This window comes from Fonsecaea monophora (assembly GCF_001642475.1).
Source record: "Fonsecaea monophora strain CBS 269.37 chromosome Unknown Scaff68, whole genome shotgun sequence".
In the NCBI taxonomy this organism is placed as follows: Eukaryota; Fungi; Ascomycota; class Eurotiomycetes; order Chaetothyriales; family Herpotrichiellaceae; genus Fonsecaea; species Fonsecaea monophora.
The window spans coordinates 1-134,550 of NW_019173999.1; the positions used below are offsets into that span (position 1 = coordinate 1).

General features: G+C 51.6%; 43 protein-coding genes across 43 annotated transcripts; 22 read left to right on the forward strand and 21 right to left on the reverse strand.

Annotated features, from left to right (window-relative positions):
• Positions 1-2,340: 2,340 nt before the first annotated feature.
• On the forward strand, positions 2,341-3,888 carry AYO21_08107 (hypothetical protein; the record flags this gene model as incomplete). Its single annotated transcript, XM_022658055.1, has 2 exons — positions 2,341-2,981; positions 3,255-3,888. The coding sequence occupies 2 exons, from the start codon at positions 2,341-2,343 to the stop codon at positions 3,886-3,888; spliced, it is 1,275 nt and encodes a 424-aa protein (XP_022509575.1).
• Positions 3,889-5,289: 1,401 nt separating this feature from the next.
• Positions 5,290-6,684, reverse strand: AYO21_08108 (hypothetical protein; the record flags this gene model as incomplete). The annotated part of the gene is made up of 3 exons (XM_022658056.1): positions 5,290-6,213; positions 6,264-6,422; positions 6,487-6,684. 3 exons carry the CDS (start codon positions 6,682-6,684, stop codon positions 5,290-5,292), a joined length of 1,281 nt encoding a protein of 426 aa, XP_022509576.1.
• Positions 6,685-7,425: 741 nt separating this feature from the next.
• On the reverse strand, positions 7,426-8,472 carry AYO21_08109 (hypothetical protein; the record flags this gene model as incomplete). Its single annotated transcript, XM_022658057.1, has 4 exons — positions 7,426-7,622; positions 7,677-8,016; positions 8,070-8,395; positions 8,457-8,472. The coding sequence occupies 4 exons, from the start codon at positions 8,470-8,472 to the stop codon at positions 7,426-7,428; spliced, it is 879 nt and encodes a 292-aa protein (XP_022509577.1).
• Positions 8,473-9,124: 652 nt separating this feature from the next.
• On the reverse strand, positions 9,125-10,352 carry AYO21_08110 (hypothetical protein; the record flags this gene model as incomplete). Its single annotated transcript, XM_022658058.1, has 2 exons — positions 9,125-10,102; positions 10,164-10,352. The coding sequence occupies 2 exons, from the start codon at positions 10,350-10,352 to the stop codon at positions 9,125-9,127; spliced, it is 1,167 nt and encodes a 388-aa protein (XP_022509578.1).
• An 818-nt stretch (positions 10,353-11,170) lies between these two features.
• Positions 11,171-12,268, forward strand: AYO21_08111 (hypothetical protein; the record flags this gene model as incomplete). Its single annotated transcript, XM_022658059.1, has 2 exons — positions 11,171-11,459; positions 11,520-12,268. The coding sequence occupies 2 exons, from the start codon at positions 11,171-11,173 to the stop codon at positions 12,266-12,268; spliced, it is 1,038 nt and encodes a 345-aa protein (XP_022509579.1).
• A 2,856-nt stretch (positions 12,269-15,124) lies between these two features.
• On the forward strand, positions 15,125-16,318 carry AYO21_08112 (hypothetical protein; the record flags this gene model as incomplete). The annotated part of the gene is made up of 1 exon (XM_022658060.1): positions 15,125-16,318. The coding sequence occupies one exon, from the start codon at positions 15,125-15,127 to the stop codon at positions 16,316-16,318; it is 1,194 nt and encodes a 397-aa protein (XP_022509580.1).
• A 2,320-nt stretch (positions 16,319-18,638) lies between these two features.
• AYO21_08113 (hypothetical protein) lies at positions 18,639-19,095 on the forward strand (the record flags this gene model as incomplete). The annotated part of the gene is made up of 3 exons (XM_022658061.1): positions 18,639-18,681; positions 18,734-18,793; positions 18,890-19,095. The coding sequence occupies 3 exons, from the start codon at positions 18,639-18,641 to the stop codon at positions 19,093-19,095; spliced, it is 309 nt and encodes a 102-aa protein (XP_022509581.1).
• A 1,110-nt stretch (positions 19,096-20,205) lies between these two features.
• On the forward strand, positions 20,206-21,917 carry AYO21_08114 (hypothetical protein; the record flags this gene model as incomplete). The annotated part of the gene is made up of 8 exons (XM_022658062.1): positions 20,206-20,262; positions 20,347-20,597; positions 20,659-20,742; positions 20,805-21,125; positions 21,190-21,247; positions 21,302-21,379; positions 21,459-21,646; positions 21,743-21,917. The coding sequence occupies 8 exons, from the start codon at positions 20,206-20,208 to the stop codon at positions 21,915-21,917; spliced, it is 1,212 nt and encodes a 403-aa protein (XP_022509582.1).
• Positions 21,918-22,383: 466 nt separating this feature from the next.
• Positions 22,384-23,397, reverse strand: AYO21_08115 (hypothetical protein; the record flags this gene model as incomplete). Its single annotated transcript, XM_022658063.1, has 1 exon — positions 22,384-23,397. One exon carries the CDS (start codon positions 23,395-23,397, stop codon positions 22,384-22,386), a length of 1,014 nt encoding a protein of 337 aa, XP_022509583.1.
• Positions 23,398-24,441: 1,044 nt separating this feature from the next.
• Positions 24,442-27,960, forward strand: AYO21_08116 (hypothetical protein; the record flags this gene model as incomplete). Its single annotated transcript, XM_022658064.1, has 1 exon — positions 24,442-27,960. One exon carries the CDS (start codon positions 24,442-24,444, stop codon positions 27,958-27,960), a length of 3,519 nt encoding a protein of 1,172 aa, XP_022509584.1.
• Positions 27,961-29,361: 1,401 nt separating this feature from the next.
• On the reverse strand, positions 29,362-30,445 carry AYO21_08117 (hypothetical protein; the record flags this gene model as incomplete). Its single annotated transcript, XM_022658065.1, has 2 exons — positions 29,362-29,537; positions 29,596-30,445. The coding sequence occupies 2 exons, from the start codon at positions 30,443-30,445 to the stop codon at positions 29,362-29,364; spliced, it is 1,026 nt and encodes a 341-aa protein (XP_022509585.1).
• A 1,043-nt stretch (positions 30,446-31,488) lies between these two features.
• AYO21_08118 (hypothetical protein) lies at positions 31,489-33,053 on the forward strand (the record flags this gene model as incomplete). Its single annotated transcript, XM_022658066.1, has 7 exons — positions 31,489-31,740; positions 31,792-32,167; positions 32,216-32,359; positions 32,410-32,536; positions 32,585-32,742; positions 32,791-32,861; positions 32,913-33,053. The coding sequence occupies 7 exons, from the start codon at positions 31,489-31,491 to the stop codon at positions 33,051-33,053; spliced, it is 1,269 nt and encodes a 422-aa protein (XP_022509586.1).
• Positions 33,054-33,309: 256 nt separating this feature from the next.
• On the reverse strand, positions 33,310-34,277 carry AYO21_08119 (hypothetical protein; the record flags this gene model as incomplete). The annotated part of the gene is made up of 2 exons (XM_022658067.1): positions 33,310-33,765; positions 33,831-34,277. 2 exons carry the CDS (start codon positions 34,275-34,277, stop codon positions 33,310-33,312), a joined length of 903 nt encoding a protein of 300 aa, XP_022509587.1.
• Positions 34,278-34,885: 608 nt separating this feature from the next.
• Positions 34,886-36,590, reverse strand: AYO21_08120 (hypothetical protein; the record flags this gene model as incomplete). The annotated part of the gene is made up of 5 exons (XM_022658068.1): positions 34,886-35,005; positions 35,066-35,123; positions 35,176-35,655; positions 35,708-36,124; positions 36,175-36,590. 5 exons carry the CDS (start codon positions 36,588-36,590, stop codon positions 34,886-34,888), a joined length of 1,491 nt encoding a protein of 496 aa, XP_022509588.1.
• Positions 36,591-37,524: 934 nt separating this feature from the next.
• AYO21_08121 (hypothetical protein) lies at positions 37,525-39,800 on the forward strand (the record flags this gene model as incomplete). The annotated part of the gene is made up of 4 exons (XM_022658069.1): positions 37,525-38,490; positions 38,537-38,777; positions 38,906-39,278; positions 39,341-39,800. 4 exons carry the CDS (start codon positions 37,525-37,527, stop codon positions 39,798-39,800), a joined length of 2,040 nt encoding a protein of 679 aa, XP_022509589.1.
• A 147-nt stretch (positions 39,801-39,947) lies between these two features.
• AYO21_08122 (hypothetical protein) lies at positions 39,948-43,084 on the reverse strand (the record flags this gene model as incomplete). Its single annotated transcript, XM_022658070.1, has 10 exons — positions 39,948-40,510; positions 40,611-41,232; positions 41,328-41,441; positions 41,576-41,643; positions 41,710-41,734; positions 41,868-42,287; positions 42,354-42,386; positions 42,443-42,593; positions 42,653-42,861; positions 42,932-43,084. 10 exons carry the CDS (start codon positions 43,082-43,084, stop codon positions 39,948-39,950), a joined length of 2,358 nt encoding a protein of 785 aa, XP_022509590.1.
• Positions 43,085-43,740: 656 nt separating this feature from the next.
• On the forward strand, positions 43,741-45,911 carry AYO21_08123 (hypothetical protein; the record flags this gene model as incomplete). Its single annotated transcript, XM_022658071.1, has 7 exons — positions 43,741-44,012; positions 44,066-44,353; positions 44,401-44,654; positions 44,702-44,838; positions 44,888-44,986; positions 45,046-45,185; positions 45,242-45,911. 7 exons carry the CDS (start codon positions 43,741-43,743, stop codon positions 45,909-45,911), a joined length of 1,860 nt encoding a protein of 619 aa, XP_022509591.1.
• Positions 45,912-47,561: 1,650 nt separating this feature from the next.
• On the forward strand, positions 47,562-48,665 carry AYO21_08124 (hypothetical protein; the record flags this gene model as incomplete). The annotated part of the gene is made up of 1 exon (XM_022658072.1): positions 47,562-48,665. The coding sequence occupies one exon, from the start codon at positions 47,562-47,564 to the stop codon at positions 48,663-48,665; it is 1,104 nt and encodes a 367-aa protein (XP_022509592.1).
• A 1,110-nt stretch (positions 48,666-49,775) lies between these two features.
• Positions 49,776-51,578, forward strand: AYO21_08125 (hypothetical protein; the record flags this gene model as incomplete). Its single annotated transcript, XM_022658073.1, has 5 exons — positions 49,776-49,863; positions 49,915-50,214; positions 50,265-50,513; positions 50,601-50,627; positions 50,683-51,578. 5 exons carry the CDS (start codon positions 49,776-49,778, stop codon positions 51,576-51,578), a joined length of 1,560 nt encoding a protein of 519 aa, XP_022509593.1.
• Positions 51,579-51,888: 310 nt separating this feature from the next.
• AYO21_08126 (hypothetical protein) lies at positions 51,889-52,986 on the reverse strand (the record flags this gene model as incomplete). Its single annotated transcript, XM_022658074.1, has 1 exon — positions 51,889-52,986. One exon carries the CDS (start codon positions 52,984-52,986, stop codon positions 51,889-51,891), a length of 1,098 nt encoding a protein of 365 aa, XP_022509594.1.
• An 820-nt stretch (positions 52,987-53,806) lies between these two features.
• On the forward strand, positions 53,807-57,257 carry AYO21_08127 (chitin synthase 1; the record flags this gene model as incomplete). The annotated part of the gene is made up of 3 exons (XM_022658075.1): positions 53,807-53,961; positions 54,016-55,910; positions 55,960-57,257. The coding sequence occupies 3 exons, from the start codon at positions 53,807-53,809 to the stop codon at positions 57,255-57,257; spliced, it is 3,348 nt and encodes a 1,115-aa protein (XP_022509595.1).
• A 1,244-nt stretch (positions 57,258-58,501) lies between these two features.
• AYO21_08128 (hypothetical protein) lies at positions 58,502-60,133 on the reverse strand (the record flags this gene model as incomplete). Its single annotated transcript, XM_022658076.1, has 1 exon — positions 58,502-60,133. The coding sequence occupies one exon, from the start codon at positions 60,131-60,133 to the stop codon at positions 58,502-58,504; it is 1,632 nt and encodes a 543-aa protein (XP_022509596.1).
• A 1,465-nt stretch (positions 60,134-61,598) lies between these two features.
• Positions 61,599-63,955, forward strand: AYO21_08129 (hypothetical protein; the record flags this gene model as incomplete). Its single annotated transcript, XM_022658077.1, has 3 exons — positions 61,599-61,655; positions 61,740-61,812; positions 61,938-63,955. The coding sequence occupies 3 exons, from the start codon at positions 61,599-61,601 to the stop codon at positions 63,953-63,955; spliced, it is 2,148 nt and encodes a 715-aa protein (XP_022509597.1).
• Positions 63,956-64,889: 934 nt separating this feature from the next.
• AYO21_08130 (hypothetical protein) lies at positions 64,890-65,408 on the forward strand (the record flags this gene model as incomplete). The annotated part of the gene is made up of 1 exon (XM_022658078.1): positions 64,890-65,408. The coding sequence occupies one exon, from the start codon at positions 64,890-64,892 to the stop codon at positions 65,406-65,408; it is 519 nt and encodes a 172-aa protein (XP_022509598.1).
• Positions 65,409-65,891: 483 nt separating this feature from the next.
• AYO21_08131 (hypothetical protein) lies at positions 65,892-67,366 on the reverse strand (the record flags this gene model as incomplete). The annotated part of the gene is made up of 2 exons (XM_022658079.1): positions 65,892-67,197; positions 67,248-67,366. 2 exons carry the CDS (start codon positions 67,364-67,366, stop codon positions 65,892-65,894), a joined length of 1,425 nt encoding a protein of 474 aa, XP_022509599.1.
• A 3,714-nt stretch (positions 67,367-71,080) lies between these two features.
• Positions 71,081-75,533, forward strand: AYO21_08132 (hypothetical protein; the record flags this gene model as incomplete). Its single annotated transcript, XM_022658080.1, has 3 exons — positions 71,081-71,461; positions 71,673-74,498; positions 74,547-75,533. The coding sequence occupies 3 exons, from the start codon at positions 71,081-71,083 to the stop codon at positions 75,531-75,533; spliced, it is 4,194 nt and encodes a 1,397-aa protein (XP_022509600.1).
• A 360-nt stretch (positions 75,534-75,893) lies between these two features.
• Positions 75,894-77,916, forward strand: AYO21_08133 (hypothetical protein; the record flags this gene model as incomplete). The annotated part of the gene is made up of 5 exons (XM_022658081.1): positions 75,894-75,946; positions 76,007-76,188; positions 76,269-76,351; positions 76,412-77,537; positions 77,657-77,916. The coding sequence occupies 5 exons, from the start codon at positions 75,894-75,896 to the stop codon at positions 77,914-77,916; spliced, it is 1,704 nt and encodes a 567-aa protein (XP_022509601.1).
• A 276-nt stretch (positions 77,917-78,192) lies between these two features.
• On the reverse strand, positions 78,193-83,848 carry AYO21_08134 (hypothetical protein; the record flags this gene model as incomplete). The annotated part of the gene is made up of 4 exons (XM_022658082.1): positions 78,193-79,674; positions 79,743-79,836; positions 80,989-83,225; positions 83,285-83,848. 4 exons carry the CDS (start codon positions 83,846-83,848, stop codon positions 78,193-78,195), a joined length of 4,377 nt encoding a protein of 1,458 aa, XP_022509602.1.
• A 2,696-nt stretch (positions 83,849-86,544) lies between these two features.
• On the reverse strand, positions 86,545-87,587 carry AYO21_08135 (hypothetical protein; the record flags this gene model as incomplete). The annotated part of the gene is made up of 3 exons (XM_022658083.1): positions 86,545-86,891; positions 86,989-87,169; positions 87,249-87,587. The coding sequence occupies 3 exons, from the start codon at positions 87,585-87,587 to the stop codon at positions 86,545-86,547; spliced, it is 867 nt and encodes a 288-aa protein (XP_022509603.1).
• A 9,963-nt stretch (positions 87,588-97,550) lies between these two features.
• On the reverse strand, positions 97,551-98,574 carry AYO21_08136 (hypothetical protein; the record flags this gene model as incomplete). The annotated part of the gene is made up of 2 exons (XM_022658084.1): positions 97,551-97,861; positions 97,965-98,574. The coding sequence occupies 2 exons, from the start codon at positions 98,572-98,574 to the stop codon at positions 97,551-97,553; spliced, it is 921 nt and encodes a 306-aa protein (XP_022509604.1).
• A 779-nt stretch (positions 98,575-99,353) lies between these two features.
• On the forward strand, positions 99,354-99,791 carry AYO21_08137 (hypothetical protein; the record flags this gene model as incomplete). The annotated part of the gene is made up of 1 exon (XM_022658085.1): positions 99,354-99,791. The coding sequence occupies one exon, from the start codon at positions 99,354-99,356 to the stop codon at positions 99,789-99,791; it is 438 nt and encodes a 145-aa protein (XP_022509605.1).
• Positions 99,792-100,124: 333 nt separating this feature from the next.
• Positions 100,125-102,365, forward strand: AYO21_08138 (hypothetical protein; the record flags this gene model as incomplete). Its single annotated transcript, XM_022658086.1, has 3 exons — positions 100,125-100,821; positions 101,443-101,651; positions 101,727-102,365. The coding sequence occupies 3 exons, from the start codon at positions 100,125-100,127 to the stop codon at positions 102,363-102,365; spliced, it is 1,545 nt and encodes a 514-aa protein (XP_022509606.1).
• Positions 102,366-103,672: 1,307 nt separating this feature from the next.
• On the reverse strand, positions 103,673-105,972 carry AYO21_08139 (ATP-dependent RNA helicase DBP2; the record flags this gene model as incomplete). Its single annotated transcript, XM_022658087.1, has 5 exons — positions 103,673-103,869; positions 103,929-104,057; positions 104,532-104,639; positions 104,693-105,792; positions 105,923-105,972. 5 exons carry the CDS (start codon positions 105,970-105,972, stop codon positions 103,673-103,675), a joined length of 1,584 nt encoding a protein of 527 aa, XP_022509607.1.
• A 1,200-nt stretch (positions 105,973-107,172) lies between these two features.
• On the reverse strand, positions 107,173-107,637 carry AYO21_08140 (hypothetical protein; the record flags this gene model as incomplete). Its single annotated transcript, XM_022658088.1, has 1 exon — positions 107,173-107,637. The coding sequence occupies one exon, from the start codon at positions 107,635-107,637 to the stop codon at positions 107,173-107,175; it is 465 nt and encodes a 154-aa protein (XP_022509608.1).
• Positions 107,638-108,066: 429 nt separating this feature from the next.
• On the reverse strand, positions 108,067-110,026 carry AYO21_08141 (hypothetical protein; the record flags this gene model as incomplete). Its single annotated transcript, XM_022658089.1, has 8 exons — positions 108,067-108,174; positions 108,241-108,330; positions 108,398-108,503; positions 108,578-108,769; positions 108,828-108,901; positions 108,963-109,238; positions 109,304-109,406; positions 109,458-110,026. 8 exons carry the CDS (start codon positions 110,024-110,026, stop codon positions 108,067-108,069), a joined length of 1,518 nt encoding a protein of 505 aa, XP_022509609.1.
• A 1,283-nt stretch (positions 110,027-111,309) lies between these two features.
• Positions 111,310-112,501, reverse strand: AYO21_08142 (60S ribosomal protein L7; the record flags this gene model as incomplete). Its single annotated transcript, XM_022658090.1, has 4 exons — positions 111,310-111,769; positions 111,819-111,985; positions 112,171-112,266; positions 112,463-112,501. 4 exons carry the CDS (start codon positions 112,499-112,501, stop codon positions 111,310-111,312), a joined length of 762 nt encoding a protein of 253 aa, XP_022509610.1.
• A 517-nt stretch (positions 112,502-113,018) lies between these two features.
• AYO21_08143 (hypothetical protein) lies at positions 113,019-113,786 on the forward strand (the record flags this gene model as incomplete). Its single annotated transcript, XM_022658091.1, has 1 exon — positions 113,019-113,786. The coding sequence occupies one exon, from the start codon at positions 113,019-113,021 to the stop codon at positions 113,784-113,786; it is 768 nt and encodes a 255-aa protein (XP_022509611.1).
• A 78-nt stretch (positions 113,787-113,864) lies between these two features.
• On the reverse strand, positions 113,865-117,455 carry AYO21_08144 (hypothetical protein; the record flags this gene model as incomplete). The annotated part of the gene is made up of 1 exon (XM_022658092.1): positions 113,865-117,455. One exon carries the CDS (start codon positions 117,453-117,455, stop codon positions 113,865-113,867), a length of 3,591 nt encoding a protein of 1,196 aa, XP_022509612.1.
• Positions 117,456-118,779: 1,324 nt separating this feature from the next.
• AYO21_08145 (hypothetical protein) lies at positions 118,780-121,291 on the forward strand (the record flags this gene model as incomplete). Its single annotated transcript, XM_022658093.1, has 2 exons — positions 118,780-120,460; positions 120,510-121,291. 2 exons carry the CDS (start codon positions 118,780-118,782, stop codon positions 121,289-121,291), a joined length of 2,463 nt encoding a protein of 820 aa, XP_022509613.1.
• Positions 121,292-122,424: 1,133 nt separating this feature from the next.
• Positions 122,425-125,086, forward strand: AYO21_08146 (eukaryotic translation initiation factor 3 subunit C; the record flags this gene model as incomplete). The annotated part of the gene is made up of 2 exons (XM_022658094.1): positions 122,425-122,773; positions 122,829-125,086. 2 exons carry the CDS (start codon positions 122,425-122,427, stop codon positions 125,084-125,086), a joined length of 2,607 nt encoding a protein of 868 aa, XP_022509614.1.
• Positions 125,087-126,112: 1,026 nt separating this feature from the next.
• AYO21_08147 (hypothetical protein) lies at positions 126,113-127,515 on the reverse strand (the record flags this gene model as incomplete). The annotated part of the gene is made up of 2 exons (XM_022658095.1): positions 126,113-127,244; positions 127,364-127,515. 2 exons carry the CDS (start codon positions 127,513-127,515, stop codon positions 126,113-126,115), a joined length of 1,284 nt encoding a protein of 427 aa, XP_022509615.1.
• Positions 127,516-129,045: 1,530 nt separating this feature from the next.
• On the forward strand, positions 129,046-130,586 carry AYO21_08148 (hypothetical protein; the record flags this gene model as incomplete). The annotated part of the gene is made up of 2 exons (XM_022658096.1): positions 129,046-129,160; positions 129,226-130,586. 2 exons carry the CDS (start codon positions 129,046-129,048, stop codon positions 130,584-130,586), a joined length of 1,476 nt encoding a protein of 491 aa, XP_022509616.1.
• A 1,188-nt stretch (positions 130,587-131,774) lies between these two features.
• Positions 131,775-133,832, reverse strand: AYO21_08149 (hypothetical protein; the record flags this gene model as incomplete). Its single annotated transcript, XM_022658097.1, has 3 exons — positions 131,775-132,212; positions 132,262-133,417; positions 133,645-133,832. The coding sequence occupies 3 exons, from the start codon at positions 133,830-133,832 to the stop codon at positions 131,775-131,777; spliced, it is 1,782 nt and encodes a 593-aa protein (XP_022509617.1).
• Positions 133,833-134,550: the final 718 nt, after the last annotated feature.

Here is a 134,550-nt window from a genome sequence, read left to right on the forward strand (position 1 = left end):
TCCTGGGGACCGTCTGACTATATACCTTCGAGTAATTTACAGGGCCCTACCGGCGCTAGTCCGAAGGCCTTCGGCCGAGGACTAGCGTGACGGTCATTACACGTCCTTGGCATTCCTGCCAGTCACACATTTCAGCCTGAGGAACGGATTAAAAGTGCCTATGCATAGCAGGGCCAGGGGTCCGCACGTGAGTTCAGGCTGCGCAAGGGTATATTGCACACACTCTGAACTAGGAAAGTACACTGCTACTTCACAAGAAGCGCACTGTTTAAACTTTAGCGCTCAAATTCCTTGCTCACTGTTGGCATGTTTGCTTCTTCGGAAAGCCGCCTTGCTTACAACCACTTTATAGCCTACGTTGTACTTGGTACTTCTTACGCTACATGTTCCTCCTTCTGCTTCCGGTACTGGCGCTGCCTACCTCACGGTCACCTCCTTTCTTACGCGAACGCATCTCCTCCCTACCAATACTCTATATCGTTCTCGTATTCTTCCGTCGATAAACAGCGCAGATTTCCTCGGTATGACCATAAGCAAAGTGGTTTAAGCTATGATGGAAACAAAGAACATCGAATACCGCGACATCATTCCTGGAGAGTTAGATTGCCTTGGTTTTGGAGTGTCTGGGTATGTTTTTGCGGTCGATGATGATACTGTGGTAAAGGTAGCCCTTGAGTCAGGCAATGAGTATATGGACGACGAATTGCTTGAGAGTCTCTCGATTGAGCGGAAGATTCTTCAGCGACTTGGGAAGCATGACCGAATATGCCAGCTAAAATATCAATTAACCGTGGGTTAGTTCTTGAAAGGCAGGTACAGACATTAAGGGACCGACTGAGCAATCTTCGAAAACACAACAAGCTACCTTCTACAGCGGAGGCATTCAGATGGTCAATCCAGGCAGCAGAGGGATTGGCTTATTTGCAAGAAAATAGCGTTATCCACTACGATACGTGCTCTCTCAATCTCCTTCTAGATAAGGAAGATAATCTCAAATTCTGCGATTTCGGCGGATCGTCAATCGACGGCTCCATACCTCGAGCAGAGCCTGAGACGGAGTTTCAACGGCCTGGCAAAGATATCGATATGCCAGATGCACAAGATGATCTGTTTAACCTTGGCAGTATCATATTTGAGATCTGGACAGGCAGAGCGCCTTCTTGGAAAGAGACCCCGGTGCACGACCAACAACAGTTTCCAGATTTGACGGGTGTTCTGCCTGCTACTATTATCATGAAGTGCTGGCATGGCCACTATCAATCAGCTACGGAAATTATCGAGGCACTAGAGGCACTCTAAGAAGAGAAAAATACGTGCACCAGTACGCCTAAGGCGGTAGGTGGTCTCACCCATCTGGTACTGTATATTCTAGCACGCAAGAATCAGATTGTCTTGTTCTCGTCTGCTAGTACCATGACTACTAGGCTAAATAATGAGTAACTGCCGCTGTTCAAGTATGAATGGATTGACCAATGACCTCAGCGAAGATGTTCTGCCTATGTTTTCTTTGCCAAGAAATTTCTAAAGTCGTATCTTTGGCTTTTCTTCACAAGAGGAGAGTCTCAGCAATCAGATCTCTCCCAACACGACGAAGCAATGGACATTCCTCGTGTACTCCTTGAAACCAAGGAAGGACACAGCTTTTGCTAGCAGGACGGCTACGACAGGATTGCTACGGGGGATCTCAAAGCCTTACTCCAATTCACTCAGGCAACACAGATTTCTCTACAAGCGAATCCCAGGCAGACCCCGAAGGTTTCGGCCGACGTGCGACCCCAGCACAGCCACAGCTTGCTTCCCCTCGCATCCGTTCACCAACATCGTCACTGGCCAAATCAATAGAGTTGGTGCCTGAGGACCCTAGGACGCTTTAAGGCCTGATTGTGCCAACTGCTCCGGACCATGTGGCGGTGCCTGACACCTTGGACCGACCTAGAACGAAAAACATCTCATCCGCGCATAAGGCGCTTGACCACATGCAGATGATTCTGCGGGAGCACAGGGATCTCGAACCGGGAAAAATGCGTGTGCCTAATCTATTCGATCATTGAAGAGCATGTGTATCCCTCTTTCCCTGCCTTGACTTCGGTCATGGTAGAGATTAATGTCATGTGTTTATCTACTCCTATCTGCTGACTGATTTTCGATACTGTATTCCTACATATCACATAAGGATTGTACATAATCCGGGCGTCCTAGAATCGCAGAAAAGCCATATCACACCACTTGGAGCTGCGGCTGGACTACGGCTACTGTTTGTTACTTGTCCATCTCACGCATTGACCTCTTCTCCACGTTATTCTCAATTCTGTACAATTCTGTTGTTTCTGGCAAACCAAGATGTCTCCATTGGAGAAAAGAAGCCTGCAGAACACCCTCGTCGTGGACTCATCGACACCAACCGATCTGCCGCCCTCATACGAACACACAGTCCTGCCTAGCACTAACCCTTGGACCGACAGCCCGTCATCACAGAATCAAGTGCCTCAACGGACTTCGACACCTCTCTCCGTCCCCTCACAAAACCCGCTCGTGGCCCTGTCCCGGCTAAAGACAGTGTCGTTCGCAAAATACCGGGTCCGCGACTCCAAGCTCTCCGAGGACCAGACCGTCACCACGACCACCAACCCGGAACTGACATCCAGCTCGACGTCGTCATCGACCTCACAACAGCAGCAAAGGACACTCCTCAAGTTCATCCGCGAGCAGGCAAGTCTGCCGCCGAAGCCCATCATCGTGATCCGAGGGACGCACGGGAATGGCAGTACCGTGGTGGATTTCGATCTAAAGCTGAACCTGACGACCATGTTGGACTTGGACTGGGGAGGAACCGAGAGCGGCGGGGGCCGGGTCAAAGTTAAGCGTTACCAGCATGGCTCGTCGAATGGGTCGCCAAAGCAGATGACAAGGGAGGAGATGAACATGTCTCCCTTGGAACTGTGGACGAAGAGGTTTTGTGAGGACAAGGCTGAGAACCGAAGGTGAGTCTGCCAGCTGGTTGGATCGGCGTCGATTCCTCATACTGCCTCATGCCCAAGCCCGTGTCGGATTGTGTTCTGCTCAGACCTCCAATATCTGCCTTACTACACCCTCCACTCCTCGACACATTGTGTTACTGCTTGTCTCCTTTTCAGCTTTATCAGGCTCCTCTTCCACCCCAGTAATCAGCAACCAAGGTCCACCGCATATATCCTTGATTTTCCAGTGTCTTTATCTCTCGTAACGAATAACTAACCACATATCTCGCCATCTAGCTTCGCGCTGCACCGCTCGACACCGAACCTCCCCATCGCTTTGCTCGAGGGCTACGCCCGGAATCTCCTAGCCACAGTCAAGTACCGGGGCAAATTACACGTCGAGTTCCCAATCCAGTACTCGGACGTGGTGATCCAGCGCAAATCGAGCAACTGGTTCACTAATATGCTCCGGCTGTATCCGACCAAGAAGTACGAGGTCGTCGAGGTGGAGTGGCCCGTCATCGGCACAGTTGCGGACGACCACGGCGGCGGCCAAGGAGACTCGGGTGAAACAGCTGCAGCAAGAGGGTTGAACGCTCCGTCATCGTCGCCACCACCGTCCTCTAGACCAGCATATCAGCGCACAGGGACCGGAGCTGGCACGACTGCCGCAGAACCAACCTCTTCAGCATCCTCCACCTCATCCTCTTCCTCCTCCCACCCAACCGGCAGCGGACCCGGAGAAGGCAGCGACCGGACGGGCCTCCCGTCGCTCATCGCGCAGGAATGGTGGCGGGAGTGGCAGTTCGCGATCCGGAACGCCGTGCTGTCGGGCCGCAAGGGCTGGGTCACGGTGGAGGACTGGATGGAGGCCAAGATGGGGATGAGGGAGAAGGAGAGGGCGAGGGAGTGGGGAGTTGATCACGAATGATGGCCATACCCTCTCTCTTCTCCATTCAGCCTTTACCCCTTTAGTTATTCTTGCGCATTCTAATTTTTTTTGTTACCTCAAGGACGAAATACCAAGCCGGATGGATGAATGTGACGGACATGACGGATACGGCCCAAAAATATCACCCTATCTATATCTATGTGCAACCACAAACCACAAAAATACCTACCCGGAGGAGGACAATGAACCGAAACCCCGGGGTTTAACAGGTTGATGGAATTTCCCCCCTTTCTTTCTATACCCCCATGAGCGAGCACGCAAGCAAGCAAGCAAGCGAGTTCTCTCTTTCCGCATCACCCCCTTGGTCTATCTTGGTTTTCATTTCTATGTTCCCACATGTGTATTGGTTCAATACTTGGATTGAGAGGATATATGTATGTATGGTACACACACACACATGGTTACGGAGATTTGCATATATTCTATAGGGAGATATATGTGACAAATGGACAGATGTATGGATGAATCAATGAATTGATGAATGAATATATCGATGAATGACCGAGACTCCTCCATTTCCCACAGCACGATTGACTTGATATCTCGACCAGTAGCTAGCCAAGTACGTAACTGATTGACCGAATGGTACGATACTTGGCCTCTCGCTATCCCGCGCAAAAAGGCTGAGGTAACCACGAGTCCACGACCCAATAGAGATACAGTGATCGTTGAATGGGGGAATATGATATGCCGCCCGTTTGTGCTTTGGTCGACTCAACAACGTTTGCGTGTTGTGGCTATTCTTCGTGGTAAGGGTGGCGGAAATGGTAGGCCTTGATACGCAATGGAATGGTATGTTTTTCCTCTGCTATGAAGCTTTGGGGTTATTGACACCAGCTATTTCTTCTTGCTCTGCTATTGCTCTAGCCCTTGCCAACGCTCACGCTCACGCTCCCGCCATCCTCGTGTTCTGCTCGCTCCAGCTCCAGTTCTCGTTCCAGTTCCAGCCCCAGTTGTGTTTCCAGCGCCAGCTATTCTTTCCGATATGCCCTCGCCTCCAATATCTGGGGCCACAGCTCCTCACATATCGCCGCCGATACCTAGGGTACGTCGATCCATCTCCGTCTCCTCACAAGCCACCAGCGCAATTCGTAGACAAAGCGGAGAGTTCCCAAGGTGGTCAGGACATGTTTTGCAGCGGAATGATTTGTTACATGGATGATGATGATGATGATGATGGCAAACATGGCTCGTTTGTTTTTGTTTTTTTTCCTGGTGGCGGTACATTTGTCTTCCCAACTGACCAGGCAGCCAAGCATTCAAACGATGAACCAACCAACCAACAAGCCGAATCATCAAGAATCCTGGGTAATGAGTAACGGGTATCCTGCTGGTGTTTGATGTTTCTTGTCATGCTCGTTGCTTAGTTCTTGTTGTTGTTTACACGATAGGAAGCTCTGGCAAGGACTCGTCCGAGTCGTTCTGCTCGTCGTCCGCGTCCGCAGCAGCAGCAGCAGGGGGCGGCGTGCCGTCGTCGTTGTCACTGCCACCACATTCCAGTGGCGGGCGGGTGGAAAATCCGAAAGCCAGGGCGATTCTCTTGTACCATTCATCGTCCGACGGGTAGTCGGGGTCCCTCGGCGGTTTGCCCAGCATCTTCGCCAGCCAGAGCCGGCTGGAAGCATCCATTTCAAGCGCGTCGGTCACATCATCCGGTCCGAAGCTCTCCACCACGGTCTTGAGACCTCCTCTCGCCTTGGTCATCGCGTTGAACTCTTCTGCGGTCATGGTCTTTGTGACTCCTCCAAGTCCTTCCGTCTGGACTATCAAACAACAGGCGTCGAGGCACAGGATCGGCGACATTCGGTACTGATTGTTTCCATGGTCAAGTATCATCCAAGCCATGTTGAAGGTGTTTTTGGGCTTCTCCGCCTCTCCTTCGACAGGGCGGGGATAGATGACTGGAGCGACTGGAGCCGGAAGACCAGAGTCGGGAGCCGGAGTCGCGCCAAAGCTCTGGGCAATGTCTGCTGCGACGACTCTGCTGAACCACCTCGTCCCCTCCAAAGCCGTCTGGGGCAGTTCTTCGCACTTGTTGAACATGTATTTCTCTCGGTTGAGCAGCACGAGCTTTCTGGCCTCCTCGCTCTCCATGATGATGAGTGGCTTTTTTCTCTTGACGCAAAAGTCTCTGGCGTATGCGGTGCCGAAAAGGGTGCATCTCAACCAGCCCGCGTCGACGACCCGTTGGGCGTCTGGCCCGCCTTGATCCGCTTTGAAATCGGCGCCAGTTACAGAGTATCGGTGGTAAAACTCCTCGGCACACATGGGGCATCGCAGCGAATGGCCACGGACGGTACCGAGCTGTTGTTGAATCCAGTCCAGAAGGCAGGTCACCGGCCAGCTGTTCCTACAACTGTTGTTTCTGCCAACATGGGTGAGGACCTCGACGTTTGGTCCCACGGGCCCACGACACCAGATGCAAGTTTCGTGGTCTCGGGGACCGCGCCCGCGCCCTCGTTCCCAGCCAGACTGGTACAAAGCAAGAAGACGAACAAGGTTGTTCCGGTCGCCTAAGTCTACGGTAGGGTGTATTGTTTCTGGGTCCAGTTCCAGGCAAAAGGCAGTGGAATTCACGATCCCGTCGTCGTCCTCTTTGGCCGGCGTGGCTGGTGGCTCAGACTCAGTCGTGCTTGAATTTCCATCGTCAGCCTGGGTCTGGGATTCGGAATCTGGTGCTGCAGACAATGACAAGGTGTTGAGAGACTTGGTACCGTCGCTAGCCTGGGATGTTGCCAGCGACTCCTCCTTGGGAACGCCTTGTGCGTCGGCCATGGTTGTGAATGGGCTGTCAGGATCTTCACTCGCCATGAGAGTGAGAAGAAAAGAAAGAAAAGAATGAATGAAAGATCTGGGGCGCGGTTTTGGTTTGCTGTTCAGTCCTGAAGAATCCCCAGCCGCGCCGTGGTTGAGGCTAAAGAGGGGCACAGCCGCGCATACAAATTCAAGGCCGGACACTTGCAATACAAGTCAGGCGCGCGGAACCTCTTCAAGCCCTGCAATTTGGTTGGCTCACAGCCCTGGAAACATGACAAGTCTGGTTTGGTTCGTTTTTCTTGTTTGGATACTAGAATTCTCTGTGTTTGTCGTTTGTGGCCAAGAGAAACCACGACGCAACCATGGTGCTGGGTCCGCGGCCCAGGACAACAAGGCAAATGCTATACTTCCACGATCATGATGTGAGGTGGGTATCACGTCCCTCCATAAACGAATGCTTCTTTCTCTCCCCTTGCTTATCTGGGGAAACGCCGCTGTCCCATGGTCTTATCAAAAGACATGGCAGAGCCAGACCTCTGAAATTACTGCGTCGAGATTAGGGAATGCCGTCCCAAACCAAGCCCAAACTCCAACCTGAAATGCGAATTAAGACCAGACTCCGACTGTCCCATCATCCATCTAGGACATGAGACAGTGAGCAAGCGACCATCATGTGAGAGTGTTGTCCTGTCCCGTGCAATGGGCAGCAGACCGAGAGCTGACCTGTTTCTTCAAAGTGCTTTCTTGTCGACCTTTGCTTTATTGATCGTCCAGAAGAGGTGCCCGTTCTCGGTCCTCACTGACAATCACACCTTCATGTCGAGCGCTTCGATCCGCTCCAAAGATTTTGGGAGCGCCCACTGCCAGGGACAGGACGAACAGGATGCCAGCGATGATAAAGGCAAAGATCCACTGGAAAGCTACGACCTTGGTCGCAAGTTGGCCCAGGGCCAGTGCTGTTCATGTCAAGTTAGCAAGAAGTATCCAAAAGACAGCACGGTGCAGCTCACATAAGGCGAGTATTGTCAACTCAAACCCCATGGTATAGTCCTTGAAGACTGCAAGGAAGAAGGCACCCAGCATGAGAATGCCCCAAATAAAGATGTTGGCGACAATCCGTGCAGGCAACCTGGTAGCGCCGGGAACCATTACCGCACCATTCCAGAAGATTGCGACATAGTTCCAGGCTAATGGAGCGGATACGATGGGGATGTGAATGATCAACGGGGTGGTGGGATGGCCAAAGTAAAGCGCTGTCAAGTTGAACAGGTTCACGATGAGGAGGAGTTCGCCCTGCCAGAAATACGACCGAACCCAAAGCAGGATGAAGCCAAAGGACAAAAGATTGTGCTGTCCGATCATGTTAATAAAGCTGTGTCCACTCCAGTGTTTCAAAGCCGTACCAGGATGAAATGCGAGCCCACATTGGCAGCATGAGTCACGTAGCTCTTCTCTGCACTCCAAAGGAATCGTACATAGTGCGCCTGCAATATGAGGACAACGACCCAATAGATGCTTGTTAGCACCGAGTTGACGCTGAACCCTGTCGGATGGCGATTGTTCTGCCCCCAAATTGTGTGACAATGTCTGTGATGTTTGCAGTCGGCAGGACGCTCAAAGGTATAGACTGCCCCGAATATGACGAGCAAGAGCCAGCTGACTATCGTGAGGACCTTGTAGGCAATGAGATTCCTTTGGGTGAACTCTTCGCGCTTTGCGAAAGGATTGTCTACAAGCATGTGTTAGCAGAAATGGTCGAAAGAAAGTTCGCAGGTTGAGCAGTTCCATACAGTCTGTGAGAGCCATCTCGAGTACCTATGGCCAAGTGGGAAGATTTGAATGCTTTTCTTTCTGCCAGCAGCTGTCTCCAGAAAGCAACCAGGCACAGCGATTGTTTACAGAAAAGGGATTGAGAAAATAAGGGATAGTATTGCAAAGGAAGATGAACTTGAGCAGGCAGGGTCAATCCAACAGCAACGGCGGTAATACCCGGGCCCTGCTTCTCCAGGCTGTCCTCGTGATCGACCTGGGCACGCCGGGGTCTTCTTAGCAGTGCAACGATGGTTTGAAGCAGGGAGAACAAGAAGTCGAATAGGGGATTGATTTGCATGCAGGAAAACGACTCCAGCCATTCATCCGTCGTTGAGCTCAAACAAGAATCGTGGGGAAATGACGTCAAGAAAATAGGCCGCCACCACCGCCCCTTGGTGCCCTCACGTGCTAGCCAAATCCCCTCGTGCATTCCCCATGGTAACACTTTCACATGCGTTGTACATTGGGCGGACATGCTGCGGCAGGTAACAAAGACAAAATCATTAGACTACGCCTTGTTGTTTAGACACAAGCAGACACAGATTAGGCCGCAAGGCTGGGAGAAGCATGATGCAAGGTCTCACATTATTCAGATATTGGCTACCAGCAAATAGTGGGTATATGTGTCTGACAGATCACCGCGTGCTCAGAACTTGGCCATAGCGGCCTCATATGCAAACCCGAGCGTCATCTTCGCATGTTGAAGCATGTGGTCAAAGCTCAAATACTTGATGAGGTCGTCCGTGGTGTGGATTTTCTTGTCCGAATATTCAAAATCCGACTCGATCACAAACGCCGACGGATAGCCATATTTGCTGGCTGAAGCATGGTCCGAACAGGCATATCCACATTTGGTCAGTGTGTAGGGGATGTCACAGTAGACGGTGATAATGCCTTCGACGAATTTTGTCAATGCTGGGTCCACAAAGTCCGTAATGACGCCGACCGATTCAGGTTTGCCATGTGCGAGGGTCTGCTCGATGTACCCTGTCATGTCTTGCTGGATCATGGCCTTGATGTCCTTGCCTTCTTCAGAGTAGGACTTGAAAATCGCCTGACTCCCAAGGAGGCCTCCTTCCTCGGCCGAATACCAGTGGAACTCGATTGTATTCTCACTAGAACCGTTCACGATCTTGTCCGACTGCAACAGGGCCGTCATAGCCTCGAGGATAGTCACCGTCCCACTGCCATCATCATCGGCTCCGGGAGCACGGAGGTAGGGAAAGAACATATTGACACTGTCCAGATGTGCACCAATTACAATCGTGTGGTTCGTTCGTCCAGGGAATCGAGCAATGATACTTGACTGTCCCCAGGAATGCGGGAACAAGTTGAGGGAAGCGCTGTAATTGAATGCGCCGGATGCTTCGATGACTTCCTTGATTTGGTCATGCAACCACAAGGCGGCATCAATGCCTGTCTGGCTCCTGTAATAGCGCGTGTGGAATGATGTGAGACCTTCCAGGTGCTTGCGCATATTGTCCTTGTCCAACGTCTTCGTCAAGGCCTTGACCTCGTCCATGTGCTTCGGTTTCGAGGGATAGACGATCGCAGCCGACTGGGATACCTCTGTGTATGGGTATGTGTCTTTTGTTTCGGTGATGTCCATAAACTTGACTCCATTCTGTTGCCCTCTGAATTAGCAGTGTTCTATGTGCGGATAAAGCGAATGGTGTAGCACATACTCTCATAAGCTCCCATTTTTCATCCTCTTCAACCCATCTCGTTTCTCCTGGACTCAATTCAATCAAAAACAGTTCCTCAGTCGATGACTGGTCATCTTGAGGAATTATTGCATGTTGAGAATGAGTCTCGACTGATCGTGCGAAAGCGGAAGCGGCTAGCGACGTGACCAGGAGCTGGAGGGACCTCATATTAATCAGTATGTCGAAGGTAAAGGAAAAGAACGTGTGAATCAAGAGCCCGAGTGGAATTCAACAGGCTATAGGCAGGCTGTGTACTCGGTACTTGGTGTATTCCCTTGAATCGCCCTATGCGGACGCAGGACGGATGTTGAATTGCATCTGGGTTGGAGAAGCAGGCACCAGGGACTCGCCATCAGCTTGTTGAGCTTCCCCAGCGCCGCCCCCCCACTTCAGCAGGGCGGCACCCCCTTTAGGTGACTTGCCTTAGACTGTGCTCGTATGGTCCTCATGCACAACTTGGATCGCCTACTGAGAGCACTTCAGATCCGCCGTTACCTAGGAATGCATCGCACTTTTGGCCAAAGCAGATAATACTAAGAGTCATTGTGATACATATGTAGATTCTGTCATTGCTCAGTATAGATCAAGCTTAGTATGATATCCACGCAGCTTCCGTCCATCGTTGACTCATGTTCAGTCAATCCTACCGGCACGATGTTTAGGGCTTCTTCGTCATTCGTCCGCAGCCGAGGGGCCATGACTCCCACTAATTAAATGTGCGAACTTGCGGGTCTCCAACCGCCGGCGGGAGTGCAGGTCATCTCTATCTTAGGGGCAGCTTCGACCGCACATCCTTAACAACTTCATCTTTCGCATCCTGTCGATTTACTTCTTCCACAGACCTTTCTTCATCTCCACGATTGTGGTGCGTTTGCTCCGCTGTCGGCTTTTGATTGTTCGTCCTGCTTGTTCATTTTGCCACTGTCTTGCAGATCTGACGCGGTATTAATCAGTTATCATCAACTGTCATGACTATCGTTCCGATAATGGCTGCACCTGAGGCATTCGCGCCGGTGATTCCTCAAAGTACCGAAGCATTGACTACTCGGATGAATAAAGTATCTATTGATACTTTGTCCACACCTGAGCGTGCTCACGTTGCTACCAATGCGGTTCGGATCACCGTTCCGACTGACGCCACCACGAGAACGGCGAGCATCGCTAAGTCAGGACTTTACGCCGACCGCAAGCTCGTCCGTCGCGACAGTTTGGAACGTCGCGAAGCCTTTCTCAAGGGCAAGGAGGGGTCACGACAGCGACGCCGATGGGAAAATGGTATTCCTACACCTACCCGGAGATAACTGCATGAAAACTGAAGAAAGTTTTAACGCATAGATCGCCTTCTGTCAAACCCTTGGGCTGTTCCTCCCCTACCTTCTGACTGGGAAATCCGTCCCACCTACCCTCGAAGAACCGTGCCCTACTATCTCGCTCCGCTATGGGATGCTGCTGAGTTTCAACGGGCCGTCGAGTCAAAGCTCAAGGGCCGCCGGGAGAGCACGCGGAATCAGGGGAAACGCGTCCAGAACACTGGCATGAGTCCCATGGAAGAAGCAGCGACCAGCATACCCAAGGAAGTACGAGCCAAACTCAAACGCGCCAAAGCCGCCAAGGGATTGCTCCAGGATTTGGAGGAAACGGTCCGAGCTTTCGTGCGCAAGTGGAACGAGAGAGAAATTCGTCTAAGGAGAGATGGTCTACATGATATTCCTCTGACAAGCGACAGCGAGGACGAGGAGATCGTCTTTATTGGTCGAAATGGAGCCATGCACGAATCGACCAACAAAGAGCAGAGAGATAAGGATGAGATGACGTGGGACGAGGACGAAACAATTGGCACGGAAAAAATGGTCTTTGAGGGTCTGGATAAAGACAAGGGCGCCGCTTTTGCGAGATGGCTGGTCCATTGCGTGGGCAGCTACTATGGGTTGCGAACATGGAGTGTGACACGAGACATCGAGGGTGAAGAAAAGAGAAGGCAAGCCTATGTTGGGGTAGACAGCCGGGCGAGAGGATTCCTGGGCCGAGGCGTCGAGGTTGGTCGCGAAATCGAACTTCCACGCCCACTGTGGGGGATGGTGTGATGCTGATCCGACCCTTTGCGCGGAGTTCGGCTGGAATTTTCGTCGAAGTTTGGTGATCTGTATACAAGTGCGACTACTTTTCTGCCGTGAGTCTCTGGCCGTGGAAAATCATAAAGTCCAATTGGCCGATTGTAGAGCATTAGACAATTAAATTGCAACAGCAATTTCGCGATTCGTCCATCGTCTCATGTTTCCAGAACTCTCGTTCATGGGACATCTCACGCTATAGCTGTACTTGTGTGCTGATCAAGCCTCCTGCGGGCAGGACCCTGCAGACCTAGGCTGTTACACTGGCATGGAGCAAGAATCGTGAGAATATCTGGTGGTGGAGAGCGTCCGAGCTACGCAGCCAAACAGCAGCCCGTCTCCTCGTACAACAGCATATCGTAGCGAATAGAAGGAATTCTCGACGGTCACTGATAAAGCAAAGCAGAAGTAATCTCCGAGCCCATGGAACACCCCAAATTCATCTCCCAGAAGCAAAATCCGTGACGTCTGCGTTGATGTCGACGGGATTGGATGTAAGACAGAGAGAGAGAAAAAAAAACAGGCAGAATATCACCAGTGGCGGGACTCGGGGAGATGTACGAGCTAGATGGAGAGCAGGTAGCATTTGCTCGACAGGAGCGAGTCTGTGAAAGGTGGGGGTAGGAACTGTACCTCGTACTAGGAGCGATGTCTACAAGTCGTGAGAGGCTGTGCAAATGGGACGTATTCGTTGTACGGACGTGTGCTCGGAAGGCGAATGGCGAATGGCGAATGGCGAATTCAGGAATATGACAGTGACAGCGGGTTGACTTGCGCGGCAGACGACGATTGTAGCAGTCATCCTACGCTTAGGCGTCCTTGGACAAAAATGGCCTGCGATAACGGGGGGTAACTGGATATGGCGCCACGCAGAACCGAGGATGGGGATCTCAAGCTACCCCGTTCCAGACCCGGCCTAAGCTGCAAAGCTCATGCGAACACCCCCAGTATGAAGCTCACAGTTCGCATTGGAGTGCAGGTGGTAGTCCATAGGGGAGCTGGTGCCCGCAGATTTTTCAGAGACCGGGTTTCAAGAGCTCTAGCAACCACAAACCTCCTTGGCCGATGCTCCGAAAGAGCTGTGTACCCAGTAGTCAGGTACGTGCGAACGTTTAGGGTATCCAAACAACATTACAGGCACAAGGAAAAGCAAAAGTTGGGCATGAACCGTGTCTCATCGCCGGCGGTTTGCGGGTCGAGCCGTTGCTAGTCGTGGCTGATCCCAGGCGATGCTACCTGGCAAATCTCTCGATTTGGCATTGGTTGCATGACTTTTGTCCAGATTCGTCCTAAAATGCCTCACACCCGATGGTTATGATCTTGTTGCCTGACTCAGATTCGTTATAACCGCACGTGCTCGCAATGGAGGGCTGAGGAGAGCTTCTTGTTAGAGCTCTAATGTTCCAAGATGCATGGTGACCGACCCAGTGCTTGAAAATGAAGCGAAACAATGGCTGCCCAAATGATGGTATTATTATCGGCAGGACAAAAATATGGAGACACTTCACCTGCAGCACTGGAAACGAACCCAAGGCATTTCTTTTGGTGATACAGAGGCGCAAGGTACAGCATCCGGCAGGGAACACATGTTCATGGTTACTCGTTGAGCTCCGAGGGCAGTCCAGAAAAGGCACGGGCATTGCAGACCAGCCAAGACCAAAGCAACGTATCGAAACGGCCAACAGGTGACATGGCCAGACTCAGTACCAATGAAGTGGTGCCACATGTTGCCGCAGACTAACAAAGGAGCCAGGAGTTTGTAAGAGCTTCGGCACAGGTTGAATTAAGGCATTCCGCTAATCCCAATACAATCTAGCCGCTTCGGCCCTGTCCCGCCAGACCCGACCATCGGATTTTTCACTTTTTCTGTTTGACGTGGTCCTCGACTTTGCGCAGCCCGCGCCGTCACCTGTTTGACACCACGAAGCCATCGGTCTGACAGTAATTGCAGATCCCATTTGCACGGGGAAATCCCCGTCATCTGGTCACATGGCAATATTCACTGCCCTCGTCTGACAACCAATATGCTCGATATTTTCCGCTGTCTGTCGCGGTCCACATGGGTGTCCATTTTTTGCCATCTCCACCACGAGAACCAGTGTTCATCCAACCATCCTTCAACATGCCCGTGGTGGCCGTGGCCCTGTTTTCCGTTGAACAACGTTCTCGCCACCATTGGCATTGCACTGTTTTTATCCGCCTTCGGCCTGCCGTTTGCCTCCCACGCCACGGACAGCCATGTTGGCGCGACCCTGGATGGGTCTTGTCCGGGCCACTGTTACCCCCATACTTGCACAGTCGATGGAGGCTGTTCGCTAAGCAGGATCACTAAGATACCTCAGCTGAAGATTCACATCTCAGCAAGATCCGGATGTAAAGTGATGCCGCAAGAAAACTGGTAACCTACGGCAGGTCCCGGCCACACCCGTCATCTTGCTCTGCTGGCTTGTTCTCCTCTCCGTCCTCACGAATCCCCCATAGAGTATGTACGACTGCTGCCGCGCCATCACCTGCGCCTGTCCTTCCTCGTGCAAGATGGCTAGAGGAGGTTGACATCGCCCTTGTCGCCCTGTGGAGTGACTTGGTCACTGAAGTCTGTTTGCTTTTGATTCTCGTCACCAATGAGCGTAACCGTCTCGCTTCTTTTTGATATGCCGTCGACTTCGCTATCTTGAGTCTTTCTTTATGCCGTGGCTTCATTACTCTACACCCCTTCAGACATTTCTCTTTATCATCAAGGACTAGAATTTGCTCTCCCATTCCCTTACAGATCATCACCGCCGTCAAACTTCACAACATCTTTCGAGCATACCACATCTTTTCAACACTATGGCCCGACGTATCCAAGCTCGGACTTGGTCGAAAGGATCTGCTACCTCTATGAGCTCCACCTCGACCCGCAGCGACCTGTCCAGCCATTCCAGCCTCTCCAGCTACACTCAATATACCACTCAAACCTCTTGTAGCGACACCAAGCCCATCGTCAAGCATTACCACAACTACGAGGAGCGTGAGATTGTTGACGGGCATATGAGCCCTTCTCACGAATATGAACAAGACCCTCGAGCATCAACCGAGACATATACATCCACAATCGTATCTGACGATGATGACAATGATTCATCGAGACCTCCAAGCTTATATCCCTTGATGAGACATATATGCTACAAGCCTGATGCGATCCCAACCACGCCCGTTGAATTCGGAGAGTTGTTTCCTTCCACGAGAAGAATCCTCATTCAACACGACGACACCACCCCCGATGGAAATCTGAATCTCCGCATTGATACTGAGTTGGCCATCTCCAGAGGACACAAGCTGAAGTTGACTCTGTTCCATCTTCGCATGTACGATCTTGCCGAACGCCAGTTCTCACTTCGTCGATATCAGCGGCAGTCGGGTCGAGAAGTCTGCAACTCGAAGCGGAAGTATCTGAAACCGGTCGCCCAGAAGTCATCATCTCCGTCATCCTCAACTCGGCGGCGCTCATTTACTTCGACCCTCGCCAAGATCAACCTCAGAACACTGAAGAGCAAACCTCGGCCGAAGCCGGTTCAAGAGATCCGAGACGAGGAGTCGGACGATGATTTCAGTTCTTTTGCCGCACAAGTCGACGTCAAGGCCACTATTCCCACAGACACTATCAGACTCGAGTTTTCGAATTACGCTCAGGTCGACCTAGAGCGGAGTAAGACAGGAGACAGCAAGTATGAGTTTGAGTATTGGGGTGAGCGGTATTCTTGGAGGCGGAATATCTATCGGGATGAGTCCGAATTGGTATTCTCCTTTGAGCTGATCAAGTCGTCTTCGGGGGTTTGCATTGCTCATATCACTCCGGACAAGCTGTCACAAAGACAGAGCCGGCAAGAAGCGGCGCTGGGTGGTTGGATTCCACCGTGCAGCTTGCGGCTGACGGAGAAGGACATCTCAAATGACTTGGGAGACGTGATTATGGCAACCGGACTCATGTCTCTGGTGGATGACTGCATCAGGAGACACTGGGACGAGCCACACCGCTCTTGATCCAGGAATGTTTGACCAGTCCCGGACGGCACTTTATTGACTTGTTCTCCTCCTCTCATCTCGACCTTATTGTTCGGTCCGAACACAAACACGGGACTGGATTTCCCCTTGCGGCGGTGTTACACAGAGCTACTGGCGGTGTAGAATACATCGCGACGACGAAATGGAAAGGACGTGGACGATGGACTGTCGAGACGTTGTCATTGTCGAATCCATCACATTTCTTGTACAGAATTTGCATTGGGCCAAGTTGTGGCCGAGGGTTGATCAAGGCAGTCATGTCTGGACAAATGCGGGCAGGTCAGCGCTGGGAACAACGCTTGGACGACGGAAATCAGGAGGTACAGGACACGACATAGCCTGAATGGACGGCTCCATTCTGCATGACTCGTGTTCCACAAGATGAATAGCCATTGGAAAGGTATAGCTAAACCGATGCCATGGTATAGTTGTCCACGCTTTCGTGGGACGAAGCTGTACAAATAAAAAGCGTAGTTACTTTTATTGAGACATGACAAGTCATTTACTGGTAACTGACTTGGTATCTGGGTATGGTACTAGGTATTTAGGCAGTTGTATGTACTTCCTCGTATGGAGTATTCGGCCTGGACAAACTTGTATAAGACCAGTCTAAGCTGTATTGGGAATTAGTGTCTTGGCTTTCGTCACTCGCTGCTGTGATTGGCTCCTCTACCCCTGCTGACCAAATGGCCTTCCACGTCCGTTGTCCTCATTTGCGCCCACTCTGTTTTTTGTTCCTCTTCTGCATCAGCTCCAACCATTATGCCTCCATCATCCTAGACAAGATGCTACTGCTGCACAGCTCTCAAAACTCTTGCCACGCTTTGACGGCTCAATGCCGCGTTACTTTCTATTGAACACCACTGCTTACTGTCTGCCTAAGCTTCCCCAATGTTCCCTTGTCAGTTACAGGTCTCAGAGGCAGGGATCTCGCCTCCCTTTTCTTCAGACTTTTTTTGGCCCTCATGCGTTACCCCCCCGGTCTTTGCTTTGGCCCGAAACGACTGGATACTTCAGAATCAGGTTCCTTGTACTCCGGGGTTGTTACTAGGGATCGTGTTACTCTCCTACCGACTAATTAATCCTCATTATCAAATCGTTACCCGCATCCTCGCCTCTCGCCTTCTGTCTGGCTTGTCCTCTAGGAAATGTCCCCATAGACCTTCATCCTACGCCACTATACCCAATCTCACAGAGCAGGCACTCGTCATTCTCGGGCGGCAGTTCGGTTCAATGCGAGACGTGGATCGATCTCATGCGTGCTCTGACACACACACCCCCCCGTCCAGCTCAGATTGCTGCCCAAATGCAAAATTATTCCCGAAAGCATCGAAGGCGACCAATAGGGAAACCAGCCCTGATTTTTGACGTACTCTGAATGCAGCAAGAGAAAAGGGAAGATTACAATCCTTGTTCGGAAGCTCCCTGACTGCTTCCAAAATCTCCACGACCATCGAGTCGGATTGATGTGGACATATCACCGATGGAAACAGTTTGTGCTATTTTTTTTTCGCCGCTATCTTGCATTCGATCGGTCGGCACCAGCGGTGCCGCCCCCACTTGGATATTGCCATCCGCCATTAAATGGTTTCCTTCTAGCCTTTCGTGGGCCCTTTCCCCCAATTCCTTTGATTGTCACAGAGTTCTCTTTTTTCTACGCCATCATGCATATCATCGCTTGCGCTTGGGGCCGGACCTTTGGTCCCACTACTGTACGCTGCCGGATACCTGATGTGTTGGCAGCATCTCTCTGGTGAGGCTGGTGGCTCTGTTTTTTGCTTTGCGCTCTTCCATCCCATCCTCTACCCACGTTTGACATCTCACGTCCTCTGCAGTCTCGCTCCTTTGTACCACGAAACCTTTCATAGATGATGCCAGGGCCGCTGGTCAATCGATGCTCCAAGTGTCACGAGATCTCAGATCATGTCGCACAAAGTCAACCTATCTCCTCGATGTTCAGTTGTTTTCAATGCTGCCCTACCTTGAAATGAAGCGGCCTTGATAGACAAAGGACTCTGTCGTGGAAAGGAAATACTGGAGCACCTGCAGCTCGCCTTCCTTGATTTTGGCACTCGCTCAGTCACTTTGTTTTGCGTCCCTAGCTGAGCATTCGAGCTGCCCTTGGGATTTCTTTGAATATAAAGTCCATTCTCTTCGTCACGCCGGGTGATTGTGGTCATCATCTTACTTCGGCCCTTTACTTGTCAACACGATCAAATATACTCGACGAAGACATCAAGTAATTCGATCAAGAGCTCTCGCCATCTAGCCAAAGACCTGTCCACGTTTGAAATCTAACATGGCTACCAAAACCCACAAGACCTGGCAGGAAGAGCTTGCTGGTAACACTCACACCGCTACGCCCACTGCGTCTTTGGCTGACCTTGCTGATAGCTGAGTGCCGGAAGCTGAGACTGCCTGCTCCCCAGTTCAATATTGTTTCTGATCGTCGAGGTGAGTTCGTGTACTGAAAGGTCCTCTTTCGGTCATTCTACCAGAAAATTCTCTCGATATCGCCCGGACGCTGATTTCTTCTGCTTGGCTTTTTAGGTGGCCGTACAGCTTGGTCTGCGACAGTCACAATTCAGGGCCAGAATCTTGCAGCAAGATATTGGTATGATGGGCAATACCTCAACAACGCCAAAGAAGACGCTGCAGAAGTCGCCTGCACCAAACTGCGCAACCCGTCGATCACCGCTGGTCAGTCCACGGTCTACCGAGCACAGTCGGGCTATGGTGGGCCCTGGGCTCGCTGAGTCTAGTGTCGCGATGTGCATTTGAGAGCAATAAAGGGTTTGCGATCAGATCCAAAGCTGCGGGCAGGATACGAAGTCGCATTTCCGGTGGGGAAGTTGTCTCAATACCTGCTGTGTCCTATGGGGCAAAACAAGGGTTTCGAATGAGAGCATAGCGAAGGCGTTATGGTGATACACAGACACAGGACAGCAGGGGGTTTTTAGGAGAGGGCCTTTCTTTTTCTTTGGGATTGGATTATCGTTTTCCTTTCTTCACATCTGCCGCTTGTTTCTCATCAAGAGAAAAGGAGAGAAAAACAAAACCCCCCAGATTCCAAGAGAGATCAGAACCAGTCTGTCCTCTTGTTCAGGCTTCAAACTGTCGACAAAAGGGAGAGGTCTCAGTCCTCGCCCGAATTTTCTTGACCGCTCTTCAGGGTTGATAGAAGAAAATGCATGAATCTATGATATCGCATGCTTATGTTTTGATTCTGCCTGCACCTCATCCCGCGCAGGTGTCCGATCAGCGCACATGACATGGGGAATTTTTTCTTCTTCTCTAACCACCTTATCACCCTATGCCTCGTGTTGTGGCGGGTGGAGCTTGGAAGATCTAGGCTTGCAGCATGGGGGCAAAATGTTTGTGTACCATGACCTGTCGTGTTACTGTCAATGAGCGATTTGGAGACTCTCGAGCCACGTCCCTCGCATGACCCGACGTTCTGGATGTCGAATCAAGGGACGACAGCTGTTGCCTTAGAGGGGGTGGTAAAAGGAGGGATGGAGGGATGGAAAGGATGGGAGGAAAGGGACGAGGCGTGGCCGAGAAAAAAGTTCCGGGCCACAACTCGTCACATCCCAAAATTCAGTTTCCACCTCGCCATCTCCATCGCAATAAACCGAGATTCCTTTGTCGTACTTTGCACCAGTGATCTGTCAAGTACCCGGCAAGCCAAGTTGACGTGTAGAGATACATCCCCGTGCCACCTGGATCTGCGGACAAGTGCATTTCCCATCGCCGGATTTCGTATGCACTGGACCCGTCAAGTAACCAAACCGCGTCTTGACATCCTCACCGCCGCAAAGCAGGCAATTACCGCCAGTCCCTATGCATTCGGACCAGTCGCCGCCATGTCGACCGCTACAAAACCCTCAGCGCTGACCTTTGATCGCAAGGCCTGGTGTTCGGTACGCAGTCATGACGACCCATCTACCCCCCCTGCTGCAAGATCGATCCCCGCCGTTGACAAATTTCCTCCGCCATCTTTTTAGACATCCAAAGCCCGTGCCTCGACGCTGCATTTGCCTCATGGTCCAGTCGACCTGCCCATTTTTATGCCCGTCGCCACCCAAGCATCTCTGAAAGGATTGACTCCGGAACAATTGGAAGAGACTGGTTGCAGATTATGTCTGAACAATACATACCACTTGGGATTGAAACCTGGCCAAGCGGTGCTTGACACGATTGGCGGTGCCCATAGATTACAAGGATGGAATTACAATATCCTGACGGACAGTGGCGGGTTGGTGGTGCACAGCACCCTCTCTGCCCAAGGATAAGTGACTGATTCGAGATGCCTCAAGTTTTCAAATGGTTTCCTTGCTCAAGCTGGCAAAGATCACCGAGGAAGGCGTGCGCTTTCTCAGCCCCCATGATGGCAGTCCAATGTATGTGACGGCCCAGATGCAGCAAATGGTCCCCTTCAGAGACTTACCCATGTCATCCATAGGCTCCTCACTCCTGAGCATTCGATGTCTCTTCAGAATTCCATCGGCTCAGATATCATGATGCAGCTTGACGATGTCATTCAGACGACATCGCCTGATCATGCCCGAATGAAGGAGGCCATGGAACGCTCTATCCGCTGGCTCGACAGATGCATAGTTGCACACAAGAACCCTGAGACACAGAATCTATTTTGCATCATTCAAGGCGGTCTCGATCTAGAGATGAGGCGACAGTGCTGCGAGGAAATGGTCAAGCGGGATACCCCAGGCATAGCTATCGGTGGTTTGTCTGGCGGAGAAGCCAAGTCAGATTTCTGCAAAGTGTACAGAAGCACCTCCCTTACTCATTTCTGTCTGGAGATGCCTGGACGCTGACTCTCTGGAAAGCGTCGATACTTGCACCAGCCTCCTACCTGACCATAAGCCAAGATACGTCATGGGCATTGTACGATCATCTTTCTTGCTGCTGGAAGTGGACAGACACTTACCTATAGCGCAGGGGTATCCAGAAGATATCGTTGTCGCCGTAGCTCTCGGAGCAGATATGTTTGATTGTGTGTGGCCCACACGAACGGCAGTGAGTTTACATGCCTTGATTCCACTTCGACCCTCAATGTCATCATTCTGACCGAGGAATGAATCTGTGTATCTTGCAGCGTTTTGGCAACGCGATCACCTCCAACGGCGTCCTGAACCTCAAAAATTCTCGGTATGCTCATGACTTCGGACCTGTCGAGCAAGGCTGTACCTGCACCTGCTGTCGTCCCAAAGAGGATGGAGGGTTGGCCATCACGAGGGCGTACATCTACCACCTCGCTGCGAAGGAGACTGTGGGGGCTCACTTGTAAGTCGTCGATCTCTTTGTCTACCATCTAGCCGTGTCTCTTGGTTCCTCTCAGTTCCTTGATTAGACCTCCTGATTGACGCGAGACATCCACAGACTGACGATGCACAACGTACATCACTTGCTTTCCCTGATGCGACGAATCCGCACGGCCATAATAGATGACCAATACCCCTCATTCTGCAAGCAATTCTTTGCAAATTATTTCAATGGCCAGCCTCCCCCGGGATGGGCCGTCGAGGCGCTCCAGGGGGTGGGCATCGAGATATGAGCGCCATGATGTACAGTATCCTGATAATAAAGATCAAAGATGCGTGGGACCCAAGGTCGTGGGACCCTGTAGGGACAGGGACCATTGACGAAACTGACCGAGCGAGCACCTCGAACTTCAATGCTCCTTCGTCAGAGGCTCGATATGTTTCCTGTTGACTGTAGAACACGCTTACTAGTGGCTGAGATCATCTCTGGTCTACGTGCGGAATCTTTTCTCCAATAGAACCTACTATCTATCATGCCCGGTTCAAGTCCTCCGATCATAGAACGAAGTCGGAAAGTGCGCAAGCGCATGTTTGTGTGTCAAGTTCTTCTAATTTCTACGCTGTAAAGTCTCTATCAGACAATGTTATTTATATATCCAGGAACAAGGAAATGTTGTCAAAAATAAACACCCTCACAAATCTTTGCCGAAAAAAGACAACCTCAAAGCGTGGACTTGCTCCTCTGATTGTTCCCTGTTGTCACTGAGCAGACACCTTCTTCTCTGAGTCTCTTTGGAAAGTGGCATCCAACGCCTTTATGAGAGCGTAGATTCCCCTAAGCAACGGCGTCCGCACGCCTTTTTCCTCAGCCAGTCGGACCGCGTTGCCCACGATGGCCTCGACCTCCATCCTCGCGCCGACTTTTGCGTCCGCGAGCATCGAGGGCTCTACCCCGGGCAGTTCCCTGGCCTTGGCGCGGTCGATCTGGAATTCTACAGTCTTGGCGTCGATGTTGTCGTAGCCCCACGCCTGTGCGACAGAGGCTATCTCGGTCATGAGCGACTTGATCAGGTTCAACGCGTACTCTGGTGGGGAGGACGCGAGGAATTGGGCGTCGCGGGAACGGGAGAGCGCGCACACGGGGTTCCAGCTCGCGTTGACGGCCAGCTTGCTCCAGCGCTCCGTTTGCACGTCTTCGTGCACCTGCGTGCGGCCCCCCCCTGCGTTGAGGAGGCGGGAGAACGATTCTGCCCTGGCTTTGTGCTCGGGAGATGCGTTGGAGGGATATGTGCCAATGTGCAGCAGCGCGATCTCACGGTGGGTGACCACAGCGGGGGCAATTTGCGTGGCGGGGAGGTATACCACGCAGCTTAGCAGAGGGTTGTCTGGATAGAGCGCTTGATATGGTTTTTCGACGGCGATGCCGTTTTGTATGACTGCGATAGTCGTGCGAGGGGAGATTGCCGGGCGGAGTTGCTCTGGCATTGATGGCGTTGTCTGGATGGCCTTGGCCGTGACAACGACGTAGTCGAATGGTTTGCCCCCCGAGAGCGAGACAGCCTCATCCACGGTCCGCACCACTTGGGGTTTGAATTTGAGGCCATCCCCAAAGATTGTCGAGTTGATGGTAAAGCCCGCCGTGGAGGCAACAGCATAGTTCGATCGGCATACCGTGTACAAGTTTCCGTCGCCGACGGCGCGGGAGAGAATCCAGGCGTAGACGGTGCCGACGCTGCCAGTGCCAAAGACGAGGACACGCGGAGGGGTAGTCATGGTCGTGCTAGGAGAGCGGGTCAATTAAGACTAGAGACAGGTGTAACGAGTAACTTTGCTCTCATTTTTAATGCTCTGCTCGTTTCAGATGCTCAAGTACATATTTGGGGATGTACACATGGAGGAGCTGAGATATCTCCGACTATGAGCGGTTGAGGGTGTGGAGATATCGGCAAATGTCCCGATGGCTGACGGGTAATCTTAGATCCAATGGAGATGCCTATACGAGGTGCTTGTAGGCCATTTCCGCGTGGGTGAGGAGAAGTCGTGATGGGGGAAGCAAATGGTAACAAGTATCGCGTGTTATGTACGTCTTTGAAGTAATAGCAGGGACAAAGACAGACGAACAATTGCCTACCTTGTCATCCCTCGCTGCGATATCCAACCCTTTCTACCGATCTTGGTGGGACTTTGCTGGCTTGCTTGCTGCGAAATCGTTTTCCGAGCAGAGATAGGATTAGTTCGGCGAGGAGATAATGAGGATGAGGTACCTTTGCAGAAGTACGGATGATGACCATCAGCGACTTCGGAGGTCCCAGAGTAGGAAGCCCGTCGTAGAGGCTTTGAGATGCTGGAGATCCAGAGACGGGTAATGAAACGGTGGTGAGATAGCCTCATGTTTAGCGAAAGCTTGTGGTGAGTTGCATTTCTGTATGGACGAGGAGCAGAATGAGAAAGATGTCGCGATCATTGCGCACTTGACACTAGGAATCTCGAAAGATTGCGTCTTCGTCCATCTTGCATCGGATGAAAGAACTGATGGAGCCAATGACGACCAAGGCGAAAAGCTGCAACGGCGGAGCAGATGCGCCAAACACGACGCGCAGCCAGCAACGCGACCAAAAGGGGGTTCAACCAGCCCAGCCAAATGACGTTGTTTGGTGTCAAAGAGGCTTTGAAACCCACTTCCCGGATGGAGACTCTTCCCTCTCGTTTGATCCATTCAGAGTTATACTGGTTCGTGGTGCGTCCAGAAAAAGAGAAAGAAATAGAGGAAACACCACCACTTCTCAAGAAAGAAGAATATCAGAAAAGTACACAGCCATGGATCCAGACATACCGACGCCTTCTATTGAGCACGACGCCCCCCGAGACACCACCAGCGCCTTTACCACAACAAACCTGGGTCTCATGTCACCCACAATCCAAGTGAATCATCGAGACCACACCCATGCGCACCCAAACTTGCTGAGTGCTGCCGCGCAAATACCCCTCCCGCCCTCTTCCCCCATGCGCAGTCCCTACCACACCCCTGCGCCGACCAAGACCAAATCTCTGTCGCCGAAACCGCCTTCGCGCTCGCCGTCTGTCGCGAGTTCATATCGAGGGGAGAGACAAGAGAGGCAATCCACTCCAACACTGACCACTAGAAGGTCAACCTCCAGCCTGAGTAATACCAGGGGCAGCACACCTCAATACCGTCGGGCCTCCTCTAATCTCAACCCTCTCTCTCCTGCAGCAAATGGCAAGATGTCGCTTCCAGAACGACCGCCTGTCACTGCCAATTCGGTAGCGAAGGAGTACTTTGGAAAAGAGCTGGAAGCGCATACCTCCCTGCAGTCCCCTGTAGTGGTGATAGTTCATGATTCATGCTACGGCCATCGCTTTTCTCGTCCGCGCACCTCAAAGAATGCCCTCGCCACAATTGTCGAGCGCCCAGAGAGAATCCACGCCACGCTGTTGGGGGCGTCTGCTGCCTATGTGCGCCTAGGAGGACGGCATGCTGACGGTGAATATGCGCCTTGCCCCAAGCACGAACCGTCACGGGTGTGCCACATCCCATTCCAGATTCGCAAGACATTCCGGAGTATTCCTCTCAACCACCCCTCAGTCGCTTTCGTACACGGCTCGAAATGGATGGAAGAGTTGCAAATCATGTGCGACACGGCTGAAGGGAGATTGGCGCTCAACGGGAAAGAGTTGGTGAGACCAATCGGATATGGGAAGGATGAAAATGGGAATGCCCTGCCCAAGCTGCATGAAGGCGACTTGTACTTATGTGCGGAGTCGCTTGCTGCTTTTCAAGGCTGTCTCGGGGGAATTTGCGATGCAGTGGATACGGTATTTTCGTCGCCGCTCACCAAGAGGGCTTTCGTCTGCATCCGACCCCCTGGCCATCATTGCTCTTCCAATTACCCTTCAGGCTTCTGCTGGCTGAACAATGTTCACGTGGGGATCGCCTATGCGGCTATGAATCATGGCCTGACACATGCGGCCATTATCGACTTTGATCTACACCATGGAGACGGTTCCCAGAACATTGCCTGGGACCACAACCGCAAAGCACAAGGTGCAGCTAAGAATGCTGCCGCGCACAAGAAGACCCCTATCGGCTATTACAGCCTCCACGATATCAACTCGTATCCCTGCGAGTGGGGCGACGAAGAGAAGGTCCGAAATGCAAGTTTGTGCATCGAAGGTGCTCACGGCCAGTCCATATGGAATGTCCACTTGGAGCCATGGACGAGCCTTGAAGAGTTTTGGAAACTCTACGAGTCCAAGTACATCATTCTGCTTCATAAAGCGAGGTTGTTTCTGCGTCAACACACGGCAAAGTTGCGCGCTTCTGGGAACCAGTCGCCGAAGGCTGCCATTTTCATCTCAGCAGGCTTTGACGCCAGCGAGTGGGAAGGTGCAGGCATGCAGAGGCACAGTGTCAATGTTCCGACAGAGTTCTACGCCCGCTTTACGGCCGATATTGTCCGACTTGCGCATGAAGACGATCTCGGTGTTGAGGGTCGAGTTATCAGCGTTCTAGAAGGGGGATACAGTGATCGAGCTCTGACTTCGGGCGTTCTGAGCCATATTTGTGGCATGGCGGGTGATAACCCTGCCACCAGAAACAAGAGCTCGTCAGACATGCCGGGAAATCGATTTCAAACGATTAACAATTGGGTTCAAGACATCCCTTCCTCTGCCGCTGGTCAACACTTCACCTACTCGGCAGATTGGTGGGCACTCCAAAATCTTCAAGAGCTCGAAGCTGTCGTCACAGGCCGACAGCCTCCAGCTTCAAAGGTTAAAGACAAGGCTGGAAATTATTCTTCGCCAACACAAGCATCTACTCTCAAGATGACCGACCATGCTCGCGAAAAGCGCTCGTTATCAGCTCTGCATGCCAGACTCTCTCTGGATGCAGTGTATGAGCCCCCACCACCCGACGTCGACTGGGCCGTTGCTGCATATGAACTGTCCCGTATCATTATCCCTAGCGATCGACAAACGTTGAGCTGCACACATGACGAACTTCATGCAGAAGCTGCAAGGGTACGAAAGGAGCGACAATCGACCGTGGGCTTGCCGACTGGTCCCGACGAACGGATGCAACTACGTGACCGAAAGGCAAAAGCCCCTCCTGCTAACATTTCGGCTGTACGCGCAGTCTCGCGTAACGGCAATCGGCGTACAACTATCGCAGCAGTCAGTGACTTACCTGATCCTAATGCAGAGCATCCTGATCTGCCAAACGGGAGGATGCGTCGAAGATCCAGTGACGCATCAAGCATCCTGTCGAGTTTCCAAGGCATGAAACTATCAGATCAGGGTCCTGGTAGCGCAGAGGTTTTGTCAAAGCCTTCAGGCCCACAAGCACCTTCGAGAGCATCACCAGCTCCCACTGGGAAGCCAGCTAAAGCTGTTGCTGTGAAGAAGACAAGAGCTCCGCCTGCGACAAAGGCACCAGCAAGACCAAAAGCCAGTAGCCCCCGGCGGCAGAAAACTGTCCTGTCAGCTGTAACAGGCTTGCCCGAAACCAAGATTACTCCTACTCTCGTTCAGAAAGATGCGATCCAGGCCCAGCATACTTTGCCTGTGCAAGGCGGTCGCAAAGAAGCTTCACATGCTGATGATGTGGACAACCTAACAAATGGGATGAAAAAGATCTCTATCAAATTGAAAATGCCGACTGTAGAAGAGCACGCCAACACACAAAATCAAAAGACGGGTGATGATAAGCAGAAGAAGCCTCGTGCACCAAGGAAACCACTGGCCCCCAAGAATTCCAAGCCAACTAAGACGACTCTCGTTGCAGATCCCGGTCAAAGAATCAGTCCGCAAACAGATTTCCCCAAAGACGACCAAGAGCACTCAGAAACGACTACCACAAATACAGCAGGAATAACATCGTCATCAGTAGTTCCTCAAGCGGTCGAAGAACGTATGCCCAATCCCAACGCGAATTCTCGTCCCTACATGCCGCTGCAAGAGATCAACGGTCAGCAAGAGTCACAGCAATACATAAAAGCCGAGGAGGCCGTGAATTTCAGTGTATCTGATGCACAAGCTCCAACAGCCAACTCTCTCTTCGTTGTTCCTCAGATCCCAAACTCCCAAATACAGCAAGCAACAACCAACGCAGCAGCATCGGGAACGCCTTTATCTCCTGTGATAGACAACCCGATACAGAGAACAAAGCAGGACCTACCTGTGTTTACTTCAAGCTCTCCTATCCCATTCGCGGCTCCCGCCCAGGAAGAGCAACACTCGCCGGCACTGAAGCTTGAGGAGGCCACGAAACCGAACCCTGTTTTCTGGAGTACTCCCGAGATATCAGAGCAAAAATGAGACTTGCGACGAGATCTTTCAGAACAATCATTTTCTCAGTCAACATCGCGGACGAGGTCTTCCAGTGTGACCCTTGGATACGCGCACTTGGGTCGTCTCAACAAGAACACTTTCTCATCCTCCATTTTCCTTTTATTCCTCCTTTTTCTAAATTAGAGATACCCCATACAGCATTGGTCAGGAGCTTGGATGGGCAATGGGACAACCAGGTTATTTTCGATCGTAATCTTTGATTCTGAATTGCAAGGGGAACCCTCAAGTTGGAAAGCGGATGCGAAGATGTGATCCACTCGCAGAAATAGCCGGGGGAATACTGCTCCTTGGTTGGTAAAAGTAGCGAAATGCATTCAAATCAATTCTATTATGACTCCAGCATCTCTCGTGCCCGTTACACCAGACTGGACTTGAAAGATCCACCAACGTTGATAGTTAAAAATCCCCAAATCGCCAAGAATATCATAAATAGAGCAGGAAGCTAAAGTAAATCGCGTAAAACGGATATACTACTTATGATTAGGGATGAAGTATCCTCCTGTTGAAGGATCAAAGAAAAAGGAGTCTCAGACCTAGTGTCAGAGATCCAGCCAATCAGTAGCCAGGAGTGTCAGCCTGTACATTGCACAGGCAAATTCCACCAATCACGTTCCAGCCTGTAGACTCCCCCATTACAATAGTAGTAAAAACACTCTGGGCGGCTAGAGTCCATGTTCTTTCTCCCTTATCCACCATTCTATATATAATAGGCTCCATGAAGGTAGCTGGCTACATTTCTACGTCCAATGGGAGGGTGAGTATGTATTCGTGTCAAATGCACCAACCGGAAACTGTATCATTTGAAGGACGGTCAGCCACCGACCCGCCGAGTAGTTCCCATATCTCGGGGTCTCGAATCTGTTGGCAATTTCTACCCTTTCAACTTTCCTTCTTCAACGGTTTTGGTGCGTTCCGGTCGCTCTACCTACAAAATAGACATGCCTCGGGTGCGGGAAATCTACGGGCATTTCGTACAAAATTTCATCTTCTTGGTACCTCTATTTACGGCATCCATTGTTTCAATTGTTTTTCCGTCAGAGACGAAGAACATGGTAAAAGTAAATGACCACCTTTCCAAGAAAACTCCCATAATAAGAAGGGTGTTCAAGTTGTCTCGGTGGGTAGGCATTATCTGGGTATCGTGTATCGATAGGTACTCGTATGGTATATGACGTACAATTCCTAGTAACAAGCCTTCTTTTACTCTTGTCGTCGACGCTTCGAATGTTTTGTATTACTAGCGCAATGATGTTCAGCCTCGGACGTAATCACAGGTTTATCTACCTACACGGTACTGAGAATGTGGACATCTACCTCGACACCTCAAAACACCGTCCACCTGTGTGTGAATGGAGCCTTACCATTTTTTTAAAACACCGCGATCGCATTCGGAGGAGAACCGACCGACCCTGGATAATTTAACGGCGCGGACGTAAGGAGGAATTCGTATCGTTTCGCTTTCGCACAATGCTCGCCCAACGCCTTCAGGTCCCATAATTCGCCAATGGGCATGCCGAAAAAGGCCAAGAGGTATTTATGTAAAACTTTCATGTCGGTCAGTGACGGGACGGCAATGCTCTCGAATCAGTATTTCTTCCGTACCTAGCTGATCATAACCTCCTGGCTTTCCTCCCTCTTCTTCGATCTGTGGGGGGAGCGACTCGAAAGCAATGGCATCGCCCGCCACAGCACTAAAGTGGTGGTTCCAGAGCCAACGAGCGGTTTCCAGGCTCCCTTTGACTCCAACCGTCTTATGAGTGCCGAGGAGCTTTGTTTGTTCATCAATGTCGGCAGCGTCCAGGTCCTCGGTGAATCCCGTCCTGACCAGAAGGATGTCGCCGTACTTGAACTTGGTGCCCTGATGGGCCGCCACGGCTTCTAGATCCTGGACAGAAATAGGGACATTGTCAAAGCAGCTGTACTGGATTCCTTTGGCCTGTGCATAGGCTCGGTAATCCAATAAAACCCCCCGCCCGACCAAACAACCCTTGTCATGCCAGTGATTCAATGTGGGAAGACTCTTATCACAGTGCCGAAATCCTTGGATGAGGTTCTCTGTTGTTGGTCTTGAGCCATTGTAGCACAGCCCTGTGTGTTGGTGGCCGTAATGCACGAGGCTGTCCCACTGGCTTGATGCCTGCGTATTGAAAGCCACTTCGTCGTCGAAACTATGGATGCCCAAGGTGAGTTTGGCGTCGAGAACGGTATGCTCGGTCGGGCGTCGCCCGTAGCCGGGCTTGCCAATTGCGTTGAGCGGCCAGTTTAGAGAAATCGAGACGCCATCGCGGGCTTCCTTGCAGGCCTCCTTCTTCACGGCAGGTGTAAGTAGATTGAAGCAACCAAGATAGTCCGTTGTTCCGTCCTTGTCGAAAACACCCCAGGCACAGCCTTTGGGCATGCCCTTGACTTCCGGCAAGGAGTCGAAGTCGGGGATATTGTCAAAGTCTGCCATTTTCTTTTAAATCGTGGTTTAACGAGTCATTTGGTGGTGGCAAAAGGTAGGTAGGTGGACGTGCCTGTCAAAATTGAATGAAGATATAGTGCAAGGGCATAAAGATCCCCAGGTTATGCTGGGCTCTCTCGACGAAATGACTGTAAACATGGTTACGTACTCAACGCCAATCCTCGGAGATTGTGCCACTCCGCGGCATGTAGGTTTCCTGCAAAGGACAAAACTACTGTGGTACTCTAAGAATGAGTTTCCTCGCAGAAACAGGTCTAGACACACGAGCTGCGAGCCCGCCAGCGAGGCTGTGCCGTGGGTGGACTTTCCGTGGATGTTTCTTTATGGGCTGGCTGTGGATTGTAACAAGTTGCCACGGTTGTGAATCTCCCCAATGAATTCCTTGCCGCGGCCCGAAACGACGTGCCCGTGGCCAGAGGTGCATCTTCCTAGCCGTTCTGCCGCACAAAACTAGGCCGAATCTGTACATGTACCTCTTCCAGTGACCATACAAAGTGCCCAGCAGGAAGCTGGCTCCAGAAAAATGTCAGAAGACGCACATCGATTCAGAGACAAGACGCACATCCTGACTGGGGACCCTCAAGTCTTAGCAAGCGATAAGCATACACCGCAGTATTCCACCATGAGTACCTCGTTGCCAAAGCAACCAGTTACATTGTACAATGTATTTGTTAGTAGTAACACGCTCGATGGTCCTTCGACTTTCGTTGACAAGTTGTTAGGTCGTCGCATGTGCAACACTGGCGTCAATTTTGCTTGGATATGCGTCAGGGGTGATCGGCAGCACGCTCGGCCAGGCATCATGGTACCGTGTGGTAAGGACGAATGCTTCTCACAGACCCCAGAGGCTTATTCAGAGATAGATGGGGCTTCAAATGGTTCCTGGAAAGCCTGGATACAGCCACACGGAGACTATACAAGGGGCTTGTCAGTCATTTTCTGGGAGTCAAGTGCATCCAGCTGACGAACATGCAGCCAACGGGACGTTCTATGCATTCGCTACGATCGGCACCATTCTTATAGGGGAAATAATGGGCCTCCTGGGACGCATCCGTGCATTCCAGATTGCAAGTGCTCTACACATCGTTGGAGCGGCCATCCAGACGGGAAGCGTGAATCAGGCAATGTTCCTGGTAGGTAGAGGTATCACAGGCCTTGCAGCAGGGTCGACAATAGTCATCGGCCCTGTCTACTTTTCCGAGGTGGCTCCGCCATCGTCTCGTGGCTCCATGGCAGGAATGCATGGCGCGGGTATAAATACTGGATACATGTTAGCTGCTTGGGTACGGTGTGACCCCCATTTTCACCATGTCTGGCTTTAACAGCAGAGACAGGTCGGCTTTGGCTCCTCCTATGCGAACCCCACGACGACCTTCGGATTCCGATTTCCCCTGGCCATTCCGATCCTCATAGCCCTGATTATCTTGGGTGCAACGTTATGGATGCCAGAGAGTCCTAGGCACCTGGTCGACAAAGGCCGCAGTTCTGAAGCTCTTGCAATCCTCACCTCCCTTCACGGTCACGGCAACCATGAGTTTGCGCAGCGAGAGCTGAGAGAGATCGAACTGCAGGTTTCCGAAGAGAAGGCTGCGTTCAAGGAAAAGTCGGCCTTCATGATCCTTTTCACGCAGATGACATACCTCAAACGCGTGGCTCTGGGCATTCTGGTTTGTTCAGGAGTTATTAATACGGGCGTGCTTGTCATCAATAGTAAGTCTTAGCAGACCACTGACTAGGGACATTGACTTAGTCGTGAAGATTACGCTGTCATCATTTACAGCTCGCTCGGGCTTTCAACTACAGTGTCCCTTCTTCTCTCTGCCGTGTGGTTGACACTTGCCGCCTTCTGGAACTGGCTCGGCGCCTTCCTCTCTGACAGAGTAGGACGAAGACGGATTCTGCGTCAGTTCAGAACCAAAAAAAGCCTGCTGTGCAACTCTAATCGGATGCAGTTATCGGAAATATTGGGACAACCGCGATGTTGATCATTTTCACTGGCCTGTATGCCAAATTTCAGGAAACTGGCGAAAGGAAATATGCAACCGCCTGTCTGGTCTTCAACTTCGCATTCGAGTTATTGTAAGTTGCAGTTTTAAGACCCTCAGATCATTGCTAAAGGCGAGCAAGCTTCGGCGCGGGCGTCGATCCGCATGTCTACACTGTCGCTGCAGAGATCTTCCCCGTCCATCTTCGGGCCAAAGGTGAAAGCATCGCACTTGCAGGCTACTATATCTACAGCATCATTTGGACGGAGGCAGCACCACCTGCATTTAGCAGCATTGGATGTGAGTCGTGGTTCCGAGCGATTGACGGTCTTGTGCTAATCTTGCCAGGGAAATTTTATCTCGTTTTTATTTGCATCCAATTTCTACAGATTACACTGATCTATCTCTATCTACCAGAAGTATGACCTGCCGACACATTGCTTTTGGATCATCCACTAACTCTCCATCAGACTGCCAATGTCCCGCTTGAAGAAATTGACGAGGTTTTTGGCGGTCAAGTCAAAGTCCATCTCAATGACGCGGATCTGATCATGGAACCTACGTCAGAAGAGGTAGAGGTGAAAGAAGCACAAGCCGCTATCAAGGAGTGATGGTTGGACAGAGAGTAGCTGGCATTTGGGCCTAGTATATGGCTTATAGCATGACCGTTTTGCTAAAGTAGAGCTACAGGGCGAAAGACAATCGATGGTTTCCGCGTCGTCTACTTCGTGATGAATTTCTCTCGATCTCCACTGAAGATAGCATATTAATCATAACATGAGGCAGAGATTGCTCTGAGTATCTCAAAACCTGTAGCATTCGAAAATTCTCATTCTTTGTCTCTCTGTATTCCCGAAATGAGGATCATCACGCAGACGGCCTCAACAACTCAGAAACAACAGCATCTAGATTTTCTTGCGGAAGAGCGAGCAGAGCGTTGTCTAGCTCTCTTTCATCCCCATAATTTCCTCCTCTACCTCTGGTGTACCACCCAGCTCGCACAAGCCGTGGGATGGCACTGGCGAGGTCACCGTCCCGGAGACTTTGCTGTCCCGCCTTGATCTCGTCCTCGCCTGAAGTCCGGACGACCTTCCAACGCGAGGCGCTCGATTTCTCCAGCGCCTCCAAGATGTCATTGAGGCTCAGGGTGAATGATGCCACGTAGACGAATCTGTTCGCGGTCTCGTCGGGATGCTGCAAGGTCTTCACGACCGCCTGGCCGACAGTCGATAAGGTTGTCGTGGAAAATCTGCAGGCGCCGTCGTCCCATATCAGGGCCTCCCTTTTCTTCAAGTCAAACCCGAGAAATCCAGAACTCAACCCCTGGGACATTTTGTTATCAGACACGATTCACGCGCTTTGGGGTCTGTCGGACAAATAATACATACCCAGTCGAAGAAGGGGCCAGTCACCAAGACTGACCAAGTCAATCCCGTCTTCTCTCGCTCCTTGAGATAATCCAGAATGTCGAGCTTGATCTGAAAGACCGGGGGCCGAAGCTCTGTGGACCTCGGATTGGCGCTGTCTCCGCCAAACTCGCTGGGTATGAACCTCTGGACGCCCGCCTTGATGGCAACGTCGATGAGTTTCTTCTGTTGGCCTACCGCCCGGAAGCCGACCGCGGACACAACGGCGTCTTGGCCAGACATAGCTTCCAGAAGAGATTCCTCCGAATAGTCTGTCTCAAACACCTTGACGGGGCCGGCGAATGACTTTGACCTCGCATCCCTTGTGAGCACACTCACTTCAAAGGAGGATGGCGTGGAGAGAAAAGCCTGGACGATCGACGGCCCAAGGTTCCCACCAGCTCCGACAATGAGCACTTTGCGGATCATGTTGGCGGTGAAGAGTCGACCTGCTCGCCAGCCCTGATGTTGGAAACCAGGAAAGAGGGATATCCCCCGGGGAAGAGAAGCATATTAAACTGTACTTTAAGACTGACAAAATCCGGTTAAATCCAGCCAGTCTCAGGAAGCTGGTAGACTCTCGGTTACGCGGCAACTTTGTCAATCTTACCGGAAAGCAGAAGGGGCAAAATAATATGTAGGTACGCGAGGTGGTGTTATTCTTGGTTATAACCCCGAGGCATTATTCTGAGAGCTTTGAAATCGTATGTCCCTGTACGACTTCCAAGTTCAATGCATAACACCTTTGCCGGTGAAGAATACGCTCCGAAGTGTTCTACATAATCTAGAGGCAACTTAGTCATGATGTACTTATGCATGCATCCAGTATCCGGTATTGACAGCAATCTAAGCCATGAAGCAGGATACCAAATAGTTTCCTTAGGTTGTGAATTCCAGAATGGACTATATGAGAACGTTCAGTCAGGTCACAGTGCCACCCAGATGTGTTCAAAGGCTTCGGTCCTCACGCCCTCGTGGATCATTTTGTGAAGGTAGTCAAACAGGCTACACTGAAGGACCGCTGATTTCCGAGTCCCTCAGACTTTGTGCACATCAACTTCCTCGAGTCCTGATGTTGCGATTTTCTCGGACCCTGTTGTTTGATTCCGGAGCTCTTTATGGACATGCTCCTCCGCCTGCTGCATAGTCTCGGCAACCTGTGAGTCTAGGTTAGCAACCAGTAAGGGAACGGCGAAGCTTCTAATCAGGTCACTTACCTCGTCACCAAATAACGCGGCAATCTCTTCAAGGGTTTTGCCATTGGTCTCGGGATATCTGAATCAGCTTAGCTTGGATCACAGCGACAACAGCACAGATTGACACTTACGCAAAGTATACCAAGGGGACAAAAATTGCATCCATGCACAGGAAGATCAGGAAATACCGCCAACTGATCGCTTGGATCGCGAGAGGTCCGACTTGTACGAGCAGAACGGTCACGGCATTGAAGGTGGCCAGTCCTGTGGCTGTCCCAGCAGCACGTATTTCTGTTGGGCATATTTCTGGGATGTATGCATACCCGAAGGCATTCATCACCCAAGCATAGCCGAACATGAAAAGGAACATTGACCAGACGCCTAGTTTTCCGAGAGTGGCATTCGTGTTGCCGGACCTCTCGTACGACGCCCAGAAAGCTGTAAGGAGAGTGGAAGCGATCATTACGATGGTGATCGAGATGTAGAACGACTTCTTCCTTCCGATCTTGTCGAAGTAGTACGTTCCGCAGCACGTGGAGATGATGGTGACCATTCCCCATACGCCGACCAGTACCAGAGACATCTTGTTGCCAATGCCGAGTGCAGCGTACCTGCAAATCGTTGTAAGCTTCCACACGAGAACAGAAGTTCAGGGATACATACAACAAGACCTGGTAGTTTTGGAGAGGCACAATTCCCGTCAGTTGTTGGAAGGTGTAGAAGGCAATGATCAAGACAAATCTGTGGATGTATGACTTCTTTGTGAAGATGGTCTTGAAACCTCGGTTCTGCGACCTCTCGAGCTCGATCTGCGATTTGATCTGATGGAATTCTCGTAGGTAAAATTCCGGATCTTTGGGGTCGCTGTGCATCTTGCGTAGCACTTCCAGAGCCTCATCATCCCGACGTTTAAGCAAGAGCCATCTCGGCGACTCTGGCATATACAAGGAACCCGCGGCCATAAGAGCAGGTGGGATGAACTGGAGTCCAAGGAAAATCCTCCACGCAGAGTTGCCATTGACATATGACAGCCCCAGGCCCATCCATTCCGTCAAGGCGTAGGCGGACGACAGCATCAAGCTGGGAAGCATCAGCATTGCCGCCGGTACCGCAGGCTGTCACAAACTCACTTGTACAGCCCACCGACCGAGCCACGGATTTTCGGGGGTGAGATCTCGCTGGCGTAGGCAGGGCACAGGCTGAAGATAATTCCACAGGCAAACCCTCCCACAATGCGCCCGACCAAAAGCATGGCAAGGTTGCGAGCGGCCGTCTGCAACACGGCCCCAACGACGGCGATGGCACAAGCTGCTCGAATTGTACGCAGTCTACCGTACTTGTCAGGCCAGTACCAGTTGACATAGCTTCCGAAGAAGTTGCCAGCATAGTAGCACGACCCAACAGCACCCAGAGTTGTAGTATTCAAATTGAAGTATGAGATGAAGGCAGGGTATCCGAAGATAGAGGTGCTGAGTCCGGAGTCGTATCCATAGAAAAGGGCACCAGAGGATACATAAAGAATTGCTAGTAGGTTGAATCTGTTCATGATGGGCGGGCGGTCACTGTGGAGGACGTTCTTGTCTATCACGCCAAAGGTAGATGAAAGTGAAGTCGAGATTGCGAACGGTCGACCATTTTATGCAGAGTCCGCCGCTGGCATACATATTCCATCGCCCGCATGGCTTCCATTTTGACCTCCTTTCAAACCAACGCTGCGAGACGGGTTACAACAATAGGTTCGGGTGGTGGAGGCTCCACAACCCCAGCTTCAAAGTAAATGTCCGGATGCGTTGCCAGCCTCGGGAACATGGCGGGGTTGCGGAGAAGAAAATGCATTCCCCGGTCCCGTGCAAAACAGTTCAATTTCGACGCCGCGCCATATTTATTGTTCTCGTTGCCCCGGGATCGCGGCTACTCGTCTTCTCGCCGAGGGAACTTTGCACCTGCAATCATTGCATAGTCAGTGCTTGAGCCGTCAAATGAGCGCATCCGTCGATGATCCGGCGTGGTCAGGCCAGTTGGGGCCACCGACTCACCTCGTCCAGACGCTGAGAAAACGTGCTTCCAAAGCTTGCAAGATATGCCATGCCAGGAAAATCCGCTGTGACGCGACACTAAAGCGATCTGGGCAGGCGTGCTCTTATTGCATGTCGCTTGGTACAGAGTGTGTGCTGGAACAGTCATCTTCTGGGTGAGGATGTCCTTCACAAGGGGAATGAATAGCTGATCAAAATGACTGATGCTTCTCCACGATTCGTGAATGGTTTAGGCCCTCAAAGAAACGCAAACGTGCTAGAAGCCCGTCAAGACCTCAGCAAAGCACTTCCAGCATCCTAGCCGTAAATTCACCCTCACAAAATGCTGGTCCCATTGGTGCCAGCGTCCGGGGAACCGATGCCTCCCCTGGAGTTGTCGAATCTCTGCAGGCTCGAACTCCTCAAAACCCAGTCGCACCTGCAATAAGCAGACACAACAAGTCGATGTCAGCTCGGACTCCCGACGTCGGTAACCAATCCAATACTCAGATCGAGACTGGAGTTGACAGCCCCCGAACCCCGGACCAGGTGTGGACGAGTCCTTTGGACTTTGTTGACGGTCCACCAGAACCGCATGCTTCCCTCACCAGGAGATCACCATCGCAAAATGAGGCGTACCTGTCCGACCAACACCGAGCCGGCTCTGTGGCGCCATCCAATGGCGATAAGCGAATTGTGTATGCGGATGATACGTTGACACACTGCGTCCTCCCTCACATGACCGGTCACCGTTCGTTCAACGCATCCGACAGTCGAGAAGGCGACCGCGTCGAACCAGACAGCCCGAACATGGCGCGAGTTACAATAACCTGCCCACCAGTGCCCTCCCTTACCTGGTTTCGACGCGAACTGGACCCAACAACCAAGACTTTCTCTCACTTGGTCGCTGAAGATATCACGTACCTGTGTAAGGTCAAGGGAGTACTGGCATTTCCACCAGTCATTACCTGTGACCTGCTGATGGGATGTTTCGTACGCCACTTTTTACCAGCCTATCCCGTCGTGGACAGAAATGACCTGCAAAGAATCTACCTGCGTTTCCGGCGTGGCACCATCAGCTCCCCCTTGCTTATGCATTCAATCTTCTTTGCAGCTTGCCAGTATATGGATGAGAACACATTACAAGAAGCCGGGTTCAAGAAGAGGTCGACGGCACAAGAGTACTTCCACACCCGAGCAGCACTCCTCTATTCCTTCAACTGCGAAAAAGACCAGCTCATGCTCATTCAATCTCTCGTTTTTATGAGCCCTAGGTGGACGAACTATAGCGAAGAAAAAGACATCCGCTTTTGGACAACATGTGCATGCAATTTGGCTTTCACGATGGGCTTGCATAAAGCTATTCCTCCATCATCCAGATTATCACAGCATCAGAGATGTCTGTGGCGGAGGATCTTTTGGACTCTGTTCGTGAGTAGACTATTTGCTTATTCCCTTGCATGATGCTTTTATCTAGTGGCACTGGCTGACGCATCATACTGCAAAGGTACGCGACTATAATGTCGCGCTCGGTATAGGTCGTCCGCCAGTGATCAACCTCGAGGTCGTGGATGTTGAGCTTCTCTCTGAGTCTGACTTCTACGAGACGGCTGCTGTTGAAGGCGCAGAAAGATCTGGGGAATGCCCAGTCGACTTTTACTTCTTCAGTAAGGTCCATAGCGCGTTCATGACCGACTTGATCGCGCTCTCGAAAATCCGTACGTCGAACCTGCCAATATCGCGCATCCTACCCTAGTCGTTCAGTTTCCTCAGAACACAAGACTGCACCGCTCCCTTTGTGCATAAAGTCACCAACTCTATTGTGCCGCATGCTGACCAGTAATAGTGTCAGAAATTTTCACCATGAATGTTGAGCATCGAAGACACGAGGACTCTCTCCTCCCACGCCTGATCTCCGTCAAGACGCGTCTGGAACAGATGGACTTGGCTTCTGAGCGTGCAACTAGATCGTACACGACCGCAGACGCTCTGGTTGAATATTCAATCTGGCCGATCTCTGTCGAACTCAACCGTCAGAGAATTATGGCCTTGAACTTCAGAGTCATGCACAAGGTACTACTCGAACACGACTCTGGATTTTCTAATAGTCTCACCGTCCAACAAGTTCGGGATGGCATTATCAAGTGTGCTGCAAGGACTATGGCGCTATATGAGGAACTTCTCTCATCGGACGTATTGAAGTACAGCCACAGTTTTTTGTAAGTGTCAATGTGAGCCCGTGCAAGAGATGGTAATGATAACTGACGAGATATGGACAAAGAAATACCTCTCTCTTCAACGCGCTCATCACCTATCTCGAGGAAGTAAAGGATAATCCACGAGACTCTAGTCGGGCGTCCATAGCTGTCAACAAAATCCAACTTGGCCTGTTGATACTCGGAGAGCATCGCAAATACTGGAACGCCGCTCGCTGGTCATACTCTCTCTTCAAGTTCTGCGTCGATCGAGACTTCGAATTTCTGCAGAACCTCCCCAGGCAGTCCCGATGGCATTCACCAGATGCCGGGCCCACGCCAGTGCAAGGACCTTCGTTCTCACCACCTCCTACTAGCACCATCGAAGAACCACCTTGTATGGCGGACTTCAATTTCGGTGAAATCCCCATTTGGGATTCCTCATTTGTGGATTCGCATTGGCTTGCGGAATGGTTTCCCATCACCCTGGATCAGTCACAAGTCCAGGCCCTTAATTCGGAGGCACCGATGGAGCAAGAGGGCTGACCAAGTAGATTTGATTCGGATGACATTTCTTGGATATGGGACTCTCCATGATACCTACCAGTTTTCTTTCGGTCAAAAATGGGGTCCAGAACATTCAAGCAGTCGGTAGTAGTAATAATGTATACCCTATTTAATCTTCATGCATCGCTAGAGCTGTGGGATCACACCTTCCAATTTCATTGTGTCGAATATTTTGCACAAGTCTTTTCTCGTGTCAAAGCGGGTTGTCCAACCAAGCTCCCGTGCGGCTTTGTCCATACTGACCGAAGCGCCCCAGGTAGCGTATCTCATGATCCATCCGAAAAAGGACCACGTCGCGAACTTGTCGCAAGCGTCCTTGTCCCCCCCGTGCTTCGCCACCAATTCCTCCCATACACCACGCTTCAGCTTTGATTCGATATCGGCCTCAATGTCGAATCCGGCTCTGGTCGTCACCGGAACCCCAAAGTACTGACCCATACTTTCCCAAATCTCCCTGAACGTGAGTCCCTTCGGATCCGCGTCGACGATGTTGTACGATTGGTTTTGGGCGTTTGGATGGAGGGCAAGACGAGTTGTGAAGGCAGCGATGTTCGCCGCCGAGGAGAAGTCCTGTCGCTTCTCGTAGCACCCTTCGCCCTCGGATGGCACGGAAAATACCGCCGGCTCGCCGAGATACTTTTGCATGGTAAAGTACAGGGCGGCCGTGCACGTAAATGACTGTCCGCTACCTGCCCTGGAAAGTCAGCCTTTCGACATGCCTGATTTCATGGCAAATTAATTCCCTGGAACCAAAGATTCTGAGCCATGTGAGAAAAAAAAACCCCTCACCAAAGCTGAACCCACTGATCAAGAATGGACGCGTCGTCGACCAGGTCCACTTCCTGTGTTTCTGCAGCTCAAACATAAAGTCCTCTTGGGGGTAGTAAAAGTTGGGCGGGCCCTCGAGCCCGAGTCGGCCGAGGTCTTCGGTGACGGGCTCCTTGGGCGGTGCTTTGAAGTGAAAGCCGTAATATTTGGCCCCGTTTTGGAGCACGACACGCTGGAGTGTGTCCTTGTTGATGTCATCGACCGCGGTCAGGATGTTGATGAAAAACTTCACATTGTATTCGTATTGCTTCTCGAACGCGTCATGGTGGATGTATGCCATGTGGAAGAAATGTGTCACTTTGGTGGCGCCCATGTCCCGGAGTGCCTGTGAGATCGAGCCCACGTCGGAGTTGAGGTCCGCCTGGCCAAATACCACCCTGGGGTCCTTCGAGAGCCGGAATGGTCGTCGGCGTGAAGTTGCGATAATTTTGGTCCACTGAGGCTCCGAGGCGAGCTGCCGGATCAGATAGTCGCCGGTGACGCCGTTCGCCCCGGTCACAAGGGCGACCAGTTCTCCAGACGGTGCCATGTCGGTCTCTTTTGCGTCGTCCCAAGCTCCCAGCCTACGTTGCCGTCTTTGAATCTGCGTCCCGTGAGAACGACCTTGGTCAAGGTCTTATACGCTGGCGGTGGCAATGATGGTGGCAGTCCAAAACACAAAGCCGTTTGAGCGCTTACCAAAGCCTCTCTCCTCTCCTCGGCTTGCTCGAGGGGATTGAAGTTTTGAAGGGTTGAGCTTGCCTCGGATAGTTCTAAAAGCGGGTCAACCCCACTGAGCCTATGATGAGCTAACTGAAGAAAGGGTTGTATTGGTCCCAAAAGGTTCTGGTCTTTTGCTGGTTTGTTCTCGGTAACTCTACGCTACTGGAGGAAACATGGTCATGTAAAAACACCACCAGACACCATGTGCTTTCGAGACAACTTACGACTACAGCAAGATTGTCGATGGCCACGTATGACGTTGGCTTATTCTGCGAATTCGCGTGGAGGCCCCCTGGGCCAGATCAGCGTTGCTGACAAGTCTCTGATGCAGCCTTGCTAACAAGATCTTGCGCCGAACCTATAGGAACAACAACGTCCTCTTTCTGTTAGGATGTTGTCCAACGAGAAGTCTTCTATGCGGCCAATTTTGTCTCCAAATACAGAAATTGAGTCTCATGGTGCCATAAGTTTCGCCTGAAGAAACTGAAGCAGGATATCCCAGCCCCGACGGGTTACCTCGACAACATGGCCATTGAATGTCATGAAACCATGGCAGGCACCCGGTACGAATTTCAGAATAGCTTCATTTCCTGCCAACTGCCACCGTGACGCCATCAAGATGCTATCATCTACCAAGCCATCCTCAGTGCCGACCAAAAACAACGCCGGAACCAAGTCGCTGAGCTTGTTGTACGCCGGTGAGATGGTGGCGGCTTTTCTCTGGTCAGGTGTGCGACCAGGCAGGTATGCGTCGAGAAATTGCTCGGCGTCCTCGTAGTTCAAAATTGGAGTCTCTGACCTCTCTAACCCCCGTAGAGAGGGTAGAGCTGAAAGATCAAAGTTACCGTAGCTGAGAACGACCCCTCTGATACGAGATAGCAGTCCTCGTTGTTGCAGATGAAGGACAACAAGAGCAGAAAGCGTAGCACCGGCAGACTGGTCTCGCTCGTCAGTGTCTGTCTCCTATGACTCTGGCCGCCAATGTTCTCCACACAGACTCACCTCGCCGCCGATGAAATTCAAGTCACAGTCCCACTGTGAACTGTCAGCGTCGTCAACTGGTGAGAGAAGAACACAGAGATCCTCCTGACCTTTTCTTGTGCGTGCTGTTCAAGCCAGTCGGCGACGGTGCAGCAATCTTCCAATGCAGCTGGATAAGGATTTTCTGGTGCAAGGCGGTATTCGACCGAGACCACAACCAACCGAGCGGACCGAGAGATCTCAGCCAGGAGAAGATCTTGACTGTGCCGTTCGCATCAGTCACAAGACCCCGGGTAGTTGCCAGTGATGAAACTACTAACCTATCCGCAGAGCCGAGGACATAGCCACCACCGTGGATGTGATAAAAGACTCCAATCGGTTTTGCGCCAGGAGGTTGAAACAGACGACATTTTATGGCTGGCCCATGATTCGATTCAATACTGATCTCCTCTGCTTCTCCCAAGAGCATAGGTCGAGGGAAAGGTGTTGCGCCCTGGGCTCGACGCTGGCGGTATTCCCGGGCTCCACACTAGTTCTTGGGGTCAGGATCATTGCAGAAGGGAGGCGTTGTATCCCAGCCGAGATCGGGGTTTCCATACCTTCCACCACTTTGTATCCCTCAGTCCCAGCTCAATCAGCTGACTATTGAGCTGTCTCGTAGCCGTAGTGGTCGCTCCCTTGTGGAAGGCAGCTAGGTCAAGTGAGAGATCAGACTTCAACGACTTATCGTCATTGGACAAGAACTCGCCCATTCTTGCTGCAGTTTCGTAGTGTGGCGGCCAATCAAGGATAAATTTCGTAGTCAGAACACATTGAACTGACACAAAATATGGTAGTCTGATCAGATACCAAATGGAAAAATCTGATCGAAGCTGACACAACGATATCGACACGACTTGAGAAGTATACCGCGCTTTACACCCGGTGACAAAGAGGCTCTCCCCAATTGTTCATTAAGTTTACTCGAGCCTCACCGGCACTATGACACGGACTACCATTAGTCAGTGGTGACCTGATCTCTTTGGTAATCATAGTGTAGGCATCAAAAACCCCCTTTGAGTGGTCTTAGACGAGTCTCAGCTGGATCCAGGTCATCTAGAGAAACATGGCATTGGTGGTGTTCCGCCCCGGGCTCCGCTCGTGTCAGGAGATTCTGCCAAAGAACTTGCGTGCCGCGGCAATTTATCCTGAGCCAAGGACGGCTGTTTCGAGGCAGGCCATGTACTTGCCGTGGCAACTGGCTCTGGTTGCGTGATTGGTGCTTTTTCTACATCTTCCTCAAGAGCTCAAAGCATCGGCCTTTGCTATATTTGCTTGTAGACAGAATGTAGCGCAGAATAATAGCTCTCCGTCCGCTTCGCTTCCAAATTACTGTTTGTTGTCTTCAGTTCCTCGAAATCACCTCAAGATGTCTCCAGGAAAGGAGGGTGAAGGCTTTCCCGCCCAGAATATATCGTTAGACTCCAAGTACGACTCTCACGGCTGGCTTGTTGAAAATGAAAAAGGTTATAGAATCATCGAGGATCACTTCGGAGCTCATCGCAAACTACGAGTTATTCACATCGGTGCTGGTGCCTCGGGGATTTGCTTTTCGAAATTTGCCGGGGAAGAACATGAGAACATCGACCTACAGATCTACGAGAAGAATGACGATATTGGCGGGACCTGGCTCGAAAATAGGTAAGTGTTGGCTCCGGTGAGAATGGAAGTGGTTGGACTCATCGTTCATTCAGATATCCAGGGTGTGCTTGCGACATTCCCTCCGTTTGTTATCAATTTACCTGGGATCGGAATCCCGAGTGGTCTCAATACTACTCGGAATCACCAGAGATCTGGAAATACTTCAAAAGCGTTGTTGAGAGACACGGTCTTATGAAATACATTAAACTTCGACATAAAGTGGTTGCAGCAAAATGGCATCAGGAAGACGGACTTTGGCACGTTCGAGTTCAAGACGAAGAGCATGGAAATGAATTCAACGACACGTGCCATGTCCTAGTCAACGGCGGTGGCATCCTGAAGTATGTCCCTTCTACGAGTCCTGCGGCATATGCTGATGGTTAATTAGTAATTGGAAGTGGCCAGATATTCCTGGCCTTCATTCATTTCAAGGAGTCCTCCAACACAGTGCACACTTTACCGAAGGACTCGACCTAAAGGGTAAGAAAGTCGCAGTCATTGGAACTGGCAGCAGCGGGATCCAAATTGTCGCGAAGATTGCTCAGGAAGTGGAACACCTCTATACCTGGATCCGGTCACCTACCTGGATTACAGCTGGCTTCGCTCAGAAATTCGCCTCCGAGGGCGGAGGAAACTTTGAATGTACGAGCCCCCCCCCCTCTACGACTGGCTCAACGCTGACCATTCAGACACGCCGGAACAAAAGCAGCTCTTTAAAGACAACCCGAAGCTCTACTTGAAGTATTCAAAAATGATCGAGTCAGAGTTAAATCAAAGATTCAAGTTCATTTTGAAGAACACCCCGGAGTCCAAAGCGGCTAGAGAAGTGAGTGTTTGTGTTATCGCCATTCAACTTGTTACTAAAAAGGTGTCAGTACGCAATCTCCGAAATGAAGCAGAAGCTGGCACATGATGAGGCTTTGATCGAGGCGATTATCCCGAAAAATTTTGATGTGGGATGTCGAAGACCAACTGTACGTGCCCGTATACTTTCGGAAATCTCGACGCAGTTTTGTTAATTAGCGACTTACAGCCAGGAAATGGGTTTCTGGAAGCTTTGAATCAGGAGAATGTGACTGTATTCACCCATTTCATGAAGGCCGTCACCCCAACAGGGTTCATCGACAACCGTGGCCAAGAACATCAAGTTGATGTTATTATTTGTGCAACTGGGTATGGCGTCATTCCAAATGTGTTTAATTTTGTTTACTAATATACTGGACACAAAGATTCAATACCACATGGATCCCACGCTTCCCCGTCGAGGCAAACGGTGAGACTCTGGCAAAGCTATGGCGTGATGAAGCTACGTCGTATATTTCGGTAGCTCCTCCTAACAGTATGGTTCTACTCCCTCTCGAGTCACTCGTTGTGCTGACGCACAGAGCAGTCCCGAACTACTATATGATGGGCGGACCGTACGGGCCCCTTGGCCATGGTTCGTTCTTACCAATCTTGGAGTCACTGGCACGATACATCCTCCAGATCATCGAGAAGATGCAGGTCGACCGCATCAAATCGCTAACTCCCAAGCCTGAAGTCATTTCTCAATTCAAGGAACATGCAGACCTCTACCTGCAACGAACTGCGTGGGTTTCTGGGTGTAGCAGTTGGTTTAAACAAGGACGTGTGGACGGCCCGCTACCGATGTTTCCGGGGAGTCGTCTCACATACCTGAAGCTGCTTGAGAGGCCGAGGTTTGAGGACTACAATATTGAATATTGTAACAAGTTGAACATGTTTGAGTTCCTGGGTGACGGTTTCGAAGTTCGAGAGTTCGACGGCAGGGATCTATCCTACTATCTGGGTCTCGTCGACGAGAAGGATGTGCAAATTGACCTGGAGGCCGACCTGTCCACTGATCTGGCTGCGCTGATTCCTCAGGCATCAAAAGCGTGAGACATGTTGAAGGACGTGACGGGTGACGGGAGTTTCAACACGAGATATAGATAGAGCGAACCCGTTCATTTCCCATGCGAGCATGATATTGCATGTATCTAGAATATTATATCAGCGGGACTAGGGTAACGCGAAGCAAAGCAAGTAGTAATCCCCAGTTTAGGTACCAGCTTTTGTCAATCCGCCACACATCACCAAGGGATGGGACAGAGTGCATTCCCCCTTTTTGGACAGAAAGAATGATAGACCCAGATAGTCGACTCAGAGACGCTGCTTTCACAGAATTCCGCGTCCTGGTTGATCAGCTCTATTAGTAGACCCCTTGACAAAAGTTGCTGTGTGGTACAAACTCCAGCAAAAGCCGCCGATAGGGATGGAAATGCCGGTGCTTTGTGCCTCGAGCATCAGTTTCACCACCCGAACGCGACGGTCATCGGTGGTCGACCAGCTGGGGCACTGGGGTTGCACGCATGGCAGCATCACTTTTAACCCGATCCGGTCGAGTCGCGAGCTCGTCTGGCGCTGAGTTGCGGAGAAATGATTTCTGGGTCCCCGAGACTCAAATAACAATTTGGGGTCAACGACCAAGGGAGTACAACCTACTATGGCCGGGAGGTGGATTATGGACATTATTCTATCACACTTGATCTGAAAAATCTCAGACAGTTCTCTAGAGAAATGAGCTGGTTCTAGCGAGGGAGGAGCAACCAAGATGATCCCGCAAAAGCCCTCGACGACGACTTGAAGGAATTCTTGAAAGAGCAACAGGCCCGTCCATATTACGTCCCAGCTGAAGCTCCTGTGGAACCGTCAGAGCCTTTAGAGAAGTCTAATCCTACCATTAAGCTGCACGAACTGACACTTATAGATGCAGCGCAGCCCCTGGAGGATAGACCTTTACCACAAGAGTCGCTGTTTCAAGGTGGCCGATACAAACATATCTGGAAGACCTACATTCCTCAAGATGAAAATCATCGCAGTTACATCAGCGCCCCTTTACTAGCTCCCGGAAGGCTGGATTCCCTCCTTCCCAATAATGGTGCCGTATGTGTTCTCGTTTTTCCTTGTCTTAAATGGCGCTGATAGTTTCATTTCCCTCCAGATGATCCTTACCTACATTTCAAAAAAGAGATGGCATCTCGCCTTGGCTCCCGAGTCACCCAGAAAAGGAATCTACTTCAAAAGTCCATCTCCTATGAATCCGCTTGCGAAGCCGAAAGCAACATTCTCTTACAGTTGTCCTATCCGTCCAAACGAATTGACTTTTTTCTTCAACTATTTCGCAATCAAGACGAAATAAAAGAAATTGTCGCCTGTCACCTTGGACTGAAGGGTAATCAATCCTGTCGACTAGGTGACTTCTCGGAATGGAGGCATGGGACGTTCAATGTCTGTATTCCAGTGTATATATATAACTGGAATAGACGTCCCAAGAGTCGGGTCATGATTCGATTCCCACTCCCATACAAGCTGGGAGAATCTTCGAATCCGGGAAACATGGATGAGAAGGTGCGATCTGAAGCAGCAACATATATCTGGATGCAACAAAATTGCCCTGAGATACCAATCCCGTACTTATGGGGGTTCGGAACTGGCAATAATCTACATGTATGCGTAGTCTTCCAGAATGCTTTCTGTGATGTGCTAATAATGGAGGTTCAGTTCACAGCGCGTGAAAACGCTCCATGGTATTTGCGATGCCTCTCATTCATACAGAACACCCTACAACTGCTATTTCGACAATCGGTCTGCTCTCCCTACATTCGCTGTAAACGACCCGACATTCCGTTTACTATTGGCTATTTACTGATGGATTTCATCGAAGAGGAGGAAGGCCGCATGCTTTCAACAACGTGGGATACACTTTCTGGCGATGCGAAGCGAAAGACGAATTTCTTTCGAGATTTATCCCGGATCTTGTTGTCTTTGACCAGAAGGCCACTACCTCACATAGGCTCGTTGACGATAGACAACGAAGGTGTTGTTAGTCTGGCTAATCGACCATTATCTATCATCATTCCCGAAGCAGAAAACGACAGACGCCCGCCTGTTGTGAACCGCAGCTACATTTACAGTGTGGTCGAGTCATATGTTCTGGATCTCTTCAAATACCACGACAATCGCATTCGATATCAGCCCAATTCTGTCATTTCAAGGGATGATGCCGTCGACCAAATGGAAGCCTTGACTTTGATGCGCGCCTGTCTACCTGATTTCGTCAATAGCTCCTCGCGTTCTGGACCGTTTTATTTAACCCTCACGGATCTCCATCAAAGCAATATCTTCGTCGATGACGACTGGCACATCAAGTCAATTATTGATCTGGAATGGGCCTGTTTCAGACCGATTGAGATGCTGAGGCCCCCTTTATGGTTGACCGGTCAGGCAATTGACCGTTTGGGTGATGAAAAGTTGGCAGATCTCAAGCTCACGCTCGACGAGTTTTTTTCCATTTTAGAAGAGGAGGAACAACAATCTTTGCATCCTTGCTCCATTTCAGTGGCCAATACTTTTCGCGAGAACTGGGCAACGGGTCGAATTTGGTACTTCCGGGCCTTGGATTCTTTAACGGGACTGTATGGCGTCTTCTTGAATCATATCGAGCCAATGTTTGCATCCAACATTACAAACACTCCAGCTCGTTATTGGCATCCGGATGCTGAGAAAGTAATCCGAAGAAGGGTTGAGGACAAGCTTGAGTACGATCAACGATTACGGCAAGCTTTTGAAGAAGATATCAGGTCGGAGGACTAAGATTATCGTTCTATATCCTATTTATGATCCTGTTCGGCCATCTCCCTTACAGCCCTTTCCCTCGCCTCCCTTTCTCTCTTATTCTGGGCTCTTTTCGCTTTGGCCGCGTCGCCGGAAGAAGACTGCTTTTGTATGGTTTTCTGGTCTGATAAAGCTCTGGCTAAGTCTTGTTTGATTCAGGAATAAGGGACTGTTAAAGCTTCAAAGTCTTCATGAATTGGGCTCTGATCTCCTTCGGTGTCCATTCTTCACCTATAGGCATAAGGACTGTCGCAACTGTCTTTTTTTTCCTTCTCTCTCTTCAGAGTTGAGATATATGTTTCATTGTTGACCTGAACCTGGAGATTCCATTTTTTAGGATCGTGGGCAGTTACCTTTCGTAGATCTAGTGTCAGTTGAAGTTCTATACGAAAAGAAGTATGGAAGGTAAAAGCTCACAACGTACCCACTTGCATGTCTAATCGGAAGTTCTGATCTTTATAGAGTGTGCCTCCGTTCTTTCGAAAGTCACCAAGGCTCCGAAACGAGATGTGACCTCTGGACAAGAATCTACAAAGAAGGGGCGTTCGATCGCCTAAAGAAGTCCTGGAACGAAACAGACTGCCACGCGGGTTTAGTTGCTGTTCAGTTTCTCGTTTCCGGTTCGGAGGCTTCGATGGTAGAGGCTGCTCCCTGGCTTTTGGTTGAGTCTTTTTTAACCAAATGGTCCAACCGGGCGCTCCGTCGAGGAGGGTTTTACTTTTGTCCCTTCTTGATGTCTTGAGGGCGTTCAGCTTTGCCGGTGAGTCGAGTACTGAAGGAGGAGGCGGATAGATGACCTTGATGTGGCAGCTTCATGGGCTGCCTTCTAGTCTTCTGCTTCTGAGCGGTTACACTGTCTCGTGGTGCCATGGTTGTTCGAAATGAGGGTGAAAGGAATGGGACTTGAACCAGTACCCTTGCCTGTAACGTAGTCCTTGGCATGTCGCTTGAAAGTACAACCACTGCTGCCCGGGTTTTGAATTTCATCTGTCTCTGTCTGGGGACAACACGGAAAGAGTACTGCAACAAGACCTCGCGTTTGCGTTTCCGTTTGCTCCTTCCGTACTTCCTACCACCAAAGCTCGCAGCATGTCTTTTCTGTCAAGATCACGTCATCTCTTGACATTTAAAACCCCACCCTTGCGTTCGTCAGAGAGCATCCCTTTAATATGCCGTGGTAAGTTGTTGCAAACACGTCAGGGAGTAACCTACTAATCACAACTCCTAGACAAACTTATTAGCCAGGAGGAGCTCTTTCAGTATACCAATGGTCGATTTCTGACTCGAGACAAACAACAACGTGATGGTCGTTATGTCAAATTTGATTTAGAAGCCCTTTGTGCTATTGCAGCCTCCACAGGCCCTTCAGTGTCGCCTGTTCGAGAAGTCGAAAAGTTGGAGGGCGGATTCAGCAAAGCATTACGTATACGAAGAGAGAATGGAACAGAGCTCATTGCGAAGGTTCCGTGTCCCAATGCCGGCCTCGCAAAATACACGACTGCCTCAGAGGTCGCTACTCTGGAATACGGTATGAACTCCAAGTTACCGCAAGCACGAGTGATGTCTGACTATTCAAAGTGAGAGAGCATACGGACATCCCAGTACCATACGTCTATACCTGGAGTGTCGATGCTTCGAATCCTGTTGGGGCGGAGTACATCATCATGGAAAAGGCTGCCGGTGTTCAGCTCTTCAAAGTGTGGGATCAGATTGAGGAGCCATGCAAACTTGCCATCATCAAACAGTTAGCCAAGTGGGAGAGTCAACTGATGTCGACAAAGTTCCCGGCTTATGGCTGCGTATATTCTCGCCGCTCTTTTCCTGAGGGTGAGAGAAGGGTAAACCTCCCTGCATATATAGATCGATCTGAGTCCTATTGTGTTGGTCGCTCCTGCGACCCAACTTGGTCTACAGTGCCTGGGAACTTGATCCTTGGGCCTTGTATGTACGCTTCTGCTAACTTTATGTCCTCTGTGAAAGGCTGATCCATCGTTAGGGCCTTGCCTCACCGAATTTGGAACTGCCCTAGCAAAACGCGAGATCTATCGCATCTCTCAGGAATCGAAAAGCGTTCGCGTGGTTGACCATCGTGGCACAGCTGCTGAACAGATCTCTTTGCTAGAGACAACCATTGAGCTCATGAAGATTCTAGGCGCTCACTCTGACCTCCTTCGACATGCTCAACCTACCGCCTGCCACACCGATTTACACATGGGCAATATTTTTGTCTCAGAGAATGACCCTTCCAAAATCTCGGCAATTATCGACTGGCAATTCACACAAGTAGCTCCTATGTTCTTACAGGCACGCTGGCCGGTTTTCTTGACTCCACCAAAAGGCTACCCGGCTGGGATCGTCACGCCCAAGTTACCTGATGACTATAAAGACTTGGATGAGAAAGAAAAGAAGTTGGCAGAGTACAACTTGAACCTGGCAACAGCGGCCAAAGCCTATGAGATAAGATGCCTCCTTGACAACAAGGATGCTTACGATGCCATGAACTTGCCTCGAGTATATCGTGAGCTCTTCATTCGTTGTGGAGCAACATGGGAAGAGGGGCCTGCGCCATTGCGGGAGTGCCTAATCGAGATTTTCAATTCCTGGCATGATCTAGATCTGCCGGGTGAGTGTCCCTACACATTCCGTGAAGAAGAAATTCAAAAACATGAAAAACATTTCGAGGAATACAGAGAATGGCACCGTGTAAGAGAATTTGCGAAGGAATATCTCGACACCGACGCAGATGGCTGGATCCCCCCTGAAATGGATTTCACCGAGAAGCAGGAACAAAATAAGGCTCTTTTCACTCTGTATGTAGAGAGAATGGCAGGCCAGAAGTCCCAAGAAGAGATCTATAGGATGTGGCCATTTTCGGAGGGAATCACGCTGTGACATCACATGGATGACTTCGAGGGCTACTTTGCACTGCTTTCGAGTGTAGTAAGGAGCCCACTGTCTCCAGCCTTTATCTAGCTCGAAACTTACCGACTCAGAGGTTCAAAAAGATTTTGAAGAACGAATTGCATTGCAGCGTAGGGGGTATGAGATTAGGACACTAATATCTATTTCAGGATTGTACACATAAACTCGATCGTGTGGATCTCTCCGATAGCTGGGCACGCGCCTGCGTGTAGACTACGCCTCAAGGCCAAACCTAGATTCCATCTTCCACGAGCTTGCCCGACCACATTCGGAAGTCTCCTCACATGACTGCGCAGCCGCCCCTCTTTCTATGGCCCTCTCTCTTGCCCTCGTCCCGAGACCTTACGTTGTGTATCTTCCTGCCATCTAACGTACCATTCCCCTGGTTCTCCCTCGTCCGTCGGGTCTTTTCATATTGCCACAAGATTTGCTCCTGATCTTTGTGGTTCAGCATGGCGAACTTGGCCGTTGCCATGATTTCGTCGCGCGAGTGGTGGCCGGTTTCGATCATGCGCTCCACATCGTCGCGAGTCTCGTTGTAGGTCCGAGCAGCGGTTTGCTTCTGCCGGGCCGCGGCCTGAGACGCCGCCGCGTAGCCGGTATATGTGCTTGGGCTGAAAGGGGCGTTGGCGTCCGCGTACGGCGCCCTGGGTTGCGTGGGCGAGATGCGGCGCGGAGGATTGCTGGGTTTGCGGCGCTTCGTGATGCCTGCGCCTGAGACGAGAGTCGGGGATCTGTCGTTGCGGCGCCGGGTTGGGGACGTGTTCATCAAGCCCGGGACCAGGCTCACCGGAATTTCCGACACGTCTTGCACAGTCCCGTGGAGGTGCATTGTGGTCGGAGAGTAGCCGACGCCGCTCTTGCGCTCCATCGCCGATGGCATGGCGATATCATTCAGGTCCTGGGCGATGTTTTCCAGCCGGCCGAGCATCGTGGGCGCGTCGCTCGAATATCTGTTTCGCGAAATCCTCTGCCGCTTGGTGATTTTGGTCGGGCTGATGTTGGATGACATACGCTTCTGCGAGAGGCCCGGATAGTTGGTGTACTCTGCGGATTCGGTGGAGTCGTAGCCGTCACCGACGGGCGACGGGCTTTTGCGGATCATTGCGCGACGGGAGACAGCCTGCGGCGGCAGCGCCACGGGGCGCATCGGCTGCTGAACGCTTCGTGCCAGAGGGTGGATGTGGTCCTCGGGATGAGGGGGGATGCCTCGAGCGAGGCGCTGTGCACAATCAGGACAGTTCCACGGGATGGAATATCTGATGGCGTTGACGAGCTCTTTCTCGCATGCTGATGTGGGCAGCGCGCAGCCACCGTCCCGCCGGGTGAAGCTGCCGTTGTGGCCACACTGAAAGACGGCCAAGTCCCAGATACACATTTTTACGACAACAGGTTTTTGTAATGAGGAGTTAATTTTCTTTTCCCTGCCCGATGATTTTATCTGAGATGGGTTTGCGAAAAAGGTATTGCTCGAGCGGAAAACCCTGTGTTAAGGGGACAAGAGGATCAAAGGGGCCGCCATAACAAAGCCATCCTTTGTTCGAGGGTCCGCGTGCGGACGATCGAGTTATTGAGGTCATGGTATCTCGGACGCATGCGAGGATATTGCCACGTTGATTGAGACATAGAGTTTGCATTGCCATGGTTCTCTTACAAGGACAAGTTTCATTCTTACCTTTCCATGTTGTAGGGTGTAGAGACGTTGTACCGAGTAAGCTTTCTGTTGTGCATAGACTCGAGAGTGGTGTCATCGGTGCTTAACCAGTCATAGAACGGGCACAAGGGATACAAGGGACTGCTTGCATCCATTGGGAATAATGCACATGACCAGCGGGTGTTTAATGCTCTGTAATTAGCATTTTATGCAGACGTCGTCGGAGCATTGGGCTGATTGGGTGGGTGCGGATGCTGACGAGGCTGAAATGCGGTGCCAAGACATTCAGTGGTTGCCCCTCGAAACAGTTTGTAGCCTTCCGCTTTGGGCCGTGGCTTGTCCCTCTGTTATCGACGCCGTGGCTAAAACAACCCCGACGCCATTCGTCTGTCCCTCTTCCACATGACGAAACACCTTTCGTCTGTGCGCTGTATGATTGCATCTTTACCTTGTTGTTACTTTCACTGCGCATGGATACACCTTTGATCTGACCGCCCTCGTCGACTTCATCTCGAGTAAACAAAACCCCGCCGCTCCACGAACAATGGACGACCGTTCGTCCTTTACACAAATCCCACCCGGCTATCCCGATGGGCCTCCCTCATATGTCAACGGCCCAGGAGAGGAGGATGCTATGAGTATGCCCGTACTCAACAATTCGCTAAGACTGCTCCCGCAGGGTCAAGATGAGTACAGACCGTATGTGACAAGCTCCGTTTCTTCTACCCAACCCAATGGACCACCCTCCCCAAGGCGCAAGCCAGTGCCTGACCCCAAGGTACTGCGCGTTGCATGGGAAGACTCTCCCACAGAGTCCGCCGTCCCAGGCGCCAGGATGCAGTCACCGGTGTCTTCACTGATTGCGGAAGCCGAAGAGAGTCTTCGGCGCAGTCGTCAATCGACCACCTTTATTGGCCGGGCGCCGACCCTCAAGGCCACTGTGACCTTCAAGAAGAGCTCTCAAGCTGACAGGAGTCCTTCATATAGAACCTCTCCCTCCTTTCGAGGCTCCCCAGAACGATATCGACCTACAGCGTCGAGCGCATACAGCTCAAGACCGGGCTCCAGCCTAGGACGGGCCCCCTCCATACCCCCGCCGACGGCGAACCCTCGCTCACCCATCAGACCTTCTACACCTTCTCGAGTGTCTACCGACTGGGGAAGACCAGCTGCGTCCACTGTTTCTTATGAACCGGCAGACCTTAATGGTAGCCCACGCCCAGGCACACCGTCCTCCCAGTATGGCGGAAGTCCACGGAGGCCACTACCTCCTGCACCACTTTTCTCGGCCAAGGGCGCTGCAGCAGAAACAACGATACCGATCCCAGATTCAGACTTGGAGAATGACGTGTTTGTGAACGGTCACCCTCTTGTCCCTGACAACGATCCCCGGGCGAGTCTGAAATCCGCCCATTCGTACATGACTGACTCGACCTTCACGGAAGAGGACGATATACAGAGCGAGAAATTGGACCACTACGGCCCTGCTCCAGAAGGAAGACAAGATCGACGAGGACTGAGGTCTGCACAGATGACAAAGAAGGAAGTGCGACTCATCAATGGAGAGCTGATCCTCGAGTGCAAGATCCCTACAATCCTACACAGCTTTCTGCCTCGAAGAGATGAACGAGAGTTCACACACATGCGATATACAGCCGTCACCTGCGATCCAGACGACTTTGTTGTGCAAGGTTACAAATTACGCCAGAATATTGGAACTACACTTCGAGAAACAGAGCTCTTCATCTGCGTTACCATGTACAACGAAGGCGAGATCGAGTTTACGAGGACAATGCACGGCATCATGAGAAACATCAGCCATTTCTGCTCGAGGACAAAGTCCCGGACATGGGGCAAAGATGGTTGGCAGAAAATTGTCGTCTGCATCATCGCAGACGGGAGACAGAAGGTCCATCCTCGCACCCTCAACGCTCTGGCCGCCATGGGAGTCTACCAGGATGGTATAGCCAAGAACGTGGTCAACCAGAAAGAAGTCACCGCCCATGTATATGAATACACAACTCAGGTGTCGCTGGATGAGAGTCTGAAGTTCAAAGGAGCGGAGAAAGGCATCGTTCCTTGCCAAATGATCTTCTGTCTGAAGGAGAAGAACAAGAAAAAGCTCAATTCCCACCGTTGGTTTTTCAATGCTTTCGGACGCGCCCTGACACCCAACGTTTGCATCCTGCTTGATGTGGGCACCAAACCGGACTCGAAAGCACTCTATCATCTCTGGAAAGCATTCGATCAAGATTCCAATGTCGCCGGAGCAGCAGGTGAGATCAAGGCTGACAAGGGCAAGGGGTGGATAGGCTTGCTGAACCCGCTGGTCGCCTCACAAAACTTTGAATACAAGATGAGTAACATCCTCGATAAGCCACTCGAGTCAGTGTTTGGCTATATCACCGTGTTACCTGGTGCTCTATCAGCGTATCGATACTACGCCCTTCAAAATGATCCAAGTGGCCACGGTCCGCTCAGCCAATACTTTAAGGGAGAAACGCTACATGGTCGAGATGCCGACGTCTTCACCGCCAATATGTATCTCGCTGAGGACCGAATCCTCTGCTGGGAGCTTGTTGCGAAACGTGGCGAACAGTGGGTGTTGAAGTTTGTGAAGAGTGCATACGGAGAGACTGATGTGCCCGGTGAGTACGAAAAAAAAAACAGTTGAGATTCAGGGCTGACTAGAGACAGACGCTGTTCCCGAGTTTATCTCTCAACGACGACGCTGGCTCAATGGCGCTTTCTTCGCGGCCGTATACTCGTTGGTCCATTTCAAACAGATCTGGCACACCGACCACACCTTGACTCGGAAGATCTTGCTCCATGTCGAATTCATTTATCAGTTCGTCTCGCTGCTATTTACCTTCTTCTCCCTGGCCAACTTCTACCTCACCTTCTACTTTATTGCTGGTTCACTGTCGGATCCGAAGATCGATCCTTTTGGCCACAACATTGGAAAATACATCTTCATCATCCTCCGCTATACCACTGTTTTGTTGATCTGTCTACAATTCATACTCAGCATGGGTAATCGACCGCAGGGCGCGAAGAAGTTGTTCACCGGTACCATGATCACATACTCGATAATTATGGCATACACCACCTTTGCGTCTCTCTACATTGTGGTCAAGCAGCTCACGACACACGCATTGGAGAACACGGACCCGAAAAATCCGTACAAGCTGGGGAACAACATCTTCACCAACCTCATTGTCAGCACAGTCAGCACTATCGGCCTCTACTTCCTCATGTCATTTCTGTACCTGGATCCATGGCATATGTTCACCAGCTCGGCACAATACTTTGCTCTGCTGCCGTCGTATATTTGTACTCTGCAAGTATATGCATTCTGCAACACGCACGACGTCACTTGGGGTACCAAGGGCGACAATGTCATGCACACCGATCTTGGAGCGGCCAAAGCGGTCGGATCTGGTGGGAACACGGTCGAAGTGGAAATGCCCTCTGAACAGCTTGATATCGATTCCGGATACGACGTCGCGCTTCGCAATCTCCGCGATAGAGTCGAAGTACCCAAACCTCCCGTCAGCGAGTCTCAATTGCAGGAAGATTACTACAAGTCCGTCCGTACGTACATGGTCGCAGTCTGGATCGTGTGCAACGCCATTCTCGCCATGGCTGTCTCCGAAGCGTACCCTGTGGGCAGCCACATCAGCAACAACGTGTACCTCAAAATCCTTTTGTGGTCTGTGGCTGCTCTGGCACTGTTCCGCGCCATTGGCTCGTCTGCATTCGGCGTCATCAACATCATCTCGGCCATTGCGGAAGGAAGACTGCAAGCCAAGTTTGAAAAGATCTTTGGTGGCGGGGACGAGAATGGCCGACACAGGAAGGGGTTGGGTAGTGGGATCAGCGAGAGTGGAAAGACGGGACTGAGCGGCGGGAGCAAGGGCAGTGCCTCGGGCATCAGTTTGAGCGACGTGACGAGCAAGATTTCTGAGAAGTTCAGTTGGATAGGGAGGAGGTAATGCGGATGGAAGAGACGACGGTATTGAGGGGGGTATTTTCTGGGACGAGAAGAAATGATTTACTTTTGAATGCATTGGAAAAAGGGAGGGGAAAAAAAGGAGTTTTGGGGCGCCAGGCGCCGTTTTCGGTCATGGTTGGAAATGTACTACGACGACCCTTCGAAGGGGGACTTTTGTATGATTTTGTCCCGTCTGTGTGACCGTGTGTTTCTAGACGATTTCGGGATGGGATTTTATTTCCAAGGGGAGTTATGGATCCGGATCCCCCTTTATGGCATGCTGCGAAATGCTCAAAAGGGACAAGAAGCAAAGAAAATCTTAGGCCTTTCTTTTTCTTTTTCCTCTTTCTCTTTTTCCTCCTCCGCCCACTGTAGAGAAAAGAAGAAATTAATTGAGAGAGGGCGGGTTGCAGGGTACGGAGTGAATCAGATGGAAGAAGGAAAAAACACTTCATGTCAACAAAACCTTAAGCTTTTCTCTTTTCTATTTTTCATCTAAACTTACCTGAGTAAAAAGCACAAGCACAGTCCAGAACAGGCCAGGCACATGAGATACACATAGGACAGGGCACATATCCAACCCGTAAAGGCGGTATATGTAACTAACTGTCGACTCCATGTGGCCTGGTCCCATTCATTCATTCATTCATTCATTGAACATTCATGGGCTGAACTTGACTTACCTTTTCCCCCACCAACCAATCCTATCCTATCCTATCCCTAAAAACACCAGATATGATTTCCGTAGCAAAAAGGGGCCTCTCACCTCACCACACCACACCACACCACACCATCGACAAAAGGGAAGATAAAGTCGATCCGACCGCCTTTGTAAGAACAAGGGGGAGGGAGGCGATAAACTTACCTTTCTTTGCCGTTGCCTTACCTTGCCATGCCATGGGAAAACATCAGATTACCGCCATTTCCGGGGGGGTTTTTTGGGAGGGTTGTTGTTTCGCTCCCTGGTAACAATAGAGACCTGTCTGCTCGTCACAGAGAGAGAGTTTTTCGAATTTTTTTGGGAGGTGCCTTGAGGACATCGAGGGGTTTTTTCTTTGCAGTCGAACTAGGGCAGAAAAATAGCAATTGCGGGAGGCGGATAAGGGGGGGGAATGGGGTTTTGAACTAACCTTGCACTTACATGAGGTCAGCACTGGACTTGGGAAAGCTCAGAGTAACGCACCTGGGCACGCACGTCTCATGGCCCGAGTCTAGGGTCCTGTAAAAGCATCGTCAGAGTCCCTCTCAATCTAGGAATATGGGACGCTTGGGTCCCCCATGAACTGCAGGTACGCCATGCATGGCCGGGGTCGGCAGTGGTGCTTGTCGTCTATGCGACACCGGCAACGAAACCACAGAGCTGCTCGCTGAAACAGGAGTCGCAGCAGGAGCAGTCACACGGATGAGAGGAGTACCAACAGGGGCAGGAAGATGCGGGTAGAATTCTTCGACGTGGCGAACATATCCTAGAACCGCACCCGTGCTGGCTGATTCCTTTTGGTACCATACGACTCGGGTGCTTGGATTTGCGACAGGGGGTTGGGCGGGACGGGGAACCGGAGCGGGTGCTACATGACGCGGGCGATACACACTTGGTCGCTGTGTAGGTGCACTTCGAGGAACAGCCAGATGGAGAGGGGAGCTAGAAGTCGGGGGTGGCGTATGAAGCCGTCTTATTCCACGCCCCCTCAGAAGCTTCTCGCGAAGCCCCTCCCGGTGTTGTCGATGCTCTTCTCGCTTGCGCGCGAGTCTCTCGTGATAGTCTGTAGCCGGGGTCTTGGAAGCAGCCTTTCGCTGACGTCTTACACCCGCTTCAAACCACTCTGGGCTGTGTCTGTATCTCCCCGACGGCTTGGAAGAGCTTCGGGTTGCACTAGAGGAAGACGAAACTGTGGATTCTGTGAATGATCTAGACCTCAGCGTCGAGGAATCAGAGAGAGTTGCGTTGTCATCGTTGTCGTCAGTTTGGGAGAGTATGTCCTCTAGCATGAAATCAATCATAGGAGTTTGACTAAAGCCAAGCTCTGAAAGGTTATGCTGCCATGGCTGAGACATTCCAAGTTGGCCAGGATCCTCCAGGAGTGGAACTTCGGGTTCTTGGTCTGGCGCAGTCGGCAAGGCATCAGCTAGAGAATGTTGCGGAGCTGAGGTGGAAGTAGGTTCGGTTACCAGATCGGAGTATCCATAGAAATCGGCCAAATTGCTCAGGGAGCGCGGCGTCAACAGAACCTCCTCGGGAGCTGGAGGGTAATGCACATTGTCGAGCACACTGGGGAGGAAAGGAGATCCCGTGTCTATGTCTGTAGGAAATGACGCCCAGAAGTCAGGGTCAAATGTGTCGAGACTGGCCAGCTCTGGAGCAGTTTGCAACACGCTGTTTTCTGGGGCGAAGTCATTGGTAGCTAGATCTAGATCTAGGAAGTCATAGTTGTCGGCATTAACCGCATTCTCGTAGCTGGAGACCTGCTCCTCAGCAGGCGCAACATATCCAGCCACAAAAGAGCCAGATAGAATATCGTCAAAGTAGTCCTCCGAGTCGAATGTAGCATCATGGAGGGGGGTGTCCAAGATCTGGAATGCAAGGTCAGCTTGATCGGGATTCGTCTCAGCTGCAGCATCATCGTCGCTGGCGTCGACCCGAGCTGGTGAGACGGATTGAGTTGCAGCGGGAACTATTGGATCGTAGAAAAGGTCGTTTGTGGGACGGATTGTAGGCAAGAACGGGTCAAGAGGATTGACGGTCAGATGCAGACGATTCTGCTCGAAGAGTTCATCAAGTGAGCTGGAATTGGATATTTCAGACACATTGTCAGATTCGAGGAAGGTCCAGCCTTCGGCTGTTAGAGATGGGTTTGACCCTTCAGGTTGGGGCGCCATTGTTGAAAGGGGTGATCGCGGAATTGGCTTGGTTGTGGATGTGATTTTTGATTGCGAGCAGTTACGCGGTCGGACGAGAAACCCTTTCTGGGGCGCTGGTGATTGTGTTAGAAGGATGGAGAGCCAGAAACCCATTGATGCGCGTTCTCGGGTCCATCTTATACCCATCGAGTTCCGCCTGCCTGGGTGACGATAGGCAAAGAAAACAATGAGTTTCTCATCTCACAAAGAGGCAGCAAAGAGATGGCGGTTCAGACAATAGCCAGTGCTTGAATCGCGTCAATGATGAACAATGCAATTGTCACCTCGGACTCTGTGAAAGATCGACATTGACTCTATGCTTTGTAAAGACAATGTCACTCGATCGGTGTCAAGGACCGATGCTTCCTCTAAGCGTCGAGTTTAAGACAATGTCGTCGTCACTTACCGCCTTTGTCTTGTTTGTATCACTGCTGATAATGTGCCTCGCAAAGTGTCAGTAACAAAGGATTCGAGGTAATTCGAAGCAGAGGCAGAGGCAGAGAGGCAGAGGTAGAGGCAGTAGCCAGGATGCGAGAACAGCAACTTAAATATCTGTTGACTCTTCGGCTCGTTCGTTGTTTCTTCTCCAAACAATTCGCAACGACTCCGAAAGACAAGATGTTTTCTACCGCTAACATTATCAGCATTGCTGTATTCTCCTTCGTTATTATTGTCCTGATGATCCACATAATCATATTTCATCGCCTGCAACGACAAGAGACCCACGCTAGAAGACTCGCCCGTCAAAGATACAACGAAAACTGGTATCACGGCACAGGAGAGGGAGCTTAAAGCAGTCAATCCAGCCAGCTCGAGTTCGTCAAGACCACGGTGGGGAGCAAGTCGATAACGAGATTTGAGTGAGAGAGATATGCACGAGTGAGCAGAAGGAGTTGGTTGGTGCGTGGAGGACGAGGAGACGTTGGAGCAAAGCTCGGAGATATCGGTCGGGGATAAGCTGAAATTCGGCCGAGATTATGACCGAGCACCGAGAAGCGTCACAGGTGAGACTCCATAGTGATTAACCGTAATGCAATCAATGGTTTGATGGTATCCTCATGCGGCCCCCAGCCCTGACAACTTCTCTTCCGTCAAGCTCCATCTCATGAAGTTTTGAGGGTTTCGATGATGGTTTCTGCCTATTTCTCAATAGTGTCGTGTATGTCATTCTTGAACCATTGCCAACGCACTTTGTCGAAGCCCTCTTCTCTTTCCCTAGATAGACCACTGGTGTGCTTCCCCAATTCATCTCCCGTCTAGGTTGGCTCTAGGTTCAACGGCTCGCACCATTCTTATATCGCTGCTCGGTCCTAATCCGATCGGTGCAAGAGCACTTGGACAAACACCGAGGAGCGCAGTTATCGAGGAGCCCTGCCCATCCTACGCGCGCTATCCGCACTTCGGTCTTAAATCATCGGCTTTCAAAACTCGATCGTACACAACTATGGGTCCCAAGCGCCGTCGCCTAGCACTCTCATGTGTGGCTTGCCGGCGGAGAAAAGTGAGATGTGATAGGACATATCCATCTTGTGTCAGATGTCAGAAGGGAGGTGTGAGTTGTGACTACGTCTCATACACCAAGCAGGACAACGCTATCCCTACCCCGTCCGATGAGAGCCCACAGATACGCAGAGAGGCCTCGGTTACTTCTTGGACTGGTAAGCTCTTTGACATATGGTCTCTCCAATGACCCTAAAGGTTGCCTATGCCAGCGCTCTCTCACATTAGTTTCTTGCCCTACATATTTGATCTGGAGCGAGTACTGACGTCCTGTAAATATCAGAACATGCAGAGGTTTGGCACGCTCGTTCTAAAGAGCATGAGAGTGCCCGAAACCACGAGGAGAACCAGCAGTCCGCCGCCTCGCAACCTCGCACCCAAACGAAGTCTTTGCGAGAGTTGCAGGACCGGGTATACGAGCTGGAAACTCAGGTCAGAGCGACGGGGACGCGTCCCATCTCGTCGACGGCGTATCTGGGTCTCGGCCATTCTACCGCCTCGGGAGCGAGCGCCGATAAGAATGCCTTACATGACCACGAACGAGCCTTACTCCGGGGGAAAGGTTTCAAGACGCAGTATTTCGGCCCAAGTCATGGAGCGAATCTACTTCTACAATTCGAGGAACTATCCCGCTTTGTGAAGGATATCTTGCAGCGACTGCCGACACTCGAAAAGGCGAGAATTATCTGGAAAAATCAACCCCACGATCTCAACGCTGGCTTGATACTTCCAGAGTTTGACACGCTGGTGTCGTTGGTCCCCGAACAGAACCGCACAGACACTCTGGTGCAAGAATATTTCGAGACACTTGAGACAACATATCGGATTCTACATGCACCGACCTTCTTTCGCAAGTACAAAGAATTCTGGACCTCGTCCAGAGGCTCATCCTCGGTGTTCCTTGTGCAACTTCTTCTTGTATGCGCCAGCACGAACTGCGCTGTTGCTGGCAACCCTTCAGGGTTCATCGGTCGGAGTACCGTTTGCCGTGAAGCAGCGGTTAAATGGATCGAGGTCTGCGAGAGTTGGCTAGAGCTACAAAGCCACAAGCACATGACGCTGGAAGTCTTTCAGATCCGCGTTCTCCTGGTCATTGCCAAGAAGCTGAACTGCATCAAAATCAAGCGAGAATGGACTGTTTCAGGACATCTGCTACGGCAAGCCATGTCGTCTGGGTTGCATCGAGAGCCCACTTTCTTGAGTAATACCATCTCAGTTTTCGACCAAGAGATGCGCAGGAGACTGTGGTTCACAATCCTCGAACTTGATATCCAAAATAGCCTTGACCGCGGCATGGGAGCAAGCATCGGTCCACTCGACTGGGACACTTTGCCGCCGTTGAACCTCCACGATGAGGACTTTGATGAAACCACGGAGAAGATGCCCCCGGCTAGGCCAATGACCGAGTTCACTCGCACCTCGTTCCTCTGCCTGGCACATCAACACTTGCCTCTCCGGCTGGAGATAATCTCCAGGGTCAACAGCGTCCGTACCTGTCTCGAAAGCGATACCGTCATCGAGCTTGATCAAAGGATCCGACAGACCCTCGACAACCTCCCCAAATGGCCTGATCACGCTGCAAGTGCCATGGCGGAAGCCCTCTCGGAGCTGCTCCTCTACGAGATGCTCCTGCTCATGCATCAGCCCTTTGCCGTCCAACTAGACGCGGCGGCACGACACTTTTACTCACGCGCCGCCCGGCGGAACGCCGCACTGTCAACAATGAGGATTTTTACCGGACTACCACCCAGTAGAAGGAGGACCTACCTCAATCTTCGAGATGATTTGTTCCGGGCCTGCTTGGCAACCTGTCACGACCTCGTCGTTTCAACCCGTTCGAAGGAGGAATTGCTGCAGGATCCAACCGTTGCCGAAAATCTGATGGAGCAGGCCGTCAACGTCATGGAGGAGCGCATCAAGAGGCTCGGCCAAGGGTTTCACACGTATTGGCTCACCTGCAGCGCCCTCGGGCTGCTGCATTCCAAATCGTCCCCAGGGGAGCCAGCGGAGAAGTTTGCTCAAGCGACGGCCGACCGCGTCGCCACTCTCCAGAACTACCTGATGTCGCAGCAAATTCAGCCTGTGCCAGGCAGCAACGGCGTCGAAGATATGACCATGAGCACGGCCAACACGCTGGTGGGGATGAGTGCTCAGCCGACGCCCGGTCAACACCTACCGGAGCTGGATCCGTTCGTGACGACGACCACGGACCCATTCAACACCTTTTCCGAGACATTGTTTGACTTTGATATTACGGATCTCTGGAATTTTGGCGGGATTGGAGGCAGCACGCACTACTGATTGATTGATTGATGGTAGAAAAAGGTTTTGTCGGATGGATTAGTATCACACCTCAATCGAATTCCTTGAAATCGCTTTATGGATGCATATTTTTAGCACTTGCCACATGCAGCCGAGGGACTTTTCCCATCGATATACCATGACGAGGTTAATGATCTCGAGGCTTCCCTAGTCTCGGGAATTTCGTCCTTCGGGCCCCCTAGGCCAAGTTTCCGGGTATACAAGTGAGTCTGACAGGTCTGTATCGACGCTGATGCGAGAGGCCCATGTGAGTCAGTGACTGAGTACCCAATATGTGATGTGATGTGTTGGTCGCCATGGCTTGATAACACCCACGCTCCTTGACTCGGATACAAAGCATTGCGCTAAATTCGGCCCCGACCCCGAGATCCGCCCAGCCGGAACGTAGGAATGAAAAAGATCCGGGGGAACATGCGGGCTCCACCCATATCTCGAGCGAAGCAAGCGGACGACGAGCTGGGGCCCCGGAACGAAGAGATGATATGGATGTTCGTCTCCAGAGCTACTCCAGAGATTCCCAGGATGTTCACTTGAGCAAATCGATTCGGGCCCGGGTTCCAATATCCGGCCTTCCTAACACATAGAGTTGCCGTAAACCTGGCAGGTGTATATTTATATTTTGGCGCCTGACTCTGCTGTCTGGAGGATCCTTCCACTCTCTAGATCCCTTGTTAGCCAAAACCTTTCAGCAAACGGAGGTCGCTGCTCTTTCTTGGCCCGCCCCATCCGGACATCATCCTCGAACATCCCAAGGTATTTCCCCAGTAAGGGCCGACTTCCCTGTGTTTCTCACCAAGTAAAGTCGCCCTCCCATTTGCAGTTGAGGGTGACGTTTGATCTTCCAGTATATTTCCCCACTGACGCTCCCTTGGGTAGAAATAGAAAGCAAATACGACTTTTATACTACCAACAAATGTCGCCCTCCAACAGATATGTGCGACCGACGACGTTGCGATCGGTGCCTGTGCAAGTAGACCCGTCGAGCCCTGGCACGGTGATTCGTGTCGCTCTGGGCGTAGAGACAATCCTCAACATCGTGATGGGAGGTTACATCGTCTTTTGCCCCCAGCATTTTGTCAGCCTGCTGGTATCGACACCGGCCATGATAACGCCCAGTCTCATTGCCGCCGTCCGGCAATATGGCGCCTTTGCCACAAGCCTGGCCGTGCCCACGGCGTTGGGAATCCCCAACACTCGACGTGGTATTGAAAGTCGGACAACAGTGTACGCATTCCTGGGGTCAGCCGAAGTTTGCATCACCTTGATCTCGCTCTATCTCGCGCTGGCTGAGGGCGATGGCAGCGGGTTCTCCAAAACCGCAATGCTGGTATCCGCTGCGGCTTTTGCAAGTGGTCTCTCCTGGAGGCTTCTCGTTCTACTGGTGTATCCTCAATGGCTCGGGGCATACAGGCTTTCCGCGAAGGAGGAATAAGGGGGGGGTTTGAGAAGATGCGCCACACTATTGAGGCGCCGAATTGGTTATCGCTGGTGCGACGATACGGAAAACCAGCTTCTACATATCCATACATCTCACAACCCAAGTCTTTGAAAGCACTTGGTGTTACATAACCAACTTGATATTTATGTGAACTCGTGTGAGACCAGATTGGGTGCCGTGATTCGTAGCGTGGCAAATATTGATTAGAGACCGGCACCATTTCCCCTCTTGGCCGGGCCGTCCGGATCTTTAGGCGTAATACGCGCACGGGACTTTGGAAAGGACGACCGTTGCCAATTTCAACGCAATTTCACACAATTCTGTCATTTTTCATGTCCTACTTCAATCAGCACAGGGATATATTAACCCCCAGCTCTCGCATCTCCTGACGTATAATGGCTTTTTTTCAGCTCCCACTCAATCCTCTACTGGCCCACCATAATATCCTGCGCGCCGAAAAGCTTCTGGTTCCAGAAATTACTGCGGATCTTGCTGCTGCCGTTCCACGAAGGCACGCACTGCCGCATCCCATACCCCATCGATCACTGGAGTTCGATGGGCCGCCATGCCGGTGTAGAGCGTGACCCGATAGGTTTCGGTCTCGACATTGGGAGGAGCGCCGATCGCACCTTGGCTGTCACCAGCGTCCCACTCGTCGACAATCGTGAAACGTCTCAAGTTTAGATGTTGAGACAAGGCGTCGAACAGCGGCCGCCACGCGTCATCTCCCGGCCCTTCTAGCACACGTCCTCCAGGTCCCCGAGGATGGCAGTCCCTCAGAGAGATGTCTTCCAACGCAACACAACTTGTGATGATCGTTGCAAGGCGGGAGACCTGGAGTCTTATCCCTCCGAGCGTGAGATTGCGAAGGTGGGCAAGGGAGCCCATCGGAAGTAATGGCAGCGTCATGCGAGGCTCGGGCGTCAGGTGGTCGATGCTCAACTCCCGTAGGTTAGGGAGAGGCTTCCGAAGGAACTGCACCAAGCAATTTTCCACAGCTGCGTCTCGTTCCACGAAGTGCTCGTCGTCATCATCTTCGACGATCTCAAGGTCTGGAAATTTGAAGGTCTTGAGACTGCTGAGATCCAATAGGTTCCACGAAGCAGACGGCCATGTGGGAAAATGCTGGGCAAGAGATCGATGGATCGATAGGGTCTTGATCTGCGCGTTGGAGGACGCAAGACACTGGATCGCCGTACGGAGCATTTGTCCCTCGGATGCCCCCGTCCGGTCGAATAGTGCGTACTTGGATTCCAGGCACGAGTCGCAGTGAAGTATTCCGGGGTGCTCACTTGGATCCAGTGGGTGGCTGTCAAAGACTGAGAGTAGTTCAAAACTGTTCGCATGCTGGAAAGATCGAAGCGCCGCAGTCCACAGGCATTGCAGTTCACCACAGGTTATAAGATATTCATCCACGTTGGCTTGTTTGCCATGAGCCCTGAAAGCAGCTGCGATTCCGGCTTCCGTCGTCGGGATGTCACCCCATTGTCTCGCCACATGTCTTTGGCATCGAAGGGGTAGGTTTGATTCATGTTGTGACAAGACCCAAAGCACTCTGGTAAATGCACCAAGATCCAGACTGGTGACAAATGGGGTGGGTAGGAAATTGACTTTTCGAACGAAGGGCGCAAGGGACATGATTGCGGTTGGTGTCAGGCGGTCGAATTCGAGTGTCGTTGCCTGAAGCGTGATCTCCTCGTATATGGCTGCCTTGATGATCTTGGCTTGTCCCAAACTCCGGCATGTCAATCTCAGCGCTTGGAGTGTACACAGGACCCGATGCCTATGTCGAAGTTAGCTTGGAAATCTGGCGAGAACGGTGAGGAGATTTACCTGTCTGCCTCGCGCTCTCTCTGCCAGGCTCTATCGCCGAGCCAACGAAATTCCGCCACCAACGCCTCCGCTACCATGTACTGTGTCTCTGGTTCCAAGTTCATCGTCATAGCCGACATTTTATTCCCTTCTGAGAGTACAGGGTATCTTCTCGAGGCGGCAGGTGTGTGATCTGGCAACACAGTCCGAGGGAGAAGGCCATGACAAAGGATCCGTGCGACAAAGGCACCGCTTGCGGAAGCCCATCTTGACCCTTAGAGCAGAGAGACTGTGTTCACGCCAATGTTGCTGTCGTTGGGATGGTCAGTGGCATGGTAATTGCCCAAAGCTCCAATAACTCACACGCTTGGCGGCATATATATATATATACATACATTATATACACCCCTAACTGACCATTTTCGTTAGGGAAAGGGAGTGCGGCCGCTTTAATCGGGCACGTGACGGAGCATCGCGGGTCCCTTTGGGCCTCGGCTACAATTGCCCAGCTGTATACCCCTATTCGTTTCAGCCCAGGGGTTGCTGCCTGGATACCTCGTACTTCGATCCTACCATGGTTAGACCAGATGCTACTGACTACTGGAACGGGGGGTCGATACAGAAGGAGGAGTGTATGGCAATGCACTGTAAGCAGCGTCGCTAGGCGGCCATGAGAAGGTGGTGCAGATGCTGCTGGATGCTGGGGCGGATATTGATTGTGGAGGGTGGTACGCACTGCAAGCGGCATCGGTTGGGGCTGGGAATGAGAAAGTGGTGCAGATGCTACTGGATGCCGGGGTGTCTGTCAACGGGAAGAAAATCTCCGCCTCGACTTGAATGCGATATCTTGTGGTGCTCTCGGCATGTGCAGATACTACCGCCTCGGTTCTCGCGGCAGAGATCCCTTGGGGTAGGTTTGGATACAAACTACAAGCTGGCTGGAATGTAACCTCTGGTGGCCAGATTATCTCGTCAAATATGGCCCAGCGAACAGCGAGTGAGCTGTCCCATAAATAGAGATGCACCCATTTTTTCTTTCACTTGATACGCATCCTATGAAGATAAACATATCATATATAACTGTTTCCTGACCAGAATCCTCCACAGCTTATGCTATAGTCATGATAGTATGGTAGTTTCCGAATATGGGAGTATGCTAACATAGTCGACCGCTATCTTAATTGGCACATATGGCGTGTCGATACTGGAAGTAGTCGTAGTCAGGCAGCTGATAGCGAAAGTCCGTGGTCAATCGGAGAAGAACATTTGAATTGGTTTCAGAAACCGACAGCAGACGAGGGGGAGGTCGACGACTGATGGTCTGCGCCACGTTCGCCAGCACTTTCCCATGCGTCACCTTATCGCTATCGCGATGAGGCGTGCCGAAAAAGATCAAACCGACCGTCGCATCCTTGATTATCTGGTATCGCGTGCCCCAGCTGCGCTTGCAACAGTGCCTGGATCACGTATCAGACGACACTGATTGTGTCAAGACTCTAGTACTGATATACCTGTTTCACCACAATCCCTCCTAGAGAGTAGGCAACAAATATTAGAGGACGGTGTACCTCCTAAGCCAACATCAATATCGTTTTCTGCTCCCTGGTCCGCGCCATATTTTCCGCCTCTCCCCTTCCTCTGTCTTGTCCACCAAGCTGGTCAACAAGCTTTTGACATGATCAATGATCTCCGCGGTCGACTGTCCAAACGCCGCGTCGGCATTGTAGCTCAAGGTCATGATACGAGCGTCCGGCATCTGCTGAGGGAGGAAGTCTCTCAGCCAGGACTTATGTAAACCCCGAACTGTCGTCGTTGTGCGACTTTTTCGCCGATTCATCACCCGCCGCGTTACTCTCCCGCCGATGAATATTTAGTCGACCCGGCCCCCCCCTCCTCTCTCTCTCTGCTCTTTTATACTCCGGCAAGGCTCAGCACCAGCAATCGCCAAGCAGACTGAGATCGTCGAGATTCTCAATCGGATTGAGCGACTCGCCGCTGGGCAATCATTCACGGTCTCCTTGCATGGCGCAGCCGAGAGAGCGGGTGCAAACTGAGCTATAGGTCGAGGTGGGCAGCCCGTCACCATTGCAAGGGCAGCGCCTGGTCTTGAATTCGAGCTGGCATCCTGTCATCATTACAGGGGACACCGTATCTACGCAATTGAGCCATAATTGGGTCATAGTGCCATTTCCACAGCTGAATCCAGCTCTGGCGCCTTCGAAGCTGATTCGGGGACCATAACCCTACGTACTCTCCTTCAACTCCTCCTTTGAACACTTTCTCCAGGTCGCGAATAGGAGGATGATTGATATCGAAGGGCTCATCTATAATAGGCTCGTCAGAGAAATGTGCATCCTCTGCCTCGTCCCTGTTGTCAGAGTCTCGACCTCCAAGAGACTGCCATGTCTCGACTTCAATTTGGACGCGCGTACCACCGCAGTCCAGTTCCACCCGGACTCGTAGGTCGGTGGCGCAGCGACCACAGCTCAATAGATCCAGGCTTCTCGTCCTATCGCCGCAACAGCCTAGAAGAAAGCGTGCTTTTTCTGTATCGTTGTCTTGCCATTTTGGATCAAATTGGTTGAAGAGAACTTCGTGGTGCCACTTTGAGATTAGACTCATACAGGCAACAGAGCTCGTTGGTAAAAGGGAGACAATACACAGTAGAACTTCGACTGGTAATCTCTTTAAGGTCGAGATTCTTTCGGCTTGAACCTGCACCGAGAGGGGACTCTGGCGCGCGATTATTGGCGACCTTCGCAGTCGTGATGAGATCCGATCTTTGAGTGAGAAAAGTGCATTCATGATGTTGTCCAAAGGGTTGTACGTGTAGAAGGATAGGTGGTATGTTGCTCTACACTCGCGGGCTGGCTCCTGAACATGCCATGGGAACAAGTAGAAAGTCAAAAGAACATGTACCTGGGAGTTTCCTCAACATCCTCGTCTTGGCAGCCTACGCGGCGACAACCTTTCGACTAGAGGCCGTGTGAGTAGGTGGTCAGAAGGGGCCACCATACATCAGCAAAATGGGCAGGAATGCCGAGAAGCATGGTTCAACGTGTACCGAGTAAAGTTGATTTATTTCAACACATCATGGACGACCCGGGTAAGACCGTCGGGCCTTGCGAACCTGTTAGGTGAATTCCACTTGTCAAAGTTCTCTTTCGAGTTCTCCTTGGGCCTGGACCTCGGTACTTTTTCAACGACGACTTATATATATCGATCTAGATTCTCATCCAAAGCGGCGAGGGCTGTCCGATAGTAGCCGTCTTTATTCTCAGCTTGGCGGGTCTCTTTGCTGATTTGTAGTCGCTATGGCTGAGAATGCTGTGGAGGAATTTTATTCATTCTCCAGCGCCTGTCAATAGCAAACAAGGCTTGTAGCTGACAGATCTAGGCAGCAAACATTTCACAGATCTGCTTGTCTGCTTTGACGAGTGACATCGTGACGCGTGATGCGTGATGGATGGATTGGATACACGATCCGTGGAGCAGGTCATCTCTGCAGAACATATCCGCCAGCTCTCGCCCGCGAGGCTGGAAGTGATAAGGGGGAGGTGAGATGGCAGGATGGGTGGTGGGGAGGCACGTGAGAGGCTGACTTATATACTAGTGCGGGCTTATTCGGAACAATGTTTATCCAGAACAGCGCGTAGGTGGAGTAAATTCACGGATCGCGGAAACCCGCGCACCACGCGTAGGAGACGCGAAGCGTGATTCCACGCGATTGTCTGTCGCTTGGACGATTAATGTCCCATTCACGTCCCATTCACCACCATCACTCCTTCACACTCTCAATCAGCTGTCTCTTCACCCCTCGTGGCATCATTGTTGCAGCTGTTCCAGCTTGCACAATGTCGCATCGTTCAGCACTTGCTCAGCTCCGAGCTCAGCGAGCTTCCGGCAAGACACGACTCGCTTCCTACCAGGTCGAGGATCAAGGTGCCATATACGATGAAGTCGATGAAGATGGCTACAAGAAAGTCGTGCGCAGTCGCCTCGACAAGGATGACTTCGTTGTTGACGACAATGGGGAGGGTTATGCAGACGACGGTCGAGAAGAATGGCAGAACGAGCGGCAATACTACAGTAGCGACGATGCCGAGGAGCTTCCATTGAAAGGAAAAGCTGCAAAGCGAAAACGTGAGGACGATCGTGAGAAAGAAGACCGCACCAACCACAAGATTCTCAACTACTTCAACAATGGCCCTGTCGCAGCGGCTCCCAAACCCAAGGTATGCCTCTTCTCTCAAATTTGTCTGGCCGAGTCTGACTGCTCCAGATCCAAACCACTGCCGAAGACGAAGCTTTCATGCTGATCTCCTCGGAGAAGTCGACGCCAATATCCTCTCTACCCGCACATATACGCCAAAAACAGTCAAATCCGACAATCGACGCAAAGTCAGGGTGCTCTCCCCCCCTCCTTCTCGCGAACAGCCTCGACAGAGATACCAAGGACCGCCGACCCAGCTGGTCAACACTCCACCTCCGCAGTCTGTACAAGAAGAGGACGACCATGTGCCGACATTTGATGACGACAATATCATGAGTGATCCTCTTCCTTCCTCTCCAGTCGTCAAGGCTGTTGAACGGAAGACGAAAGTGCAGATCAAAGAGGAGGACGAAGATGAGGATATCATGGACGTTGCTCAAGTTGTTGGGTATGAAGCCGCTCAATCAACCAGTATCAACATGACCGGCAGCAGGCCACCGCCAAAAATCAAGTCTCCACAACTTCCAACACCACAGAGCTCTTCTCCGCCGTTGCCGCCAGTCAGTGAAGTAGATGCTTCTTCATGGAACAAGATCACCAGCAAACTCAATATCCAAAGTAGTCCGTCTTCGGAAATAATTCGAACCTTCGGCAAGATGAAACCTCAAGACGCTGTTGAAGAGGATGGCAGTCTGCGTATGTTCTGGCTCGACTATACGGAAGTCAATGGCAGTCTTTGTCTCTTTGGGAAGGTCAAGGATAAGACCAGCGGACAGTATCGCAGCGCATTCGTCAAGGTTGACAACATTCTCCGCAAGCTCTTCTTCCTTCCGAGAAAGTATCGGGTTGTCAATGGCCAGGAAACTAGCGAAGAAGTTGAGATGGATGATGTATACGGTGAAGTCGACTCGTTGATGTCCAAGATGAAGGTGTCCACCAGAAAAGTCAAACCGTGCACACGAAAGTACGCATTTGAACTATCTGATGTCCCGAAGGAAGCAGAATACCTCAAGCTTCTCTACCCCTACGACAAGAGCCCTCTCCCGATGGACCTGAAAGGCGAGACGTTCTCCCGGGTCTTTGGCACAAACACGGCCTTGTTTGAACAGTTTGTGCTGTGGAAGAACATCATGGGGCCATGTTGGTTGAACATTGAAGATGCCGATTTTAGCGCTGTCAATAACGCTTCTTGGTGCAAATTGGAATGTGCTGTCACCAAACCGGCCAACATCACTGTCTTGAGCAACTCCGAGCAGCTCGAGGCTCCACGCCTTACATTGATGTCTTTGGCGTTCCGGACACAACTCAATGTCAAGGAGAACAAGCAGGAAATTTTAGTTGCGAGTGCTCGCGTCTACGAGAATGTCTCTCTTACCGACACCACTCCCCCGGAAGAAATGCCCTCTCGAACCTTTACAGTGATGCGACCATCCGGATCTGCTTACCCGGTTGGCTTCGAAGCTGAAACCAAAAAGCGAAACGACACATTTATGCTTGAGAAGACAGAACAATTTCTCCTCAGCAAGTTCCTGGCACTTTTCGAAAGGGTCGACCCCGATGTTTTGATCGGCCATCAGCTTCAAGAAGTCGACTATAGCATTCTTCTGAGTCGCCTGAAAGAGAAGAAAACACCAGGCTGGCACCGGATCGGTAGATTGAAACGAGGAGAGTGGCCCAAGTCGTTTGGGAGAGGTGCCACATTCTTTGCGGAGCGACAGCTTCTCGCGGGACGACTCATGTGCGATCTGGCAAACGACATGGGCAAGTCGTTGATGACCAAATGTCAACAATGGAGCTTGACAGAGATGTGCGACCTCTACCTTGGGCCCGACAACCGCCGCCGTGAGCTGGACAATGAAGCAGCCTTGAAGACGTGGGCAACCACTCGCGATGGGCTGCTCAATTACGTGACTCATTGCCACGCTGACACCTTTTTCATCGCGGCGCTGGCTTTGAAGTTGCAAATGCTGCCACTGACCAAAGTGCTCACAGAGCTTGCTGGGAACTCGTGGGCTCGAACCCTGAGCGGCACACGAGCTGAACGAAATGAGTACATTTTACTGCACGAGTTCTACCGCAATAAATACATCTGTCCCGATAAGGAATTTGGTAAAGGTCGGGCAAAACAGGCGCAGGAGAATGATGACGAAGATGATGGAGCCGACACCAAAAAGAAGGACAAGTACAAAGGTGGGCTGGTCTTCGAGCCAGAAAAGGGCCTGTACGACAAGTTCATCCTTGTCATGGACTTCAACAGTTTGTATCCCAGCATCATCCAAGAGTACAACATCTGCTTCACGACTGTTGATCGGTCAAGTACCGCCGAAAATGAGAACGAGGAGAAGGTGCCAGAGGTGCCGGTCGATCAACCACAAGGAATCTTACCAAAACTTATCGCCAACCTTGTCACACGCCGTCGGGAAGTCAAGAAGCTGATGAAGGACAAACGAGCCTCTGCAGAACAACAGGCACTCTGGGATACCAAGCAGATGGCACTGAAACTCACAGCCAACTCCATGTATGGGTGTCTCGGTTATACCCAATCCCGCTTCTATGCACGGCCGCTAGCCATGCTCACCACCTTCAAAGGTAGAGAGATTCTGAGAAGCACCAAGGACCTCGCAGAAAGCAACCAACTGCAAGTCATCTATGGTGATACCGATTCCGTCATGATCAACACCAATGCAGACAATATCGCCCAGGCCCTGAGCGTTGGGCTAGAGTTCAAGCGCTCGGTCAATGAAAGATACAAACTATTGGAGATTGACATCGACAATGTTTTCCGACGCTTGTTGCTGCATGCCAAAAAGAAGTATGCCGCTATTAACATGGCCGAGATAGATGGCAAGTATGTTGAGAAGCTCGAAGTCAAAGGTCTTGACATGAAGAGAAGAGAATACTGCGCCTTGTCCAAGGAGGCGTCTCAGAAGCTCTTGAACGAGATCCTCTCGGGGGAAGATTCGGAGGTTGTCCTCGAGAAAATCCATGAATATCTTCGGGAGTTGTCGAGCAAGATGAGGGAAAATGCCATTCCCGTACAGAAATATGTCATCTATACGGTAAGTCTTGCTGGATCCCTTTTTGTAGGACATTGCTGATTCTCCCAGAAACTGGGAAAAAACCCGACGGAATATCCCAACGCGGATTCGATGCCTCAGGTGCAAGTTGCCCTTCGTGAGATCAGTCGAGGCAAACCAGTTCGGGTCAACGATGTCATGTCCTACATTGTAACAATGGGAGACGAAGAGACAAAGGGCCTCCCAGCGCCGAAGCGATCTTACACCCCCCAAGATGTTCAGAAAACAGATTCTGGCTTGGTTCCCGATGTCGAATACTATCTCCACAAACAGATCTTCCCGCCTATTGAAAGACTGTGCGCGCCCATCCCTGGGACTGATTCGGTCAGACTGGCTGAATGCTTGGGTCTGGACGTTCGCAAATATCAGATCAACAGCTCGAACGGAGCAAGCCAACGAAGCACCGAGATTTTCCCTCTTGAATCGCAAATTCCCGACAGCGTCCGCTTCCAGGACGCTGCGCGGCTCAGCCTGAAGTGTCGAGAGTGCAAACAGACAACAATTTTCGAAGGAATTTGCGATTCAACAGACTCATGCACACCCGAGGGTATTTCATGTGGCAACGCCGATTGCAAGAAGCTCTTTCCACGATTGAGGATTGTCATGCAGCTGGAGTCACAAATTCGAGCGCAGACATCTGCCTACTATGAGGGCTGGTTGGTCTGCGACGATCCATCCTGCGGCAACCGAACCCGGCAGATGTCAGTGTATGGACATCGATGCCTGGGTCCGAATGGGCGTGCTGAAGGCTGTCTCGGACGGATGTCATATGAATATTCGGAAAAGAAGCTGTACAACCAAATGTTGTACTTTGCGGCGTTGTTTGATATCGAAAAGGCCAAGAACAAGGCCCGATCAGAAAAGGAATACGCGCAGAAGAAGGATCGGATCATGGTGCTTGCGGAGACGAACAAGGACGCATTCGAGGGGATCAAGGCGGTTGTGGATGGATATCTGAAGAAATGTGGGCGTCAGTGGGTGGAGATGGATACGCTGTTCAGCTTCGCCTTGAAGTGATGTTTGAATATTGGTTTGTAGGATGTTCATTCGTTGACCAGATGAGATACGACAATCCGCCATCAATTAATGCCACTGAGCGCACCATCCAAGTATCAATATGCCCTCTAGGAATGACTGTCACGGCTGAGTGATGCCAGCGGAGATGGCTTCTGCTGTGGTGGAGATACAGCCTTGGTTCTTGGTCTTTGATTGGCTCCAGAGCAACGACAATCTTTTAACGATACTCGACTCAACATCTTCTCGAGACCTGCCCATTAGACCCGGTCCATCTGTTAGATTGTGTTTGCCCTGTCAGACTTCTGGTTCGTTCCCTGGTCCTCTATCGCTTTGTCCGATGATATTGGACTTGGTTTCAAGATGACCATTCCCCGAGTTTTGGTCATTGCAGGCTCCGACAGCTCTGGTGGAGCGTGAGTTCTTCCCCACGTCCGTCCCTGCGCCGTGCTCTGACACAAGGACTCCTCTGCCAGTGGGCTTGAAGCAGATCAGAGGGTCCTTACGGCTCATGGCTGCTATGGGATGATAGCCACAACAGCCTTGACGGCTCAGAATACGCTGGGTGTGCAGGACATCCACATCACACCACCGGCCTTTGTGGGCAAGCAGATCGATGCTTGTTTGACCGACATTGCCTGTGACGCTGTCAAGATTGGTAAGGGCCTATACGAATACGCTACGCCGTCAAGACTATGCAGAACAGGTGGCTGAGACTTGATGAGGGAAAAAAAAAAGGCATGCTCGGCTCAGCGGAAACCATCAAGGTGGTCACCGAAGCGCTTCAACGCCACGAGGTTTCTACCATTATTGTCGATCCTGTATGATGCGCTCTGACGCCCTGTTTTTCGCACGGTCTCCGGATCTCATGATTCGCACAGGTCATGGTCTCTACCAGCGGTGCGCAACTGCTGCCGGGCGATGCCGTGAGGAACCTGCGCGAAAGGCTTCTGCCCATATCGACGCTTCTCACGCCCAACATCCCCGAAGCGACGCTGCTCTTGCGCGACGCCGACGTCCACTACAAGTCCCCCTCCGGTCTGGATGACCTGAAGACCCTCGCGAGGATGGTTCATCAACTGGGGCCAAAGGCCGTGTTGCTCAAGGGCGGCCACATGCCCCTGACCAAGAACTACGTCAAGGCCACGCGCGACGAAGACAAGGCGTACACGGTCGACATCCTGTACGACGGTAACGACTACACCGTCATCGAGTCGCAGTACCTGGCGTCCAAAAACACCCACGGGACGGGCTGCTCGCTGGCCAGCGCCATCGCGTCCAACCTCGCGCTCGACAAGTCCAAATCACGGACGGCGTCTCTCGCAAGAGCCACACGGCTCGCGGTGCAGTACGTGACGACGGGGATCAAGCTGGCTGACTCGTCGATAGGCAAGGGCTCGGGCCCGATCAACCACTTCCACAGCCTCCAGATCCTGCCCTTCTCGCCGGGCCACTTCATCGACACGTACCTGCTCACACACCCACTCGTGGCACGCAGCTGGGAGGCGTTCACACACCACCCGTTCGCGACGGCCATGGCGCGGGGCACGCTGCCGGAGCGGCTGTTCAAGAACTACCTGGTGCAGGACTACCTGTACCTGACGCACTTTGCGCGGTCGCACGCGCTGGCGGCGTACAAGTCGCAGGGCATGGCGGCCGTGGCGGCCAGCGCCAACATCATCCTCCACATCCAGCGCGAGATGGAGCTGCACCTGTCGTACTGCGCCGAGTTTGGCATCTCGCGCGCCCGCCTCGAGGACCCCTCCCGCACAAAGGAGTCGCCCGCCTGCGTCGCCTACAGCCGCTACTGTCTCGACGTCGGCGCCAGCCAGGACTGGCTCGCCCTGCAGATGTCCCTGGCGCCGTGTCTGCTCGGCTACGGCGTCACCGCCGCGCGCCTCTACCGCGAGCGCGAGAGCGTCCCCACCGACAAGGGCAACCGCTACTGGAGGTGGGTCGAGAACTACGTCGCCGACGACTACCAGGAGGCTGTGAGGGTTGGGAGGGGTGAGTTTTTTTGATATCCTTTTTTTTTCCCCTTGGCTTAATTTTCCCCCTTTCACTCTTCTTCCCGTCGTCCCCGAATAGCACACAATCACTATCACCACTACTATCAAACCACCTAGCCTCGCCTCGTCTCGCCTCACACCCCACCCCAACCATCACATCACATCGTATGATATCGGACACTAACCCCGCCCGGACCTTTGATCCTCGCGCGCGCACAGAACTCATCGAAACCCACATCGTCAAGCAATCGCCCTCGCGCATCGAGGAGCTGATTGCCATCTTCGTCCGGTCCACTGAGATGGAGGTCCGTTTTTGGGATTTTGACGCACACCCTGACGACGACGACGCCGCCGCCGCCGCCGCCGATGAAGCATGAAGAACCCCCCCCCCTCCGCAAAGAAGGAAGACGGCAGCGCAGATCTGAGCTGGACGCCTTTCATAGTAGTCGGGGACTTCTGTCGTTCCTGGTTGCGCTGGGGTAAAAAGAACAGCACGATGTGGATATGGGTATATGGTGGTGGTACAGTTCTACATAGAATACAGACAGACCGTTGTCCCTATCCCGACGCGTTTCGTCTCTTTTGTTCGCCTACAAGATGACAGAGAGGAGGAGGTCGTGATAAAAAGACCGGAGGGCAGATAAACCAAAGATTCATCCGGGAACCACACTCCCCCCAAAGCCAACTGGCCTTCTTCTCCCGCCATTCTCCGGCAGGATCGTCATGACCTTGTACGCCTTGCCCATGCCCTTGGGTCCGCCTTCGACCAGTCTCCTCCAACCCATTTCGGCCTCTCTCCTCCGTTTCTCCATCGCCTCTTCCGCCCCTGTTGTGCCTGCTTTCTTGTCCAGCTCCTTCAGGAGTCTCTCCGCCCTCTCTTTGATCCCTAACTGCATCAACCAAGTCCCCTGCTCGACCGGTCCGTGGACCTCTACGCCCGGACTGGCCTCCAGAGCCGCGTCTGCAAGAGCCCCAAAGTCCACGTCCGCACTGATATCCGCATCGCCGGCATAGACAAAAGGGGAGATGATCTTGTGTTTGCGGATCGCGCGCAGCGAGTTGACTGGGACTGTGTCCAGGGGCCCGTAGTCGATTATCAGTGCCGCCCCTGCGGGTTTTCGTTGCGGTATGTCGGCCACGCCCTGCTTGGGCTTTCCCCTAGCAAGTTTGGCCGGAGGCACCACGTTTCCGCCGCCGATCCGGCGCGCAAAGTCTTGGATGTATCGAGAACTCTCCGGTGATACCTCGACGCGCGACGATACTTGAGCTTTGAGGGGTCGATAGCGAGGTCGTTCGGGTATGACGAGCGATGAAGGAGTGCTCGCCTTTGCCAGGGTGAGCTGGAAGTCCGGCTCGGGATCTCTGTCACTTGACGATTTCTCGGATTCGGCGGAGAGTAACGTTGAGAGTTTCGGTGTAGTGGGCGCAACGAGTAGTTCCCGCCACTGTGGGAGTTTGCTGGCCATGGACGGCTTCGCAATCGGTGGTTGACCACTTTCGGTGAGAAGCTGGGCCCCGGTATCTTGCTCCTGTGCCTCTTCGGGTTGGGGAGCAACAGACTCAAATGCGTGGATGGGGAGCGCATCGAAGAACTCATGCGCGATAATGAAGGGCATCTCATCGCCTGCATCGTGAGCTTGGGCTGGCAGCAGCGCAATATCCTCGACCCATCTGACGGGGATCCCTTGAGTGCTTGTTGCTTCCCACCAGACATTCTTGCCAGTCTCATCCGCAACTTCCTTCATGTCGGCATCTTCTCCACAGAGCAAATCTTTCTGTTTCCTCCGCAGTCCCTCTCCCGCTTCAACCATCCACACCGCCGATATAGCCCTCGCAAAAGTCTTGAACTGTCCTATCGTCCGGAGAATGTCACTCATGAGTGTTCCTCGTCCAGGGCCCATCTCAATGAACTGAACCCCTTGGGTCGGGCGCCCTTGGGCCATCCATTCCGTCATGAACCATATCCCCACAAGCTCACCAAAGACTTGCGATATCTCGGGGGAGGTGATAAAGTCGCCGGCTGCGCCGAACTGGTCTGCGTCTTCGGCCGATGGGCGACTCGTCGTGTAGTAGCCTCCGTCAGGATTTGTCAAGCATTGGCGCATGTAGGATGCGATCGAGATGGGTCCCGTCACCTATTTTGTACAGCCTTGGGTTAGTTCAGATCGAGACGCAACGGTATGGGGTCGTGGGAAACCCTCACCTCAATGGCCTGCGCGATTGTCTTCGCCAGGGGTGTCGACCACTTCCGGGCAGGGACGGACGACGGGCTCTGGTCGGCCTTTGCAGAGGCATGGCTGAAGGGTCGGGTACTTGAAACAGCTTCACGGCAGGTATTCCCAAGTAACAGACATGATGGACGCAGGCTAGAAGTGTGTCTGGGCAGGACACACAAGCACGGACGGGACTTCAATCGGTCAAATCGGAGTTGACGAAAGCCCCCATGTCGCATGGCGAGCAGACAGAGAAGCTCGGATGGAGATGTCAAACAGAGCAAGTGGTGAAGGAGGAATGTGGTACTTTTTTTGATTTGTGGCTACATGTTTCTTTTTTCTTCTGTTTTCCACATGTGCAGCTTGTCATTAATTATTATTACGAGGTACCGAGTATAGCCTGGGATCTCTCGGTAATCTTTCTCCCAGCGAACCCCTGCACCTCATGCATGCTTGGTACCCCACCTGTCCGCTTGACCCTTGGATGCAAATGCCCATCAGCAACTACATGCCTAGGTAGATATTATGCAAGGCGTGGTCACCTACGGAGTACCTACTCTTAGTTGGGCACTAAACTCTGTGGCTGCGGCTCCTTGCGCACCTCAGTACCAAGTACCTCGTACTCGTCGATATATTAACTCCGTGATACTAGGTGGTACTTGTAGGTACCGAGTACACGCAACAAGATTCAAAGTCAAGTCTATCGATACTTGTCTTCCCTCAGCCGATAGATAACCTTGGCTGCCATTGGACGTGACAGGCAGGTAGGGTCTCATCCCCTATGTACGAGTACCTGGCGCTGGGTCTACGATCAGATAAGCTCCTGCGAGCTACAGACCATGGCCACATGTCAGCCTCAGGCACCATGGACTGGTAGGATGTCGAGGGCGTGGTCGGAGATAACTCACACAAGTACAGGGTTCGGAGCATTACGAAATGCCATCTGTCGTGATATGCCAAAACGAAGCGCCCAATTGCGCCGTTCGGAGATCCTCTCTGCTGCTGCTGCTACTTGTGTACGAGTGAGTGAGTGAGTACTTGTACAATACTTGTATTGATTAGGGGTGGAGGATTCTTTGATTTTGTTTTCCTTTTGAGCCAATTCTTCCTTCTTTTATCCGAGAAAGCACCGTAAACCGTAGCAAATTCCCTCCATGCCTTATCGCCACGCTCCTGAGGCTATGTGTATCTATCGTACATGGTTCAATCACATCTCACTTGGGCCATGATACTCACGGACCTAGTTCCACAATCCCAGCTCTGTCAGTCCTTCCGTGCTCTTTCAACATGTCTTGAAACCCACCTCCCCATCCCCTATATGTCTCCCTCTCCCTCGCTCTGCTACTCTCATGAGCTTCCCTAGCCTGCTCCTTGGCTTGTCTTTTCTCTCTTCTCATCTCTTTGATCTCCATCTGCCTTGTTTTCCAGACTGGTGCCTTTCGAGCGAATCCCGCCGCAGCAGCACGGCTTCTCTGGCTTGTCGATGCTGGCCCGGTCTCCGTATCGTTCCACCTGGTTCGTGTCCGCTCTCTGATGCTCTGCCGCTCCCTCAAGACACTGGTCGGAAACTGAGCGCGGATTTGCTCTTCCTTGATCAATTCGAGTTTCTGTCGTCGGGAGAGACCTCTTTCTTCTTTGGATTTGGCGTGCTTGGCCTGGGCAGCCTTGATATCGTTGACGAGTCTTACGCGCGGGTTAGTAGAAGCCATGCCGGCATCGAAATCCTCGTCCACCATGTCGTCGCCTGCCACCTCCGTGTCTTCGGACCAAGCAGCTCCGTCCCCCTCGGAGGTTTCTCCATTCCTGCTTGCTAACGGCTGACCCCTTTCGTTTACACGCCGCGCCTTCAGCTCTCCAGGTCCTTTAGGGTCCGTAACAACATTTGCAGCCCTGGAGACAAAAGCCGACAGCTTCCGTTTCTGCAGCCAACACTCATTCAAGATGGCTTTATCCAGTGGCCCCATGCCTTCATCCTCCAAGCGCTCGTTGACCAGAATGATCTTGTCGATCGCACTGATCATGGTCCGCAACAATTCGACCAGTTCGCCAATGTTTTCGGTGACGCTGTACGGTGTAATCTGGCGCTTCTCAAGCAACTTCTTGACTCTGATCGTACGTCCCTTCGCGGCAGCTTGCTGCTCAAGTTCGACCAAGTGCGATTTGATCAGTTGCCTGACATTGACCACATCTGGACCGAGTCGCCGCAGCGCTCTTAAGGTGTGGTTTTTACTAGGATCTCGCTCGAAATCCAGATCTCCATTGCTGGTCTTCTCGAGCGGGCCCGCGCCGATTCCTTTGGTGGTCGCCATCGCAACTTCCAGATACATCCGGAGGACTTTGGGGGAGAATCTGAGCTTCTGACCTTGAGGTTCTTTTCCGTGCCCATCGAGGTCGTCCCCCATATCTTGCGTGCTCTCTTGCATCAGATCCATAATCCGACTGGCTGTTTCAAAGACATTTGGATTCTTCTTGTCTCGTAGACAGGTGCTCATGGCAATGACGAAGGTTCCACGCACCATGAGTTTGTTTTGTACATCATCGGGTCGTGGAGCGCGAAGCAGGTCCAAGGCAGCTCTGCTTGCACGGGAAACTCGAAGCAGCCGAAGATAAGCCATGATGTTTTGGTGATCAGGGACGATCTTGTAAGGACCATCAGCAGCTGTGAGAATCTCCCAATAGTATTTGCCCAGTTTCAGCTTTCGAAGGGCGGTAGTTGTTTCCATAAGCATAGAAAGGGTATTGTTCCCAGGCGTGGCATACACAGACGAGCTTGCCGTCCCAGGTCGGCCTGAGGATAGGTTCGCGCGGTTCACTCTCGTTGGTGAAACTTCGAGGATGGTGGAAGGGTCACGCTCAGCAGTGGATTCCGATTCCTCTGATCCATCTGTCCCATTTTCTGCATCATCATTCGAAACCTCCGGCATTCTGCCTATGTTCATAGCTTGATGGACCAGGTTCAGAACATCCAGATGAGTGCTCCGATCGGATGAGAGCATCAACAACCTGCCCATGGCACAGACCAGAGCTTCATCCAAGTAAAGATCCCCCCTTCTCCAGCGGGCGGTGATGTCGAGCCATAACTTTCGCGCGTCATCAATCACTTGCTCAAATATTGGCTGAGGATCGAAGCCAGAACCCTCCCTGCCCCCTCGATCTATGGCTCTTTTTTGGGCTTCGCTATTCAAGGCCTGCAGTATGGTGGTGAACGTCACATGGTCAGGAGCACCAGGTCCACGTTCGGGAAGCCTCCCAGCAATTCTCCATATAGCATCAATATCATACGCGCGTGCGCAAACACTGATGATGGCATTCGTATGGATAGTGGTGGGGGTGACTGCGGAGTTGGCGGCGGAGATGGAATCGTAAACGCTCAAGGCCTGTTGCACGGCGTTTGGTTTCTTGACATTGTCGCGATAGCCTCTCAGCATGATCGTATAAGTGTGCGAGTCGGGCTTATGGCCTCGTTTTTTCATCTGCGAGAACGAGTCGAGTCAGTCAGGGGTAGCATTGCGGATGAAAACTGAGATTTTACCTCGTTGTAGACCTTCCATGCCTCACCAGGAGACTCCTGGCCCATCAGCCAATCTATGATGTGGTTCCAACTGACAACATTGTCCACCCCCTTGCCATTGTGAGCTCTTTCACTGGCACGAACCAACTCCAAGGCGGCTTGTAGGTTGTGGTCTCGAAGTTTTTCCACGACGCCCTGTGCCAGTTTCAGGGGATCCACTAGGTATCTGGCTTCCTTCTCCATAGCCTTTTTCAGATATGCCTCTCGATCCGAGGGCTCAAGACGCTGTAACCAATTACGTTCCCGTGCTTGAGCATCTTTGGCCAAAAGTTTCGCGCGAGCGTTCGACGGCCTGGCCTTAATTGGCGGTTCGTTGCGCGCCTCTTTCAAGGCTTTGAAAAGACCGTTGCGATGATGGCCCTTTCTGAGGGACTGTAGAGTTGCATGTTTGCGAGAGACGACGACCGTGGAATTGATGGCGTGCTCGAGCGAGGAACTGGACAATGCGGACGGGAAGTGTGAGGCACCGGCGCCGCTCCCCAGTGAGAAAAGTGACCGACGCAGACACGCATCGCAAGTGAACATCAGAAGAGAGAGCCAAAGATGGCGATCCGGCAAGAAGAAAAAAAAGGAGAGATTGAGAGAAAAAGTGCAAATGTGATCCTCACTTACAACGACTGTTAGGAACGAGACTGTCAGGCAGATTTTGGAAATTTTTCACAACAGGAAACTTACCCGAAAACTGTACAATACGTCATACAAGGACGGCTTCTACGAAATGAGGGCGGTATTGTTCAAGAGGCCGTAATCAGTCGTTTCAGAGGTACCTGGTACAATAGGCTCCTGCGAATAGGCCTGGCAGAGACAGCTGTTTGCAATCCATATTCTATACTCCGTTCTCGAGGTCAAAAGGGTAATCTCACCCCAACGATGCACCGGAAGGAATCACCTTGAACTAACCAGGGGAACAGCTGACAAGCAAGTCGCAGTGGTCTCCATCTGATGCGGCACACTTCAAGATTCCCTCGTCTTCTTAATCCGCTGTAGGGCTGACGTTCAAGGCTCCATCCATGTAAGGTAGCTATTTGGGTACCGATCGACTGCGTCACACCGTCTCATGTACGAGGTAAAGTCCCGATCGCATAGTTTAGTCATGGTCAGCCAACGTGGCATTTTCGCCAGCTTGGCGCCCTGCAGGATGGAATGGCCGGTGTAGTAGTATGGAGTACTTTGCCAGAACGCTGTACCCTGCCTCGCGTGGTCACGGACATCCTTTGACTGACAGGGAGATCCGGGTTAACTTTGGAAATCGCCCTTGCAGCGGAAACTTTGTTTGTGCATGCTGCGGGTGCGGTCTCCAGAAACGGTCGGACATTCCAAACCCTCTTTCCTGACTCCGGTATCTATTTTATATTGCCCGCGATCTTTCAGCTCATCATGCTCTCTCTTGCCCACAGTGGGGTCAAGTTCCGAGCGCCACACAATCCGAGAATGACGGAGAAAGGACTCGAGGCTTGAATCCGAGTGGCGTTGATCTACCGGATGTTTGCGAGCCCTGTTTCCATGTGCTGGAGTGGTGGATAGAAGACGCTTGATTCAATGGTCTCCGCCGATGTGACTGGAGGGTCGAGCCGAATGTCCATTGCGTAGGCACCAACGGGATCTTCTGGCTCGGGTTGGTCTGATCCCGCACATTGCGTTCGTCGTGTGGTGCTAAAAACATAGTGTGGAACAAGGTCTTTGGGGATTCGGCGGAGGATGAGGGAGCACAGAGTAGCGATGAACCACAAGGTCGGGATCTAGATGCAGATGCAGATGATGGGATTGTGCTCGGTGAGTAGTTTGTGCTTGACCTGTGACACATCCAAGGCCGGGGAAACTAAGCCGTAGTGTTGCCCACTATTGAACCATTGAGCTAGCTTCTCCAGTTAACAACATAAGGATCTCTAGGGGCCTGAAGCAGGGTCCCCTCACCCCCATCACGCACCCCCTCCAGGCTCCAACTCTGAAGCTTCTAAGCCCTAGTCCGGGCGCCGTCGCGGGCGTTGGCGGTTGCGCCGGTGCTTGGAAAGCGAAGAGACTTCAGTGGTTGCGCAACCCTCACACCAGTGAATTTCGTGCATGTTGTTGGCCTCAGTCTAGACTTCAACGGCGAGCCCATTTCGGACGCCATCTTAGTTCCCTCACAATCGGCCGGTCCCCCCCAACGTTGTGTAACCCTCTGACTGCGTACTAAAAATCTAACCAGGGAATTCCCCAGGTTTTTGTCCTCACCTTGCCATGTGTTTGTTAGCCACGCCTTGGGAAATCCACTGGGTGGTAGGACAGCCTAAAATCGCGCCAGCAACACCATTCGAGATCCCTTGGCCCAACTTAATTCCTACGACACTCTCACCTGTATCTTCTCTACAAGACATGATCACGCGAACATTTTTCTGCAAGACCAGTAACCAAGGACAGAATCGAAATGTTACCCAAGGAAATTCTCTGTTTATTCGCCATAATCACTTCATGCTCAAATAGATCTCTGATCTGCTTCCTGTCTGAACACGAACAGCAAGACCATCTCCTTGTTCTAATAACGAGTTGCGAAGCGCAAGTCATATCCAGCCTGAGCCTGGGTACCATCAAATGTACAATAACGGCGTTTCAGGGCACCGGTTTTCCCAACCCAATAGCAACTGGACAGATCCCCCCGACTCTCCCAACTTCATTGGACTCGCTCGCATTGACAACCCATGCTGTTGATCGTTTTATCTTTGTCCCTCCCCTTCCAAAAGCTCTTCAGAGTCCGGGGAAGCCTGTGCAGATAGGAACAATTCCCCTGGTTTCTCATAATGCACTGGGTCCTCTTCAACAAAATGCATGCAGTCGGCCGATCTGTCATAATGTTCATCACCCCTCTCGAGAGAAACGCGTGGCGCTGTGCAAATGGTGATAAACCCATCAAACCGAAAAAAAGAACTGGTAATAGGAAAACGAGAACGAAAACAAGGAAACTCATGAGTATCGGATCCCGCCAGCCTATGTGACAAACTCCTCCCAGCATGCTTCCTCATCACGATACTTTTGACTTTGTCCGCATTTGCTCTTCCATTATCTCCTCCACTCCCACCTAGGGGTATCTTGGGTAAAAATGAGGTGCTGCATCATTCCGTGAAAAGCATGCAGCTCTTGGCATAAGCATTCTTGCGCTGCTCATCATCAAAAGATGACTGATCTCCGAGGGCTGAGGACACACAAACCAGGCAGGAGCCAAGCTGCCTTGCCCTGGATGCGTTCTAGTATTGGCGTTGTTGGTAAACCTGGCCTTGTTGCGCATAAGGCGAATTTGGATAATTGGGATAGCTGTTCATCTGAGTGCTTCCTTGTGGATAGACCATACCGCCTTGCGGCTGTCCATATTGCCCTTGAGCATGTCCGTCGGCGGATTGGTAGCCAATGGGTGGAAGCGACGGTCGAGCTCCATTTTGTTGATAGCCTTGTCCAGGGACAGGATGCGCATCGCCTGGTGGACCGTCCACCTGGTTAGCCTGAGCAGCGACTCTCTGGCGCTCTTCTTCGGCCTTGCGCGCGTTTTCTTCTTCCTTCTTGCGAGCTTTCCACTCCTTTCGGATCTCCTTGAACTCTGGGTTTTTATAAAAAGTCAGCCAAGCCCGATTCAAATCCTCATAGTCTTGACAAAGCTGTAGGGAATCTGATATTTCTCCGAGTGTGGAGCTCACCTTCCGGAGTTCTCTTGGTTCCATGCGACTGCATCGTCACGTGCGCGTTCAGATGATTGAGTGTCCCATATGCTTTTTCGCACCCATTCCAGCCACATTTGTACATGCGCTCAATTTCCTCGTACCTACGGCGCGGACGCTTATGTTGCTGCGCACCCGGGATAGGGACAAACGAGTACACCTGCACACATACACATTAGTTAGGCCAAGGATCCTCATTTTCGGGGATGTCGAGAACAGGAAAACAATGCGCGACGTACCTGACCAGAGCGCGACGCAGCTGATGTTTGAGGTGGGCCTTGAACGCCTGGTCCAGGATGAGGATACGGCGCGGGCATGCCATGCTGTGGTGGATAGCCACCCCACTGCTCATGCGGTGGTCGCTGGGGCATGTAGGGCGGATGCTGAGGCTGGTACGCATGTTGCATGTCCTGTCCTTGCGGATAGGGCGAGTAGGGAGGGTAGGTCGGACTGGCTTGCGAAATCGAGGGATCTATAGGCACATCCGAGTTAGACCTCACATGGTGGGAGTTTGCGGTTGGAGTGCCATTGGGTGCCCCCTCTGGCAGGGACTTTGACGGACTTGTTGGTTGAGCCATTGTTCCAACAGCACCTGGATGGTGCGACGCTTGGGGATATTGGCTGTAGCGCAAATGCTCTGGAGGAAACCCCGATGAACGCGCCGACGACGGAGTCAGACCGTAATCCGACTGCGGTGTGTTGTTGCTCGAGATGGTGCCAGAGCGCGGGTCTTGGGTGGCGTAGGTCGCGACAGACGACTGATCTATTGACAAAGAGATGGTTCTCAGAGTTTGCTCTCGCGGCAAAGATGATGGCTCGTTGCTGCTAACCTGACTGCGCGTATTCTGATCCACCTCTGTCCATCAAAGGTGTTTCTCGTTACCTGCCTCCCACGTGAAGAAACGCGGTTGATAGGTAAGGTAGCAATATGGTAGGAACCTCGAGGGTCGCCGGCGTATAATGTGACTGACCCAAAAGAAAGGTTGTGGATGACAGTTGGTCGCTCAAAAAAAATAAAGGGCCAGTCCACACGTTAGAGGGACAGGGCGGACGATACGATTGAAGCAATCTTTAGATCAAAGACCGGCGTATTCTTTATTTTGAAGGCTTTCTAGACGAGGGTGCTCGAGAAAGTGACCAACCCTCAAAAGGCCGCGGTGGGGAGCAAGTTGTAACAGATGCTCTTGGATGGGGTTGGGTCGGGAGCGACAAGCGCCTTTTTGCACGAGAGACGGGCACCAGATCGGTGCTTGCTGCCAGCGCTCAAGCAACAAAAAGAGACGGGTTGATCTGGACCAGGGGCGCTGCACCCTATCGTCGAACCGAGGGGGCGAGGATGGGTCGGAAAAGAGGGCTTTTAGCACGATCCTCACAACGCTAGTTGCAAGCTTGAACTGAATGAAGAGTAGCCGTTACTTTGCTCGAGATGGTGCGGACCCCCAAGAACTAATAAAGAATTGCGATCAAAGTGCAGACGGGCCAAACTCTTGCAAAGAGTCGGCGAGGTTCTGATAGGTTTTGCCTTTGGACCCAGGGACCCTCCCTGTTCTATGTAGCAGTTGAGTGGGTGGGCTCTCTTTTTTTTGCCTTTGAACGTGGTGTCTGTTTTTGTTCTCCAACCACGGCGTGTAGACTTCACAGGTGACGTGACAGGGTAGTTGTCCCTCTTTTTTTCGTTTTTTTCCTGTTCGTTGACGACTTGCGCCGGACAACCGTCTCAACTGGGACCTTGTGTCCGTGGAGGGAGTATGATCAGAGCTGCGGGTGGGTGACCGCTTGCCTGGAGTGGAACCAAGTGGCCCGGGTTGGCAGGCTTTTCACTAGAGGGTCCCACCAATAACAATGCGCTTGATAATGGGCGAAAGGAGCCTGCAGGAATTGGGGGGTTGTTTCTTGACTCGCACTCTCTTCTCTCGAACGTTGTCGCGCAGGGGGGTAGGGGATGCTGACCCCGGTCGATAGCGAGCAGGCTGCACCCAGCGCAGTGGCAGGTCTGAACCCACCGGCAGAAGGCGAGGCCGAGAAGGAAACAAAGTTTTGGAGGTCGACTTAAAGTGGAGTTTAGAGGGAAATTTCGGTGATAGTGTGAAGCTTCGAGCGTCCACTAGTGTCAAGTAGTGATGGCGCGAGGTGCGGTAACTAGCTCTTGAGGCAGGGGAAACAGTGGAGTGTTGACCTGTTGTTTTGAGGACAGGCCCACAAGACTGTTCGAAGCGTCCAATGGCTCAGTCGAGGAGGGCGGGATGAATCTTGTTGTTATTTTCCGGCCCTGCTATTTTTCTTCTGCTGCGGTGGCTGGGCGACGCGTGACATAAGGAAAGAGAGCTACAGATATGAAAGCACAGGTGTCGTGGCGCTGAACAAGAGTCGGGTGAAGTGGCTTCTGGGGGGGTGGGAGGGAGATGAGAGGTCAGATGTTGTTGGTTCCCAAAGTTAGGGGTCTGGCGGGTTGGCTGCTGAGTGGCTTCTTGATGCGCTTGAGACTGGGGTTCGGGTCGAGCTTGTAGCGAAAGAGGCAACGAGCGTGCGTCGGTGGACTCTAGGTAAGTTTGGGAGTTTCTCGTAAACTTTCAATTGGTGGAACACAGGGGAGGCGGAAGAGATGTGGGAATCCTGCTCAAGTGATGGCGGATGGCGAGCATCTGCGTCCCCAAGCGTCCCAAGATTGAGTGAGAGTGCAGTCACGCTGCGGTCACTGCATGCTGATGGTGAATAATAATGCAGAACGGACCAGGTGTGGCAACCACCGTGATTGGGTCGAGTGAAGTTGTGGAGGGGGCAGAAATGCAGTATGCAGATGGCTGGTCGCCGACCGGGGACACTTCCTGCGGTGGCCAGACAGTTTGAATGCAAAGGAAGGTTTATGGGTGGAGTAACATTACGGAGAAAGACGGGTCAGGATAGGCTACCATGGCAGGATCAAAGGGTTGAAGGATGGGGTCGATGATGTGGTTAGGTGGAGAGCAATGAGGTCGTGATGGCTAGCAACCCCCCCCCCAAGGTTAATTATTGACTGACGAGATTGCCTCGTGCTTTGCCGTTGGAGCAAATTAGCTGGCGTTGTGATTGGCAGAAGGAACGAAGTGTGGGAGCAGTGGTGATTTGCAGCAGCTCCAACACTAGCCGACAACCCGACCGCATACCGAGGGACGAACAAAGGAAACCTGGAAAGAGGAAAAGGAAAGAGAGCCAAGGAGCCAGCAGTCTGGGAGCGGCGCACAGACCTGTGTGTGCCTCGTACGAGCCTACGAGGTACCTAGGTAGATACATGTCTTGGTACCTGTGAGTACTGGCTCCCAGGCCTAAAAACCTAAGCACTTACCTAACTGAAGCCTACTTGACACCCGGAGACCCAGAGAGCCACCCCCAAACACCAAGGCTTGCGAGCATAAATGGTGCTAACGCTTTGTTAACTACTCTGTCCACATTTTTCCATTCTTCGTTACAGCTGAAAAGTCTCAGCCTCTTCTCTGGCTGTAATTAGCCTCTTGCTGTTCTCCATGTTTCACACACGCACACAGTCAACTCTGTTGTCACCGGAGTATTTCTCCAACTTGGAAGGGGTGAGGTGTGAGTAACAATCGGCACTGTACCACCAGTACCAGAAGGGCGTAGCTCACCATGCCACCCAACGCACAGGTTGCATGAATTCTAGTCCTATTATAGACTAGAGCTCCCTTGGCATAAATGACCCTTCCCTTGCTATCTCGATTCCTGCGTTGCAATGCAAATGAGATTCGCTTCTCCAAAGTGCCACATTGTTCACACAGCCCTTCAACCTTTTGGAATGTGTCTTTGTTTCTCGTTCCTTTGCCCCAAGGCGGTCTGTCCATGCCAATCATAATTCTCCCGCAGACCTAAACCTCCGATACCACGCCCCCCGAGTCCCAGGGTCATGCATTGCTAAATTTATTATTCGTCACTATCGGACCCGATTCGTTCGCCCACCGAGTCAGGGATCCTTCCCTTGTCCTGCTCCTCCACTGCACCGAATCAGAATGTCACCGGTGACCTCTTGTACTCCATTACAAGGACGAGAAGGATGTCAACCTGGGTAACAAATGATGGGACTGCAGGGTTGATCTTGCAGCCATGAGTTTTCACACCCACCTTCCAGACTGAGCCCCTCCGAGTACATCACAGCGCTGTCGAGAAAACTGCCTGGTGACCAGAGTCCCTTCCAATACCACCCTAGAGCGCGATCAGCTCGTCAGGAGCAAAAAATGCATAGACCCTTGCCTGCGCCACGCATGTCTTGTGATCCCTTGTCTTGCAATCGCAAATAGAAGGCTCTGATGATAGTAGTTGGTCGAGATGTGTAGGGGCATTCAGTCTGATAGGCCAAGGTTTGCTACCTAACGGTTGAACCTCGCAAACTCGGTATTCCTTGTGGTTTGGATCTCGGTGTCAAGAGACTAACTACCACTGGAGCTAGACAAGTCCAACTGTGGCGCGTCTCCTCCCTTAGATAGAGGAGCGAATTCTCTAGGTTGTTTAGCTTCAAGTTCCCCAGGATGCCTAAAATGCCTCCAGTCCAGCGCCAATCATGCCTGGATAGCCTGCTACTCTCTACCGTTTAGCGTGACGATCGAGGCCGGACTTCTTCAGTATTGCACATTGACAACCACAATTCATTATTGAGCAATAATGTCGATCGAGCTCATCAATGCAAAAGCTTGCCTACAACTTGGTGAATTGAGGGATCGATCCGCACACCGCCCGTTCTAGCGATCTTTTCTTCAAGACGACATTCGCAATGCTCCCGTGTCTGTGGTGGATCCATTTATGGGCACATTTCAGACCCGGTGTCGGCGCACTCGAAACCCCCCCCCCCCCCTGTCATGCATGTCGGAGGTTCCTTGAAGTATGCCGTTGACGTTGGATGCCGCCACGCTTTACTTGCTGCATGCCTCCTGACGTTTGAGTTTGATCAATTATCTTCCTGGTGGAACTTTTCGTCTGGAACTGCCTGTTGTCGTTGACGAACATAGACGATCCCAGTGTCAGAGTGACATACGTCCCCAGCGAAGTTGGAAAAAGTTTGACGAACCTCCCTGCTCTCTGGCAAACGATCGTGATCCATCTGAGTTCGTCTCAGCATCAAGAGCCCGCAACGGAGATCTCGATGTTGTCACTACCCCAGTACTTTACGCAAAAATCGACCCTCTCTGCTGTGGCACTAGTTCAATGATATTCTGGCTGCGGATTTTGTAGACATTCACGTTCGGATGAAACGGATCAACAGGTGAATGTCGATGGATTTGGCACAGAAAGGACCCTCCCCCTTGACCGTACTGTTTCGGAAGAGTCGGTCGTCCTGGATTTCATTTCCTGCGCTTTCAAAAGGGGCAGGAGGTCTTCTGAATGGCAACTTACTGGCAATGTTGGGGGTGGATGAGATTGGGTCAGCCTTGTGGAGGCCACATCTCCCCAAGTCAACGTCATGAGAGACTTCGATATGTACGAACTCGGCACAGCGCCTGCACGGACGCAGACACGGGTCGGTGGTCGGTTCTACTTCTCATTACTTGGCAGATAGACAGTCATGGAACGGTACGGGTTCAGGCATTTGAAAGCAAACGATGAGGTGGGAGGTCGATACTGGTACTGGCGGCTGTTCTTCAGATTGAGGCCACAAAACGTGACCAACAACACTTGAATTCGTTACCATGGCCTGCAAGGATGGTTTACAACTGGGTACATGACAGGGAAGAAAAAGGTTAGTCTCCAATGTCAAGTGCACCATCAACCTCAACCGACGGGTTAGTATACGGGATGATTCGTGGGAAGGACGTTGAAAGACCTTCTAGGCCCCAACCTCTTGCATATGCAGGTTACTGCGCTACCACTGCAATCACCCCAAACCAGAGGCCAACATGGTCATTCCCATGCAACAGGGAAGGGCAAAAACAAGCGAGGGAGACGGGCCTCGCTCTGGGTACGCGTACGGGGGACTGAGTACATACATGCAGGCGACATTGTGTCTTTGCTTTCCGAGACTTTGAGCTTTCGAGTCTCTACAATGGCTTCTACAAGGTATGTTATTGGCACTCGAATTGATATCCCGCTAGATGGTCCAACTCTGGGGAGAGCCACGAGACGGCTTCTTTACCTAGGCTCTCTTCACCTAGACTCTTCAGGGCACCTGTTTCGGGACCCACCACCAAATTATCCAAGACTCGTGGGGTGCAAGATTATGTGCTGGTGGGACAGTTCCAAGCTTCCCAGCTAGTTGCAAACTCAAGCCAGAGCTGGCGAGCTGACCACCAGGCGAGCAGCCGTGGGCTCCGATTTTCGGCTAGCATTTCTGATAGCGTCTTGGTGAAGCATCTAGTGGTCTCTTGCGTACCTGCATGACAATCACTAGGTGTCGCTGGCTACAACCACCGGCGTCTTCTGTCCACGAGGGAGAACAACAAGCCCCTCAGAAGTGAGCCTAGCCACCCAACGCAGACTACTCGTACTACGGGGCAAGGGGGGAACTTCCCAGGGCCCTCGACATGGGTTGTCTCGGGATAAGCTTTTGGTTGCTTCTGGTTGAGTAGGCCAAGGTGGGGAGGAAGTCGGGCAAGGCGGCACCATAGCGCTGGAACCTCCCAGACAAAATCACCAAGGATTATTATTGAAAGGTAACAAGGAGGTGAGGCCCGTGCTTCTGGAAAGCTAAAGGGAAAGCTCGGCTTCGATGGCAGGGGATTCTGACGCCAATGCAGACCCGTTTACCCACTTTGGTTTGGCAAACAGAAAAACTGATACTTGGTACCTTCTCGATGCTGTCAACATGACCTGACGTCTCGACATGAGATGAGAATGCCAGAAGAAGAAGATGATGATGGGGAAAGGAGAGCGGCACTTTTGTGAGAGATGCTAGTGGCCCACACCAGACTAGGCTATCCATTTCTCGGGGACCAGCATCGGAGCTTGTCATCCTTCCACGCTCTACTTGGTACCTACGAGTATGTTTAGATGCGTTGTCACCCTGCAACCTGCGACCTGCGAGGACCCCCATGGCCATCCTCGGCGGAACAAGGCACCAAGGATACTGTTTGACCATGTCGCCTGTCACCTGGACCCTTGGTTCTTTGGAGTGGGAGACCAGGACGCTTATCGACGACATGATGATACCATAACACCCCGCGAGCACCTTTGAGGGTGACTCGATATAGTAATCGCACCACCATCCAGAGAAAAGCGTCTGTGTCTGGTCGTGGTATGCTCAACTACCGCCAGTCTACAAGGATGATGAGTACGAGACACTACTTGTACCAGTACTCAGTACACCGCTCATCTCCAACAAATACGAGTACCTAAACAATACCCACCAAAGTACCCTTGGCATGCGCATTCTCCTCGGAACCAGCCAGGCTTCCAGTACTTGGTAGGTACCAGTACCTACTTTGGTAGGGCGATCCCAAGAAGTCTGCGTCGCTTGCTCGGGTGCTCTCCGATTTCTCAAATGGTTTCATGTTTCTTTTATTATTGTTAACCCAAAAGGCCTCAACCAAGAAGCTGGAGGCTGGAGGAGGGGGTTGATTCATTTCCATGACCCCATTATTTGGTTCATCAAGAAATTGGAATTGTTCATCAATGTACCCAGTACCTCGTATGGTACCCACACCTTGCAGAAAGTGGAAAACTTTCTTTCCAGTCCAACTTCTGTTAAAGGGGGGTGGATAAGCAAAAGGTAACGAGAACGGGGTTGCTCCGCAATCGTCAAGCCAGAGATACGAGATACTCGGCACAAGCATGTGTGTTGACTCGATGGCCACTGAGAGGGACGGAGGGAGAGAGGGACCGTGTACACACTCCCTATTTCGGTATAGCTTTTCGCGAGTTTCCTTGCTCCCTTCTTACGGAGTAGGTAGGTACTCGTTTCTACTCGGTAGGTATACAGCCCCTACCTCTCTCGCATGCATCCCACAGGAGTACTCGTGACTCGGTGCTCGGGAGGTACATGACGGAGCAACGCCTTGTGTTGAAGATGTACACATTTTATGAACGCGGCTGAAGGTGCATCGACGAGTTCTTGCACAAGTACAAATACCGGCACCATGCACCATACACTGTATATCTCGTACCCCCTGTGGGACCTACCGAGTCACTCGCAAGCCACTACTACTACGAGCATCACTACTGCCTCTTCCACTTCATTTGTCCATCCTCCGCAACGAAGGCCGAGATACTGGCAACGCTACTCATCTAAGAGTATGAGTACGAGGTACCTACCTCCCGAGTCCCTAGTGTCTCGTCTCCCACTAGGCACGAACCTGCCCACATTCTCAACGGCTTGCCTATCTGCTTGCCTACCTACTAGGCGGATTTAGGCGCCCACCGTCGACTCTTTCGAAACGGCTGGGGTGCGTGGGTGCTTTGTTTCAAAAAAGTTTAATGGACCTCAAACCCTGAGACGCCGTCATGATGAGACGTGGTGCCAGTGCCAGTGCCGATGATTATTCTTGATTTACAAGTCTGGCCTGCAATTTAAGCGAACGAAAAAAAAAAAGGGGCCGTTGGCGCCGGTGCCGGCACAAGAGCGACCAAGTTGTGGACAGCTCCCTCTCTCCCCGGGTTTGCTCTACTACGACTAATTATTACTGAGATGCGTTGATTCCCCATATTACGAGGACCTACATACCTACCTACACTAGGAAAGTACAGGATGATGCGACTGAGCTGAATTCTCAGCCTTATCCTTTCACAGAACGCCATTGTCGTCAAACTACTCGGTACGGTAGGTACACTACCACCTACTACACCCAGGCCCCAGAAACCTTGTACTGTGCCTGAGCTTGCCAATCCAATCCAATCTTAAATCATTCATCATGCTGTTCTCCAGTCGGTACTCGGTACATGAACGCAGATCATTTTGGAAGAAAAACTGTTGAGCTCCCAAGTTCCAAGAGGTGCCAGCGACAGATCAAGAGATCAACCAGAAGTGGGAACCTCGCTCAAGATAAGGGCGGCATCACTGTGTCCAGTGCCCACTACCTCCATACATACTCCTTACAAGGTCCTACAACCAAGTCCTGCTGAGATGTCCTGCCGGGATGGGGACCCGGGATTAGTAGGTACCCATCACATCATGCCACCATGACAATCTCCTGGTCGAGGGGATCGGCGGGTTGGTGTCTTTTGTGATAGACTAGTTCCCTCTCCTGCCTACGAACGGTTCCGGCGATCTGGTGGGGAGTAATAATGCTCAGTACCTACCAACTACGTACTAGGTAGGTAGCTGCAATTGAGAAACCTCAACCCCCAGCTGGGGACAGCTACAGCTACAGCTACAGCCTACAGCTCAAGCTGAGTACCAAGAAGAACCCGCGTCAGACATGATCTGGTCGGACCTTGAGGATTTTCAAGGTAAAAGGGCAGCATCTGAGGTACATGTCTGTCATATGTACTTCGCCATGCAATGCCATGCTATCATCAGGTAGGTACAGAACGTCTTCTCTTAGCTCCTTGTCTGTGGACGAACAAAGAAGCCTGCCCACCAAGGTAGGTCCTGTAGGCGGACAGGTAGGTTAGTAGTAGGTAGGTAATAAGAATGCTCTGTGCGAATCCTCTTCTCGTGGTTCGTTTGTGATGGCTGCTTTCCAGGGGCTCTAGGTACTCAACCCTCAACCAGCAGAGGAAATCCAATATCGAAAGGAGACTCGAGACTGGGAAAAGTAAGCAAGACTTGGGTTTTCGTGCAGTTTCTCTTCACCACATCACCACAGCACCATCTCGTTCGAGTACTTGGCACTGTGACATGGACATGGAAATGGCTCTACGGGGAACTCTGCCATCCAGACTCTACCGGTACTCCGTGATATTTACGATGGCGCATGTTCGTATGTATGTATATAGATAGATACATACATACATACATACATCCTCCCTCCCTCCCCGGATATCATCCTACGGGCAGGTAGGTCTGTAGGTGACTGCGCTTCACATAACAAACATCCTCTGACGACAAAGGGGACATTTTTGCTTTCCCACCTCCCTAGGTACCTACGTACAGTAAGTATCTATCAGACCTTGAGCGACCAGCGACCAGCGTCGCCAACCAAACCGTCCCTGGGAAGAGCGAGTCAGTGAATACATAAATTAAAAATACATGTATGAGGTACAAGGTCATGCGAGGTCAAAGATCGAGGTCAAGGTCCTGAGACCCAAGATCAAATATAAAAGTAAACATCACACTTACACTTGCAGCTTCATATGCTGGAAGTGGGAGGGGGAAAACAAAAAGAAATAGAAAAAGGTACACAGAAACAGGAAAGAATATATCCTATTGCCTGCCTATTGCCTACCACCCATGTACCTACATACATAATATTACCTAGTACCGTGTCAAACTCGATCTGTATATTTGTCCATTCATTCATTCATTTGCCTTACCTTGGCTTTGGCTTTGGCTTTGGATTTCGTTTCTGTTCCATTCCTTCCATCCCTCCATCCCTTTCATTCCATTCCCATTTAGCTCCGCAGAGAAGCATCGTCTACATCATCTTGCCCTTGCCTGGGTTTGCCTCTGATCCACAGTGTGGCAGCCGCTATTCCACATCTTCCGATTCCACAGGGAGCACAAACTCGATGGTCTCGCCGCCACTGCTCTCCCGGCGACTTACCTGCGCCTCAACGGCCGCAAATTCGAACTCGTCCCGGCCAGCCACGCTGTCTTCAAGACCAAGGAATTGGGCCTCTGCCGTCTGGTCCTCCTCCTCGACCTCATCCCCCAAAGGTAGGGCCGGACGATCGTTATCAAGGACCGTGCCGGAATAGACGTCTTTCATGTCTTTCACGCTCTGGGTCTTCAGGTATTGGATTTTCCTAAGTTTGTAGGCTTCGAAGCTATTAGCACCCCCTGAATTAATCGAGCAGGGGCCCACACGAAGTCAACGAAGGAATGTGTAAAGTGCGGTTTTCCTTCTCCCACGCGAACATTTAGGGAGAGGCTTGTGGCCTACCCAAGATGAAATCCGACTTCCCAAAGGACCCCTGCTTGCCACGGTCTCCAGAAATCGAGCCACTGACATGCGCTTCGACTGGCACACCTGCAGCCACGGGCGCAAGGTTTCCGCCCAGTTTCGCGGAGAAGAGATGCTTCTGGCCGATCTCGCTGCTCACCGTCGCGCTCGACACGGCCATGATCCCAGTGATCATGTATAACTCCTTGCGGAATTTGGTCTTCCGCAAGAAGCTCTGCACCTCCGGGTGCTTGAAGCACGTTTCGACATACGAAGCCTTGGGGTTGATTTCCTGCGTCGCGAGCTGGTCGGCCTCGATGGTCCAGGTCAGTGTCTTGGTCCGTTCTGCGGCCAGATCCGCTGAGAAACCGAAGAGTTGGAGCAACGAGGAGCCAATCCCGGCCGACTTGGCTTTGTTGTTGGTGATGGTGACTGCGAAGTGCGATTTTGTGTCGTCGATGAAGAGCTTCGGTAGTGGCTGCCTGTCTTCGTCGTTCAGAGCATATTGAGGTGTCTTAGGGTCATGGAGGATGTTGCCCAGGCTGATTGGGCCGCCGACGTGGAAAGTCCACTGGGGCGGGAAGAAGTACGAGGTCTGGACGTTGGCCATCGACGACAGCGAGTTAGATCGAGAGTTCCTGCAAAGGCCTGCAATTTATCTGCTGTCGACAAATATTGACCTTGACATGAGTCACCAAAGGCCAAGTCATGCCCGAAACGAGAAGCAACGCATAAGGCGGTCTATGGCATGGTTGCATCCGAGACTTGTGACTTCCCCTCGAGCCACCAAACGAGCGTAGCGCCCGACTGATATACGTGAGGAGCTGCAGGTGAAGCGATAGCGTCGATAGCGTTATCGTCTCGCACCATTTCCAGACCTTCGCAAATGGAGGCGACTGAGGCTGAAGAGCGGGGTAGCTAGCTAGGGTGCTAGGTCGGTCGGTCAGTCGGTTGGTCGTTCGTTCTCTCTTTCGCGAGGCTGAACTTGGTGCTCACAAACTCGGATAATCTCTCCAAGAGGATAATATAGACAGCCCATGTCAAGAACAAGCCGACAAATCCTGAAGTTGCCCAGACTTCCGGTTCCGGCTCGGATCGTCCCCATCGAGTCCAGCGTCGCAATCCTCCTCGGTGGTTGGTGTATACAACCTGTGCGCGCACAGGCTCAACCTGCACAAGAGACAAGGCCGAGCCTGGACAATATCACCGACTACTTCAGCACCAGCGTGCTCGCTTCAGCGACTTCAGCCTGATGTTGACAATCTAGTGGTCGGCGTCGTTGTAAGAGCCTCAGCCGCTGTGACATTTCTTCCACAAGGCTAACTCCTGGTAGAAGAGTTCTCCCGGAAAAAGGCGATTGAGATACCGAAGCCATGATGTAGGAACTTTATGGCAGATCAATCCCACTACATTTACCGTGCCAATATAGCCCGGCGTCGCACGAGGGAATTTGTCGTGAGAAACGACTCGGGCCCCAATGAGCAGCACCGAACTGCTTCCGGGCGACATGCTGGGGAGGACTATGACGGCGGAACACGTCCTCGAAGGACCGTCTATGAGGAGCATATCGTGATTGACCCTGTGCCGAAGAAGCCGCCGGTCCCTCCGAAGAAACCACATCTGATCAAGAATCCGGCTGTTGTGAAGGCTGGAACTTCCGGTGTCCCTGTCACGCTCAAGTTGTCTGGACTTTGGGGCTCGGGAGAGAAACTTACGGTTGGAAGATTTCCTTCAGGCAGGCTCTTCCTCGACAGAAAGGTGACACGGTATGGGAAGCCGCCTCCAGTTCGGCTGCCTCCATCAGATTCGAGTTCTGATAGCATTTGAGAGATATTCATGGCTGTGGCGCCACAACTAGACATTTCATTGGCATGTGGAGGGAGCTTGAACCCTTCGCATTTGGAAGACACAGCATTCACCTTACCTTGTATAGCTGCGTGCGACTTTGTTCATATGATATGTATATCTTCGTAAGAGAAGTTGATGCCCAAAGACGCAAATGACTCGTCGCTTCAGCCAAGAGATGGTCTTGGCGTCGCTCGAATGACTCGGCCTCATTCTCGAATTTTATGTACTTTATGATGAACAGCGTATATCTCTTCATATATCCCGCTGATTGTTGCCGGTCTATGCCTTTCTCGATGCGATTTATCGCCCAGCATGACGAGGATGGAGACTATGAACACAGAAGACAAGGACTCTGGGGTTGACGTGACAAGGATCGAAAAACTGCGCCGAATTGAAAAGAAGGCCATCCATGCGACTAACATTGAAGACTGGGAGACTGTCGAAGCACGTTACAGTGAGATGCTCCGGCTTGTAGACGGGTGGCTCGCACCGGGCGATCCCAATGTGCTGCTTATACGAACCCATCTCACCGAAGCATTGACAAATCAGGGCAAGATTGACCAGGCGATCGACATTCACCATGACCTGCTCGATCGAATAGAACCCGACACAGACGTCGAAAAGGCTATCCTGAATCAAGTTCTACATCTCCAAATCGCAGTCGTGGAAATGCTTCTTCCCCGGAATCGCGGCAAGGATGCATTGAACATCCTCCAGAACGCACTCGAGGTGAGTGTAGAAGGCCTTGGCCGTAAACACGAAACTACCGACTCGATACGAGAAAATCACAGCCGTGTACTTGAGTGGGAGCGGAGGAACATCCAGAAGCGGATGGATCGGTTGAAAGCAAAGGCAAACAGACGCGACAAGACTGTGCCCGTCACCGCAGCCACTGGATCTCCGATCTACAGCCCTCAGACGACCCCAGAGATTCGACTCCCATCTTCTACAGCTGATACCTTTGACAACAAGGCCGTGGGCCTGGGAATATGCATCGCAGGTGATACAAGTGAGTATAGAACTCGACGTCTGTTGAGAAGGTCTCATCATTGAATCAAGGCTCCAACACGAGCTTCCCTCGGTCAAGAACCTCTTCTGCACAATTACCCGAAGGAACCTCGCAGCCTGTTGCTTTCAGAGGACGGCCGATCCAGTCGCCGAGAACGCGACCTCAACCTCCTGCGAAACCGCTCGGCTTGCAAAGGGATCAACAGACAAACGATCTCTCGAAGTTTGCCTGCTTGCGTGGCTCCCAGACTCCCTCACTACGCGCTGGCGACCCATCGAGGCCCGTAGCAAATGCGTCCCCTTTGGCCCCACCTCAGCAGACAATACGGGCGAGGTCTGTTGATCATGGTGGTCCTGAGACTTCGTCTAGCAGAGCCGTGATCCGTTCCGACACCATTGATGCCGACTTCTCAGATGCGGCTCTTCTAGCTTGCGATGAGACTGAATCTAAGGAGCAAGTCCCCCTCCCCTCCCCCCCGGCCCAGATTGACGTCGCTAAGCGGGAACAGCACCGATGAGTGGTTCTCAGTACACTTGAAAGAAACCCATTCTTTTCTCGATGGGTTCAGAGTCCTCAACTCGGGAGCAGGTCTCCGACCACGTATTGCTATCCTTGACACAGGGCTCAACACGGAGCACCCGGACGTGCAGAAACTTAAACAGAGAACTGCCAAAGAACGACGTCTGCGAGGCTTCTGGGCCCCTCCATCGACGGACTGGCGGGCGGACCAGGACGAAGACGGCCACGGAACAACCTGTGCGATGGTTGCGCACAAGGTGGCGCCCAACGCCGACATTTACATTGCGCGCGTCTTCAAAGATCGGAAACACGTCAATGGAGACTACATCATCGAGGCCAGTCCTCTCTTCTTTCCCAAAAGGAGCATTGCTAATCGACACATTTAGGCCCTCGAGCACGCAGTGAACGACTGGCAAGTCGACATCATCAGCATGTCGTTCGCCATATCGAAAAATGACAAAAAGACCAAAGAGGCCATGTCTGCCAAACTCGAAGAAATCAAAGACAAGGTGTTGCTGTTCGCCGCCGCGTCCAATTCAGGCCGGAACGACGGCAGAGCGTACCCGGCCAAGCGTCCGGAGGTGATCGCGATCCACGCCGCGCATGGGGGAGGCGGCCCGTGGAAGAACAATCCCTTGCCCTCCAGCGACGACGCCCACAATTTCAGCACCCTGGGCATGTACGTGGAAACGCCCTACACGGGACAAGCGACCAAGAGGGTATCAGGCACGTCGGTCGCTTGCCCCGTCGCCGCCGGCATCGCGGCGCTCGTTTTGGAATTCTGCCGACAGCCACTCGTGACGATCAAGAAACCCGAGAGATTGAAGCACAAGAAGGGCATGGAGGCCATCTTCTCCCAGATGTACAACCGGTTCGAAGCCTCCAAGGCCGGCAAAGAGGAGGATTATTTCTACCTGCGCCCGTGGAAGTTGATGGTTGTCAAAGACACCGACGACGACACCGCCGCAGCGTGGCACCGGGTTGCCAGCCTCATCAACGAAGCATTTGGCGAGGATTACTACTAATTAACGCAAAGAAACGTTTTCCTGCCTTTGATCAATTGCGCAATCCCCCTCCCAGCCACAGGCCATCTTTTTGGCGCGCTGAGATCACATTTCTCCTAGGTGCAGAGGACAACTCTCCCGCCGTGCGAAGCGCCATCTGTCAGACGGGTTCGACTGGAGCCAGGCCACGGCTTCCTGATTCTTCTGGCCTGACACACAGAACAGAACAGAACCCCTAAACGAACCTGCATACCTCGTGAAGGCCGAAACACATTTCTAGAACGCTCCAGGGGGGCATTGGCCCGAAAAGACAAAGGTACATACAGTGATCATCTAGATCGAGTATCTATCTACAGTATCTATCTGCCTATCAGGCCTCTTGGCTGGCCACTCCATAAAAACAGAAGGACGGGAACGGGGATGATGATGCTTTGTGTTGTCGAATTCACCAGGAAGAAAGCCCTGACAGTCTGTTCTGTGTGACCTACTGAGCAGGACTGTACACATCTCATATATGCGGTCACTATACACTATACATGATACACCATATTACACCATTGAATGCACGTCGAGCTTATCCCCCCGAGCAGGAGCAAATGCGTGCCCTCGTGAGTTTCACTTTCCTAACCACTTAACGTCGATGTGAGACACATAATAACCAGCTCGAAACTTCCCTACACCTTCGCGCGTTGGGCGGCTTCGGCAGCGTCCATATGCCCCGTGGTTATATGCTGCCGCCGAGGTGCCATATGTTCAAAACATCCTCGCCTTCCTCGGCCTACACAACTTACTGACCACGTGAATACAAAATCTCATCCATGGCAATGCACGTCTCTGATTTTACACTCAAGCTATGTAGCAAGTACTTCTTTCTCTATTGTTTTGATCGATCATCACAATGCTGCACCGCCGGTGGGAAATCATGCCTTCCGTATCACAACTGTCTCTCTCCCTGTTCCAAATACGGTTGAGCCATCTGAGTCGTCATTGACACCAGCTCTATCCCCATTTTGCTCAACTCTTCTCAAGTGAGGAGCCCCAACTGCTCCCGTAACCCATCAAAATCCCATGAATGCATAAAACCTGCCGCTAGGGGTGAACAAGAGTCTCCCCTAGCTAATGTAAAATAGACGCAATCTATCTTTGCCCTCCCCGTGCTTCCTGACGCCTGAGCCTCATATGGCAGTAATGCACAAAACAAGTCTAGAGTCTCTTTGAATGATGAAGGAAAGATGCAATGTCGGCAACTTGCGAGGTGAGTGAACCGCTTGTGATCGTTCTCACCGTTTGCGTGTCGCTGCGAGCAGTTGACTCGTTCGACGTATCGTTTACCACCTGGACCGGCCAAGGGGCGCAGCGTTGGAAGCAGTGAAACCGCCACGGCCTCCACGATGACCGCCACGGCCACCATAGCCACGGCCGCCGCCACCGCCGCCAGAGTAGCGTGCCATTTCTGCGAGACGAGGTTCGATGCTTTGCTTCGACTCCTGGAGGACCGAAAGTAGGTCACGAGCTTGCTTGGCATCTAGAAGGGAACAAGGTCAGCAATTTATACACCGTGTGTGAGGGTGTAAGAATACGTACTTTCTGTAGTGAAGAGCGTGATGGCTGTGCCCTTTTTGCCAGCTCGACCTGTTCTGCCGATTCGGTGAACATAATCCTCCGAGTTGTTGGGATAGTCATAGTTCAACACATGAGTGATATCTCGAACATCTTCAAGTAAAGGTTAGCAACTCAGCCATTGGTGGTCTTACGGGGCGCCGGGGACCATGTGTGGTCGTGTGAGCGGAGGTGCATGTCACTCTCTGAAGCTCGGAGCATTATCCTTGTGGTGACAAATGTCCATGTCCGGGAGATCGGCAAGCGTCTACGGTCCTTGGGGGCGAAAGATCCTGGATTTGCAGTTTGATCTGGTCAAAGTAAATGTGTCCCACAACCTACTCGTGTTGGACAAAGCAGATATAGAGATGTCAGGAACAAGAGTCCCGGCAAACTGCAAGAGAATCCAGGATTTCCAGAAAAGGACCGACGAGAACACAAAAGCCTGGACAAGTTACGCAACGCAAGAGCGTAACAAGCGGGAAGAGAGCGCGGCACCATTCCACACGACGGCAATGGTAAGAGGTACAAGATAGAAAATATAATAGGGAAAAGGGACGGGGGAAGGGGATTGCTGTTTGTTCATACCGATACCACGGGATGCGACATCCGTAGCGACCATGATTGGGCTCTTGCCAGTTTTGAATTCGTTCAAGACCCAGTCACGTTCATTCTGTTGCTTGTCACCGTGAATAGCTGTCGACCGTTAGCTCATAATCAAAACAGAGGATACAAGGGAGAAATCATACAGAGTGCGGGCCATCCGTCTTGACGCAAAAATCGAGTGATTTCGTCAGCCACACGTTTGGTGCCAGTGAATATGAGGACTTTGTTGTTGCGATCTTCCATGATCTGCTCAAGGTGCTTGATCATACGATCTCTCTTCTCGAATTCGGACACAACTTCGACAATTTGTGTAATCCGGTGATTTGCCGACAAATCCATCGAGCCGATATTGACCTGGATGAAGTCATTGAGATAGTCGGAGGCCAGCTGTCGGACTTCCTTGGGCCACGTTGCGGACCACATGCAGGTTTGTCGATCGGGACGGATTTGGCCAATAATCTTGCGGATTTGTGGCTCGAAGCCCATGTCCAGCATACGGTCAGCTTCATCGAGAACCAAGTAAGTGACGCGGCGCAGGTTTGTCTTTCCAGACTCGAGCATGTCAATGAGACGGCCCGGAGTAGCGATGCACACTTCCACACCCCTAGTAAGGTCGCGGATCTGCCCACCCTTAGGAACACCTCCATAGACGCAAGTGTTCCTGATCCGGGAAGATTTGCCGAATTTGGTGATTTCTTGCTGGATTTGAACGGCGAGTTCTCGAGTCGGGGCAAGAACAAGGACAATGGGACCATCACCAGGGGCAAGGAGTGGCTGAGCATTGATGTGAACGATTGCGGGAAGGCAGTAGGTCAAGGTCTTGCCTGATCCGGTCTCGGCAATACCGACGACATCACGACCAGAAAGAGCCATAGGCCAGCCTTGAGATTGAATCGGAGTGGGTTTTGTGAAGCCTTGGGCCTTGACTTCAGACATGACATAACTGGGAAATCCGGCTTCATCGAAAGTTTCGACTGGTCGTGGGACATTGCGACCTTGAACTGTGATCTCATTTTTTCTGCGGAACTCATCGACATCGCGTTGTGACCTGGCCGTAACTATGGGATCCTCCTTGTAGAATGACTTTTCGAATTTTGGTAGATTGTTCAGATCCCAAGTTTGCTGCTTCAGGCCAGCGCCCAGGTTGGACATCTTGTCGCCGCCGCCGCCGCCAGAGTATCCGTTGGAACCGCCGTAGCCGTTGGTGTATCCGTTGGAATAGCCGCCATGGCCGCCGCCGTAACTGCGGAATTGTTAGTTACGATCCAGAAAAAAGTAAAAAATCAGTCTGCGCCAGGCCATTGAAGACCTGCAAGTCGGGCACGGGACATTTGTGACGCAGACAACTATGAATTTGAGAGGTTTTCACATACCCATTAGAATAACCGCCGTCTCTTGATGAACCGTAGCCACCGTAAGACATGATGGGCGCCGAAATTCGTCGTTTCTCTGTAAAGTCAGAAATGAGAGGGAAGGAGGGTAAGAATCAATTAGACAGAGTCAATTCTTCGTCTAAATGAAATGAGAGCGTGAGAGACTGTGTGAGAGAGGGAAAAAAGGGTTAAAGTGAACAAAGAGGTGAGAGAAGATTGTTGTGTAAAGAAGGGGGCGGAGGGTTGAAATTTTACAAATACAGCGAAGGCGAAAAGGCGAAAGGCAGCCGCCGCCGCCGCTAGCAATTGGCTATACCACAAGAGGAAAGTGAACCGACATATCTCTTGGCATTAAAAACCGACGTCAACGAGCGCTGATCCGACCCTGGTTCTGCTTCTGACCGTGGCGTCTTTCAGTTCCTCAGAGACGAGGACCAAGTCAATAGTGGTTTCGTTCATCACATCGATGATCAAATCAGCATCTCCTCGTCTCTGTGACATACTACACCCCTCACCAAAGTTAGTCGTGCCGATTGAAATCTCCTACTACTACTCGTCTAACCACGGTATTCGCTTTCCTTCTTACCCCTCGTAAGTGGTCCTTTACCTGGTAGTAGTGTATCTCGCAGTACCTGGGCGTTAAGGCCTGAGACTAAAATAAGGAAGGTCGATCGCCTAAGCATTCGGATGATTGCTACTGTTATGTCTGAAGCTTGTATCATAATCATCACCCACTCTGCTTCCACAGCCTAGTTTGTCCAGAACATGGTCTTAACAGGCATCTACCTGCTACTTGTTTGACTGAATCACACGGACTGCTCTACTCATGATGAGCCGAGTGAGCTTCCTTCGGCACCGAGACATCACAGAATACGAGCTGCTTCCATCCCAGTCTGAGGTCGACAATCCTCGTTTTCGCCATCGGAGATGACTTGTGCAATGAGTTTTTGCACGTGCTGGAAGGAGCGAATAGAGAACATGATTGCGTTGGCTTGATAGACCCAGATAGTGGAAGTTATGAAGCACCAGCTATTCAGTGAAGCTTTGGGGAGAAGGCCCATCCTGGGTGTAGCTTATGACTGTACCCCTACAGGAACATAGCCATGAATCGGTTCAGTGAAGCGGACTAGAAAACCACTCCGTTCCAGAATGAAAGAGAATCCTGGCACTTGACTCCTCCCCCCTCTTCTGCCTACTATTAATCCTCCTGTATGTACCCCTATGGCCTGCCCTTTCTTCATGATTCAGACTTAGACAATCCCCCCCGGCCAGGGCACATCCTTGGCGCCCCCGCCCCAATTATCATGCCTCCCGTCGACATATGAGATCTTGAATTTACTCAGCTCGAGCCCCTCCTGGGGCTGGTCGAGGGTGACGGCGTTGATGGAGAAGAAGTCGTGTATGGTGCCCGAGCCGGCGGGGAACTCGAAGCGGCCCTCGCCGCAGACGTGGACGCCGCACGTGCCGCAAAAATACTTGTGCACGTCGCGCGAGCGGAACTGGTAGTCGCGCGCCTCGGACAGCGAGGCGGGCGAGACCAACGCAAAGTCCGAGCGCGGGAGGCGGATGCCCGTGAAGCCTTGTTTCAGGCAGATGGTGCAGTTGCACCGGCCCGCGGTGGGAGGGTCGCTCAGCGCAAAGGTCGCTTTGTACTTGATGAAGCCGCAGTGGCAGGAGCCTGTGAAGGTCTTTTTCTCCTCTGTTGGGCCGCTCATCTTGTTCTTTGTCAGTCGTGGGGGACTCGGAAGGTTGTTACGAGGAGGAGGTGGCTGAGAAAGAGTTGTGGAATGCTGATGTGGTGAGCTCCGAGTCAAGAAAAAGTCAATATTGAAGACACAATACAAGCATATCACAATACAGAATCAAATGGGAATGATGAGTATCTTATAAGTCTCCAATAAGCGGCCCCATGCAGATCTCCAAAGCTCTGTCGTATTTGAATCTGGTTTGGTGCAAGGCAGAAATGCATCTTAGCTCGCTGGTGCCTGAGATCTTGACTCGAAGCAGAATAACGTCCCAACTGTTGGGCAACGAATACGATGAACTCTATATTTCCTCCATCAGACATATTGGGAGATATTAACCATGATTGGAAACTCCAAGTCTCACTGAACACCTCGTATTCGGAACTCATTTCCCTCAACCTAGTCTGGTCCTCGGATGCGTTTTCTGAGAGCAACTTCAACACCATCTTGCCGTACCATCCAGCCACCACGAACCTTCCACTCCAGATCAGGACGCGCGAATGAGAACTAGTCCATGAGTGAACTGTGAGTACAAACCAGAACCCGACAGACGCATGATGAGAACGAACATACCGTGTAGTGACGAAGCAGCTGCGGCACCAGCTTCGAAATTTCCAACATGGCAATATTCTTACCCAAGCATCCACGCTTTCCATAACCAAACTGTGAGCATAGTCAGTGTCTCCAGCATGCGCCAACGGGCTGTATAAAAGATAGAGGAACTTTATACCGCAAAGTTGGCTCTCTCCATTGCCGCAAGTCGTTCCTCTGACTCCTCAAGCCATCGCTCTGGCCTGAAACTATCGCAGTCCTCGCCGTACACTTCCTTATTTCGTCTGTGGTTTGCTGGTTAGCGATTTCGAGAGGACTTGAAGGGGGTCGAAGATGAAGCAATAGAGATCTAACTGACGCCGTAACCCATGGATTTACTCCCACAGTCGTGCCTTCGGGGAAATAATGACCCTCGAGGAAAGTACCTCCGCTTGGGACGTATCGTTCGAGGATAAGGCCAATAGGGGGATGCATGCCTGTAATTGTCAGAACAAGTCTCTGGGAGGATTCAGGAGAAGTGGGACTTGCGTATTGCTTCCTTGATGCAGGCCTGCAGGTAGGGTAGTTTGCTCGCCTCATTCCACGTTATGTATTCGCTAAGCCGGCACTCTTTCCCCGCACAATCGAGCTCCTCGACGGCCTTTTGCAAAGTTTCCGGGTTCTTGAGAAGATAATACATGACCTAGAAAATGGAGAATGCCATTGTCAGATGAATAAAAGACCAGGTGAACACGAAATCTCACCGCAGTCAATGCCAATGCGGTCGTATCAGACCCGGCAGCAATGTTGTCAAAGTTGTACAGCATGATCATCCTGTCCGTCACAGCCTCCGGGTATTTGGCTTGGGCTTCGAAACATCTCTCGAGAAAGTCGCGTTCTCTCTGACCCTCATTTGTCCTGCAGGCCACCCTATCGCTTATTCGGTTGAGTGTGAAAGTGACTATTGGATTGGTTGGCCCGTATTTCAGCATCAGAGGATTCTTTAAGAGAAACCGGTCCACGATTGGGATTTGTCCAGCCTGTAGAGTGTAAAACGGTCAGTTTATCGCAAAGAAATCGCGATGACAAACTGGCAATGATTTACCAACTGAAAATACTTGGTAAAGCCGCGAATCCCAATCATGATGCTTTCAACGTCAACTTCCGATTCGAGGAAGCCGATTTTCTTGCTGAACAGGATTTCGCCTCTACCAAACCATGTGAGTAAAAGCCTTGTGCCTAGGACGGGCACAACTTACATGACATCAAATGCAAAACGGTATAGCCACAATCCCAAGTTTAGAGGCCTTCCAGAAGCAGCAAGTTGGTCCAGCTTAGATATAAGCAATGCAACAGTCGAGTTGACCGCCGGCTCAAACTCGAGGATCGTAGACAGACTGTATGCATTCACGATAGGCTTCCTGATTTGCGCGTGGTAGGCTTCATCGCGGCTCTCAAACAGACCCGGCGTGCATCTACCTTCGTACCACAGTTCGGCGATGGAATAAAACTTGGTCTTTTTGAAGTCTGACTTGATCCCATAGATGGTCGGTATGAGGTTTGGATCAGAAATGGACACAACACGAGGACCAATCCTCACAAAACGCGAGTTGTGCTTTCGGTGCAACGAGATTTGTGTCTCGGCTGGGTTAGAAAGGAGGGTGTTTAGCACACGCCAAAGGTTTGAGAAGCCTGCAATGAAAGGGCCAGGGATTGAATTCAGATTTCCTCCATATTTGTTGATCAAAAGTCTAGCAATGAGAAATCCTAAGAGCAGGACTGTCCACGAATGTTGCAAGAATTCGAGGATCTGCTCAGGCAGGGCCATTGAATCGGCGGAAACTGTTTGGAGAACCAATTCGAGGCGCTTTTTGTCCACAGGCTGCCTAACCTGGTAATATGCTGGCAGTTTCGCTAACACTCACAGACCGTGGTGCATATGAACTCTGCGAATGAATTGAAGATCCCGGATCGTAGGATCGCGCAGGTCGTGAATGCCAGCGCGCATCAAATATCCAAATCCTCCGATCAATGTCTCTGTCAAGGGATTTCAGACCTAGCATATAGTGCGAGGAGAACCGTGCGCATTGCGAACACTGTAGTCAGTAGTACACAACAAAATGCAATTAGTCAACGTTTGATGCATGTGCAAGTGTTGCTGAGCGGGCCCAACGTATTGAGTGGTTGACACATGTCATCCAGACAGGAGGATATCACCCTCCATTGCATGGGTTGCGCATCCCTACCTCATTGCGGCTGAAGGCCTTGTTTGCCATCTGTAGACACTGTGTGGGTGGCCTTCTTACATCGAGAAACTGCTTCTGCAAGTCAACTCGTCGCGCTTGCCGCTGTAGGTGCAACGCATGGTGGCTTGACATGAGAACTCGTATTGAGGGTGACTCGTGACAAGTTGGAAATCGGGTTAGTGATGTGTCACAACGTCGAGCTGGGCACCTGGAATGGTGTCCTGGAAACAAAGACCTATCAGTTTGCTGGACTCCTCGAGTCTAACGGCGCGATCTATTGCCTGTCAACCGCTACCTCAACATCCAAATAAAACATATCAATGGGCGGAGAAGAAAGCGTGGAAAGTGATGCTGTGATGCATGGCTTTTCGTCGCGCTGCTATTTGATGGAAACATTAGAGCCTGGGTTGAAGGTCATTGTAGATGGCGATACGAAGAAGTAGCCCTTGGTTAGGCAGCACTGCAATACGAGGTCGTGTGTGGCAGCTTAGGAATGATGTTCTAACATGCTCTTCTGTATTGCTTATTGTGGTGGGACAACATCGTGATCCCCTGCATCTGCGCCCCGTGACGTTTCCCAAGACCTGGTCTCGGATTTCACGCTACTTGACGCTACTACAAGTACGACTACGAATGATGGAACAAAAGTTGAACAAAATTATCATGGAAAACTTGTCTCATCTCATTTTTCACTGGCTTTCAGTGATACTTAACGCCTAAACTGGCATGGCAAAAGCTAGCGCCGGTACCCTTTTCATGCATCGATCCATCGATCCATTGATGCTCGGAAGCCTACAAGCTTCAGACGCTGATCGCAACTAGAGGCCAGAAATCCGGGCCACGACTCGAAGCCCAGCTGTCAAATCTAGTTCATCTGCTTGATCAGAGCATTGATAGCCTCCTCTCGGTTACCCAGATCACCACCCTCGATGTAATGCTTGAATTTCCTGGCACGGAAACCACCGTTGGGGTTAGACAGCTTGAAGGGCCACAAGAAGTTGCTGGCCTGCTTGAAATTCGGTCCAACAGTGAAGATCTCGTGGATCAAGTCTTCCATGCACACAATGCCGTATTTGCCCAGGTTGTCCTCGATGAGTTGGTTGTCAGTGAGCGCAATACGTTGCTTGTTGATCTTTCCATATCCACGCTTGTAGATGAGCTCGCGAACGGTCTTGAGGTTGGGATAGCCGTAGGCAATGTAAGGGTTGACAATGGTAAGCATCTCTTGTGTGGCTTTGGTCAACTTGACGAAGACACCATTGTTGATCTGGAGCAGGCGGAGGAGCTGGAGAATTTTGCGAGGCTTGGGGGCGATCTTGTTGATACTGACGACAGTTAGCAGTTGCTTTGCGAAGGCGTGTATGAAAAGCTCACCCCTTGATTCTGACGACGAAAACCAATTTGGGTTGTTCATCAACAAAGAAGTTTCCCTGTTGCCGGCTCAGGCGAGCGACCCTGATCCTCTCTCGCTCGGCATCACGGTACTCTTTGACGTATGTCTCCGCACGCTTGAAGATGACGCCACGCTTCTCCTTGTTGGCCTGATCATGACAATGTTAGCCGATGTACGCCATCTCCAGATGATCACACGTTGTGGAGGCGGCATGAATGTTCAGCCCCGAAAGATGGTATAACAAAGCGACAACATTGACCTGAGGTCTAGCCGCGCAGTGGTATTTATCATCACCACATTATTTTCCAGGCAAAAAGTGGACAGTGGACCAACCTTTTTTCTCTTCTCAAGCGTTGCGGCACGCTGTTCTCTGGCCTTCTCCTGGCTCTTCCTCTTCTTCAACAGGGTCTCAGGCACCAGGACCTGGTCCTGCGTCGGCACAGATCTGTACGAGAGGAAATCGAATCAGTATAGTCCGCAGGTGGTGTAATCGCCGAGTCGGAACTGCAGCTATGGCGCGGCATTCTCAAACTGGATGTTTTGGCGTGAACTCGACGAAATGAATTTGATCAGTGAGAAAAGATGGGACTCAAAAAGTCCAAAATCTTAAAAACTCTCAACTGACAATGCCCCGATCGAAGATCAGGAAAGATTGTAGCTCCATAACAGGTGCTCGGGTCTTGCGACCAAGCGGGCATGTCATACGAGCTCAATGTATTTCAAGGAAGAAGGGTTGAGTCCTCTAACCTCAAAGCCCCGGTTGTTCCAAGCCGTGATTTCTCACAAGTTGGATAGGCATCGGGATGATCGAGCTGGAACAGCGGCAGCGAAACCAGCGAAAAGAGTGCGGACCATATCTGAGGATACCAACTGTCAGCAGAATGGTAAGAGAGACTCACGACTTCACAATTGGCTTCGTCATCGTGTTTGAAGATGCGGTTGAACGACGGCAAGGTTGCGATGAAGAGTTGATGAAGAGTAGGAACATCAAAAAGTTTCAACTGCGCCGGAATCAAATTCGAGTTGTGGGCGATTCCAAGTCTAAACCAAAAGAGGAAAGGTCACCGTTGCTTTCTTGGCATGTTTGCCCAATCATCCACCCTTTGCCCTTTTCCGTCTGCTGTGTGACAACCAAGACAACCTATGCTCAGACTGATGCTATTCAACCTCAGATATCAGCAATGTCGACCAGGAGAGGAGTCGGCTTGGGTGCCTTCACGAATAGAAATGCCACTGCTCAATCCTACGCTGCACATGGCTCGAACTTGAAATCCGCCAACGCAGCCTCGCTTCAGGCACAGCTGGAGGTTTTCCAGTCTCTCCTCCATAACTTCGCACTCGAACATGCGGCGACAATCAAATCCAACCCAACATTCCGCGCAGAGTTCGCGCGAATGTGCAATGCCATCGGTGTCGACCCTCTAGCCGGCTCCAACATCAAAGGCAAAAAGGCGGATTCGCTCTGGGCCAAGGTTCTGGGGCATGATGTCAACGACTTCTACTTTTCAGTTGCCGTGAGAGTTGTGGAGTTATGCCAGGCGACGAGGGCAGAAAATGGCGGTTTGATTGGACTGAAGGAGTGCTGTGAGAGTGTGGCCAGGGGCAAAGCCATTGGTGGTGGTCTGCAAGTGTCAGAGGATGATATCGAGAGGGCTGTTAAGTCGCTGGAACCCCTTGGGTCGGGATTTGTTATTCTCACCATCGCTAACAAGCGGTTCATCCGATCGGTGCCAAAAGAATTCAACACAGATCAATCCACCGTTTTGGAAGTTTTACAACTACTTGGCAGTGTGACAGTGTCCCTGCTTCAGGTCAACCTAGGCTGGGAACGGGCTCGTGCCGAGACAGCTGTGCAAGATCTACTAGCCGATTCTTTGGTATGGGTGGACTACCAGTGCCCAGAGCCGGAATACTGGTCACCCCAAGGACTTCTAGACGAGAGTGATTGATGGAACTCAGGAGAAAGAGCCAAACAAATGCTTTGAAGTAGGCGATCTTGACGCTTTGATCGTGGGAGGTCTCTAGCTCTACTTCTTGTATTCATCCTTCAGCACCCAGCGCCCGCGCCCTCGGCTCCCCTTTTCTAGCTTGGCAATCAGCTTCAAGGTCTCCTTGAACTCCAGCGTCGCCTGAGGAGTGGTGCAGAAGCGATTGAAATGGTCGATCAGCATCTGGGTGTATACACTTCCACCATGGGTGGTGAGGTAATCCCGGATGAGTTTTCCAAAGTCCTTGCCTTGAGGCAAAGTCGGTGTTGCACCTCTAGAAACTGAAGCCGTCGAGTCTGTCGATCTAGCAGGACTCGCTGTTCTTGGAGTGCTGTCTCTGCTCGGTGCAAGTCCTTGGCGCTGCTGCAAGTTTGCCAGGAGACTGGACGATTGAACTCCGCCACCTCTGTTCCGGGTATTGGAGCTGAATGCTCTCTGTGCCGTCGTCTCTTGAGGACGGCCAGAAATACCAAACTGTCCGGTCCAGGTGGGTGTCCCGATGGGAACCGTACGGGCAACCTCACCAGCACGTCGCAATTCTCTGGCGGCTTCGGCAGCCACCTTTCGTGCCTCCTGCTCAACCAAAACCGGATCAGCTGCAACCTTCTTTCCAGATTTTCCGTCGATGATTGTATCATGCTCTACCGCTGAGTGAATACCTGCTCGCGAAAAAATGCCCTCCATCATCTTGTCTTCGGAGTTGTTGGCACCCTCCTTGTTTGCCTGCTCCTCTTCCTCAATTTCTCCGGCATATTGCTCCATGGAAGATATACCTGGCAAAGCCCCGATCGTGGTGTCACCAGCGATGCTTGTTGGCTCGCTTTTGTTGGTAATGCTATTGGTGGCGGGAGCATCGGGCGAGGTAGAAGGATGCTTGACCTGCGCATCCTTAAACAGAATGCTTGTTTCGGTTGGTTCTCCTTCATTCCCTAGACTGAAGAGATCATGCAGATCACTCAGATGGAATGTCTGCCGCTGTTTCGGATCCTTGAGAATCTTGTTCGTCAGGAATTGCTTGAATATCTGGCGATGATAGATCTTCTCTTCGATGGTACCTGCAGTCATGAGACGATAAATAGCTACTTCGCGTTTTTGTCCCAGTCGCCAGGCTCTTTCTCTGGCTTGCAGATCGGTTGAAGGGTTCCAATCAGGATCGTAGATAATGACTCTGTCTGCACCTGTCAGATTTATCCCGAGTCCGCCGACCTTGGTTGTTAAGAGAAAGACATGCAGGCCCGGGTCCGTGTTAAACTCGTCGACCATGCTTTGTCGAAGTTGGATAGGCGTGTTTCCGTCCATACGCCTGTACTTGAACCCTGAAAGCGATCTTACATACTTCTCCAAGATGTCAAGCATGATGCGATGCTGAGCGAATAGAAGTGTCTTATGACCAGTTTCCTTCCACAGTTCTAGGAGCGAGCCAACAACCTTCATTTTGCCGGACTTGGAGGGGTCGCCATAGTTATATCCCGCTTTGATCGACAGACGCTTGTGATCGGTCAGATCTGGGTGGTTGCAGATTTTACGCAGGATATCGACCCCGTAGAGGACTTGACGCTTGCCATTCATGATTGCATCCATCTCACCCGAGCCAATGAATCTCTTATATTCATCGCGCTGCAAAGGCGTCAGCTTGCAAAACAAAACCTGTTCGCTTTTTTTGGGCAAATCCGAGGCAACATCGATCTTGAAACGTTGCAACAAGTATGGACTAATGGCATCTTTGAGTGTTTCTGCGCATTTGAAGGCGGTCTGGACCTGTAAATTGGACGCGTTTGCGTATCCACCTTGTCGAATTGGTATCTCGAACTGGTTGCGAAAATTGACCAAAGTGCCCAATCGCATTGGGAACACAAAGTCAAAGAGAGACCACAGCTCAATGAGATTGTTCTGCATAGGGGTCCCGGATAGAATGATTCGGTTCGGAGTGCGTAACTCTTTGCAGTAGATGGTGATGGCAGTGTTTGGATTTCGAATTTTGTGTCCTTCATCCAGGATAGCATATTGCCAGTCGACTGGGATTAATAGAGGCGCGTAAGTCTGTAGACCAGAGTATGTTGTCACGAGCACACCTCCTTCCTCTAAAATTGGACGTAGGACTTTTCGAGCGGCCTTCTGGGCCGCGTTGAGTGGTTGTTGTCTCCGAGTTGGATCCCATTCAATATCCAACAGTCTGTCTTCTTTACTGGATTCGTTCCGCAAGTTGACCATACCGCTGCCGGAGGAATGCAGAATAGTGACTCGAAAAGGGGGCCACCAGCGATGAAATTCGTTGACCCATTGTTTCATGACGGTAGCTGGGCAGACTACAATGATGGGCTTGTCCAGCTTCTTGCTGTAGTGCAGGCCGGCGAGGAAGGCGATGATCTGGATCGTCTTGCCTAAGCCCATCTCATCGCCGATAATTCCTCCAACTTGTTGGGTGTACAGCTCATAGAGCCATTGCACCCCAGTTTTTTGATAATCGAACAAGCTGGGAAAGATGTCTCCCGGAAGCTTGTAGCCGTCATCAAAAAGAGTGTCTGGTATTTCAGGATGTGGGAGATATGCTTCTTCCTCTGCGAGAGTCTCTGTATCCTCCTCCTCCTCTGTTTCACCCTGTTCATGACCATTTCCCGCAGTATTTCGCGTTGCATGCCTACGGGCTCTCCGTCTCCGCACGGCCCACTTCTGCAACCTGGACTTATAGACAGATTCGTTGCCATCGTCGACCCCACGAAAGTCTTCGATCTCATCCTCGACGTGAGCAACCGTTTTTCGACTCTTTCTCTGCCGTTTTCCCGAGGTCGTCGGCATTTGGTCATCAGATTCATCTTCGGATTCCGAAAAGGCCTGGTCTTCAACTTCACCATCGTCATACGACGATGAGTCTTCGTCCTTTGTGGGCAATTGATTGATGAGACGTCTCCGCTTTCGGGGCTGATCGGCTTGGATGTCGTCTTCCGTGCTTGAATCAGTGAAACCAGTGGCAAAGCCAGGCTGTCTCAAATTCCGGTGAGACATCGACTTTGCGCCTTCTGCACGAGGTTCGACATCGGCAGGAAGGTCAGGTTCCTCCTCAGCATCTAAAAGGGCTCCCTGCAAAGTAGTCGAAGATTCTCCATGAGTTGTCAGGCCAAATTTGGAAAAGGGAGTGATTTTGCCAGTCCTGATCAGATAATCACGCTGAGTTTCGTTCGGCAAGCGTCCTGCGGCCAACGCGTCATGTTGATCTGCCATCCCTGCGTTATTCTCTCGATCCTTCATTCTCTCCTTGATTTCAGCAATATCATTATCCAGGTCCTGTATTTGGCTCTGCATGCGGTCAATATCGAGGCGCAAACGTGCTCGCTGAGTAGTTCCAATGGGGCGAAGCATGTCATCTCTGGTCTTTTTGATCTGGTTCTGCAACTTCTCCTTTTGTGCCTCGGATTTCTCGAGTCGCTGCTGGTCTCGTTGATGGGCTTGCTCAAACAAGAGCCGATCTGCCTCCCGGCCGATGTCTCGTTCCAGGTCATCCTGATCACGCACCTGGGCGTCAAGGTTCCGCAGACGGAGAGCTTCAGCCGACTGGCTGGATGGTAATTCGGCCATCTTATCGTGTTCAGCTGTCGGATGGTGGCTGGTTCCTTGCTCACCTTCGATGTCCATGATCGCAAGCGTCTGGACTTTAGTGGCGCATAGTTTGGAGAACGAATGTCGTCATGACCACAACGTGGAGACCTTGCTTGCCGTCTGAAATCTTTATACGCTCAAAGACTTTGACCGTAGATACCAGTAAAGAAGTAAGCGAAATGAAGGGAAAGTGACGTTATAGTGTTTTTATGTCTTAGGACAGATGGGTGCCACTTTAAGGCCTAGAAGGGTGGCAATTGGAGATACTGGCATGTACTCGGTGGATGCAAAGTGTAAGTGATGAATGATCCGACAGAAAGAATGTCTTCGCGCATAATTCTTTGTTTCGGAGTAGAGAAACGGGTGCAATGTGACTCTCTCTCTCTGCGATGAAAGTAGCACTCAGAGGTAAGGAAGAATATTTCTCAAAAGAAGGGCAAAGTTCTACACCCTCGAAATCAGGCTGCCATAGAGAACTGCACCTCACACAGTCACTGCGTCACCGTAAATTTTGGGGTCCTCGAAATTGTCGGCATACCTGCCCAGGCCTGCCGCTGCGGACAAGGTGCAATTTGGGCACACCCAAAGCAAAGTTTCAGCTGGAGGCTGTGACAAGCACCCCCCAATCATCAACAACGGGTGCCCAATAACGAGCGGTAATAGCCGCCTGCACTTCAGTCCTGGCTGATGCACACCACACCAGGCACTAAACTCGACAACGGACTCTACTGCTCACGTCGCCAAACATTCTCCAGACTTCCTCTTGACGATTCGGTGCCATTTCATAGTCGTGACATTAGATCGGGATACCTAGACAGCTTCCCTTGCCTCACATTAGCCTGTCGTCGGCCCCATCGTCCATCCACGGTCCTCTATCACCATTGTCGGGCTGACCAATTCCTCGAGTCTTTCTGCCAGCTCACCACTTCCAAATCCCTCCACCTCCACTCGAAACTGAGAGAAGAACACCCTCAATTGTGAAGCGACCAACTTCTCAGCATCATGGCTTTACTTTAAGCCTTCTTGCCCTCCTTTACCATGTGTCGAATATCGCCCTGGGTCCACCAGTCTTTCTTGACTGCGCTTACGATTGTCACTCCGCCACTCTGTCTACCCCTCTGAAGGCCCAACGAACCCTGCCGATCTCGGTTCATTCACACCGCAAGAGAGCGCGTTTGCCAGGGTCTCAATAACTACATCAATCGTGCGTGCTTGATGCCTGTGTCAACGGGGTGATTGTGGCAGGACAAGTAACAAGAACCGGCAGCCCAGCTTTCAGCCCCATCGCGGCACGGAACTCTCTTAAATACGAATTGTCCTGATTACAGTGACTGCCAGATTACTGGAAGACCGAGCAGCCATGTCTGCCAACACCACACCCCAGACGCAGTCGCATCAATATGAGCACAACGGCGAAGTCGACGTGCCCATGGAAGACGCAGATCCTTATAACCGAACCAAATATCCTCCGCGACCGACTCACCAACACCGCCTGTCCACCCAATATATTCCTGAGATCTCGACAGCTGCTCAGCGCTACTCCCCGATGAATGCTCAATCAACTGGCCCTGGGTACGTTGCAAGTCCCAAATTGCCGAATCCTTCCTCCTTCTCCTACCTCAACCAGCCCCAGACGACGCGACAATCCCCCCCTCGCCAAGGGAGCTACAATGCAGAGCGCTACACCGAACCTCCTACCCCAACCAGATACCCGTCCGATTATGGTTCCGCTCTCCAGAGCTCCACGCTGAGCCCCGAATCATATTATCCCACCTCTGCAAACAACACGCGACCTGCTCCTCTGTCCAGGCAGCAATCCCAGCATCAGGGACCAGGACCCGCGCCGAAGTTCAGAAAAGTCAAAACCATGCAAGATCTCAACCCTAAGGTGAACGCGCAACCACCTTACCGCCGGGCAAATCCAGAGGGTGGGTTCATTAGCCCATTGCAAGCACTTACCACCTATCTCCCAGCCACGTACAGAATATGTAATCCTAGCTTCAAATACGAGTCATCCCGAAATCCGAGGCGGGTTTTGACAAAACCGAGCAAGGGAACAAAGAATGATGGCTACGATAACGACGATAGCGACTACATTCTCTACGTCAACGATATTCTGGGGAGTGAAGAGGCGGGCCACAAGAACAGGTACTTGATTCTAGATGTCCTAGGTCAGGGCACCTTTGGTCAGGTGGTGAAGTGTCAAAATTTGAGGACCCAAGAGGTGGTTGCGGTCAAGGTCATCAAAAACCGCACAGCCTACTTCAATCAGAGCATGATGGAAGTTTCTGTCCTCGATCTGCTAAATCAGAAGCTCGATAAAAACGACGACCATCATCTTCTGCGGCTGAAAGACACGTTCATCCATCGGCAACATCTGTGTCTCGTTTTCGAACTTCTCAGCGTCAATTTATATGAACTTATCAAACAGAATCAATTCCGAGGTCTCAGCACGACACTGGTTCGTGTCTTTGCACAGCAGCTGCTCAACGGGTTGACCTTGTTGAACAAGGCTCGGCTGATCCATTGTGATCTAAAACCGGAGAATATACTCTTGAAGAACCTGGAAAGCCCTATCATCAAAATTATCGACTTCGGTTCTGCTTGCGACGAAAGACAAACAGTCTACACTTATATACAATCTCGATTCTACAGATCCCCTGAAGTTTTACTGGGGCTTCCTTATTCGTCTGCCATTGACATGTGGTCTCTTGGATGCATCGTTGTGGAGTTATTCCTAGGTTTGCCGCTCTTTCCTGGCTCGTCTGAATACAACCAAGTCTCTCGGATTGTCGAAATGCTGGGTATGCCGCCGACGTGGATGTTGGAGATGGGGAAGCAATCAGGAGAGTTCTTCGAAAAGACGACCGACGAGTTTGGTCGTCGTACATATCGACTGAAAAGTATGGAGCAATACTCTCGTGAGCACAACGTCAAAGAGCAGCCCAGCAAAAAGTACTTTCAAGCAACTACACTTCCCGAAATCATCCGGAGCTACTCTATGCCCCGCAAGAACATGAAGCAAGCAGAGGTGGAAAGAGGTAAGACTACACAAAGGTTCTGCACGGAGGAAGATGCTGACACAAGTAGAAATGAACAATCGCATTGCCTTCACCGACTTTGTTCGCGGCCTGCTCACCATCAACCCCTTAGAACGCTGGTCGCCTCAGCAAGCAAAACTCCATCCTTTCATCACCCAGCAAAAGTTTACCCAGCCATTTGTTCCTCCAATGAATTTGAAGTCACCATCGAGCAAGACACCGGCGCCTGGCGTGCAACAACAGCAACAAGCTGAAGCACTTAGCAAGCAACGTGCCGCTCAGGCCGCTCAAGCTCAGGCACAAGCGGCACAAGTTGCGCATGCACAGGCACAAACAGCTGCTCAGAACGCCTATGCGATGCAGATGACTCCTTACCCACAATCCCAAGCGCCACCAATGTACAACAACATGTATCCGGCTCATCCACAAGGCGCCCCACCACCTTATCCAACACACTCGTCAAACTATCCTGCACAAATGGGCATGATGCAGCAAACTCCGCAGATGAATCCAAGTCACTACAATCATCAGCAAAGTCTTTACGCGCAGGCTACGCAAAGGGCTGGCCGTCAGCGTGCTTCGACCATGGATCAACAGCAAGCTGGTATCCCTCCGGCCATTCAACGTGTTGCCAGCCATCTTGATCCGAACCAACCTATTAGACTTCAACCCAGTCCAGCGTACTATCCTCCTCCGGCGGACGGGTATGTGGATTCGCCATCGTCTGCAAGAAGACGTGGCAGTCGAAACCAGAGGAATCGCGATTTTATCAGGACACTTGAAGACGGCGCAATGGGTGACAGTTTTATGAACAAGGCTCAATGGCACTGAGCTGCGCAAAATGAGGACATTCTCGGTCAGTTGGATTCGGCTTGATGCCGAAACTCAACAACCTGCAGTCCCCTCTGCGGGGTGGAAGAGAACGCCATCGGTGAACATGCTAGAACGCTGTGGCGCATGCAGACAGAAAACAGCCATTCGCAACGAAATGCCAGCGCCAACACTAAGCTCTCTGGTTATGAAAGTGAGGTTGAGAGAGGCCTTGGGCGAAGACCTGAATCTTTCCGGGGGCAGAATACTGCATCGTACTCCGATGGATCTGATGAAGCAGGAACGTCAGGCTGTGATGGAGGAGCAATGCCTCTAGGTACATACAATTTCAGGGTCATCAACTCGTCGGAATGCTCCTCGGGCTTGCAACGATGAATGAGAAATGACATGGGGGGATGAAGTGAATACAATGTTGACACGGGAGGTTCGTGGTGCAGTGGTTGAATGGAGGACGCCAAAGGTTCATCATAGGACAAGACAATCAAGGAGGGAATGTTGGGGTTGTATATTGTCATCTACCCAGTCACGCAATGGTGGTATTCAACGCAGATTGACACAGTCTGGAACATTGGCAGGCCTTTTGCGAGACAGCAGGACGCTCACACTGAGCCAAAGGGACTGACTGGACAGGACGAAGCGTCCCAGCAGGCGTACCAGCGAAGATCCATTAGACGATATGATCTGTATATCCCTCGTAGGATTTTCTCACCTGTTGTCCTTTTCGTTGCAATGACCAGAAAGATTTGGTCTGCAAGTATACAGAAAATATGGATTTCCAGTGAGTCATAAGACTTTTTGAAGGCGTTTGAGGACTGGCGACATTGTGACAGTCATTGTGGTGACAGTGTGTGACTATCACGACAACCTGAGGATAGAGTGTGACGCGTTTGACGTCAGACAGAGTGAAGCACTAGTCAAAGTACGCGATGCTAGTGCTAAATTGTCACGCTGACATTCAGTCATTTAAACCTGCTTGGCGGGCTTGGCACTCAACTAGAATTTTGAGAATCTTTGCCTCAAACTGCGGATTCACATAGTCGAGCCCGATCTGTTCGACAACCACACCACATCAGCCTCAGTTGCTGCGTCGACATAACCATCTTCGCTGACATTTGAAGCCACATCTGATCAAAATGTCGTCGCGGTTCTTTCACGGGGGCGACTCCGATAGTGAGAGCAGTTCTTCGGAAGAGGAAGAACTCTACAGTGATCGCGAGGAGGAAGAGGAAGAAGAATCCGAAGAAGAGGAGGAAGAAGAGGAGTCAGACGAAGATTCCAGTGAGGATGAAGGTCGTGGTATGGGTGCGAGCCGCTTCTTGAAGCCTTCAGGAGATGCTGGCGACGAATCAGATGAGAGCGAAGATGAGGATCGTGAGAGAGTGGTTAAGAGTGCGAAGGACAAGAGATTCGAAGAGCTAGAGAGCACGATCAAAGCAATCGAAAATGCCGAGAAGATCAATGACTGGGCTGTCGTTTCATCAGGTTCGTATTTGTCCGTGTGTCGCTTTTTACAACTGTTCTGACCTGTGCCCTGAAGAATTCGACAAAATGAACCGACAAGTCGTCAAGGTCACTCAACAAGGCGCCACCCCGAAACTCTACATCAAGATGATCGCCGACTTGGAGGACTTGATCAACGAGACGAATGACAAGCAGAAGTCCGGTGCGAAGAAGATGAACCCCATCAACGCAAAAGGTTTCAATGCCATGAAACAAAAGATCCGGAAGAACAACAAAGAGTACGCAACTGAGATTGAGAAATATAGAGCAAACAAGGAGGAGTTTATGGAATCAGACGAGGAAGAGCCCTTGGAAGTCGAACAGAGAACCCGCAAGAACAAGGTTCAAAGACTCGATGCCATCGAAGCTGCCATAGACGAAGAAGGGTTTGCAACAGTTGGTAGGGGTGGCAAGGCTCTCGTCTACACACCGGAGAGTATTCTGAAACATCTTCGCACCATCATCGAGTCGAGAGGAAAGAAGAACACGGACCGGACCGAGCAAATTCGCATCATGGAGCGATTGTTGGATGTCGCTAGCACACCATATCAGCGCATACGGGTGCTCCTGACTCTGATTTCCACGAGGTTCGATGTCACCACATCCTCAGTCCAAGCCTACATGTCACAAGAGTCATGGCGAGCCGCAGAACGCGAATTCTCCACTTTGCTGCAGACCCTGGAAGATGAACCACAGTACATGGTGACTGAGGTAGCCGAAGAATGGGAAGATGACGAGAAACAACCCAATCCTGCAGCAGGGGAGATTTTCAAGATCCCCGGCAGTATCGTATCCCTTTTGGAGCGATTGGACGACGAATTAACACGCTCTCTCCAACAGACCGACCCTCACACGGCCGAATACATCGAGAGGTTGAGCGACGAGCAGCTTCTGTACACCGACATTGTACGTACCCTCATTTACATCGAAACCATCAACAAGAAACTGGAGAAGTCCGAGAACAAGCAAGACAATATCAATCGCACCACCATTCGACGGCTAGAGCACATCTACTTTAAACCCACTCAGGTGGTCAAGATCCTAGAGGAAAAGACCTGGGCGGCCATTCCATCTGCCTTAAACTCGGAGCTCACGCCACGAGGCCAATTCACCGAAGTGGCCACGCTTGTGAGGACGCTCTGTAACCATCTCTTCGAGCACAGCGAGGGTATTATTCGTGCGCGTGCCATGCTCTGCGAGATCTACTTCCTGGCCCTACAGGATGACTACTATCGCGCCCGTGATCTTGCCCTCATGAGTCACTTGACCGAGAACATCTCGTCGTTCGACGTCTCAACGCAGATCCTCTTCAACCGTACTCTGGTGCAGATTGGTCTTTGCGCTTTCCGTGCAGGTCTATGCTACGAAGCGCAAGGCGTGCTACAGGAGATCTGCGGTTCTGGACGGCAAAAGGAACTCCTCGCTCAGGGCGTCATTATGCAACGATATTTGACCGTTACACCTGAGCAAGAACGTCTGGAGCGGCAACGTCAACTTCCCTTCCACATGCATATCAACCTGGAGTTGCTCGAATGTGTGTACCTGACCTGCAGCATGCTTTTGGAAATCCCGTTGCTGGCCCAAACCGGCTCATCACCGGACGTCCGCAAGCGCGTCATCTCCAAGACTTTCCGCCGCATGCTCGAGTACACGGAGCGACAAGTATTCCAGGGCCCGCCAGAAAACACGCGGGACCATGTCATGCAAGCAGCCAAGGCTCTTGCTCAGGGCGACTGGAAGAAGTGTCAGGACCTGATCAGCAAAATTGGCATTTGGGATCTCCTTGGCCTCGAAAACAAGGAAAAGGTCAAGAAGATGCTGGCAGAACAGATCCAGGAAGAAGGTCTCCGGACGTATTTGTTCACTTACGCTCCGTACTATGACACTCTGTCCATCACGACTCTGTCAGGCATGTTCGAACTTGACCCGAAGAAGATTGCGGCCGTGGTGTCCAAGATGATTTCCCACGAAGAGCTTGCCGCTGCTCTTGATCAAGTCAACGATGCCATTGTCTTCCGAAAGGGCGTGGAGCTTTCACGCCTGCAGAGTCAAGTCATCACGCTCAGCGAAAAGGCGATGGGCATCTTGGAGTCGAACGAGAAGGTGCTAGAAACGAGAACCGCGGGCATGGTCAACGCGTTCTCTGCTCAAGGACAGAGGGGAGCTGGTAGGGGTGGCAGAACCGGAGGTAGGACTGGGTTGCCTGGTCTACCGAGACAGGGACAGCAAGGAGCAAGGAGACCTGGTGGCCAGCAATTCAGTGGAGGGGCGCTGGGAGGAGCGATTAAGGCTTGAGGTTGAAGCTTTGTACCGAGTACTCGAGAGAGCCATGACTGCATAAAGAAGCTGGGTTCATCATGATCATGGACATGGAGACGTGGTCATAAAGGACGACCTTCATGAGTGCGACGAGCTTGTCGTAATTCCTTCTGGGGAGGGCCAACACAAATGATAGACTGCTGATGATGAAAAAGGTCACGCATGGGCTGGAGGTTGAAGTGCATACACCCTTAACGACGCTGCTAGCTAGGAACAGGCCTCTGCATGTGTACATCGGATCGGATTTTGACGAGTAAAGATGCATCGTCATTGTCATTGACACGAATTCGCATCCTTTGTATCCCATCCATGTAAATCATCTATCCCAGGTATCCCATGTCTTGAAAACGAGAGGATGCATACCTATCTACCTACCTACCTAGCTAGATCGATAGATGGATCCCGAAAGATCCAACATATTCAACAGAGAGCGGTTTCTTCTACTTCCCACCCCTTCAAGCCCCTACCCTACCTACACATGTATGTACCCTGTCAACGGATTCCCCGTCGGTGCCTCGCATGTGCTCGCCTCACGCGTGAAATATCCTCGTACTCACTGGTAACACCGGGGCCACTTACCGAGTCCATGGCGAGTTACTACATAGGTTGAATAGGTTCCAAGCACAAAAGTACCCTTAGCAAGCATTGCACAAGTTTACATAGCATATCGCCCTCTCTCTAGCTGCACAGCTAGCTAGGTAAAAACAATGCAGGTGTTTGGCCTTTGCATACTCGTACTGTGTACTCTACTCTGCACCAAAGTGCTTGTACTCGCACTGATAGAATCTGGAATACGGGATGTGAAAGAAAATGTCTGTCTCGAAATACTCTACTCGGTATTAGTGAGTGTTGGGTAGTGAGTAGTGTCACAAAGTTGTACTGTCAAAAAAAAAAAGGCTTTTAGAAATCTAGAAATCTAATTATCTACGGGTACATTACAGACATTTTAGCTTCGATTCGAATATACACGGCTCGCTCGCGGCCATTTCCTCTCGTTCTCTATTACGTAGCTTTTGGTTTCTCCCCCGTCATCGCCTGCTGTTTCAGGCGGGGATCTTCTCTGACGATGAGGAGTTCGCCCCTCCAAATCTTGAGCAATGTAAAAGCAGCATTGATGAAGAACACCAAAATGAGGAAGATGAGCTGGATGACGGTAACGACCTTGAAAAACGCCGAGTCGAGGTTGGTGCCGAGCAGCAGGGTCGCGGTTGTAAGTGTACCCGTGGGGAAGATGATGGCGTTCCAGGTCGGTGCCCAGATGAGGTCTCTGTTCGCGATGCGGTGGGCCATGGCGACGAGGGCGAAGCCTAGCCACACTGCGCCGAGGCCGGTCATTAGCAGTGCTAGGAAGATGCAGGTCGCTTGCATCGACGCGGCCGCTGACTCGGTCAGGAAGAACCCGCGGTGGTACCCGCCAAACAGTCCGTGGGTGCTGGCCGCCGAGCCCAGCAGTTGCAGGGCCGCGGCCGACTGGCCCATGGGTCCCACAAGGATGAATAGGGTGGCGGTCATTGGGGGGGCGGGCCACCCTTTGGCCAGCAGCTGTTGGAAGAGGTAGGTGTACAGGATCATGCCGAGGAAGATCCCTACCCCGACAGCGCACAGGGACATGATGATGATGGGGACGGCGAGTCCTGCAGAGACATTGTGGGCGAAGCAAGCGAAGACGCCCCCAACGGCTGCTAACGTAGCCACTCCGACGGCGGGGATGATGATGAGAGTCGGAAGATGGCGGTCGAAGATAGTGTGCTGCTGGATCAGGTTGGAGAAGACGAACAGCAACATGCCAAAGCTCCACGTCGCCGCGATCCACCACATGACAGAGGCCACGACGGTGAAGGGGTGGCCTCCCCAGGGTGCCTCGCTCACGGTGAGGGTGACAAACGACACCAGTGTCATGAAGGCAATCGACCAACACGGGAACAGACACAGTTCTAACGTGTTGTCGATGAGCTCCTTGTACGCTCGTTGTCGGTACATGACAAAGTGTAGAATGTAAATGACCGAAAAGATCAGGTAAAGAATCAGGTCGATCATGAATGCAATCGTCGAGAGCACACGAAGTCCCCGAAACTGATATGGCAGCTGGTGGAGGAGAGTTGCGATGACGCCGGCGTTCATGCACCAGGTGAACCTACCGTGGATTTTGTTAGCATCTCTCCATTGCACCATGGGATGAGGAGGGAGTCTATGATTGTGGTTATGGTTATGGTCATGGCTATATGCCAAAGAAACCACATGCATAGGACATACCATATGGGACTAAAGTCTTGGACCAAAGCCCGGAAAGCGCTTCGAGTCAAAGGCCCGTTGTAGATCACGTCGGGATTCTGTTCCTCCTCGTCGTCGTAGGTGCCCGTGCACTGAGGCTGGGGGCCATCATCTCTGCTGCTCTTTGACTCCATGTCTTCGTGTACCGTACACCATGTATCACACAGCTGGTTGTTCTCTTTCTTTCTCTCTGGATACGGCCCAGCAACAAGATCATCACAATGTCACACCCATCAGCTTTTTTTATTCGAGAACTCTCTCTGGCTCCGAGTCGGACTGGAGACCCGTTCCAGGCAATCCGCCTTGCCGGGTACAACGCCGGCCGGGGACTCGCCGCCTCCGCAGAATCTGGTAAGAGGGAGCAAACATATTGTCATGGAGATGATGGATCCTTTGATGATTGGAGATCTTTTCCCCTCCAGCACCTCCAGCTGTCCATCAAGGGACATATTGAGTAGATGACATGGGTGGGCATTGGGTTTAGCTGAGGTTAGTGAGGCTCACAAGTGGCGATGTCGCCAATGGGGGATGATGGCGCAAGGGATGAAAATAGCCAAGTTGCCCGATTTGTGCGTAGGACGTTGGGGGGAGTTTAACTGTGGTGACACGGGTGGCAGCCTCTCCAATTAAATGGGGAAATATTGCCAGAAACATGCCAGTACGAGTTGCTTATTAGGTGCGCGGGTGGTCAGCTAGGAAGGTACTTGGGGAGGTCCTTAGGTGGGTGTTTAGGTACTGGAGGTGCCTAGGGACTCTTTGGGGGTGCGATTAGGGGTTTGGTGGGAGAGGGGAAGACTGGTGGCCATAACTCACTTCTCACTTTCTCACTTACCTGCATGGTAACATTATTGTCAACTGTCATCGTCACTGATCACGCCCCAAACAACATCGAGGATATGGATTGTTATTACGACTCCTATTACTATCACTCCCATTGCTTCTCCTCATCCACAGCTATCCACAGCTTGCGTCTTTCCTCTCCTGTTGCCAAGTTGACCGCCTCCACCATGTTCTGACCCTGACCGTTTCACATTTCTTCACCCTGCCACGCTTGCCACGCCCTGATACTTCTCCTGCTTCTCCTCCCTCTCATGATCCGCGAGCCAAGGCCTCACTAGCCAGTCCGTTGCCGTCTCCAGACTCACCGCTGTCCTCCTGTCCTACTGTGTCTGCGGTCTCGAATAGGGTGGGCACTTGGCAACAGTCGATCGCTGAACAAGACTTTTATCGCTCCAACATGAGACTTGTCACGAGCCTCTTGTTGATACGGGGCTCGATCGATTCGTATGCACACATAGATATTCCACATGGGGAACCATGGTGCCTCACAATCTGCATCATCCCCTCTGGGCATCCCCTACCTCTGGGTCCTTTGGGTTCCTACAGCCAAGTCGGTAAGCTACAAACAAACCAGGGGGATTTCATAGACGACTTGACATCTCTTGGTTTCCTTTTCTCGTTTCTTTCTTTCTCTTCTCATGCCGCTGGTCGAGTACAATTCCTTGGTTCCCGCTTGGGTCTTAGGTCGAAGTTGAGGCTGGTTCCTCTGACAAAACAATTCCTTTCGTCGTCTCCCGTTTCTTCACATCCCGTGCTGGTCTGGTGATATTCGACTTGGTCATTTAACAATCGAAAAGTCGGTGGAAGGACGACTGTGATTAAAGATGCCTGCAACCACCCTCAAGAGACGCTTTGACAGATCCAAGATTGCTCCATTGAAGGCTGAACGAAGCGAAGGCTTACAAGGCTTGGACAACCTAAAACTTGTCGAGAGGCAAAGTAAGTGGGCATCCAGTCCTCATCGCTATGACTTCTTTTTAGGTCGACGCTCACGAGTTGGTCAGATCTCCCTGGGGACAATCCTCCCCCTCCTCCTCCTGAAGACCCATTGTCTAGTGATGAGGACGATTCAGAGGACGATGGCGCTAGCGAAACCTCAGGCGAAGAGGATGATGTCGAGCCGCTCAACCCGTTTGACCCACGCACATCTACAACATCCCAGGATCAGGCATCAATAACTGGACCATCAAGCACGTCAAGCACATCCAGCGTCCCGCGCGTCGCCCATGTGACTACGTCCAGATCCGCCTCATCATCTCCATCCACCTCGACAGAAATAGCTCCGATCACCTCTCAAGGACTTCTTTCATCTACTTCGGACCTTGTCGGCTCCTTTACCACAATCCCGACTTCCACTGTGCCTCTACCGGATACCAGCTCTGGACTGCCCTCAACAACATCAGTCAACCCGGCCGCTGCCTCCGAGACTGTGCGCGCTCAAGACCACCCTGTTGCGAAAGTAGCAATCATCCTCCCATCGCTGTTGGCAGGTGTAGTCGCGATCGCGGCCATCTACCTTCTCATGCGCTACTGCACTCCGCTCAAGGCGAGATGGGCAGTCTTTCGAGCACGCAAAGGTCGGAGATTACCTGGAGAGGAAGAGGATGGAAGGCTTTCGGGAGTGGCACCGCAAATGTCGGAGGCGTATGCTACGCGGACAGAAGCCGCACGGCCCTCGTCTCTGCACATCGATCCAACAGCAGCCACGCCGGCACCGTTACTCGCTCGGTCTCTCAGTCGAACACAAACTATGCATGACAAGACAGCACAGCCGCCTGCGTACACCGCCAGCGGTCTCGGACCTCATGCGTCCCAACTTCACGTGGAGGATCACGCTGGGCTCCGCAATCCAATTGCTCGGTTGAGCCATCCGAATGGTCTCGCAAACAATCCCCCGACTCCTGTTGCACGCAAACATCCGCCTCTGCCGAGCCAGGTGCACATCCCTGTAAACCCCGTGCCCAACTTGCCGTCTCCCATCAGCGTCGACGGCAGGGTCAGCATGGGATTCCCTCTACCACCAACGATACCGTCAACGCCGCACTTCCCCGCCCCGTCGCCACTCGAATCGACCTTTAGCTCTCCGCGCCGACCTCGCAAGTCCGTCACTCCGTCCGAGAGCATATCTAATGTCCCCGACTCGCCCTTTCCCTTCTCACCCGCACTCATGCCTCCGATGCCCGTCTGGAATTCTCGCTGGAGCCATAATTCGTCGAGCGTCAACGGGCGGCCTCCCCCGAGTGACGAGGGCTCTGCACAACCGCAAGACAGCTCTGGCCCCGGCCCGGCCGTGGAATCGGTGTCGCCGGTGTCTCGTTCTCCATCTCTGAAAAGTACACGTTCTTCTGCGGTGTCACCCTCTTAGACCGACCTTTATTGGCACAGGGCGGGATCTATAGCCAAGTGTATCTATATTGACCACACAGGCACACAGGCCTGGTATTTGTTAAGAAGTAACAACGATGCAATATGACGCCACTGATTCCGAAAGGATAAATTACTACGGAAAGGGCCGGAAAGGGATGGAAACGACTTGGAAGGACCAAAAAAAGGGATATTCGAATGAACCACGGGATGGTTGGGGACCTGGAAAAAAGCCTTTGGGTGAGTAGGTCGGAGGTATTTGTCATGTAACATTACGTCTATCGAGGCACTCCCTCGCATGTATAGAGTGTGTAGATGATCTGACCGGGTCGGGAACCTTGGAATGAATGTGAAGGAACAAAAAGACTCTATCAGAACTATTTGGGATAAAATGGAAGAAATTGATTTCCTGTACCTAGGTACCTAGGTATCAACGACCAACGGAAAGAAACGTGAAAGTGACCTTGACACGGACGAGAAAACCACAAAGTTCCCACAGTCCCGAACAAGCGAGATCGGAGTTGATATTGAACACACGAGGCTCCTGGAGATATATCGTGATTGGTCAGCCTCCCCTCACCTAAATTTGGTTCCCCCATTATGGACCTTCATAGCAATATTATGTAAATGGTAAATGGGTTTTCGTCTACCAAGGATGTTTACTGGAACTGCAAGGCTTCGGATAAGGGGTTTCTATCTGTCTGTCTGTCTATCCGAGTGTATATCGTACCTACTGTATATGTATGTGTATGTGCCTAGATAGATCTCGGGTCCTGCAGGAAGGGAACGGTCCGTCTGTTCCCCAGAACTTGGCAACTGCTTCTTCTTCCAGCGCGAGTTCGCAAAGTGAAACCCATCCTCATCATGTCCCGTTACTTGTTTAACAGTGAGTGTCTTAGTTACTATGTGTAGGTCGTCAAAAAGTAAGCCAGACAAGCCATCCAGCCCGCCAAAAAAAAAAGTCATTTATTCTGTACGTGAAAAAACCGTGTATTTGCGCCTCATTTCTTGGTCCAGCGATCGTGCTCGATTCATACGCATTCATTCACAAGACACCTTCAGATGGAGAAAGCACTCTCGCACTCCGAGTGCGTTGCCAAAATCTGATACAAATCACATCATTTGCCACCCAGGCAATCCTAAAGCCTTGAATCCCCCCTGGCACATGGCTGTCAAGCCCGCACTCGGATCACCGCTTTTTAACCTCACACGCCCATCCTTCGATTCCTTCGCCTTTCGACCCAACAGGCACATCGACATTGATGTTTTCCATGCCCTTGACACCTTTCAAGAATTCCGAATTGGACATTCCACCCGCGTTCGCACGGGCTTCGGGGGGTAATTCGAGCATGGGTGTCAAAAAATCGCTGATCCGCTTGGCCTCCTCAACAGAGAAATGATATTTCTCCCGGAGCACATCGGGTAGGGCCCAATGCCGTAGTCGATGGATGTTGCGCAGCTCGCCTTTACGGTTGAAGATCTCTTGTGACCATTTACCCGACAGGCACAACGATTTCGGAAATGGGCCGAGCAGTTCGATAATCTGCGCAATGTGATCGTCGTCTTTGCCATATTTCGTGCCAGATTGCGGGTCGAAGAGGTAATCGCCTGTGATGAGTTCAAACACCTGGACATTGTTAGTGTGCAAAATGGAAACGACACTGATTGTAGCGTACCATGCATGCCATGCTCCACACATCGGTGCTGGCGCCCCATTTGGCACCTAGGATCACCTCCGGCGACCGATATTGGCGAGTCTGAATGTCGTTTGTGAAATGGTGACCGACCCAGCAGGCATTTCCCAGATCTGCAATCTTGACCGAGATAATCTCGCCCAGAGGCTCATTCTCGTTCTTAGCCGCCTTCAAGACCTTGTCGACATCTGATGACTTCTTGTTGTCGAGAGACACTCCCGCCAGATCCTTTTCTAGTGGGTCCGTCGTCCCTTCTCTCCCCTTGTCACCAATAGACTGCTCCTCGCTTGTCTTATTCTCCTTCTCCTTCGCCTTCAGCTTCAGTTGTTCTATCATGGAGAGGCCATCCGTCGATTTGTTTGAGACCGAATCATTAATCACTTGGTTCAGACTACTCGGTGGGTGGGGGTGGTGGCTCCCAAGTTTATCCAGATTCGTGAAACTGGCGTTCAGTGGACTGGGGAGAGGCTGGCTTCCAGTGATAAGCGTTCGTCTTCGTCTCCGTCCATTTCTGTTGTCGTCTTTTGTCGATTCTTTCTCGTCTTTGACAAAGGCCTTGACAATTTGTTCCACGTCGCCAATCTCAATCAAGACATTTTCCGGCTTCAAATCGGTGTGAATGATGCCGCACTCGCGATGTAGGTAGTCCAGCCCCAAGAGGACTTGTTTGGTGATCTGTTTGACCAACGGCATCGGAATACCTCGATGGTTCCATCTCTTGATCAGGCCCAGCAGATTTTCTCCCAATACCTCAAAGACCATACAAACGTGAACGCCGTTGGGTCCTTTGTGTTCGAAAGAATCGAGAAGGCTGACAACATATTTTCGACCAGGATGGTTGGGGTTCGCTTGGACGACCTTGTTTAATAGTTTTATTTCGTCGATGGCAGTTTCTGTGTAGTGCGCGGCCGACCGAACTACCTTGAGTGCGACGTGTTTGCCCGTGGTTGTGTCTCTTGACAGCCAGACAGTGGAGAAGTGACCCCATCCCAACTTCCGCACTACCACATATTTGCCATTATTGTATGTTTCGCCAACGTGGACGGGATGGTATCCGCCCTTGCAATAATCCTCCGAGTCTTCCTCGTCCGCAGTGGTCTCGGCGGGGTCGTCTTCGGAGGTGGAAGAGGACGGGGATCTGTCAATATGTGAGTTATTTACAGGGACCTTCGCGTGAGGCAGAGGCGAATCCATGGCGCTGAGGAAGGACGGATCAGTTTGAGGGCAGATTTAGTCGAAACAAGGACGAGACATTGCATCTGCGATCAATCACGATATCATGTGCAAAGAAATGACAAAAGCGCGCGTGTGTGGACGAGGAATTGCAGGTGACATGATGAGGAGTGACTGGACCAAGTGACTTACTCTGGGTCTCCCGGAGTGGGGCTATCGTGAAGACTGGACGCATTCGCGTTCTCGCTTGTGATGATGGGCTTCAGATTGTCGCCTTTCCGTCGTTTCTTCTGCCCATTTCCGTTTGCTGCCAGGGCGGCGGTTGTCGCGACTTTCTTAGCCTGGCTGATGGCGGCTTTCTTGAGGTCGGTGCCATTCATCATGGCAAAGACGGCAGCGTTTGCGGCCAACAGGTTATTGGAATATTGAGAGCCTGGTCCCTTTGCAGGGCCAGCTTCCGATAATGGAGGAATTGTGGAAGATATTTCGAGGTTGCAGTCGAGATTAGAAGGGGATGGGCTTCTTTGGGGCGCAGTTGGGCCACAAGGGTTAAGCCCGAGCCGGCCTGGTGTGTGATCGTGACAGGATCTGCGAGCGTCCGCGGATTGACGCTGCGGCAGAGGCAGATGTTACGGCGGCGTGCAGTGACCGGACGTTTGTTCCCAGATGGCGGTGGATCTCAGGCTATTCAGTGCCCGGGGTCGAGTGTTCGCTTCGGGGGGTCGGACCACGCCCTGTCATGTAAGAAGAGAGTGCTGACGGCGCTGGCGCAATGATGTTATGTCTAAATCTGCGTGTGTGTTTTGTCTTCCCTTAGACTTGTCACGTTTTCCTGCAGACTCAAAAGTGCGCGGCTGCGGCTGCGGCGGTCTCACTCTTGGGATCGAGTCGAGCAGAGGCACCGATGAGACGAAATGTGCGCTGGGAACTGCGTGCTGCGGGTTGGCGGATTTGATTCGCGGATTCGACAACAGGGCACCCAACCACGCGCTGGGCGGCTATTCGATAAAGGACATTGAAAACGAAGACGGGGGCGACAATTTAGGGTCGAGGAACATGGATGGGCGACTGATTGCTGCCCACCTTTCAAAGGTTGTC